Source organism: Atractosteus spatula, chromosome 1, assembly GCF_055471065.1.
Source record: "Atractosteus spatula isolate fAtrSpa1 chromosome 1, fAtrSpa1.hap1, whole genome shotgun sequence".
Classification (NCBI taxonomy): Eukaryota; Metazoa; Chordata; class Actinopteri; order Semionotiformes; family Lepisosteidae; genus Atractosteus; species Atractosteus spatula.
In genome coordinates this window covers 35,187,597-35,322,697 of record NC_142706.1, presented here as the reverse complement: position 1 = coordinate 35,322,697, position 135,101 = coordinate 35,187,597, and the positions used below count along the sequence as shown (strand labels likewise).

The 135,101-nt window shown below is 36.5% G+C and overlaps 2 protein-coding genes across 3 annotated transcripts; both read right to left on the bottom strand.

Moving 5' to 3' along the window:
* Window positions 1–21,839: 21,839 nt before the first annotated feature.
* nkx3-2 (NK3 homeobox 2) lies at window positions 21,840–24,388 on the bottom strand. Its single transcript, XM_088912331.1, has 2 exons — window positions 23,757–24,388; window positions 21,840–22,874 (listed from the first exon to the last, which is right to left on the bottom strand). Exons 1-2 carry the CDS (start codon window positions 24,157–24,159, stop codon window positions 22,438–22,440), a joined length of 840 nt encoding a protein of 279 aa, XP_088768457.1. The 5' UTR covers window positions 24,160–24,388; the 3' UTR covers window positions 21,840–22,437.
* Window positions 24,389–38,427: 14,039 nt separating this feature from the next.
* Window positions 38,428–74,718, bottom strand: bod1l1 (biorientation of chromosomes in cell division 1 like 1). 2 transcript variants are annotated; one of them, XM_088918176.1, is made up of 44 exons: window positions 74,469–74,718; window positions 74,008–74,132; window positions 73,213–73,403; window positions 72,390–72,944; window positions 71,913–72,062; window positions 70,923–71,089; window positions 69,752–69,848; window positions 69,464–69,587; window positions 69,294–69,375; window positions 64,683–67,206; window positions 64,169–64,239; window positions 63,391–63,475; window positions 62,561–62,634; window positions 62,136–62,187; window positions 61,971–62,038; window positions 61,787–61,847; window positions 61,400–61,467; window positions 60,921–61,002; window positions 60,769–60,833; window positions 60,484–60,571; window positions 59,940–59,986; window positions 58,468–58,543; window positions 58,289–58,350; window positions 56,786–56,864; window positions 55,530–55,582; window positions 54,860–54,944; window positions 54,478–54,536; window positions 54,175–54,259; window positions 54,033–54,097; window positions 51,881–51,968; window positions 51,354–51,403; window positions 51,068–51,143; window positions 50,859–50,923; window positions 48,467–48,554; window positions 48,238–48,305; window positions 47,917–47,989; window positions 46,476–46,525; window positions 46,227–46,305; window positions 46,069–46,136; window positions 45,830–45,917; window positions 43,464–43,602; window positions 41,898–41,933; window positions 40,030–40,146; window positions 38,428–38,966 (listed from the first exon to the last, which is right to left on the bottom strand). In XM_088918176.1, exons 1-44 carry the CDS (start codon window positions 74,583–74,585, stop codon window positions 38,840–38,842), a joined length of 6,669 nt encoding a protein of 2,222 aa, XP_088774302.1. In that variant the 5' UTR covers window positions 74,586–74,718; the 3' UTR covers window positions 38,428–38,839. The 2 variants fall into 2 exon arrangements, with proteins under 2 accessions (XP_088774302.1, XP_088774312.1); XM_088918186.1 differs by having other exon boundaries at window positions 48,467–48,551.
* Between the last annotated feature and the right edge of the window lie 60,383 nt (window positions 74,719–135,101).

Here is a 135,101-nt window from a genome sequence, read left to right as displayed (position 1 = left end):
ATGGGGGGTTTAGTGGATGTTTATGTTTACGAATTTGCTACAAATTACTTAATTTATACATAAACGAATGAGAAACAATTAATCAGAGACTTCAAATGTCCCTAACAAAGATTCAGTGTGGCACGCTGTGGTAGAAGCAGATGAATCGATGAGGTAAAATCATGCCAAAACTAAAAAAAAAAATCATGTTTACATTTAACATGGTTTATTTTCACAAAGGCGCCGCAACCGACTAAATTCATCATTGCTTCTGTACTTAAAATGTAACCAGAAACGTATGATCTTGAAGTTAATCGGTAGAACAACGCTCTTAATCCTGATTTGTTTTAGGGTGTGTGTAAAAAAATAAAAGCTCGTATATTGTAGGAATGCTTCCTTTTATAGAAAAAATAACTCGGACTATAATTTTTCTTATATTTGTACAACGATATTTACAGGCAGCAGAATTAAACGTCTTGACGGGTCTCTGCCCCTATGCTGATTGTACTCATGTTCATTATTCTGAAGCGATTTGGCTTGACATATTTTTTATGCAAATATTGTTTTCTTAGATGCATAAAAATATCGTTTTTATACGTTTTTCAACGATGATGAGTGAGATACATTAATTGAATAATGAGTCAGATACAAACAACAACTCAAGAGTTCAAAGAAGATACACTTTTTTTCAGTCACACAAAACTACACAAGTGCACAAGATGAATGTGGCTGAAATTCATTTTTAGTGGCACACAATTTTCATGTGGCTGTTTAGGACAAACTTTGGCCAGTGTCCTCCTTGATTGTGCAGCCTAATGTCTTTTGACATTACTTTGCAGTTCTGCCAAGCCAAGATTCGGAGTTCATAGACATTTTCTATTGGCAGGAATTCCAAGTCCCAGCAGGATATATAGTAAAATGTTATAATAGATTACTTCCGTTTACCTGCAGCTAGCTACTGTGGGGGTGCTTATAATTTTCCAAAACGTCCCTTTCACTTTCAAGCATTTTCACAATTCAACAAAGGTTTCTATAATGAAAGACAGTTTCCCAATGAACACATTCAAAAATACATAATGTCTGTGAGTGTTTTGTAGACTGTTGGTATTGTAGAGAAACCACGATTTCTTATGGGAGAGCAACTTTGCTTGTAAATTCTAAGATTTAAGAGTGAGAATATACAGTATGAAAATATTATCCAAGATGCTTGAAATACAAAATGTATCATCCTTTTTCTAACCGCTTTATTCAGTATGAGGTTATGGGAAGGCTGGAGCCTATCCCAGCAATCAGTGGGCACAAGGCAGAATATACCCCGGACAGAACACCAGTCCATTGCAAGGCACAAGCAGACACAAGCACAGCCACTCACACCAGGATCAATTTTCCCAAAAGCCAATTGAGTATACCATCAGTCTTTGGACTATGTGAGGAAACCAGAGCACCCAGACGAAGCCCATGTGAACATGGGAAGAACGTGCAAACTCCACAAGAGCTACAAGAGCACCCCAGGAATTTAACCCAGGCTAGAAGTCAGCAATGCAAACCACTGCACCACTATACCATCCTCGAAAATAAAGCTAAAACCTTTTTTTAGTGAATATAAATGCAGCATTTCAATTGTTTCACATCAAATTAATTCAAAAAGCAATGCTTCAGTAATACTTTTATGGATTAGAAAGCTGGTGTTATGTTTATGAATTAAAGATGAGATGTAAATGCAAACCTTGATGTATAAATCCAAACTAAATTTGTATATGTATATGCAGTGGTTAAATTAGACATTAATAGTTGGTTGTCAGGACACAATTTGGCTACCAAGGCTGACTGTGCTTGCCTGCCTGGACTTCAGAGACTGATGAATTCAGGTACTGAACAAAACGCCTGAAGAGATGTGCATAGTAATGCAGGTCACCCTTATAGATTATAAGCTTACTGAAAGATACAACAGCAGTGTCTTATGTGGAGTAGACCCTCTGGAGGCAGCACGAGAACATGGCATAAGCCAGATACCAGAGCTCCCACCATGAAGTACAGTTGACTTTATTCACATACAGAAGTGCACACCATGCTGTCCTGCATAGTTCATACCCTGCATGACACACCCAGCTCCAGTCTCAGTGTCCCACAGATCCTGATCTAGGTGCAAGATTGTCACAGCATATACATACACATACATATACATACATCTAATAGAATGGTCTGCTCTTCAGTGTGTAGTAAAGCCTGTCTATGCAAACAGAGGATTATAGTTTTAACAAAAAAGTAGATTATCTATACAGTATGTAGTTCTGGTTTTCTATTTACTGAAGAAAATGAAGAATATAGTAGTATTAATAAAAAAAACATCTAATATCCCTATACACTCAGTAAGAATTCTGTGTATATTATTTAATCATCTAAATTTACAAATATAGTGATAAAAGGTGGTGTTGCTAGGTAAGACTGCTCTTGTTGATAGGATAACCCATACGTCAACCAAACTGAACTAAATATAAAGTTCTGAAAAGCCTGGATGCAGAAGAAAAGAGAGGAATTTGTATTGTAGGCTGTACAGTTTGGCATACAGTAGGTATGCTATCTTAATTGAGCTGGGCCAATATAAAGTACAGTAAGACAAATTGGTTTCCGAGAAAGAAATTTGGTTCCACATATTCCAAGGAGAAGTTAAAATTTAAGAATATGAAAAATGAAAAAAACAACATCCAGGCTATATTACTTGCTTGCATTCCACTGTTGAAATAAGGGAATTAGATGAAGGACAGGAGGAATAGTAGATTATGTAAATGTTCAGCATTCCATGCTGTCATTCTACTACATTGGGTGGTCTGGTCTGAAGTCACAAACATATATTGTCAAGGTGCAAGAGTCTAATGTTATCACTGTTACGGAAATTAAACAAAATTAAACTGAACTAAATTAAAACGTGGTTAGAAATGACACAGCACAAGAGAAGTGCAATATCAACAATAAGACATTACTATGTCAAAAAATGTCCATACTAGATCAAAACTAGTATGGACCAAAACAAGCAAAATGAATATATTAGTTAATCCGGCTGATACTTTCATGCAAAGCAACATCTCTGTTTGCCTATTTGTAAAACTGAGTTTTTTACTAAAGAAACTGAGTGAATTATCTTACTGAAAGATACAACAGCAGTGTCTTATGTTGAATTTCAATATACAACCTTCACATTATGAATCTAGGAGTGTAAACACGACTCCACAGATAAACATATATTCTGTTTATTTGGGTTGTTCATAATTTACCACGTGCTACATTTGCCTTTATAAACTTTTAGAGGATTTCATAAAACTAATATGTTTATTTTGCAAAAGTATTTCAGTATGCATAGGCCTATAACTTTCATCTAATACTGTATGAGTTTAACAAAATACAGTAAGCATAGGAATAACTGTTTTTTTGTCTTATTGTGTTCATGTTTAATAGAACTTTATTAAACATCCACATTGCATACACTCTTTTTCTGTTAACAAATACTCTTAACAAACACTCTTCCAGAATCTCAGAACTCACTGGAATTTTCATTTCCTCTCCCCTCTGGTGATTTTGCACTGCAGAGGACCTGTCTTCTGTCTTCAAGAGAGCAGATTCAAAATCAACCTTAGAAGCCTTTGCTTCCTGCTTTTTAAAATATTGTCTGACCAGTTGTCTCACAGTAAAATTGGTGAGGTGACTGAGGGTAGCAGCTCAGTCCCCTCAGCTTCCTGGGAAACGTGGCCCAGACAAGAGCCTGCCATTTTGTTTGAACCAGTTGCCCTCTTACATATGCTATAGTTAATTTAAGAAATAATACAAGAATACAGATTTATTAGGCATTGTCAATATGTAGTTAAAATCACTATAATCACTATAAATAAACCGTTCATTTAATTTTCTTGGGAAATTTCTGAAAGAAAATGTGTTGCTGCATCTCTATAGTCCAAAGGATTCTTCTTATTTTCACAGCTTTTCAACTGTGAGCAGAGCATTTGGACAATCAACATATCAACAGTGAGACAGGGGTATTTATAATGGGTTTTTTTCTGGTCTGAAGTGAAAATCCCATTATTCACTGCAGTGAGGGTAAAGAAATAATGTATCACAGACTGTTTGGTTGTTGCTTCTTTAGGAATCTCAGTAGTTTTGGGTTAGGAACTTATCCGGTAAGTATCATATTGATTACGATTTTCTCATCATTTTATTTATTACATGTCTGGAGGTGCTTTCTTCACTTTTACAAAGAAATAATCAAATATTTTCTTTATTTACTTTGTTGCTTCACTCAGTTTCCCAGGCAGTCTGTATATAGTTTGAGAGCAATAGCAAATTCCATGAATGTAAAGTAACTGCAGTAACTACACCTAATATGTGTTGTTTTTTCCCCATTTTGAGGTTAGTGCCACAGGTAAAATAAGACTCCCAAAAGCACCATTCAACTTTAAAAGAGCATCATCTACCTATATTTTATTTCATATTTCACAACAAATACACCATGTAACATACAACTGTTACAGTAGCATTAACTTTAATATAAAATACAGACCCCCAGGTGCATAACAATAGTTTGGAAGGTCACAAAAGTGTAATAGTCCCTGTGTGTAATCAAAGTGGTTTGAATTGATTTAAGATGCAGTAAGCATCTGTTTCTGTAAGTTAACTCTGATACATAATGAATTTAAAACTTCAACTCATATAATGATACAACAAAAAGGCCATTGAGACCACGGATCTTTCATATAAAAATGTAGTAGAGAGACACAAATCAGGGAAAGATTCAAACCTACCTGTTTAAGTACATTGAAGTCCATCATTAAGAAGTGGAATGTGCATCATACCAAGCAGACACTTAGATCAGCCTGCCCTTCCAGACTTAGCAGCTGGGCAAGCACAAAACTGGTTAAGGATACCACAGTGAAACCAATAGTGATTTTGAAAGATCTACTAAGTTCTATGTTATATATTGTTCATATATTAACAATATCTCAGCCCCTAAACAAAGCTGTGTGAATGGTTTATATGCATGAATGCCAAGAAAGAAGACTTTACTGGAAATTTCTCACCTTGAATCTTGCTAATACAGTATGTGACAGAATGTTTTATGGTCAGATGAGGCAAAACTATTTTGGCCTAAATGTAAAATGTTGAGTCTGGCACAAGCCCAAAACATAACATCATCCAGTCAGCATCATCCTAACTCTTAAGCATAGTTGTGGCAAAATGAAGTTATGAGGCTGTTTCTCATCAACATGGACTGGTATACTTGTCAATACTAATAAAGTGGATGGTGCAAAGTATAAGCAAATGCTGGAGAAAAACCTGCTTGAGTCATGTGTTCTTTTTTGTTTCTTCCTCCTTCAAAATCCACAAGACAGCAGTGAACTTCCAGTGTGACCTGAACAAACATTCTGAAGAATGCTCATTGTCTTACCTTAAAGATCAGAGGTACCATTACGTTTAATTAGTTTTCTGAAACCCCACAACATATGCCAAATATTGTGTATGGATTCGATATCATATACTGGTTTATCATATTGTTGGGAATCTGTGAGACATGTTGAGTAGACATCAATGCCAGTCATCCTCAGATAATGTTGACATTCTATGACATCATGTGTTTAAACAAAAAGAGGACACAAAATATCAATCACTTAGATTGGAGTATCTGACCTGAAAGTTCCATGTACTCCATACCACATTGCACCATAAATTTCTTATCAGATATTTACAAATAGGCTAATAAAATAAAAGGTCACTGCAACTGTACACCATATAGAATGCACTTATTGGATATATGAGTTTTGTTTTGTAGAGTGTTTCAGTGTCATGGCCCATTGATCAAGAATTAATTGATGTTTTAAAAGGTGTAGATGATGCACATTGCCAAATTAACAAAGTATTTGTAAATTGGAAGTGCCAGGAGGTAAATGGATAGTGGTGTAGTAGTTTTTGAAAAAGGTCTGGGTTACCTGACAAAAAAAAACTATACTTTTTCAGGGTGGTATTATCTTTGGCTTTTCTTGCCTGCCTTAAGAGCTCTAAAATTATTGCCAAAGGGTATGAGTCAAAGCTTGGCAAGTTGCACACCTCCTGTGAAACGGATATCCACCTCTGTCACAACACTGATTTCTCTCTTTAATCTCGAAAACATTGTTACAGTGAGTCCGACATCCAAAACGATTCTCTTTCTCCCTCCACAATTTTAAACAATAATTTAATTTTAATGTTTCAACAGTACTCTTGTCACAGGCCTAACTTTTCTTAAGATTCTGTAAGGATATCTCCACTTGGATAACTAATTTGGTGAAAAGCCATACTCTGTACTTGGCTCTAAATCTAGTTTCTTGGCAAAACAGTTCAGCCATCTTTATGCTGCCATTCCAGAGTAAGGTGAGCATTGATCATTTTCCAGAGCTACTGGGGCAGTTTCAATACATTGGGCCATGTGACTTTTAAAGCATTTTCAGGGGTAATCATACAAACTGCAGAAGCATAGAGAAGTGGGATATCACTTTCCTACAGGCATATAAGTGTAATCATATGATTCTACACTAGATTTTCTCCTGAATGTCTTGAAAAAGTATCATACTCTGTTTAAATACAGTGTTATTTATTTTTCATTTAAATTCATGCCTGCAGACTTTCTAGTTTATCAGACTGACTAGTTTTACTTTGAGTATTTCCAACTGCAGTGAAGACAAGTTGGTTTACATTATAAAAACACATGCCTTCAGTAATATCTCTATTAAATAACGTAAAATGTTATGAAACTCTGATAATGCCGGAAGCCTGAATGACTCTACATGCAAATGATCACCTCTATTCCACCAGATAGCTGAACTAGTATGTCTTTTATACTCAAAACATCAACACACATTCTAGAGACTCTCTAACATTTCAACATGCTAGTAAAGAAAAGTGAGTTTCCTTTATAAAATGGCAATAAACAGTTGTTTTGGTTGTGTCCATGGGGATTTTCCTCTCAGTTTTAGAATTTTAAGACTTTAACAATGTCATCATGGAATTTACTTTAAATTATGCTATAAAGGTTTTATTTAAAAAAGGGTTGCTTCTTTATTCTAAATACATCTTTACAGGTCCCAGTGTTACAGTCATGGGTTCAGATTAGCTGTAAATAAAGAAGATTGAGAGGATACCATTAGTCTGAGTGCCTTCATTGCCCCCACATTAGTTCAAGTTCAAGTTCAAGTTTAGCATCTTACTTTGTTACCAGTCTCCCACTGCACTGCAGCAATGAAGAACTGGTAACCAACAGTGGCAACAATTTTCCTCTCCATTGTCTTATACAATTCATAATGTATTATACATTTCACAAAATCATATGGATTTTATGAAAGCTTATGAATGGAAAAACAATGTTGGCCTCCTGTATTATTTTGTTACTGATGTGTTAATTTTAATTTTTCTAATAACTCTGCTTGATAAATGACATTTACCATATCATTAATTAAAAATTAACATAATGTGTAGCTTGGGGCAGGTAATACTTTACTTGTTTGGACAGTTACTATTCTAATTTCAAAATGAATAGAAACCCATGTCATGGTTATACAGTAAATTATGTGGTTGGCTATAATTCACCTATTTTAAAACTATTTTTCAAATTTTTCCACTTTTAGCCATGAAGAAAAAAAATTGCAATAAGTCTGCAAATTGGTTTAGCATCTGATGCATCAAAGCACATTTTTCTTTTACCCCTCCAATACTACCCCACCTTCAGAGGACATCTTCAAGCTTTGCATAATTAAGACATTCTTTCTCAGGAAGAGACTTGTGAAGAACTAGTTCTGGGAATGCTATCAATTTATTTTCCTTAATAACATCCTGAATTACACTAGTACCTACCCTATCCATCTCTGGACAATAAATTGGTTTTAAAGTTACTAGAAACTTTGGAGATCTGAATAGTAGTTGATTAAAACACAAAGGTGCATTAAAAGACATGATTGTTACAGATGTTTTAAAATAAATAATAAAGAAATTGGCATATCATTAAAAGCTGCTGGGCATACATGACTATTGTAAGGCTTTCTACGCTAATGCTCATTCCATGAGCTGTATCTTTTTCAATTATTACCCAGTCTATTGTTGAACCTGGATTAAATCTTTCCCTTAGTTGAGATGAGCCAATAGCTAAATAGTCATTATAAAAGTCAGGAGTCCACCTTTGCTCATACTGTAGCTGCTCTAATGAGCATCTTGATTTCTTTCCTCCCCAAAACAAAATTTTAGGTATTTCATAATTTCTCATGAATTACTACCAAAACATAATTTACTTAAATGATTACCGTCATTTTAATTATTGTAGTCCTGCACCATAAGGCATAGGTAGATAATTCCATCTGGCCACATCAAATTTAATTTGATTTAACATTTCTTAAAGATTAATGCTTCAAGTTTCATTAATTTGTCCTGAAGAAGCAGATATGCTATCTCAGATTTTATTCGCAACCAGAGATAGCATTTCTCCTTTTCCAGTTGTACTAGATATACAAACTACCACAATGTGAAAAATTAAGAGGAAGAAATTCGGACTTATCCAAGTTTACTTTATATCAGTATAATTTATGAAAGCTGTTAATAATGTAGACTACCGCTGAAAAGGACTTCTAAAGGTACATCTAAAAGATGTATTATTACATCATCCGAATATAATGAAATTCTGTCGTTTTTTTTAAATATACCTCTATACCCTTAACCTGCACTGATGCTCTAATTTTTAAACCTAAGGCCTCTATGGTTAAATTAAAAAAACAAATGTGAGAGGAGGCAGCCCTGTATAGCTTCTCTATACAAATTAAAAGAACTGTCAGTGCAATTATTAGACATTATCAATACTTGCAGTCTACTATACAAAATTTGAATCCATGATGTGTTGTCATTTTATTGATAAACATGAAAGTCTCTATAGCTGTATTGTGTACAACATACACATAATCTAAAATCTTAAGAGTCCATGGTGCTGAAAGAAACCTATCAAGAGTTTGAAGACGTCAGCAAATAGATTGAAAAAATCTTCAATAATTTGTAAGATATCACAAAGATAGAATTTTAAATTATGTCAGTTGGCTCAGGTAACTAGATCACAGATTATAATCAGTGCTAGACTAAACCCATTTTATTTTCATTTTCTACACAGATTTCCAGGGTTCGGAAAAGAAACACTGCAGAATGCAGTAACTGTATTGTTTCAAAATGTATTGCGTCTTCTGTAAGTCACCCTATGAGCTTCGATTGTTAAGTAAAAGTAAACATTGAAGAGAGAAAAAAAGACTTACAATTTTTTCATGACTCGCTGAAAGTTCAGACTCAGGTATTGTTCACTCCTGCAAGGAATTTGAGGTGTCTGATAAAGCTTTCCCATCCTGTTTTACACCACTTTACCATCTTATTGTATTTCTATACAAGCTATATAGACATGTTGCCAAAGGAATTAAAATTCTGTAGCAATATTTGAATTAAAAAAATAAGAAATTGAGTAAATGACATATTTATCAGTATAGGAACAACTAATACAGTAGGTTTATTCCATGCTGAAAAGAGAAGAGAGAAAACACAATGTTTTGGCTCTGAAGCCGTCTTCAGGTGTGAGGCCATTATCTGTCATGTTATGTCATCTTGCAGTTCTTTTAAAAAACTGCATACCTTGAAAGGTGCAGATAAACTATTTGAGCAATACATCCAATCTGATGTAGTTGTGAAAGCTTTGGGTGGTATCATCTTCTTTTTGCTGCCTTTTTAAAAAATACTCAGTAATCTGGCTAAAATGACTACCATTTTTTGTTTACATTTTTGTACACATGAAAGGCATTTAGCCAAAATACTGATGTTGTAAAACTGAGACCAAAACTGTTCATAAGTCATCAAAGAGTCCTGGACTTCTGTTGAAATGTTTGACTGTTTTTCGTACAGCTTCAGGGTGATGTGTTCTATTGAAATTGGCCCCGAGCCAACATATACAACCTCATCATATCACAATAGGTTTGCCTTCAGGGCAATACATGCAAACCTGTGATGTTACCACCTCTCTCTCTTTTTTTCAAACAGACACAGAGACACTTACACAGCTGATACATAAGGCAAAAGAGTCACCCTTCTCTGCTGGTAATTTGAATTGTCCTACAATTAGTACAATGAACATTAAATAATATGGTAATCTATGGAAGTGTTATATGATGTGTGGTGGCATGTAAAGTTGCAGACTTTTCTCTTCTATATTGCAAGCTTGCATTCAACATGATTCGTTTTCAGTAGTATTTTGTTGATTTTTTTTCTGTTTTCCCACCTGAGGTCACATTTCATCTCCCATGGAGCAACATTGCTAACTCCCCCCGACCCCCCCAAAAGAAATATTTCCCAAACATGAGACATCTAGTTACAAACTTGTTAACTGAATGCAACAATTGCTAATACTTTATGTTGGACCTATTGTCCTAAGGAAATACCTTAGAAATTTAATTAATGGTTTTAAAATCCATATGTTTTATAAATGCTAGTGTCCGTAGCACAAAATGCATAATAGATCATCATAGGCAGTAAGTTATTTAAACAAAGGTTCTTGATTTAACATAAGCATCCCAATGTTCTGTTCCAATGTTATAATCTAAATACAGAGCACCATTTTTACATTATCCCTGGCTAAGTGATCTATGCCATTAGCATAATTAAAAGACATAAGATGTAATAGTAACATTTTTGTCCCTGAGCAAACATTAACTGACATTTTATTGGCTAGAGGGAAATTATTTCAATATATTATAGTGTAGAACAGAAAAGTATACAGGTAATGAAGTCTGAGTTTAAGAGGGAAGGATAGTAATTATGCAGTTTTATTTATGAACATTTTCATGAACACATCAATAGTGTTATTTAGGTTAAATATTGTGTGGGGCAACATGATAGAAATCCATTGGATGTGTAACTACTTAAACACTCAGTCTACTTGTCAGTTTATTTTTATTTGTAGAGCAATATTTTCATATTTACTCCAGATAATGCATAATAATTCTAAACCTTATCTATCTGTATCTATCAGTAGTCATGATCATGATTGTTATTGTTTTAGTTGTCATAACAGTGGGGATTTCTCATTTACCTTAAAATAAGTAGCTGAAAGTTCTCACCAGAGGAAGGTGTGAGTTGGGTGATGTTATAATACATTGCATTGTGTATGAAGATGGTTCAAATATTTGGACTAACACAAGAGAAAACACTCTTCCACTTTACAATATTGTAAATTGATTATTAGTTGATTATTAATCATTATGTATTGATATCATGCTCATAAATGAGTTAAGTTTCCCAAGAGAGGATACCGACACACAGTTTTAGATATCTATACAGTGCGTTATATATACTGATAACATCAGTTATCAGTTTATAGTACTGTGAAAAAGGTCTTGGTTCAGTTTGATAACAAAAAAGGATGATGATGTCACCAGTTTGCATATATTGGGCTGAAGCCAAAAACAGATTGTGACATCACATGTTTGTGTATATTACCCTGGGCCAGACGCCAACTCACCATACAGCATGGAACAGCCTCCAGAAGTCTTGGCACCTGAGAGTCAACAGAGTACATTAAATATTCAGACAAAAGACAAAGTCTCAGCACATTTTATAACTTTTTTTAATAAACAATACGTTTGTAGTTACAGTATGTAAGTTTTCTCAATTAGTGTGTCCTTGGACTACATTTCAGAACAAAAGCTTTGTCTGGTTTGCTTCAGTGGTAGCTAATGGATCATATTTGTAGACTTACTACTGTTTACAAATGGATCACTCAATTAATTTGAAATGGTTTGAGAAGAAAATATTTTTTACAGTATTGTATTGAATTATGCAGTCATAGGACTTAGGTATTCATTCTTATGAGGCTAGTTGGAGAGTTTGACTGGCAGTGATGTGGAACATTTAAAAATAGCATTGCAAAATGTGGAGTATTGAGTCAGAATTTGTATCTGATGTGTACTTTATTGTGTTTTCAGTTTTTTAAGGGTCACCTGCCCTCTTGAATCAGCAGTGGTATAACAAATTAACATCCTTGCTTCATATTATTGTACATTGTAAAGCAAAAGGGAAACCTATTTTATATTTTCTAACAAGGAAACTGACCTTTTGACAATAATAAACACTAAATGGTTAAATTCAAAGTGAATGTCATTATTACAAAGACTCCAACTGCAGAAGCAAGGGCCCTTCTGCATTAAATGCTACATAATTTTTTGTTTATTGTTTATTGTCTTTTTCTGAATCTGATCAATTTGTTTCCAAAGAGAAACATTTGTTTAATTTTAGAATCAATGTTGTAGTTATGATATGTATTTAGATTTCATTTAAAAATGCTGCTAGACAAAATATTTTGCTCATAGGTGTGAATACAAAAATATTAAGGTTAATTAAATATTAATTAAAACAGGCCTCATTCATATTATTAGTGTACTTTTTATCATGTAAAATATATAATATATATTTTAGCCATATATGTCAGTAGATATATAAGTTCTGTTCTCCAGTCTGTGACGGTGAGAGTGAAACATGCTCACTATGAATGTACAAACGTACTGTGAATTCAGCAGTTATTTGTGTAGAACCTCTTAATATGGCACACTACATTATAAATATCATACTGAGGTTTTCCTGGCGTATTAATCTTTTGAGACCTTAAGCAAAGAATAAGAGAATTAGATACCTCAGCCGATTTTTTTTTTTACTCTTCCTCAATGTTTAGCTGATTGTATACTGGAAGATCTGTAGCGATTATTGTATTATTATATTTTAATAGTGAATTGTAATAGTTTATTGTAATACTGTTAACTAGGCATTTATTGCATATCATGATCGTGGTCTATGCATTAAATACAGTACATGCTGCACTACTACATACAGTATACTGGTATTTTCTTTTTAAACCTTATCATTTTCACTCTTTATTCATTCCTTGGACTAAACTAGATTCTGTGAGTTCGTGTATTATTCAGCTGTTAATCGTGACCGAATAGTGGAAAATAGTAATTAATAGTAGGCCTTATCATGACTAGCGTACTTTCCTTCGTTGGTCGAATACTGCCCACGGGCTCACAAAAAAACAGTAAAAAATCTCTCCGGCCACGGAGAGAAGTATAGTGGTGGTGAATTAGGCTGTCGTAACCTGACATCTCTAAATATAATTTCATTAAGTTATATGCTAGAATAAATTTATCCCTTGCTGGCGGAAACATATGGCTCGAGGATTTAAGTGTCAAAAAATGTAGCATTTGAAATGGTAATTTTCTATCATTAAATCTGAAATGTGATCTAGAACAACAACTGGAACATGTCTGCTAGCGAGGGAAAATAATTTTACTGATTAAGTACCATTATGTATGTCAAGCGGACTCTATTAACTTGTATAAAGAAATTGTCCTTGACGTGCAAAATCTTACCAAAAATATACAGGCATTCATAGGATAGTAAAGATGTACTTATAAACTGGGAAATTGCTTTACTATGTTAAAGTTGTAAATCCTATGAAAATAAAAAGCAACATTCATCTCTAGTATTGGGTAACAGAAATATTCGTGACGAATAAATTGTAGCTTTAAACATAAGCGCTTAAATCATACCTTTGCAAATAGGATCTCTTAACTGATTCTTCTTGTTTGGGACTATGCAGAGATTTTAAAAATATTAATAAAAATATAAATGGCTATTAATATTTGTTTTGTGTAATACCGTTAAATTGTAATAAAAAACATATAATGTTTATTCGAACCCTTTGTAGGTTGATGTCCAGCTCAACACGCGAAACCCATGTTTTAGTTTGCTTGTTTTCACACATAGGACAAACCGTACATTAGATGTCAATACTGTATATTTCACAGTTTGGAAGGTCAGTTTAAAAATGTGACATTCCTTGTAGTTACACATTTTAACGGTGGGGGGACTGATGTTACAGGAAAGTGCAATACAGAAACTCCAGTACGGGAACTCCAAACCAAACTTGAACGAGATACAGAAAAGGGAAATGTTACATGTATTTTTTATAAACATATAACGTATTTTCCTTTGTATACAATATACCTTATTAGGCTTAATCTATTTAATTTCTCCTCCCCTTCCATAATAACACCCCCCACATAAAAAGCACACATATCCAACACACCCATACGTATACGCGCTCGCAGACTCTGTTGGTGCAGCACTCCTCTACCACCATATAGAAGAACACCATATGGAATAGCGACATGTATTATAGAACTCAGAAAAACACCGTTGCTTAAGCAGAATGAACAGACTGTTGCTGATCGTACGTAAAATGAAACAAAAAGGTCTACAGAAAGGACTTGTGCGCAGCACTTACGGGTATTGTGTTAAATACTTCGTGGAGGTCTGATATTTAACTTGCCTTTCTCAGTTATGGGTATCTCAGTTCAATAGGTATCCTCATCCTCATCGATTTTGTTCACAATAACGAGCATTAATATGCTTTCATCTGTTTTGATTAATTTTAAAGTGCAAATACGTTGAAATATTCTTGAATCCCAAACTACATACTGCATATGACTTGTTTTTTTTTATTATTCCCTCTCTAACTCGGTTACTGAGTTTAATCCAGAAAACAAACGATGAAAAAGAAAATACATTGACTCGCTGTATATACAGTGACTTCATGTTTATACCGTATGTGACTTCAGCTGCAATATGTGTAGCTTTCTGGGTCTTACTCCAAAGTGTCCATCCTGAACACAAATAATGAAACTCGACGAATTCTTATGTTTGAAAAACTAATCATTTATACGTTGTTATTAGTATGGTATTATACTTAGTAGAAAATACATACTAAATCAAAAACTTAACTATGTGGGCATGATTTGTTGTACAGATGAGATCACAACTATATGAAAATCCTGTCAAAAAATCCTACATTTCTGATTATATTACTATACAGTAAGTGTTTTTTTTTTCAGAATTTCTTATGCTATACGTTTTAAGTTGCTAGAAATGAAACATTGTCACCAAGAGCAACCACATGAAGACAAAAGGCTTCAGCTGTTTTAGAACATGTTAAAAAATCTTACTTTTTCTTAATTCATATTTGAAATCCGTATTATGAGCTGTACCATTTTGTATTGCAAAAAGCGTTTTTGCATTACTGCAATTTAAAAGAAAACTGTAAAAATGGGAAAAAATTGCTATCATCCCGGGAATAATAATAAGAAGAAATAAATATTATTATTGTTGTTATTTTTATTGTTATTATTATTTCTTTTTGGAAATCATTTAAATGGATATTGCGGTTTAGATGTTCTTCTACTAACATTTAAAATGTAGGGGTTCGTGTTTGTCTCTATATAAGCGTCCTGATTTAATGAAATGCGCATCGGAATCCCATATGATATCTCTTAATAACTGTTAAAAAAGATGTGACTGGAAAATATATTATAGTTCAGCAAATGCTTTTCTACCAGGGGCTGACTCAGTACCATATATGTAAAATGACGCGAACATCTAGTTTTTACATCTTATATAATTGTGAGAGTGTCTGTTAAATCGGTATAGCAAGTTTTGATCTTTGAAATACGTTTCCGACTAAAAGCATCGGTTTTGATTTTTTTAGATAATTTACACGTAAATTTTAATAGTCCATTTCTTTAAGTATTTATGTAAATACTGTATTTACAAAATTACTTTAAATAATTGTGCTAGCTGTTATAAGTATATAAGAAATTATTTATGCTCTTGCTAGGAAGAAGTAGTCTACGTTTTAAGGTAATGTATATACAGTAGACTATTTATTTGCAGGCCTGTTGCTATACCTTCTATACCCTTGTATTTTTCTTTTCCAAAACGTTCCGAAAAGGGTGGTATATTACTTTTGGAGATTATTCTGATTATATAAAGTGTTTCACGTGTAACTTCCCTTTGGACCGTAATACCGGCTGTAATAATACCGTGAAGAAACTCCTTGAAATCTAACAAAGCTCGATCTGAGCCTGTTTGCACCGCAAGTGCAAAGACTAAATTATGTGATCAGACAGAAAGGGACACGTGGCGAGAAGAAAACCCAGCATGTGCATGCGTTTGCTGTCATCTTTATTTTTCTGTCAAAATAGTCCTAATCGTTAGGTCCTTAGTTACTGAATACGAAGGCCATCGTATCATTTCTTGCTGCACTTCTGCTAAACACTTTATATTTTCCTACTACAGTTCTTGCAGTTTGCATTCAAATATTTCAATACATCACCAATTTGATGCGCTTTTCTATTTAATGAATATTTAAAAACATCACATGATCATCACGGTGAGAACTTGAGTGTGAATTTACAAATTTAGCTCAGTAACATGCTTATAGTATACACAACTGCTCACTGGCCTGGTGTATAGTCAGGTGAGAGGTTTTCATTGGAGTAAATAAAAAATATTCATAAATTAAAGATTTTGGAAAGAAAACAACTAAATTGTCTGTTATGATCATTTATGCAGTCTTGGATGGTCTATAGATGACAAGATACAAAGTTGTCTTAGTAAAAAGTATTGATTTTGAAAATGCGATATTGACTTTCTAATGATTTTTTTAGATACGTATAAAATGGTGTCATCGCTTGTTTCCTTGTGAGGGAATTTTCTTTTTCGTGGAATCATCTTTTCTGTATCAGTTATTATATACATTTTAATGCATTGTACATGGTGTGACATGTTGAGATGCTTTTGAAAATGTAGTATTTTGAATAGCACTTACAGCATATAATAACACAACTTTGTGTGCATCTTTGTGAACCACAATCCCTTCTATATACAGTATATGTTGTTCGTTCTTTTAATTTATCTACTGTATCTCTTATAAATATTCAAATGCCTTGATAATGAATTGTACTGTATGTATTTTTATGTCATGAATGGGATGTCAAATTAAAAAAGCATTGATCATTATTTAGTCTGTAAATAATGACACTGTATTTTATTTATTGTTGATAGCTGTAAAGTAAAAGCACCATCTAGTAATGTTCTTGAGTAACAATCACATCGGACAGCACAGAAGTTAGAAGTAGCAGTAGGTTTGTTTTGAGTCTTTTATCTTCATTGTGCGCTCCGGAGGCCCGAAATATATTTGGCTGTCACTTGTGTACCGTTCTTAGGAAAGAATGAAAATTAATTTTTGCCTCCTGATATTTTGCTTCGGATAAAGTATGAAACAATACTAATTATTTACCTCATAATATAGTAAAATATACCTGTTGTTGTAATCGACTGGCGTCCAGTCTTTGGTAATTGTTCTGCCTCGAGCCCTTTTATTCCGGGAACAGACTTAAGGTTACAACGACCCTTACCGACAATAACCGACCTTCACATAATGAAAGGAAGTATACTTATTGCCTGTATCTACAGTATATGAGAACGCATTCCAATGTTAAGATGTCGCACAAAACGCTAAGTATGGTTTGATTTGATGTTTAGCAAATTCCTTCTTAGTATTTCAACTATGAGTGGATTTGCCAGACGTAAAGAATGACCACAATGAGCCTCATTCAACAAGTTATCTGCATGGTTGCTCGTTTTTGCTGTTTTGATTTTAGGTTTGCCGTATGTAAAGCTTCATATTTTTCAATGGCTGTGTAGAGACTGTAGTCTTTGTTTTATCTGATTACAACTGTTCGAAATGGCAAAAAACATGCTTCAAATAATAATCGTAAACCCCTTTGAAAAAAAGAAATACATCCATAATGTAAAGTTGGGCCTACTTCAAATATGAGACAACTAACTGTATAATCAAAGCGTCTTTAATTATATTATTTGCTGTTCAGTTAGCAATTCTGAATGATAAGAAGTGCCTGTCTGTCGAAAGACCCTAAAAGAGAAGCTGTTCTTGATTTTATATTTTTAATAACGCATTGCCAATAACACTGAAAGTCACAAGACGCATTTGTGGTTCTAATTGCAGTTTCATGTTCATTTGAATTGTAAATACGATTTTTAAAGACTATTTACAATGATTCCAATGCTTTATGTGACTTTGTACACGTAGGTAAAAGACATCAGAGTGTAAGATAACGAAGTATCTTAAAGCCAAAGACCGTGAAAAACTATCAAGTCACATAACTGTGTCACATTGTTACTATTGTGCTCCCCTAAATTTAAAGGTACCTGAATTTCAGGGAGTTTTCACATATTTCATGTGCATGTTGATGGAATGCCTTCACATAGGTTGGAATAAAGCTGAAATGTAGTTCAGCTTGATCATAAACAGCAGAAAGTCGATATTGTAGTTTAAAATAACGTGTTTATGGTATTTACAGATTGATGCTCTGAGTGACGAGCATTGCCTAAATATAACAAAATTGAGTTTTGAGGGTTAATAAAAGTGATGAGGGTTTCAGTTGCCATTTAATGAACACAAATTCTTGCAACAGATCATCTAATCGTTTTGCTAAATCGGATATCTCCATACGCAGGCATGATGTGACTTGGATGCTATGACAAGACATGTGGGATGGAATCTGCAGTCCTTTTCCCGCAGACATACTCATTTTACTGTTCATCGCCCTACCGGAAACCAACACGGATTGACTCAAGGTGTTGATTGCCACCATGTAAAACCGATCCGTCTGATGATGATGTGTGACATACAGCGAAGATAAATCCGTTTCCTTGCCATAGATGATAACACAACTGGTACTCCTACCACATCCTTTAGTTGAGGTTGAACATTTCCGATATAAGGTCGTTCTCTTGACTTGTTTACATTTCTTAATTGATATTCGAAATGTTGAACTGTTCTTTTTTAACTTACATAATTAAATACTCAAACGTACTATCACGTTATATGATACAATCCCATCAATAATAATAAAAATAATAAAAACGATAATGGCTTCGTGTTTTATATTATCTGAAGCTAGAAAACAGTTTTCTTTCTCTTCAGCCCAATAAAGCAATTACTCCATCATCGGAAAGACACCTCTGGGACCAGTCCCTGACGAGTGACTATGGAAACGTCAAAGGAATTCTCTTTAACAAACAGAATTTATAAGTAACATTAAAATGTAATTAATTGCTTGGAGTAAGTGTATATTAATAATTTAACGAATTTATAAATGTTAATGTATGCTATTGGAATATTGGATCTTAGAATATTTAATCGATAACATTTTCCTGTGCACTTACATTTTGTATTGTACAACATATGCTCACTCAATTCGTGCGTATAGTGTAGTTCTGAATCTTTAAAGATAATTTCAAGGTCATCATGCTGTATTATATCGTTCTTCAAAAGTTTACAAACTTTGTATCAGTGTAATAAATAACCTAATGCCATTAACATTGCTATTAAGCTATTGTCACTATACGAAAGTGTCTAGAACATCGTTATACAGTACCTTTCGCTGACTGTAGTCCATGGATTGTTACATATTTTATTTTCAATAACATCTACACGTTGAAATGGAGATATACAAACCCATACACAGTAGAGACACAGTCCTGAAAATGCGTTCCTTTAAAAATATTTTAAATATTGAAACATATGTGGTTGCTCTGAATCTTTAAATTATTACATCATCCAGAAGATAAAATGAAAACAGAAGAATCCCAGAGTGCGGGCATTATCTTGTATATTGATTATTAAATTACATTGAAGACCTACTTATCTTTTTGGCCACTAATAATGTAATTGGTTAAACAACCACTAACCACTCCATGAATAAATGAAAGATTAAATGCTCCAACGCACAACGAATATAGTTTATAATCGTGATAGTTTTTATTTGAAGAATCGTTACTAAAAACGTGGAAAATCTGACCAGCAAGCTGACAGCCAAGACTACATTTAAATAACTATTTAATATTTTTATTTAAAATCATATTTAATTATTTTGTGACATAATAATAATAATAATATTCTCTTACATTTGTGCTTCTCTTTTATAGATCGTGACGGGAGCAAATTAAAATTGACAAACTGAAATGATTCTTTTCCCTGGCTTGACACATTCCATGAAAGCACAACTACAGTAGCGCATTATAAAAAAACAATAATAATAATAATAATAATAATAATAATAATAATAATGTGTGGTTTGACATCTTATGACAAACAATGACCCAGGCTTATATGTCCAGATTAGCTCTTTGTTAAAACTGCGTCTTGAATATTTATCTGTTTTATCTTGAAAAGTACGAAATTTTGAGAAAATGGTATTCTGAAAACCGATCAATGCATGAAGGTTTAAACTTTTTATAGGAGATTTGAAAGTAGGCCTTTTCTGCTTACAATTTAAAGTCCTTGAACTCTTCAATGGCAGTCTATTCTGGTGAAGGTAAAGTATTATTATCCTTAATTAAAGTTACATCTTTAAAGGTCAAAGCACGCTTAAGTATTACGAGTTATTTAATATAGATAGAATAAATATTAAGGACCAACGATAGGTTTTAACTATGTATTTTCAACTTTATATTGAAAAAATTCTAATGGGGAAAAGGCATTTTCGCGGTTTGATGCGTAGAAAATTATAAATAGCTTTTTGGATTAAGATACATACATTTTCAATTTTTCTGTAATGCTAGGTCTATTTAGTGTTTTTTCCTATTATTTGCTGAACGGGAACACACCCTCTAAAAATTTAGACATGTGGGGTTCCTGCGTGTCAGCAAACTGAAAAAAATAATGTTTAGTTCTGGATCGTAAACTAAGTTGTTTGTAGTTAAGGATTTACAACAGTGTTCGTAGATTCCTGGAAATGGCTTCCATGCAAAGACAAAACGTAGTTTATTACCTAAGGGGATATTTTAAAGTGGTAAAATTAATAGAGCAAAAAAAGCTGTCATATAAACTTTATTTTGGTTGCTGTTCTTTTTAGAGAAAGTGATATTAAGACATGAACATGTATGTACTATCGCAAGCACTCACCTCATCCTCCTCCCCTCGCCGCTACTTGAGCATAGTTTTCATACTGTATCCAATAATCCATATAATCAATAACTCTGAATCAAAGTGCGCTCGCAGCTTGTATTATAGACGTTCCCTAATGTAAAGAGTAATCAGACCAATCAAAATGTTTGGCGAATCACATGGATTTACAATTTACTAACTTTAGGACTAAAGAACGATCGAAAATCTTCATTACATTCCTGGTATATTTATTGATTTATATTAAAAGGCCTGGTGAAAATACTTGACGGTGAAAACATCTTTTCTTTTAATCAGGAATCAGTGAACATTTGTAAGATTGCGATATGCTGCCTCCACCGTATCTGAGATCTGTGCTGAATAATTTATAATATATATGCTTTACAGTTTAATAAACAAATTATGTTTTTATGTAGCAACAAGCATGTATTCAATTTTATACCATGCATCGCGTACAAAAATAGAATTATCATTTTTGGTAGTGTTTATTTATAAAGATTATGGGTAAAAATGTCAAATAGGTTGTTAACATGCAAGCTGTAACACAACGTAATCTTGCCAAGGGCTTCCTAATGATGTTGTACCCTTTGACCTTTTAACATTCTTATCAATGGCATTGCTGATGGCAAATACTATATGGATTATCAAATGTAAGAGAACGTAACATAAATAATCACAATACTTACAACAATCTAGACCAAAGAAATGATTTCTGTGTCATTCGTTAAATTAATAACATATTTCGCGTTTTTTGTGTAATTGAAAAACAGACTTCAAAATCAGTAAGTTATAAAGTTGCTAAGAACAGGCCTACTAGCTTGCGCAAAGGCGTCACTAGCAGGCCTATGGTGCGAGGAGCGATGCACTTAAGACCATAAAAGTCATGTTTTTTAAAATTCAGTTTTTCAGTATCATTAGATTTTAAATAAAGACTAAGAGTGGAAACATGATATGTAGGCTTTATTGCCAACTATTTATTTTTAATGTTTTGCAAAGAATACGTAGCGAGCAGTTATTAGAAAAAAATATATACATTTTTAATCAGAATTCGTCTTAGTTCCTTCCACAGTTGTGGATCTCAAGTCACTTAGGATGACCAAATTATACACACCCCATCAGTTGTAGGCTTTTAATTGAAAAAAACAAAAACAAAAACTACTTCTACGCGTGGAAAAGTGCTGAAAAGTCTTACCCTCTAATCTTAGTAAGGCAATAACACGTCGAATATTATTCAAATTTCAAAGCCATTGACAGCGCTGTCCTTCTTTTGAAGGAAAACAAAATATAAGAGAAATGGATACATTCAGTAATAGTAGGCTATTTTCACCAATAGTCCAACTGAGTCTTTTTTCCTGGTACTGAGAATGAAGTCTTTATTATTTTCTTTTTATGCTATAAAATGCCAAACATGGATACCATGAAACAGTCTACACTGGGCAGTTATGTCCTTTTTTTCTTTTTGAATCCCAATAAATCAACTGTCTTTGTGAGAAGAGAAAATAAATAGTACTCAGTTTCAGTTTGTCCGTTTTTCAGATTTTAGCGAAGTTTCACTGATTTCCAGCGCAGGCAGAGAGTGTCCATGCGGGCAGGCAGTATGCGTAAGGATAGTAATAGGACGGTTGAAGAGACAGGAGCGGCGGCCTTACGAGCTCTCCTGGGTTGTACTGTCTTTGATCATCCCGGACTAAAACTTTCACTGCCACTTTCTTTGCCGCTGGGGCGGAAGCCAGTAAATCGGCGGCCATCTGACGGCGTTTGGTTTTGTATCTGCGGTTCTGGAACCAGATTTTAACCTGGGTTTCTGTCAGCTTTAAGGAGGCTGCCAGGTCTGCCCTCTCCGGACCTGACAAGTACCTCTGATGGTTGAATCGCCGCTCGAGCTCGAATACCTGTGCGTGCGAGAAAGCAGCTCTGGACCGCTTTTTCCTCTGTTTCGGTTGGTCTGAGGATTTGTCACATGCAGAATCGTCAGGGTTGTTTGAATCTGGAAAGAAATATAGACATAGATAAATATCTGTAATGAAATCAGTGCAGTGGTATTCTGGTGCCAACAACAACAGCAGGATTAATCTCAAAACTTCTCAAACTCGTAGTACGAGTCAGGTAGCCCACCACAGGAAGAATGAAATTAGCCTAAAAAGCAAAAGTTTTCTTTACTATTAATATATAAATTATGTTAATTGCAAACTTTTAGTACCAATTTGTTGTGAAGGATCAATGTCTTTATTTTTTCGTGATTTGGAAGAAGAATGCATTTATGAGTATCTATTTAGGGTTATTTTTCATTTTACTGAAACATTTTCTACACTGACGTAAATAGTTTTGTGGTTGGTATCATCCATAGTATTCGGTTTTGTTGCATTTTACAGGACTGCAACATTTTAAAATATTGTATAATACTGAAAATACACACGAGAGATTATAGGCCTATCTAATTGCTAATGTTTTGATCAAACATTTGAGTATGGCTTTAACTGTCACTCACTGAAGCAGAATTCAGAAGAAACTGCGAACTCCTCCATGTCACACTTCACTAAGAAGATAAGGAAATATTTTTTTCCATATAAAATAATTCAGTTCAATTCAGTTTATTTTTATATAGCACCTTTCACAAAAAGGTTGCCCCAAGGCGCTGACTCCCTATTGTGAGCATGTTTCAAATCGCTCGGCTAAGCAAACATATTGTTATTGTTGTTAAATGTATTAAAATAATTTACCCCAAGGATAGCTTATTAAATTTTGTCTATGACCTTTTTTTAACTTGCTGCAAAAGGAAGCACAGAATTGTATGAGTAATGATAACTGGTCGTTCTTAATTCAAAGTCTTGATAAACGGGAAATGTTTAATTTGTAGGAAATCACTTACCAGAAACGTTTGCTGATGTTTCACAGTCACTGAGACCGTTTGCATTTTCAATAACTGTAGATTCGTGGTCAGTTTCGTCCTGCAAACTTCTTTCAAGTAACTCTGTAGTCGAGCGGTCCAAATCTTTCTCCGATTTGCAAACCGTGAGTGTCTTGCTGTCATTCTCTTCACTAAGACCCGAGTCGGAGTCATAAACTTTCTGGGAGCTGGCCAGACAAGCCTCTGCTTCACTTCTGCAGGGAGAGGAAAACTCTTCGGATACATTGTCCACTTCCCCGAATATTTTCCAACAGGTTGACCTAGGAAAGCAAACGTCCAAATCTTTCAAATGCCGACTCTCATCTTTTTTGTTTAAAATAGCCTGGATGGAGAAGGGTGTTAAAGTATTGCTGCGCACGGCCATTTTAATGAAAAACTTCTTCTTTAGAATTTTAAGAATTTTTCAAATAAATGTAAATATATTCCCACTCCTACAGAAGAGTAGCTCCAATACGTTCCCTTAACTGGGTCGATAATCTCATTGCGTCCTGAATCTGATTGCACCGAAATTCGATTTTGACGATGATTTCTTATGCTGGGTTCCTCACGCCTTGCAATTCTCTCACTGTCCCAACTCCTTCTCCCTTTCCTCTCCTTTTTCAGACAGTACTGGTATCATTTCTTACCTGTGACTGACAGAATTGCCTAACCATTTCCTATTGGACGAAGAAAAAACACTGTTATATCCTGATTGGTCATCATTGGCTACGAAATGCTAATAGTATGACCGGGTACTTATACTTGTTGAATAGTCTTAACCCTTTACCAACTGAGTAAAGTATACGAGAACTACAAAAAAACACAATGTAAAAGGACACATTTTAAACCAACTATCAGCCTTTAAGGAATTGAACTGCAATAATAGTTTTGTAAAATATATTAAAATAATTGTTTCTGATTTTTTTAAAAATTAATCCCATTACCCTTTTCAGGTAAATAATCTATTTGACATTTTTAGTACTGCTAAACTGATTTAATATTGTAATTTGACTAATAACATGCGGTTTAAGTAAACCTAATATTCAGAACTGCTTCACTTTTTACAGAATGACAATGTTTTTAAATAGGAGAGACTTTATCCCATTTTTGTGTTAAATTATTATTACAACTGTTACCAATAATAATGGAAATTGTTCAAATACTGTATTATGTACTCGAAGTCCAGCTATGAAGGCATCTAACAGGATTTATACAGGCTTTTGCTATAAGGCTGAAAGGATGGCGAAGTTGTAGTTTTTTTGTTAAATAATTACTTTTTACCTCTCATTTGAGGCCATTGTACATTTATCACGGTGTGGCCTTAACAGGAAAAAGTTATAAGATGTTTTTTATTGCCATGTGAGTACTGCAAAAATCTGCAGACCGTAACAGAATAAGAAGGCCTTCTCAAAACGTGTTTTGGAAGATTATGATAATGCCTTGTTTTATTACATTGTTAACGTTTGATAAAACGTAAAGCGTAGTCAGAAAACATTAAAACCTTTCTAAACTTCTGCTTATTGTATTTCTACGGCGGGATCAAAACTTTCGGCATGATATTGACACCCCTTTGATATTCCAGAGATGTCTTTAGTAAAAGTTGCTCTTCTAAATAGAGAAAAACAGGGTGGTGGCGCCATATACAATATCTAATTTACATTTATAACATGCTTGAAATATTGAATTACATTATCATTATGCACAAATTATATATAGTACAGTACCATCATCTTAAAAAAAACATTTTTATATCGGTTTGGTGTAAAAATATATAAAATATAGGAAGAATGGTTGCTATTAAAGAGAAGTCCGAAAAGGACTACAGTCATTTTAACTGTAGTCAGAGGTTTGCTAGAGGCGTGTTGACATATAATTTTTGTTTTATTTGGAATACATTGTAACTTTACGTTGCAGTAAAGTAATTTTGTGGTACATTTAAGGTATATGTTCAGTTCCTTCATAAAGTATTTATTTCATTTAGAAACTATCCCATTGTCTTCTTTGGAACATTTTGTCTGCCTATGTTAGCTTAGTCCATTAACATATTTAATGATTTAATCTTCATTTCTGCAGATGTGCTTTGAAAATTGAGAAATTGAAACAGACCATTAAAATAATTGTAATATCATTATCAAAAACTTCATATAATTTTTAAAGAAAAAATTAAAAAGTGAAACCGCATATCTTCATACTTCCAACATTTTTCTTAAGCATTTGACTCGTGGCTTGATTACTGAGGTGTGTACTCATACCAATTTCTGTAGTATTGCTTAACATGAATATATAATAATTTTACTGTTTCGTTCATTACAAAAAAAAATAGGATCAACCACAAGTCGTGTGGTTACTGTTCGCAAAGCTAAACATATATATATATACTGCAGCACACAAATTAAATCGATCTTCCATACTATTCGTGCATAAAAAGATTTCTCTGCTTCTGTCGGGCGAGTGAAATTCATGGTCTGAGTGCATTTAAACATCAGAAAGATACTGATAGCCTACCTTATAAATAAGCTATCCATATACCTATCCAGACTTCCATTAGATTATCTATTATTATTATTATTATTATTATTATTATTACTGTTTAGCGTGTTAATCCAAAGTAACGGGTAAAGTAATACACGTTTTCCTGTATATTTTAAAGTAAGTTAAATTACATTTTCCATTTTCAAATCTAATAACGAATTTTAATTGTGTTTTTTGTAATTCAATTATGATTTAATTCGCTGTTAAGGGTTTTCTACGCTTGTCATAAAACCAAACTTTTTAAAATAGAATCTATTCACTCATAATTGTAAGGCACACACACACAAACGGTATTAAGACGGTAGCACCTAAACGTACAGAAGACGACCCAGTCAGGAATCGAACCCAGAACTCAAGAGCAGTAGGGCAGCATCGTTAACCATGTCGTCCATTACTTTATTATCATTATTATTATTATTGTTATCATTATTTCCTTAACAGAGGAATAAGATAATTGTCTCAGCCTTTCATGATAAGATATTTTAGTTCGCAATCTTATCTTATATAAACAAAAACATATTTAAAACGTCAAAATATAAAAATGGGTAGTATTTGTTTCTTGCTTGATTAAGTTTGAAACACTTGATTAACTTTGAAAACTAAAGTATAACTATTTATCCTTTTTAAGTTAAAACTCAGAATCCGTCATCGTAATTCATAATAGTTTTATACATCGTTGATTGTATACTTAGATTTCTGTTTTATAGAGATTTAACTTTAGTGTTACACAGGGACGTTGTTCACTTTTTGATTTTTGTAATTCATAGATATGTTTTTGCTTCTGTTGTAGTTTCTCAGACGACTCATTAAATCTATTTTTATAACAGATTAATACTATATTAGTTTAAAGTTTGAAATAATTTTACATTAAATCAAATCACTAGAAATCTTTTTTTCCTTCAATATAATATAGATCTGGTTACATACCAGCACTTCCCGAATTACTTAAAGTAGCACAACGAATCTTCCGAACAGGCCTACATAAGTGAAAAGATTCGAAAACTTCAAACATTTGAATTTAGCTATAGAAAACGACATCGTAATATAATATGTAATAAAAAATATTTTCCTTTTTATGACAAACCATTCTATATTCAAGACATCTCTTATTCAGGGTTTGAACCGTAAATGGATATTGTGCCATCTAGTGGCTCCCTTAAAGAAATAATACTCCATTAAGGTAGCCCTTACCGTACATTGCCAGAAGACCATTTTTATATTCGAAAGGTTATTTTAATGTGAAAAATGAAGTAGATCAACTATTAAAATTAGATTTCGATAGGTAAAATTTAAAGTTGCTGCACATACAATGACTCTAATAACATAATGTTTACAAAATGCACCAATAGGCTACTTATTTGAGTCATTGTATGCTTACTGTCAATACATACTGTGCCTGATTTTTGTTACAACAATCATTTTGTCTATTGTGTCCCTATACCCGTCCTTTAGATTTATGATTTTGTCTTATGTGAAAATTAAGTAAGATATTTCCTCTCAAGGAGAAAAAATAATTTAAAAAGAGTAGGTATTGAAAACGATCACTTTATTTTAAGTGTGTCTTAAGGCATACTGAGCATCAAAAGATACGTAGCACTCTATGTATGCATGTACGTTTGTAGAAAAAAATAAAATATATAGATTATGGATAGTGACTGAATGTTTTGGTGTCATTAATTGATCATTCTGGAGTGTTTGTGAAATATTTGAGTGACTGTTACTGTTGAATCAGCAGCACTAAATCAATACATTTAGTGAGAGAGTTGATTGGTGATAAGATCATTTATAATCTGTTGAATGTCAAACCTGGTGTAAGTCAAGAAAGGAACCAATATTAACGGCACATCAAGTGAGCTTCACCTTTATGCCATCAGAATGTTGGAACAACACCTCAGGTGGGCTCGCCAGCAGTGAAGCCTTAGTGATGAATCAGGGTTTTGTGCAGAGCACCCTGACAGATGTCAGCAATTGTGCAGAGCTATATGTTAATGGTTGCTTATAACGAGTGTGAAGATGATTAGGGCAGGAGTGGTCTAGTTGCTACAGAGCTCCAATTGTAAAAATTGATGGCAACCTGACATCACTGCTCTTTGTGATGACTGTGAGCTCACCCTGATGTGACAACATTTCAGCAAGACAACACACATCCTCACACTGGCTGTACAACAGCAGCTTTCTTGCACTATGTGAATGTAACAGTTATACAGTGGATGTCTTGCTTGTCAGATTTGTGTCGTCTTTGAACATCTGGGTGATGATTTGGGATGACACGCGGCATCTATGGCTTAGAAACCAGTAAACAGAACATGCTTGTCCATGCAGATATGCTACTTTTGAAACCAGCAAAATGCTAGAAATTCATAAGAAAAGGTGATGTGGGTGACCATTTTATTAAAATAGTGATGGATAGTGTTTTGGAATAGACAAAGAAATAACTATACCTTAAAATAATCACCTTATTTCACAGTTTAATCATTTAAAGTTCAGTCATTACAGTCTTTGAAAAAAAACACAACTTGTGTTAGTTCAGAGTTCTGGTCAGATACCATCAATGACTGCATTGAGAAATAATTTCTTCCTTCCAGACAAGTCTCTCTTTCTGTACAGTGTGAACAAGGAACAGGTGGATATTAATGTGACATCATGTCCCCGATTCATTAATTCCATAACAACATTTGTCTGACAAAGTTCAATGTTTCAGTGGGCAGCAGAAAAACAAGCAGGCAACACCACCACCAAGAAAATAGAGGGCAAAATGTCTACTAGCAGCCAGTATTATAATATTTGTAGTAGCTACTTAAAAGCAAAATTCTCTGTGTTTGTAAGAACAATCCATCATCAATGTGAAACCTGTGCAAAAGTTACTCAGGGCTGGTTGTAAAAAAGAAGGGTTATATGGTAAGCTTCTGGTTGACCTAATATTTAAGAACTCAGTTTAATTGCATTGTTTATGAGTTTGGGGAATTATGAAAGCCCTTACTACAGTGGATTGACAACTGGCCTTGTATTTACAGAAATGTTCTGTCAAGAGCTGTCCAGGGTCCTGCTCTTTTTCCATGCAAAGAATGGGTGAATGGGAGAGTTACAGAAAGAAAACATGTCCAGTATGTGCTTTTTATGTTGTGGATAACATGAGGGAAAAAAAAGATTAAATAAATCATGTATCAGTCTGATGTGATTTTTCACTTATTTGGTAGGTATGAATGAAGGTATACCAAGTTGAGTCTCAAATCATGACCTATTATATCAGGTTGTGTGTTCTTCCCTTTGCAAACCAGTATCTTTGGCGATTATTGGATTTGTTTATTGTATTTAGTTTTAGTTTATTACAATCACATTCTTAGTCTTATGACACTGTGACCCCAGCTCACAATAATAATAGAAATAAATTCTTTGTAGTATCTAAAGTTTTATATGATTGTGTAAATGAAGGTGTAATGCTCTAGAAAACAATATCCACCACCCTGAGCTTTTTAAAAGAAAAGAGAATGGAAACAGTCACAATTATTATGTTTTTTATTCGCATTCAAGATTTAAGCAGATGATAAAATAGTGTCTCTAAATCACACTCAAATGGGACAGGTATTGTTAGCAGTAAACACTTCAGAAAGTAGGTGGTGAGTCTGTCGAAGAGTTGTTTTAAAACCTTTTGAAGAGTGTGTAAAAGGGAAGGATGATGACTATATAAGTGAAATTGCATTGACAGCCAAGAGAGCTGAACACTGGTATTACATGGATAAAAATTACTGTCAATCATAAATATTCTTCCTTCTTTAATCCTATGATGTTATGAGAGGGTTATTATCATAAGTATTTCACAGGAATAACACAAAATACGACCCTAAATTCCATATACCTGACGCTTCATACAAGAAACCATTACAATTTGTGTGGAGCCTGGTCTTTGGCAGATTAAGAAGGCCTGAATCAGCACATCATAGATTAAGAGCTGGATTATACATGCATTACATTCTTAAAATGATCTGGAGCTAGCCAATTCAGTGCTTTAGATATGAACAGGAGAATCTCTAAGTCCAGTTTCACAGGAACACAAGGCAGAGGACAGGAGTAATGCAGTACTTTTACTTAGAAATCAGATGTTATCCATAGGTCAGTAACAGAATTCTTTCATCTCTCTTTCTTCCAGTGTCAGTGGGTAATACAGTATACCTTTTTGAATAGAAAAATACTTACCCATAAAAAGGGAAAACTGAAGCAAGTAATATAGGTTTTACTCCTTGCAAGAACATTTAGACAATAATACTAGAGGACTTCTGTTTGGCAAGATAATTCTAGTGTGTATTCAACATGGATTTAGAAAAGGTAGGTCTCATTAGAACTTTCTGACAAAGAACAATAGCAATAGCAATGAACACAGAACGTATCATATTTTTACAAATCAGATGTATGATAAAATGATAAAATAGGGAAGTTATGAAATCTATATAATAATCAGTTTCTGACACTAGCTTGCTGTGCAAGCAAACAAAGATTAAAATTGTACCTAAACCCCCCCAAAATCAGAGATTTCTGAGTGTAACATGGCACATGTGTTCTTTAATTCTCTGACATGAATAGATTAAAGAGACAAAATTGGATCTGTGATTAAACATTAAATAACACAGCTATTTAAGATATACGACACACAACATTACAAAACATATAATGGTTACACTATGAATAGATGTGTACAAATAAAGTGAGTTTGAGAGCCCTACCTTCTACAGATGTACCTTTGAGAAGTCCTTATAATCTTAATGGGTCTGATGTTCTTTTTAGAGGTATTGTGAGAAGTGCATTATTTGATAATAATATTGAATTTCTGAATTTCTGGGGTTTTTTTCTTCTCTCCTTTCTGCCTTGCACTGCATCCCCTTGTCGAACTGAAAAAAAAATATAATTAACAGACTTCATACTTATTTATATTTATAATACTTGATGTTTTGTGATGACTGGCAACTTTATTTCTGGCAATTCTTGTATGTCAAAAAAGAAAACTAAGAAAACACAAGTAAAACAAATGCACCATCATAATAGGCCAAAGAGAGAGATCCTGGGTCTTAATAAAAAAGATGAAAAGTCAGACATGCACTGCGAACTGTAACTGTCACTCGTCATTTGTGACACAAGAGTGAGGTTCATTGTTGTCATACTGAAATGTTTTCATGCCAGGATGGGCCTGCAGGAAGGGCAGCGAATGTGTCTTACAAACTACCATATCTAGAGTTCTGTTGTGACTAGACATTCCTGCCAAAATCATCACACTTGGATCTCCCCATTAATGTGTCTGTTGTACACAACCAGCATGCCATTTGGCAAGTCTACACTACTCTTGCTGACATCCATTAGAGTGATCTAACACACTTGGTTCTAATTCTGGGGAGTCCTCATGTGTTACTTCACATACCAATGGCACAAAGACAGTGTTATTTTCATACATAGACTGTATTTGTTCCTTTCTCATTTCTTGATTTTCACCAGGCTTGACATCCAAGAAAGATAATCTGCCTCATCACCTCTGCCCAATACAGTTTTACCAAAGACTTCTGCAACTTTTAAAGTCAAAAGAGTTGCTTCTGCAACTTTAAAAAGTCAATTATATTTATAACATTCAGCCATGAATGATTAATCAAAACATTACCAAAAACAATTTATGCTATGGTCTATTCCTGGGCAGGCTGGATTGATGAACTCACTAGAAATGACCCAGTCACTGTTGAATATTGTGCTTCCTTTGTCATATTTGGCTTCCTCCTAATTTTACTTTCCTCATGGCCCAAGGACAGCTATGTCAATAGAGAAAAACTATACCTATTTTTTTAAAACTTTCATAATAGGGTAATTTTGCTGGGAACTACAAGCTTTGCTGAAACTTAGCTGTCTACTATTTACTGCACATTGCAGTATGCAATATGGCTTCTTTTAAAAAACTGGAGTTTGAGATTTAAGTATGAACTACTAGCATCCAATCTAGAGAGGAAGAATTCTTTCCCATGTAACATCAGTAACATCTCATATCTTTATATTTACTTACGGTTAGGACACAAGGCCCAGATTTTTGGACAAATCTAATTATTATTTAATTGGAAGTAATTGATTTTTTTATTCAGGCAGCTTGGTGGTATTGTGCTTAGCTTTGCTGCCTTGCAGTGCTGAGGTCATGGGTTCAATTCTGGACCTGGGGTGTTATCTATGTAAAGTATGTTTTCCCTGAGTGTGTGTAGATTTCCTCCCGCAGTTCAAAGACATGCTGCTAGGTTGATTGGCTTCTGGAAAAATTGGCTCTCCTGTGAGTGTGCTTTTGTCTGTGTGTATCTTGCAGTGTCCTGGAATCCAATCCAGGGTGTATTCTGCCTTGTGCCCATTGCTTGTCAGGACCCTGAAGTGGATGAAGCAGTTAGAAAATGGATGGAGGATTTAAATAGCTGGTGCTGACTTTTTTGTATTTTCAGGTGCTTTCATTCATTTCTGATCAATTCTTTTCAGGATTTTGTTTAAATGCTCCAGTACAAAAGTTGTGCTTGTGCATGTCTAAAGAGTATTTGTTCACTTGCCAAATATCTACAAAGGTTATTTAACCTCCACTCTTTGGATGAGCTCATCCAGAACACTTTCAGTGCTGTTATGTTATGATAAGTGTAGAGTAATGACTAATAGGAAGTAAGTGCTTGTAAAGTGGCAGGAAATGTAAGCAATGTAACAATAGCTTAGGATATGTTCTTTTAACAATGAGAACAGTGATTGATATACTGTAGCTGTGCAGCAAGACTGTAAATCAAGAGGTGAGTAAGCCAGTATTATACATTTATTTTTTCACTATTTACCAGGTGGAACTGACTATATGTTGAAACAAAGCCTTAAAATCAGCCCTTTTATTTACAATAGGAACAAACTATTTCCCACTAGAATTCAGCAAAATTCTTTAAGCAATGAAAACAAATGACCGTCTCCACCAAAAAGGTTCCATGAAAATTGATTCAGGGGCTGGAAAATAAAAGATTTGTCTTATTTAGTTTTATTTAAACAAATATGGAAAACCTTAATATTTGCAGTCCACATCAGCATACAGTCAAAGAAAGTAAGGGTAAGCTACACTCCTTCAATTACCCTCTCTATCTGTTGCAGTTTGCTATGAGTCAGCCAATGGGGGCCAGGGAGATAATTCTTGGCAGGACTGGGTTCCTACAGCTTTTATAGAGCCTGGTCATGAGAAATATTTTGGCATAGTGAAGTATTGTATTCTGAACTGATTTTACTCCGCTTGTGCTACAGTATCTGAAAAACCTATGTATACACCACACTGTAAGTCACAAAAAAAACTCTATACCATTTTGTTATATAAAGCAATTAGATTCTTAGAAGTATTTAACCATTAAAATGTGGGGAAGAGCAGGTGACTGTCCAGGTTTTCTTATTTAATATATGTGACTCATGCTCTATCAACTTGCAATCACTTTATCTGTCCCAAAGACATAAACTGTTATATATGATTTTACTTCAGGATGCAGACTGGTCTCAGTTGTGAAAAACTAAACAGTTAAACTGCTTTTACTATAACTTTGATTGACTGCAGACTAAATAAACATAGCTGATCCACAGAGGCTAATAATTTTGACATGAATATGAAAAGGACTATATTTCTCTTAGTTCCAAAGGGTTTATTAAAGATTTTTATACTTGGTATAGCGGGAAAGCGCTCTTGGTGGGTACAGAAAAAGCTCTTAATATTTTCCCTGTTCTATTAAGACCTATTGCCAGATTTTATTCAAACATAATAAAAAGCGCATAAATGTATTGCCAAGTTAGAGTTGTGCTCAGGAGAATTTGTTCCACAAATATAAAATCTTAAAAGCCACTTCAATAGTCTCATTAATCAAGCCTGATGTTGAAAAGTGAAAAATGAACATTTTATAAAAATGTAAACATAAGTTGGCTTTTAGTTACATAAGTACTGATCCAGGATGTTCCGCACTCCTACTCTCAGAAGACAAACGATCTTTGTATGCAATCGATGCTAGATGGAACAATCCTTTTGAGAAGCACTATAGTGTAAACTAAAGGCATGAGAAAGTAGCAAATGGGTTGACCACACTTGGAAGATATTCAAAAAAATGATGCAGGTTACATTATCAACACTAATTGAACAGAAATGTGCACTCCTTTAATGAAAACTGTTACAGTCCAATTAATGTGTGTAGATTGAAAGAAAGGGATTTATAGTTCATTTCAAAAACCTATCCTCATGACGAATGTCTTAAGATGTGTCATGACATGCATCAGAGACTTCAAACAGTAAGAATAGGCATAAAGAAGGAAAGGCTTTATAGTCTTTTCCAATTGACTCAGCTATTGCTGTTTTTAATGGAAAAGAAGCATTCATTAAAAAAAAAGATTTTCATTAGGGGCAGCATGATGGCACAGCGCTAAGGCCCTGTGTTAAATTCCAGACCTGGGGTGCTATTTGCATGGAGTTTGTGTGTTCTCTCTGGGTTTGCATCGGTTTCCTTACAATGTCCAAAGACACACTGCTAGGTTAATCAGCTTCTGGGTGACCCTGCTGTGTGCTTTTGTCTACCAAGTGATAGACTGGCATCTCATCCAGGGTGTATCCTGCCTTGTGCCTGTTGCTTGCTGAGAAAGGCTCTGGCTCCCCTGTGACCCTGAATTGGAGGATGCAGTTAGAAAAACATGTTATTGGGAACATCAGAGTTACTGTATGGCTCTAAGTGAAGGAAAAACAACAAACTATGGACCTCATTCATAAAAGATTTCCATGATAAGGTGCAACATCCGAAAGCTTGTAACTAGATTTACCTTATTGTAGATTGACACGTTGAGAATGTGGCTCTGTTTTTAGTAATGCAGTAATATTTAAGAATTAAAAAAAATATGTACTTAGATTAACGAAACTTCAGTGTTTGTGTGGATTAAAAAAACTGTACAGTGAAGTAAAAAGAGCCCTGGTAGATTACTGTTGCATTTAATAACTGAAGGGAATATCATCATAATTTGCACAGCAAGTAGCAAAATATGAAAAATTAGACTAATATTTGACAGATAGTCCTTCATCAGGAAATACCTGTGGAAAAAACTAAATGAACTGCAGTTAGTTATACATCAACCTGTTCTCCACAGGAATACTCTCAAGATGACTACTAAAGTCATTTTGAGAACATTCCTGTGGAGAACCAGTTAATATACGTCATTGCTAAACACTAATATAGATTAATCAAAGTTTTTATAATGCCTTACAGCAGGTTCTTCAGTTTTGTAAAGGGCAACTTAATAGCATTCTGCACTTACTGTAATGATGCCTCTATTCTCCACCATTAACACTCAGTAGAGCCCTTATTTCTCTGTGTAAGCACTTGCTTATACATTAAGATAATTTGAAAAAAGGAATCAATTTGTAGATAGGTTTGCAATGGATGCCACACCAAAATAATCACAGATCCATGCCCTCAAACAGTTTGGAAAAGATGGGGTAGATCTGACCGTTATTCCAGAAAGTCCCTTACAAAAGTTGAAAAATAGTGCTCACAGTGCCCTCTAGAAAATGCTTATGTTGAGATCTAGGAACTAGTTTCAAATCATACCATCTACATGTGGTAAGATAGGTGCTGTGAAGGAGATTTAAGTGATTCATTACACAATTAGTATTAGAGGCAGAATTTATATTTGTTTTAGAAAACATGAAGCTAATTCCTTAGTTTTGCCCCCAAGATCAAACTGATTATGCAAACAACCTTTCCCCACAGGAGATGCCATTGGCTCACACTGCAGAAGGGAGACAAAGGAGTACAAAAAGAAGAGCCTGGCAGTTAGTATTATAATGCCAAGCCTGCAATGAGCAAAGACCATCCACACTGAAGATATCTAATAGATTGTGGTGACAAAGGGATTCATAATGTGAAAAAGAGAAAGGAGAACACAACCTGAAAGAAGTGTACATTGTAGAAATGAGGGAAAAAAGCATTTTCAGTGATCTTGTGAATCATTCTACTGAACAGCAAATTATTTGAATATAATTGTGGAATTATGAGACCAAATTAGGTAGGTGTTTTTACCCAACTTTTTCAGCTCAATGTCCACTACTATGCCAGACATATGGAAGGTATCTACTGTTGTACCTATCCCCAAAAAGGCAGGCGCTAAATCACTTAATGATTTTAGACCTGTGGTTCTACCCCTCTTTTTTGTTTTTTATATTCTTTTTTTAATACATAATAACATTCTCAGACAGATACACTTTTAAGCTAAATGTATGGAAGGAGTTGTAAGTAACCACCTCATGTTGGATCCACCACAATTTGCTTATAAGACACAGGGGGACAGAGGATACTACTTACTTTAGCTAAATTGGTAATAAACATCTCCAACAAATTTATTTGCGTGAGATCTGTTTATTGATTTTAGCCCAGTTTTTAATACTATGCAAGTTCATATTCTTTAACAACACTTATCTGATGCATATGAAGGGGAGTATTATATGCTAGATAAGGGACTTTTCTCACAGATCAGCCTCGGAGAGTATACGAACGGTGCATTTTCACCCTAGCATCACCTATTTTGTTCTCAAAATATACTAGATATTCAGATTTAGAACAGTACTGCCAATCTATTCAAATATGCAGATGGTATGGTTCTAGTGGGATCAACCTTCAGGTGAGCAAACTTACCTTGAGCACATCAGTAATTTTGAAAACTGGTGTCAATCCAGTGCATTGGAAATAAATGTGACCGAAACTAAAGAGCTTCTTTTCAGTGTTAAATTCAACTGTTGGCAACCTTTCAGCCAACAGTACTTAATGGTCAGTCTACAGAGGTTGTGGAGAGTTTTAAAAATCTGGGAACACATATTTGACAGAGGTTGAGTTACACTGAGAATACAGATAATATTTTCAAGAAAGCAATTCAGAGGCTGTTTTTAATTTGGAAACTTAAGACCTTAAATGTCAGTCAAAATGTCCTAAAGAAGGCTTATAAAAGCCTTATTGACAGCATCCTGGCATTTAAAGATGATAGTGCGGTTTATATATCTGGGGGTGAAAGGTAATAGAGTCAAGGATTGTGAGAATGGCAGGAAAAATAACTGCGTAACAGCAGACCCAGTCTAGTGATTAATACCACAGTTAAGTTCTCAAAAAGGTGAGGAGTTTCACAGATGATTCCACTTATCCACTCTATCCTCAGGTTGTACAGCTCCCAGACAGGGAGACAGTTTAGGGTACCAAAATTGAAAGGGTAGCAAAAGTGTTCATAAGAAGTCCTTTGTCCCATGAGCAATAAAACTGCTTAATGAATGTAGGAATATTACGAATGTTCTTTCCCACTTTAATTATTGTATCTATTATGTACTATTTTTTATTATTTTGTGCACCTGTATGAGATTTTATGTGACTTTTTTTGGTTTGGTGTCAAAATGTTTGATGTACTTCTTATGGGATGAAACCAAAGACAAATTTCTACAGTTGAGAACTATTACCTTACAAGTGAGCTCCAAGATCATAAGGTTATTGAACCATTCAGACAATGCACGCAAATCAAAGAAAACTTGCAAAGCCTCCTTAAGAGCCTTCATGCTTAGAGTGGAAAGCTTACCATGTGGGGGGGTGCTTATTATAATTTAAAATTAATTTTCCAAAAGTGACATGGGATATGAAACTTGAAATGTAAGGTAATACATTTTTAAATAACCTCAAGATTCTGAACTTTAAATATATCCCTTCATTCAGTCAGAAAACCTTTGAATAGTTTTAAAAATAAATGATACATTTAATGCCTAATATTGGATTTATTATTTTTTTGTTTAACAAATATGGAGTGCAGAAATACTTATAATGCTTCCTAGTGCAGCATGGTGTTTAAGAGTTTGTATCAATCCAAGGAACGATGGAATAGAAAATATAAATAAAAATACTAAAACTATTTTTAGCAAATAAAGATAAAATGTACAATTTACAATGACAATATAGACATACCTGATCATAAGTAAAAAAAAAAGAACATGCACGCTTTCCACTAACATTCATAGAATGTGAACATCGTCAAATGGGAAATTAATAATGGTTTTAACATGTTGAAAATGTAAAATAGAAAGTATATTTCAAGCAGATTCTTAAAGTGTGCATCTATTTATTATTAAAAGGGAAGAGCTCCATACCTATATTCTAAGCACTAATCTTTTACACCAAAATAGTGGTCAGTTCTTACTACGATTCTGGTCAAGTATGAACATTTTGAAGAATCTGATGCATGTAAGCACGGTTAACCAAATAAGATGACTTTTGTTACAATAAAAAATCAATCTCGTGAAAAGGTCACCCAGAACAAAGTTACTTCACTATCAATATATCATTAAAATGTTTTTTTTAAAAAACTGACATCCTTACAATCACAGAAATCCTAAATGCATAAGGTTTTTCTAGTGTTTATAAGCCTCATATTTTATAATACTGGATATATACAAACTTATACTGCATAAAAAATGGAAAATATGTAGATTTACATCTCAAATATGGCACATGTCACTTTCAAGTTCGTTTTGTCCTTTTGGCTGCTGGCTCCTCTGTTCTTTGGCCCCCTCGAGTGCGGACTGCAGGAGGGCTGACTTCAGGCTTGCGTCCCAGTTTGGCGGCAGGAGAAAGCTGGGTTCTTGAACTGTTTCAAAATACATTTCCGAATTAGTTTTTGGAATTCTTTGTTTAACGAAATGAGTCAATCAAATATTCAATCGCCTTCAAAATAAACATCTGGTAGAGTTTGACTGCTGATATGCAGAAGCATTTGGTTTGGTAACACTTTAACAGGCAAAGAAGAACAGAAATAATTGAAAAGTAGCAATCAATGGAAATTGTTGGGATATTCAGGAAAAAGTTCTGGTAAATTAAATAAAAGGCTCTTACAGTGACAGAAAGGGTTTATTTTATTACATTATTATGGGGTTTTTCAATATTTTTATTGCTCTTCCTTTAGACTTCTAGAACATGGGACATACATGTACAGTAAACCTTTATGTCAGAATTGAAGACCCCCGTCGGTTAAGGTGGTACTTAAGAGCAGCAGCTGCAATGAATCATGGTATGAATATTAATAAGGTCTTCATCCAATCACAACTTTGGATCAAACTTATCCTCAATCATATCCCCACAAGTTTTTATTAGATGCCTACAAACATTACATTTTAACAGTCTTTTGAAGGACAGGCTTTAACCTATTATTCTTCAAATACAAATGTGACAAAAAATTAGTACAAAACAAATTACTTTCCGCGGAAAATGCTCTCATCTAGAGGTACCAGGTACTTACAGAACAGAACTACGATATTGTTATGTTAAACAGCATACTGTCCATTCCCAGAGTGAAGATGGGAAGCCATAGAATTTTCCCCTTAAATTTTACAGTCCTCAATAATGGGAGTTGCTTATTTGTGTTTAGTCATCTGTATCTTGTCACTTGATTCTGGCAGTCTAGAGGGATTGTTCATAAAGATGTGACATAACAATACTTCAGATTGTATCATTTTGTAAATTTGGAGCCGTTAAGCATTATTTATTGTACAATTTACTTTTTATTTTAATAGTAAATAAATTTACTATTGATTTAATATCAGGTAAAAAGACACCTCTTATGTCTTATTTAATAAATCACAACTAAGAACAAACTGTACTGTCAAAAGCTTTTTTTTTTATTTGTGAGATTGTAACAAATGTTAAGTATCTACCGTGTTGTGGATGTGGTGTCCTCCTTTCCAGACGAAGACCGTTTGTCACGTGCTGAGCCTGGATCTGGGCTGCTCAACTTACTGAATGCACGTGTGGAAGGCTTTGTGGGCTTGTTTCTGAGGAACAAAAATATGATGATGTTTGTAGCAACACTGAGTGTTAGTATCAAAAACACTGCTTTGATGAACAAAATAAACATATATTTTAAACATCTATATTAAAACACAATAAAGAGCCAAACAAGTGTAAAAGCTACTAGGTTTAGGGTAAGCTTCATAAATAGAAGGTTATAAATGCTTAGACTTAAACAAAAGAAATACATGGAAGGAATTTCTATTAATTCTCATTACTTTACACATACTGAGACTCCAAAGACAATTGTTAGAATTGTGTACTTGGAGAACTACAAAGACAAAATCTAAATAGAAAACTATAATAGAAAATACATAGAAAATAGAATTTTTATTTAAATTCACTGTAGTTATCATTATTTAAAGTTTAAATATTGTTTTTTTCTTGCAGAGAGAAAACTGTTCCCTCAAACTGCAATTAATGCCATGAACAAAACTAATCTTGTTCACAAACAACATTATTTTGTTCAGTGGTCTAATATGTTAAATGAGGATTTTTGCCACAAGCATGCAAATATGGAGAAAAATATTTTTGTAACAATACAAAAAAGTAAGAATCTCTCTCTGAAACCATCAATTACAAGTGCAGGTTTCTGAACAATACCCAAATACTTTTAGGGTTTTGTCAATGAACATGAATTATCCTAATCGCTTTATTTATACATGTGTGTTTTTAAATTAGTAATGCATACAGATTTTGGATATTAAACGTTTTTTGACATTTTGATTATTCATAAGTGACTGACACACTCAAGTGACCCTGAATGTATAAACCACTAAATCACCTCATTAATTACACCTGACTGGTACAGGTAATGAGAAAAATTTAAAAGAGACAAATGTTCACTGCATATCAAGACAACATCACTTTCATGAATTCAATGTTTTTGGGCAATATCTTTCGGGTACACGCCACAGTGGAAGAAAATCACATCATAACACATTTAATAACCCCGTGTCCAACTCAAGGTCATGGTATCACGGAGCCTATCCCAGGAAGCACCAGACACAAGGCGGGACACACCATGGATGGGACGCTAGCCCATTGCGGGGCACACACAGACACAAACACCAGTTTGGTTTTTACAAAAGCCAATTCACCCACCAGCATGTCTTTGAAATGTGGGAGGAAACCCACACAAACATGGGGAGAACAAACACCATGCAGGTAGCACCTAAGGAATTGAACCCAGGGCCCCAGTGCTGCAAGGTAGCAGTGCTAATCACTGCGCCACAATGCTGCCCGTAGAAAAACATTTTTAGCAACAAGTTAAGGTTTGAGTAGACCACTCTAATGGACATCAGGGAGAGTTATGCAGACGTGCAAAAAGATAATTGTTTTGTAGAACAGACCAACTTATTGAGAGGCCCAAGTGCGACGGATTAGTCAGAACTGTATAGTTGCTACAGAACGACAGCACAACAGCATAACATTGAGTCCCAAGACCTCACTTGCTGACATTGCTGTGGGCCCATCCCAATGTAACAATTCTCCAGCAGGACAACATGTCCTCATGCTACCCTATACAACACACTTCCAACACACTGATCATTTTTAAGTGATGTGTGGTATCTATGGTTTATAGTTTAGTAAACAGCCACATGCTTGTCCAGGCTCTATAATGGGAATGTAACAGAATCATAGAAGTGGCACCTGCAACCGGGTACAATGCATGCATTATAGTCATACAGTACATCATGAATCACTTCCAACACTGGCGATACAAGCTACTAACCTGTGACTTTCAGAGTAGACCCCCTGATGATCAATCCTGTTGATGACAAATGTTAATCAGCATAATGAATTTACCTATGTTATGTATGTTTAACAAAATGTTAGTGCAGCTGCTACAAAAAACAAGCAAAGCACACTAAAACAATCTCTGTTCACACCTAAATCTTAATTATACAATGATAACCAGTTAACCTAGTAAGGACAACAGGAGGGTGTCATGTACCTGCAAAAACTGTTGATGCTCATATCTACATTTTGTATTTCATATTCTCAAGTATGAAACCCTGATTTCACAGCATTAAATTTGTGCCCAGATTGACAGGCAAAGGTGTTGTATGCATATTCAAAAGCTCACAAGTAGGCAATGGTGCCACAGAGCAGTTAATTGAAATTGTATTGGCTTTCCCATTTAAATCTTTTAAACAGTGACTGATCGTATCTGATGAACTGATTCCTGAGGGCTTGCTTCCTCACAACAATTACAGCTTCTACAACAACTGGGCATCAAGGTTAACTCATAAAACCCGACTGCACTCATTAGATTCCCCTACAATGGCAACAAGATTCATTGCCACTGGGTTGCACATCTGCTGTTTGTACATCAACAAACTAACTCCTGGTTATTAGCACAGGGTGATACATTATTAAGTTCTATAACCATTTATCAAGTGGCTCTAGTAGAGTTTGCTTAAATCATAAGAGGATCATAACTCGTTTTGTTGTAGTCCTTTAATGTTGTGAGTGGGATCATTAATGACTTGAAAAATCAACTTGTTAGTGCTACAGTAATCACACTGCAAAGTGATATGCTGATTGTACTTTGGAACCTGAGCTTCAGAAGTTAAAAAAGCAATATCCTTGCCAAAACTAAATCTTAAACTCTCAACATAATTATTTTGACAGGTCTCATATCGAACATTCAGGCCATCAAATTCCTCTGGCTGGCAAAAGATTAAATAAGTACATAGTTTCCTTACAGCATGCCCTCCTGTTATGCCCTTGTTTGCCTCCAGTCTCTCTGGTCAAAATGTCCACCTGAGGACCGTGGCATTTTAACATTTTAGCCTGGGACAAGGGACAGAAACAGTACCCAGGCCCGTGCTTCCAAAACATGATGCTGTCTTTACTGCCATTTCTCCAGCCAGCTCATCACAGGCTAAAAAATTTGGATTTTATGTTTTGGCCATATTTCCTTCGTCGAATTAGCTTGGAACCCACTGAATAGGACAGCAATGGATATCAACCCTGAACAAAATCCTGAGTTTCATATTTCCCTTATTTAGGTATGTTACCTGAAATTTAACTAGACCTCAGCAGAAGGAAAAAAAAAGTACTAATTGTGAGAATTTTTGGTGAGGAAAACAATATTAATAGCATTTCAGTCAAAAATAATAGTAAGTTAGCTGAGCAGACTATTTTAGGTTATGTACTATATATGTTTTTGGAAACAATGCTTGAAGTATTTTCAGAACTCTCAAAATAGCTTGTGTCAGCTCTTAAAGTCCAGAGGGTAGTGTGATGAAAGTGTGACAATAGCTTTTGTCTTCTAGCATCCCTAAGATTGTACCTCTCAGCTTCCAGGCGTGATGCAGACCGCGTTGTCGCTCGTATCTGAGTTTCTTCTTCCTCATCGTCATCATCCTCATCCTCCTGTTCTTCCTCTTTTTCATCAGTCTTTTTGGTTTTCTTGTCAGATTCTTGTTTTTCTATATAAACCATAAAAATAAAATCACTGTAGTAGTAAAAGATATCATCACGGTAATAATTCCTTATTGTCCTGATGGTGGACTTGTTACCCTGCCACATCTCCTAAGCTTACCCAAGTTGAAAGTTTAACCACAAGCTAGCTGGGCAACACTTCGGTGCGGTGGCTCTGTGGCTAAGGATCTGCGCCTGTGGCTGGAATGTTGCTGGTGTGTATCCCGCAGCCAGCAGAGGAATTCCTACTCCGTTGGGCCCCTGAGCAAGGCCCTTAACCCCAACTGCTCCAGGGGCGCAGTATAAATGGCTGACCCCAAGCTTCTCTCCCTGTCTGTGTGTCTGTGTCTCATGGAGAGCCAGTTCGGGTATATGAAAAAGACAAATTCCTAATACAAGAAATTGTATATGGCCAATAAAGTGATCTTATCTTCTAATTTCCCAAAGACATGACATTTCCTAACCTTTTAACACTTAACCTTAGAATTACACTCAGCCTTTGAACTGAGGTGATGCTTGTTGGTTAAATTATGCTTAAAAAAGAGAATAAATGGTAGGGTTCAATAATGTGGTGCAAGAGAACACATGCAGGATAGATTAGAGGTGATGGGTAGGGTACAAGTATACAGAAATGACACTCTGGATATTGCACATGGGTATTGCGACTGGCAAAGGATTACTGGATGTATTTTAACTTTGTAGTGATCTCTAAGCAACCTTCTCCTACATCAGTAATTTCCAATTCTAATCCTGGAGGATCATTAATAGGACCCATTTTCTACATATATTTTAAAATAAATAAACCATATATTTAGTAAAGAACTGGACCACTGATTTCCAGGACTGGGTTTAGGAACACACCTTTAATGTATAAAAATATCCACTGAATCATTATTTTAATACTATTAGTAAGTGCAAAACACATAAGAAGATAAACAACTATGCATGTGAAAATTGTTTATATGATGCTTCATGCTGTGGAGTGATCTTCCAAAGAATTAGATTACAAACTTAATGTTCTGAATCTCTGGTCAGGTCTTCTTTATCATATATATTTATAAGAAGGCTGCACTACAGCAGTAAGTTGCCACAGGGGTAATTCTACATCAGTGGTCAGCAATCTATGGCACACATGCCATTATTGGCACGCAAAGGAAATTCTAATTACACATGCAATGAAAGTGACACATGCAATACAAGATTAATATGTCACAAAGAAATTAAAGGAAAATAAAATGATAAAACTAAACTTAGTGTTCTGTAAATCTCTACAACATGTTACCCAATGAATGCTCTTTGGCATTGAAACACTGATTCTTGTTTTATTTGCTGCAATATTTTTAGCGAGGCTAGCATTTTGTTTTCACATGAGCTTGCAGTCTACATCGCTCATAACATTTTTTACACTTAAATGTAAAGTCAAATATTGTAAAGCCTTCTGAAGGCTTTGGTTATGTGGATTGTCTTGATGTAATCAAGATCTTTAGTTAAAAAAGGTGAAAACTATGGTAAACTGCATGATGAAAAATGGGTTTCTAGTTTACATTCACTTCACAAATGAATCAACTCAATCTTTGGAGGGAAAATGTGAGAACTGGCACCAGAATTTTGTCAGAATTTATGATTTTCAACATTTTGGCACAATGTTTCAGTGGATGAATGTTAAGAATTTTGAAATGCGCTGCAGTAAAATTAGCTCAAAGTTCAATATTTGATTGATTTTCATTTTTGGGAACTTAAGTGTCTTAAAACCACGTAGAGATGTCAAACGTCTTGCATTTTGTTGAGAGTTACACTTTATCATTAAAATGCCTATTTGTTTTTAAAACATGATGTTTCAGATGTCTGACTCTGCTAGGAAAATACACACTGATTTCAAACCACTTATGTTTAAAATATCACAATTGGGATTTTTTTTCCTGCGTTTGGATCAACATACCTCTGTGAACAGGTTAATAGCTAAACTCAGCAAGGGAAAGCAAGGATCACATTAAATGGTAATTAATTATGAAAACTATTATAAATAATGGTAATAATTTGTATTAATTTATAAGAAGGATCATTTGTAATGTAACTAAGGTCATTACTGACGTCAAAAAACGTATCCATGGCACGAAAATCTATAAAAACAAGGGCACCAGCTTATACTTGGGATGCCCCTTCTTAAAGGATGCTGACCCCTACATGAGGATCAAGTCTTTTATAGTTCTACATCCTTACAACTAAGCAGTATACCTGGTTCTTCAGACACAGCTGCAATCACTTTGCAAGGCCTTCCTCTCCGAACTACTTTCTTCTCCAATGATTTCCCTTTGTCTTCATCCTAAGATAAGTAAATAAGGCAAAAAAAGTCATCTATATTACTACGTTACATTAATATGTAAATATAAATACATTCACATTCCAAATATTCCGAATTTATTGGAGTGCACGTGTGCTCACCCGGTGACTGATGTAATAAAACAGTGACTTACATTTTCAGCTTTTGGTTCATGCAAGTTTTCATCTCCTTTTCCATCCTCCTGATCTTCCAAGGGACTGCCTGAATAAAACATAAAAGAAAAGATTCTTATGCCTTATACAGGGAGCTACGCATTGGTCATCTGCTGATAAAATACAGCTAACCACTTACAACTGTCATCTCGAGCTCGTTTTGGCATTCGCCTCATTAGGGCAGGTTTCTTCTCTTCGGCTTCTTCAGGTTCTCCTTCCTTAAATTATAAGAAATGTAAAACGTGATCATTTGTATACTTTTAATATCTGTTTTAATATTAAATTGAATTCATTCATTGAAATTGAATCGCAAGCGAATACGATAGAAAGTTGCAGATAAGAACCATTAATATCCAAATCCACCAGTAATGAACAAAATATTACTCACATCAGAGTCCTCATTTTCTTCTGCCCTCTTCCTCTTTGTAGCAGGCTTACCTGAAGGATGTCAAGTAAGGTTATTTAAACTCCTGCCCATCCCTTACCAGTTCAATTTTTGCTTGAGTTTCTTAGTAAAGGAAACCAGGTTTCTGGATAATACATCCCAACATGTTTTGGAATCCATCCATTCCTCTTTTCCCAATATGGACACCAGGAGCAGAGGATTCAAAACAACCCCAAAGCAAAACAGAACCAACTCCATACTTCCAAGAAGAGATGACATTCTTTCAACATGAGCTTTACCATTCTGTACTAAACCTTCATCAATCTGTGCTGGCGAGACTGCTTTGTGTTTCATTGGCTACATCATGTAGTCCCATTTGACTTGGTAGTCAATTAGCTGCTTTCTGCCATTCTCATTTCTTTTTGTTTTATGTTGCCATGAAACTCACAGAAACTGTGTGATTGTGGTAACCACAGATTTGTGAGGTCAGCTTCAGATGCTACTTTCCAGGACATTGTATCCTAATGATGCCAAAAGTTTTCTGAAGATTGCCACTGTTGCCATAAGTTGTGAGTTAGCCTTCCAAACCACTATTTGGGTAGTTTAGTCCCCTTTATAGAAAGATATAAACCATCCCACCTGCCTTGTACTGCATGATGGACAAAAAATGAGCATTTTTCATAGCATTACTCAACTTTTGGAGGTCAAACAAGCTTTTTCATAAGATGATTTGACAGTTATTTGACTTTTCCCCATGATTACCAATATTGACTGGATTGTACTTGTGTGTAACCTCCTTTTTACCCTCTTTATCCCCAAGATGACATCCACAAACTTCTCAAATCTTCCGGATGCTTTGAAAATGATCAGATGGCCACAATGCAGAGCATTATTCCATTTACAGTGTCTTGCAAAATAATTCAATAGTCCTCTAATATCCCATTTTGTGAAATTACAAAATGATGTGCACATTTATTAAACTGAACAGTTCTAATTTACATTAAATGTCAACCAAAACAAAGAGCAGAAATATGCTGATTGCATAAGTATCTAGACACTTTAACTCCACATTAATCACTACTTCAAAGTGTCACAATTGCAAGCTTTACAGCGAAAAGGTGAAAAGATCTAAATACGTTTGTCTCACACTGCACATATTTATATTGGGCTTATTTACTGGCTCATACATTTCAACTGTGTTTAGCAGATTTTATCATTTTTTCTTTCAGTTGCATTATATCAAGGGTAGCAATAAATCTAGTGCCTTCTCTTTCTTAAAAAGGGGAAATTTACATCTTACACTACTGGTCCTTCTTTTAGACCCCATTCCTTAGTTTAAGCTTTAAACTTTAAAACTTTTAAGGCTGTAAAACTATCATCTTCTCCTCAACAGTTCTAAGCAGTGAACTAGGCAGAAGTATTCTCTACTGACAGACGCATGTACCTCTGGATTGCTTAGGTGGACATTTTCCTTTCCCCTTTATGGCACCTTTATCTTCATTATCAGGCTCTTCCTCCTGCACAGAAAATCAATACCGTAACTAGGAGAGAACTGTGATTTTGGCTGATGTTTTTTGCTTCACAATTTGTGTAGGCTTTGAAAACTCACTTAAACTTGCTTATAAGTATTACAGATATCTTTTTATAGTTAATATTAAAGTTAATATAACTGGCAATCTGTCGTATTACTGATGAGCATGATGTTGAAAAAATATGATTCCAACAGAAATATCTGAGAGGACTATGAGCAGTACTTCAGACTTACATCTTTCAAGTCTGCTTCAGAGCTTTCTTCACCTTCCTTTTCCTCACTCTGGTCCTTTGACTGTTTATCTTCACAAAACAGACAACAAACGATTCAATAAAACAGTCCATGCATTGGACACCATTCACAATTTACAGCATTCACATCAAATACGTCATTTTTGTTTACTTGAAAACAACAGGGGGAAATAACCTAATTACAGTAGTTGTTCAATTGTGGAAACAATCACCTGCTTGCTGTGGGGTGGATGTCTGAGACTTGGGTTTCCTTCCACGGCGCCCAGGTCTCCTCTGCGGAGTTTTCTCCTCTTCATCCTTCTAAATGCAAAAAGAAACGGTTTTAAAGTATAAAGAAAGCTGTTCTCGAGATAAGTCATGTGAAACCTTAAAATGTCTCGCAAGTGTTCAACGAACCAACTACGCCTTTTGGTGGTCAAAACATTCTCAAAGAAAACATTACACTTCTGACAGCATTTTAAAAAAAGTCTAATGCAAAAATATGAAAGAATAGGTGGTGAATCATCACAACCAAGCAATCTGAGCACTGTCTTCACTCACGTCTTCTGACATTCTTTACACCAAACTGCTCTGATGCTAAATAGCATACATCTAAATTAAAAATGTTGAAGACTTAGCATAAACACACAGAACAGAAGAGTAATTATCACAACATGCGCAAGTTCCCAGCAGCAATCAATGTAATTAAGACAGAAAATCATTTACACCCACAACTGGCTACCTAAGCACCATCATGGAAGTCATTTTATTGTGCTGCCACCTGTTGGGCATTTTAAGCAAATGGCAGCATTGTTTTTGATTTCTTATGTGAAGAACCACAGGCAGCATGGTGGCACAGGGGTTAGAATTGCTGCCTTGCAGTGCTGGGGCCCATCTGTGTGGATTTTATATTTTTTCCTTGTGTTCGTGTGGGTTTCCTTCAAGTGCTCCAGTTTCCTCGACAGTCCAAAGACATATTGGTAGGTTAATTCACACTAGGTATGAGTGTGTACCCTGTGTTGTGTCAGTTGCATGCCAGGATAGGCTCCAGCTCCCCCACGACCATAAATTGGAAGAAGTGTTTAGAAAATGGATAAATAGAACCATTAATGCCATAATGAAATTTAGAAATTTAGGCTTTCATATCTGTGTTGCATTAAAGTTTGCCCTGCACAAGGAAATGTTAACATATTATTACAGAATGGTTAATATATTAATATTAGAAAACCGTAAGTAACCTATAATTGTTTTTTAAAGCTTTAATGATGCAATGTAGTTTTTAAAAAGAGAAAGGTCTGCATTATGTTTATTTCCAGTGGGCAGAAAATGTTTTTTATGCAGTTTCACTGTAAAAAAACTTGTGGCTTAGTTCTTAGTTGTTACTGGCTCCATATGAAACACGGCAACATTGTGTCAATGTTTGAAATTAAATTTTAAAAGCTATCAATAAAGTTAAAACTTTAAACAATAACACTAGCAGCAAAAGTGTGATCATTTGACGTATGCTGCCATGTAAGAAAATTAGTAAATCGGTTATTAGCGATGTTCAGTATGTCTGATGTTGTAATTTTTTATATTACAATTCAAGTTAAATCTATTTGAATCACTAGGTATTACTCAGTGAAAAGAATGGGTGAAATAAAATAATTGCAAAAAAATAAACACTTGGGTAGAAATCATTAACATTTTAAGACACTGCCATTATGAATTCTTTAGTAATGATTGCACCAATAATGTTTGTAACATTTATTTAAAATGTCATGTCATGTCATATCATTCACCAAACTTCTTTATACCATACAGTGTCACGGGAAACCGTAGCCTACCCAGCAATCAACGAGCGCAAGGCAGGGTACACCCTGGACGGGGCACCAGTCCATGCAAATGCAAGCCAATCATACATGTGGACAATTTGGAGGCCACAGTAAAGGCAGAGGGGGGAAATTTGGCCCGGACACCGCGATAACTCCCTACTCTTATCAAGAAATGCCCGGGGATCTTTAATGACCCCTGAAAGTCAGGACCTCGGTTTAACATCTCTTCCGAAAGACGGCGCCCACTACAGTATAGTGTCCCCGCCACTATACTGGGGCATTGGGACCCACACAGACCACAGGGTGGGCGACCCCAGCTGGTCCCACTAACACCACTTCCAGCAGCAACAGTAGCTTCCCAGGAGGTCTCCCATCCAGGTACTGACTAGGCTCAACCCTACTTAGCTTCAGTGGGTAGCCAGTTGAGTGCTGCAGGCTATTTAAAATGTAACACAAAAAGTTTTTGTGTTTGGGAAAAAAAATCATATTTTGTAAATATTTTATTTGTACATAATAAAGTAAAACTGATCACTTTGACAAATGTGTTATGCAGCTTTTTTGAATCACTGTGGTCTTAGATTGTGAGAATGTGGATTATGTCATCAATACATCTGCTCCTCACTCCACTTATTTTCAAAGTCCCACTGGATGAAAATGCTCTTTACTTTATGGAAACACTGCTAACAAAAAACAATTAAAAGCCATTTTAAACTTTTTTCTCCCCTTTTCCCTCCTCACACCTCAACAGGACAAAGCTATAAAAATGTAAACTTTCTTTCATCATTATATAAAAGATAAAAAATGATCTTACCTCATCTTGCTTTTCTTCAGAACTATTTTCTGTTTTTTCATCATCATCTTTCTTCTGCTCCTTACCTGTAAAAAAAGTCAAATGTTTAATGACATACAGGTTAGCTTTTTTTTTTTAACTGTAAATGAAACTTATGCAAGCCTGCAGCTCGCATTTGCGAACAGGGACCTTCACACTTGAGCACGTTTTAAAAGAGCTAGGAAACCAACCCTTATTAGCATCTTTCAGCTGGGCACCAGGACGTCTTCCTCTGCGAACAGGAGGCTTCTCAATCTTCGCTGGCTTCTTTCAAAACACAACGTAAAAAGGAGCAGAGAGGTTTTATTTTAGATTTTTACCCTTCAATATTTCATGTTCCCATATTAGCTTCAAATAGATTTAAACGAGTAATCATTAGAATGCAAGCAAAGGAAATGTCCCGGTGGTTTTGCAAGAATACATTCAACAGATGGAATTCAGTACAAACAGATCTTAAACTTAAATTTTTAAACCAACCTGTTCTGAATTCTCTCCTTCTTCCTCATCCACTTCTTGGGATGAAGTTCCTGGAATGAAAATAAACTGAAATCAAAATGACTGAAATCAAAATGACAATAATTTGTTTTTTGCAAATTATTTTAAATACCAAATATAAGAAATATTAACATAGTGCCCTTTCTCTTATCAGATCCATCCTCCTCCACTATGAATCGAAGAATACTAAATCTTAATTTAGTGTCACATAAGCAATCCAGAGACTGGTTGGAATGTTGATTTTGCACACTGTGCTGTAGCATTCCAGATCTGAACTATGCAACCACTTCCTCAACACTGTGGATACTTCCCTGTGAATAATATCAAGGACAAAAACGATCCATTGACATCAGGGAAAGGCTGTGAGGTTGCCATCATTGAGCAATGTTCTCTTTAGCTGGAAGACCATCAACTACATCCTCCTCAGCTATAAGACAAACTTTGTGAGGGCTTTCTTTGCCTTTACATTTAAAAGTAAATGAGTAGTACGGCCTATAAAAACTATGTACTTGTTTCCTTGAGGGGAGGGGCATGGTTTCTTGACGACCTTCCTCTCCGCAGAACTTTTGGCTCTTCGACTGTCTCAGTTTCTTCTTCCTGAATTTTGTAAAGAGTTCATCATGAGGAATGCAGAAGGAACTAATTTATGATGAACAGTACAGAAAATAACTAACAGAAGAAAAATCTAGAGGAAATTTTAAGGTTCCATTAATATGCAGGAAAATTTTAATAGATTTTAATTACAAAGGTTAACAACAAATAAGTGAACCATATGAGTCTTCTTTGCTTCTTATAGCATGGATACGGAACTAGAGACACAGCCTACTAGTGGATAACACTGAAAACTAGGTTTTAAGTCATATACTCCTCTATTGTAAACTGCTGCTCCCAGACTCCTTCCCTATCTTTCCTTCTCTTCTTCTGCTCTCTTCTGACTGTTTTCCATAAGTCTTTAACCAAGCCTGCATTAAACCCCTCAAACAAAAAAACCCCATGAATCTGTCATCCCTTCAGAACTACCATCCTTTGTCTTAATCCCTCAAGCTTGCCGTATAGTGCCAGCTCTCTGCTTCCCTACTGCGGCCCTCAATGCCTGACTATCTGCATTTTCGTTTTTTGCTGGCACACTCAACAGAAACCATTCTCCTCTCCGTTACTGGTTCTTTTCAGTCAGCGCATGCTGCTTCTGTATCTCTCGTCTTAATTACTCGTTCTCTTTGCCACCTTTGACACTGTGGATGAGTCTGTTCTACTCTCAACACTTGATAGCATAAGAATGTCTGGTGCTGCTCACACTTGATTCACTTCCTACCTCACTACCACTCCACTGATGTGCCCCAAGGTTCTGTCCCTGACTACCCATTGCTCCTACTTCCTGGGACTTCACATTTCTTCCCACAGTTCTTCATATCCTTACACTAATGAATCTGAAGTCTTGCTCTTTTTCTCACAGCGACACTCTTGTTGCCACTCATTTCTCTGGCTGTCTCAGCTGTCTCATATGCATCTCCTCCTGGATGCATTCCCATAATCTTAAACTCAGCCTTTCAATGTCTGACCTCTTTTTCCTCAACCGCCCCCCCCCCTCCCTCATCTGCTCCACTATCCTGTCCCCCTCTTCGTTTGCCAAGAACCACTTTTTCATTCTTGACCCTTGCCTCTCCAGCTCCTCTTTGTTCCTGCTGCATCTTGAGCAACATAGCATATTTCATGAAGTTATTCTCCCACCTAGACTATGGTGATTACTTCTCAGCCATCTTTCCTGACAATCCAGAATTTTGCTGCTTGTTTTTCTTTTCTCTTCCACATTTATTTCTTCTCCATTACCTCCCACTAGCTCCCCATTGCTGCATAAAGTTGATTGAATACCCTAGTTCTGGTGCAGGTTTCTCTGTTCCTGCTGTTACATGGTTCTTTGGCCTCTTCTCTCACCATTATCTCTATCTCTCTCCTCTTCCTTTAAGCTTTCTGCACTTCCTTTCCAATTTTTCGCTGCCAGAGCTTTTAGTTCACTCACTGGTAGAATGAACTTAGCACAGGAATAAAAACGGCTCATTCCCGGACCATCTCTTGAATCTGATGTGTAAACAGCTCCTGTGATGTCTCACATGTCACAAGTGTCCTTTAATGCTTCTTATACCGTACTGAGTTACCTTTTAATTTGTAAATTGGTAATTTAACATGTTAACTATACTTACTGTAAACATAAAATAAACAGGGAGCATACCTATGTGTGCTATCTGTAACTGTATACAGTTTTTATTTCACTAGCATTACTCAGGCAGTTTGTAGTAGCCCCACTGCTATTGTATTAATCAACCTTATTTTACCCAAACGATTGCTCCTTACTTTATGTTAATTTTGTGCATTGTACATTACCAAGGTAGTAAGGTTGTTTGGTAAGAAAACAAAATACGGAATTGTAATCCTGAAGTTCTTTTTAACAAACTTTGTCATATGCACAAAAAATAAGCTGTACATATTTCAGAAACATGGGAATTATGAACAAACTGCGCTTTTGTATGTTCCGGATCTAATATCTGCTTCCTTCCCAAAAGTTATGAGACCATGTAAAACAATGTAACATTGTTGTTACAACAGTCATAAGTATATTCAGTTACAAATATTTTTAAAAAAAGTCACTTTAAATTCATTACTCACACTTTCAGATTTCTGATCTGTGCTCTGCACAGGACTCTCCTCTGCCTCTTCCTTACTTGTTTTACCTAAAAAAAGGTAGTTAAGTTTAAAAAGGTGACACTACATGCGAAACACTAAATGTGTTTGTGTCAAATGAACCTACTTATTTCCCCGAGAGGAGTTAAAGCAGTCTGAGATGATCTCCTTTTCTGCGTTTCACCCTCGTGTACTCTTTCCAGTTTTTCCTCCTATTTTTACAAAGAAACAGAAACATTATTTCAATACTTCAAAGTTAATGACCAGAATATCCAGAAAGTACCAGAACATGTAAAAACAACCAAGTGAAGAAATGGAAATGCTGAATATTTAATAAAAACTCTATATTTTAGAAGTAGTCATAGTCTCTGACACATTCACAGCTATTTTGGTGGTGACAAAACTGCCAGTCTAAAAAGAGGTTACTTACCTCCTCTGAGTTATCCAAGCCCTGTTCTTTATTTTCCTTTTCACTCTTTAATGGCTTGCCTTCAAGGTTAAATAAAAAAAAAGTCTGTAATCATTTTAGTGACTACACATTTAACATTGAAAACTGAAAAAAAGAACTCCCTTCATGTTTCTGTTATGACAGTAACAATTTAATGGCTGAAAAACTCAACATGTGAAAATATAATAGCCATGTTTAAATAAATTACTTCAAACTCCCGTATTTTCTAATGACAAGCCTTTGGCTTCAGTGACATTATTTAAGTACTCAAAATACATAAGGAATTTGACACATACAATTACAGAAAGAAATTAAAAACTCAAACTAAAATTAAAGTATACGTAAAGCTTCCTGAAATACATACTTGCATCCTTCACTGGAGTGGATTTTTGACCGGTCTGCCTTCCTTTCCTAGGTGTTCTTCCTTCAGCATTGTCCAACCTGTTTTCCTAAAAATTTAGAATTTTCAAAGTTTTAATGATGAACAAACATCAAAACCAATTTTGTATCTAAAGACAAATATTATTCACAGGGTGCTTCGGTAACAGTTTTCACTCCGGGAACAGACAAAGCTGTTTTGGACACCAAAACCAATTCAAATGTTTTTCACACTGAAAAGAAAAAGAAACTGAAAAAAAAGGACTGTTCTTTTTCTGTGGTGTACATCTCATTGTTCTTTATTGTACAAGGATCCAAATAATGCATTCTGTAAAATATCTCAAGTTTTGTTTTTTCCCTCTGATTACTGATATAAAACCAACAGTTTTAATAAGACAGTTGTTATTTTTATTGAAGTACAGAGTGAAAAATCAAGCATGTATACATGAGACATCTGAAGTGTTTTGAACCTGATTTACTCCGATTTTATGAAGTCATTCAGTAAATGCTCCTAAAAATTATTCTAAAAAATTAAATAGTAAATTCTAGTACAAAAAGTTTCTATACCACAACCATGCTTTCGAAAACCACAGTTTTGCCCACCCCCCACAAAACTCCATTCACTGGGCTGTGTAAATCAAAAAAAGAATACTTACAGTCTCCGATTGTTCATCAGATGCTTCTTCTTCCTCCTTTTTAAGTGGTTTACCTGGATGATGACAATATAAATGCTACTATATTTTTGGCCAAAACTAATAATATTAAAGCAAATATTCACTTCTTTATCTTACTATCGGCGTTCATTAATGGATGGAGTACTTCACTTTTTCTATATTAACACTACAGAAAATCCCTAGTTGGGGGAAATAGTGGAGGAATTATACAGATAAATGGTCATGTGCATATGGTGATTGTATACACATGTATATAATATTGTATAATAATTATACACATGAATGGTCAGGATCTGACCACTTGCAACTTGACTTTTTAGCATTCCCATTGATTTGCTCTGACAAAGTCTCATTACTATACAGGATGGGAATCAACATTTTGTTGAGGGGATTCACTTTTCTACAGGACAAGTCATCCCAGACTGAAGCACTGTTTCTCTTATACAAAATTCATGTATGCTGTGCACACAAAAGCCTTATTTTGAATGTTAAGAAGTTAACTATTTGCCTTGGAGTGGCAGATCCAGCCATATAATTACCAGCAACAATATTGCAGCTGCAATGCCTTACAAATTAGTTTAAAGTAATGGTACAATAGAGACTTCCGTGTGTAAATTTGCTTTGATTACATACCTAAAATAGGTAAGTGCCTTTTTTCTAACTTTGTCCTCCACAGCCACCTAATTTTCTGAGAACACCCTTAAATTTTCTTTTTCCATCAGCTGCTCCAACTCCACTTGAGTGGATATACCCTAACACTGACAGCCTTATTTTCTTTGTGGGCAATCTTCCCATTCCATAATAAATCAGTTAGACAGACAATTCTTTTAGGTTAATTAATTTTCAACAGCTGTTTTCTTTCCTTCTGTATCACCATTTCCCTATAGTTCTCCTATACAAAAAGTCCTCCTAGCTTTTATTTTTCTTCCCCCAACTAAAAAATTATCATTATTTGCATTTGCTCTCATAGAGTATTTCTACTGGATTGCAGACCTGCAATATTCTTTCTTATAACAACACAAATGATCAACTACACACAAAAGTAAGATGTTTTTCTTGGTGGGAATCCCATTTAACTGTTTCAGAGAGACTTGAGAGGATTAGCAACAAAATCAGAATTTATTATTAGGACACAAAGGTGGTAATATAATAAGATATTCATAATTCTAATGTTTTGTGTCATTACCATTCTGAGACAATTACATTATGCTCTTGTATAAGTGTGCAATTAAACATACTAGCTTCCTTTGAGAGTGCTGTAAGTTTTTTCGAAGGCCTTCCTCTTCGAGCTGGCTTTTTGTCATCAACATCTTCATCCTGGAATAAATTGCCACATCATACATTAATTAAAAAAACAGATGAGTCATGCCTTCAACCACCCTTCTTTGTTTATCTTTTTGTAAATGCATACATATATACAGTATATGGTTTTGAGTTGTGTATGGATGTGCTATGACCTAAAAGTCAAAACTACATTTGTTCATAGGCAAGTTTTGTTTTTATACAATTTATCACTATTAAGTACTTTTTTGATTTTGATAAGAACATTTTGTTTCTACGGACACCTGTTTATCTTAACCAAAAAATAGTGTTAAGGGCCAATTTGTTTGCATATGTTTCATCTCTGAACAAGGATTGCGAGAGTCCAAATAAATGTGAAAAGTCACTTTGTGGAAATCTTTAACTTCCCTTTTTAAATCCACCAGACAAAGTTTGTCACTTTAATTTGTATTTGGACGTATTTCTGTATAAAGATTGATGATTGTCTTTATTTAGTACCAGAGTTCGAGATGTTTGATGAAAAGTCTTATTTTTTCAGACAAAAAGAGTGTCTGTGTATTAGGGCTGGACATGGGGACATGGAGACTGGATGAAGTTTTTTCAGCTCTGGAAGTCACATCTACTGTAGACAGTAGTGTGGAAATATTAGAGTTTTCTTTTGTGTATTTGTAGTTTAATATAGCTGTCTTTAAAGCTATTAACTATTTATTAACCACAAAATTATTCATATGAAAATGAAAGAATCCACACGAACTTGCTTGGTATTTCCTAACAAGTGGGAATATTTTATTATATAACTTTCAGAATTCGCTTACTGCTACTTAACCTCTACAGTTACCTACTAGTAACACCCACATTTGCAATAAGTATGTAGACAGACATATACATTTATGTACATACATTTTTTTGGCATGGTTCATTTCCTGGAGCTAAGGCAGCATGCCAAAGGGAACTCATAAGTGGTTTCCATGTATAACTTAGCCAACATTTTTCCTGGTGTTCACAGAGACTATTAGATTTTCATGAAACATAAATAAGAAATACGATATAATTTTTCTAAATGATCAAATAAGGCCTAAAAATGATGTTTACCAGAGAATCCAGAATATGACTAAGCTCTCAGACTATTGAAAACATTACACTTAGAATCACTAGATCTGTCAGAATATACAGACATGTGTAGAGCCAAAAAGCCCTGCTGCATATAAAATTTCTAAGTCAGACTGTAGACCCCAAGTTATTCAAAGTATAGCATTAGATGTCTACAGACTGAACTGCTAGTGTTGCTACCTTCTTTATGGACACAAAGTTTCAATAACATACTGGAGTGAGTAACATTTGTTATTTTTAATGACAGCAACTGTAATCAGCTGCAAGTATTCTACAAAAGACTATTCGAACAATAAACTTAACTATAACTCAACAGTGCTACCAGGCTGACAATTACAAAAATAACTTACAGGTCCCGATGTATATGGCTTTTGTCCTTTCTCTTCATCCTCATCTTTCTGGGATGTTTTACCTTAAATTAAACACATGAAACAATTGTTTCTATTAGGTTAAAATGAATGTGAAAGCAGCTCAGAAGATTATTGAAAGACAAACAGACTACTCCCGCAATGTGCAACAGATTACTCACTTGTCTGTCTCGCTAGTTTGGGTTTTCTGCCCTTGCGAGTCCCTCTGGCGTCTTCAGACTGCCCAGAAGCTTCCTCCTTGGTTTAAAAGAGATTTTAATTTTGAAAAAGATTTTGAAAGGCTGAATGTAAGGAAGCACAGTACATTTAAACATTTAAATCTACAACTTTTTAGCTAGTACAATGAAAACCAAAAGGAAAACGCCACAGCCACACCGTTTTAATTTATTAAGGCTGGGTATTTTACGGGAACAAGTGAAGTGAAATACAACAGCAGCACGCCAACTAGGAAGTGAATCTGCAACCATCCAAGTACACGTCCAGAGCTAAAACCATAATTTGTATGTAATAAAGTAAAGTAAAGTAATGGTTTATTACTTTAACTCTTCATTCTGTCCGTACATGCAGATAACTGTACAGCTGAATATTATGTTTAATAAGCCTACAATACAACAGATCCATAACCAAGAAATCTAAACTTATATAGCAATTCGGCATAAAAATGTACTTATGGTCAACCTGTAAGTAAAACCCACCGAGTAGATTATGCTGTTCTAGCTCAAGCCTGATGTTTAGACTTCCACTATATAACTATATAAAATATGAGATTTTTAGATATGTCCAGCAAGGGTACTTGTACAACTTTGCAGAAAATAAACTGTAAGTGAAAATCGGAAAGGATTCAAAAAGCTAGTCACTATTTAGAACCCAGAGAAGATAGAGACAGAGTTGTCATATGAAGCAAAGAGAGAAAGAAGAATATATTATGGAACTTCACTATCCTCCTTCCCCAAAGCCTCAGTAGGGTTCAAATAAGGTTGTGTAGACTTTAGTTCACCAGTCAAGCCTTGACTGGTGAACTAAATACAATAAAGTTTTAACAGTGCAGTATACTATATTTTAAATTTGGAAAGTACTAATTATACTTAAGATGCTAATGTAAACATCTCAAAATGGGAGGCTCAAGCCAAGCAGTTGCCATCCAAAATACATGATCAATTACATTATTTTGAATTCAGACACTGATGATATACTGAGCACAAGAAACTTTCAGCTTAAAACTGCATCACTCACAGTTATGAAGTTTTTTTTTTCTTGCAGATGCACTGACACATTATTGAACAGGCATGACAGTTGAATTTATTATAAAAATTAACAATGGTCATCAATAGGGTTTCAATTGGTCTATAGTAAGGCACAGACTATTATTGTGAGGCCACGACTGGCAACAATACAAGTATTCCAGAGACCTATGCGTTGCAGAAAGTTTAAGACGTGGTCTTCAGATCATCCATCCCATGGATAGATGGGATTCTGTCCCTTTTATATTGTAAAGCCTGACAAGAATGCTCTTGTTCACTGGTCTTAAGAGTCCTAGATACCACTAATCATTCTAAATTGTCATTCTAAACTGACTTCTCAATACAATAAAAATTATTACAGCAAAAAAAGTTTTACTTATATAAAAAATTACCACATTATCTTTTTCTTCAGCTTCAAGAAATTCATATTTCTTCTCATCTGCAAAAAAATCAGCACAAATCAAATCCACGGTAACCTGTTACAATACATTTTGCAATATGCAGTTTTACAATTTCAATTTATCAATACACACTCATTTCTTTGCAGTTCACTATTGTGTCAGTCCTGTTTCATGGTAAAAGGGATACCGATCTGCTTAATATTCAGGAGATAAATGCAAAAGGCACATGATTAATTACTTCATTTAAAAACTGAAACATCTCAGAGAACACAACACTTTTAAAAATCTTGGTTTACATTATAACTGCAATACATAACTTTCATATTTTCTATAATGCCGTATCCTTAAGTACAGATTTCTTTCTATAAATTGCCTTCTTTGGGTTATGTTAGAGGTCCACAAGTACTATCGACATCTTCTTTATGAAATCAATGCATTTATTTAATAAATACTGTAATACAGAACACAACCGAAAACCTAACCAATTACTATATGGTCCTCTCCATTTCATTTTAATTTTCTTGCAGTGTCATACCTTCAGGATTGAAGCCTTCTGGAGCATCAACAGACAGTTCTGCTTCAGAAACCAAGGTTTTCTCTTTACTCTTTTCACACTCTTCATCCTGTAGTATAAAAGTAATTGAAATTGAAAACATATTACGGATTTTCATAATGCTTTAATTCTGAGCATTCTTCTCTTTTGACCTACATAATCATTTACTGTATTCAAATAGTTCTTGAAAGTTCTTGATGTCTGTCTTTCTGTATGGTGTTTCTTTATTTGAGTCACCTCATGGGTTTACATGTTCAGATTATTCACCTCTTGCACTGATATATCGCTCCTTTTTTTAAGATGAGGCTCCCCTGCAGCAACCAATGGATCACCTAGAAAAACAGTGAAATAAACTGTTGACAGCAGTTTTTTTGCAAAACATAGGCACATTTCATGAATCCCCATGAAAGGGTGCTTACTTGTGTCTTCCACTGAAATGGAGGCCTGCTTTGAGCGCCGTCTTCCTCTTCTCTTGCAGACTGCAGTTTCTGATTCCCCAGACTGCAAGAAAAGGTCTTCTTTAAAACCATACGTCTTCTATTTGTGCTCTCCAGTATCATTTGTTTTGCAGAAAAAAACATGTATTAACTTAACCAACTGATTCTCCTTTGAGTCAATATTTGACTTTTTACTTGGGTGCTTATATAACTGGCATATATACTTTTTCATACAATAACATTTTATTAATTGTCCGTGGCTCACTAGGGTGCGTTACCTTGAACGGTAAGAAATGTATTTACTTTAGTTGTATATTTTCCATAAAAGACAGGGATCATGGTAATACTTAACTATTAAACAAAAATCAAGATGCAGCATGACTGCTATACAGCAAAACTCAAACATCCTCCAAAACCTAATAACATTATAATCTGCAAAACACCTGTTGTCACACACTTACAGCAGCTTTCATCTCTGATTCTTTTCTGTCCTCTGCTACCTCCCGATCCTGATTTGTGGACTTACCAGCTGTAGAGATAAAAAATAATTATAAATTTGGTACACAAATTAAGCATATAACTTTGTAAAGCTAGTTATAAGCGAAAGAAAGATGCAATTAAATATTAGTGCCGGATCACAAGCTGTTATAGCACAGTACCTTTCAATTGCAAGGCCAGATGAATCAAATGATTTTTTCAAGGCTACATATCAAGTAAGAGACTCATGATGAAAAAAGCTGATGAACAATGCACTGCACCATAACAGTGAGTTATCTGGACAAAACATTTCAACAAATCCCTGGGACATGCTTCTGTCTCTCACAGATGGAACCAAATAAAAGTAATACCTTCATTCTCAGGTGATGGATGCTCTCCAGTTCTCTGTTCCTGGGTATCTTTATTTTCAACCTGACCACAAAAAATACATTATTCAAGACCTTCCTGTTAAAGATGGAACTATGTGGGTTAGTGACAAAACTTCCTAATGAAAAACAGTGTTCCATTTTATACATCTGCAGGCAAAATACAGACCTGTAATATCGTTTGTGAAGAAATGTCCTCATCTTCATCCGGTTTCTGTTTTTTGTCACTTGGATTTTCTGTCAAATAGAGTTAAGATTGGTATTACTAGTTCTGAAATATGCTGCCTGATCTAAATTTTCTGTCACTCTGATGTGTAAAAGTTTTGTCCTTCACCTTGACTTTGATTCACCTTTTCCTGGTCTATGGCAGGAGTAGCCTTTTCTTCCTATAAAAAGAAATTCAAAGACAAAATACAAAGTAAAATATTTTAAATTATACTCAGCAGTATACACATTACTGCAGTTAATTCATTGGTTTTACTCCAGAAACAAATCAAACAATCACAATACAAAGAATTTGGTTTGAAACACCTATAACTTCTGGTTTGATTCCATTGCCTGTCAGGAACTGCCATTACCGAGTTTCAGCTTTTGTTAGTAACACTGCAGTCTGAAGATGAAGTATACTTTAATACATAAATAAAATCACGTTATGATCCTAGCCACATGTTTTGCTGCAACAAAAAACAGTATGTAGAACATTAAATGACACATTTTGCCTCCTTCAAGCACACAGCTGCAGAACAAGTGTTCACTTACATCATTAGGTGTCACCTTTCTCTGACCCATGTCTGTATCTCCTGGCATCTCAGAGGAACACCCTCCTGATGACACTAAAGTGAAAATATTTTTAAAGCAAGGCCAATGAAAAAACATGCAGTCCAAAAGTGCCTTGAATGTTAAGTAAATTCCAAAGTATAATGCTTTTAAAAGAAAACTCAGAGATGTTAAACAAAATTACAGAAAAATGTGTAGCTCCTTTAGAGATTAACGAGAGACATACAGGGCATTTCTGAATGCATTTCAAAGATGTGGATATGAAGTTTTTAGGTTTCTTTCTTCTGTGAGCTTTAGGCAAGGATTAAACTATTTTTCCCCCCACTATGGACATTAGGGGGACTATGATTTCATAAAGGTTAGGTATACAGTATAAAGCATACCTATACAAAAAAGAATTGCAGGACAGGAACCCCTGGTAAACTGGCCTTCTGGCTAAGTAATGACTAATGGTCTAATATGTGCAAGAAGGCTCCACGGCCGAAATGTCGTGTTTTCTTTCCTCTTTTCAGAATGGAATAAACCTATTATTTGTTCCTTTGCAGCCTACTCATGCTGATGCAGCTACCCACCTGAACTACTTCAACCTACATCTGCTGTGACCCATGCTTTCCTCCAAATCTTTTTCTAGATCACACACCTGAAGAAGGCTCCACGGCCAAAATGATGTGTTTTCTTTCTTCTCTTTTCAGCATGGAATAAACCTATTACTTGTTCCTAATATGTGTAGATTACTTTGACCTATATCATTTTCCCTGAATAAATTAATTTAAAAAAATCTATTCTGATCAACATGAAGCACTTCAATTTACCAATTTTCTTCACAGCTGCAGACAAGGCCTTAGGTGGTCTTCCCCTTCGAGGAGTCACCTTTTCCTTGATAGGATTATTTACTTCCTGTTATTAAAAAAAATTGTTCAGTGTAGTTCATTGTAGTTATATGTAAATAGATCTCAGTTTTCAAACTAAGCCCATATTCAAATTTTTAACTCTTAAACTGCATAAAAAGTACACATTTTCAGTTTTCAGTGTAATTCTGTGGTTGTATTAAAAAAAATCCATAGTTGAAAATCTTGTATTTGATGCTCTACACATTACTTGAAATTATGTTTACTAATACTTCTATTTATATAATCTTTTCTAATTTTCGAATGCATAATTTAATATCAGGAATGTCATAATACATTAAATAAAAGGTTATAAGTCAGAACCTCTCAATCCTTTATCATTAAGACGATTATTCCAGGCAAGTTCTGCAACAAACTGCAAACTATCCCAGAAGCATAGGATACCACACACTTTTACATTCTGGAGAAGATGCCAATCCATCACAAGACATACAGACAGGAGACAATTGACTTGGTTACCCATGTTACCACAAAAACCACGCAAACTCCACACAGACGTTGTCCCAGATTGGAATCAAACCTGGGACCAAGATCTCTGAGGCAGCAGTGATAATCATCATGTCACTATACTTGCCCTTCAAAATTCTTTAGAACATCAAAAAATATTCCTCTTCTCTTTTTTCTACCTCTGATTTTCAGATTTGAACAAAGCAGGTCAAATGAAAAGTTCAATGTCACTAACCAGCTTGCCTTCACAGGTTGTCTCAGGTGCTGGCTTCTTCTCCGGTACACTTTCACTTACTTTAGTTGCATCTATACAAAAACAATATCACTTTACAAACAGCGATTTAAAGTGGTATCCATTTCAAAACTGGTTTTAGAGGTACAATTTCATATTTGAATACTGCACGCCCCTCTTCACCTGGAGTATCAGGTGCTTACAGAAAGTTACAGTTTTTTTGGTAATACAATCTTGCAAAAGCAAAATAACTTTTTATTCTGTAAAATGGACCAGAAATATTAAATACTAGGTCTGAAATCAGTCTCTTTGAAAACTGCAAATCAGAATGAAAATGATCATAAATTATCCTAAACACAATGCAATTATTTTAAAATATTTTTAAAAGTAAAACAATGAGTCTATCAAACTTGTTCAATATCAGCAACAGAATGGTCAAGAAATACATTTCTGCCACCAAACAACAATTAGATTTTTTTTAGGTACACCTAAACTACTTGTATGGTTGTATCATTACCTTTACAATCTGCATCTGCTTCTCCTACAGTTTTGTCCACTGCTAGTACTGAGGTGTCTATATTTTTTTCTTCGTGATCCTCCTTATTTTCTACACCTTCTCCAGAGATGACAGCATTATTACAATCTTCATTAGAGTGTGGATGTCTCTGTCCTATTGTGCTTTCCAATTGTTGTACATCACTCAAGATATTTATGTTTCCTGCCTGAAAATTTTCATGTTGATTGTGCGGTAAAGGCGACGATATTTCTACAGCAAACTCTGTCTGTGTTGCCTGTAAATCCTGAGATGTGATCTCTGAATCCATTGATAACAATGTCAAGGCAGCTTCTTTCATCTTCATATCAGCCTCTTCAAAAGAAATGTCTTGAACCGTTTCCACAGTTTCCATCTGTGTAATCCCTTCCAATTCCACTTTGGTCTCACTTTTGAGGTCAGGGTTATTTTCCTCTGCAGAAATCGCAACAGAACTTTTTTCTTCTTCTTTGTAGGCATTATCCATTTCTTGCTGCTGACCAGTAGTGAGGTCTTTAGCTTCAGTCTCCAAAGAAAGTACTGTTGGATATGACATCACATTAGTTGGAACATTTTCTTCATCTTTTGGATTCTCGGTACCAATCTCCATTGGGCACACATGCAATTCTGGCTCCAATACAGTCTGGTGGTGCTCTAGTAGCTCTATCTTGGAACTGTCTGTCTCATCTTCCTTGGAATCGTGCTCAGGGGAACATGTCTGCATTTGTGTCTCAACTTCAGGTTCAGGAGTAACATCACTCAGGGCATCAAATGTGTCGTCTGAAACAGCAGTTATTCCTTCTGGCTCTGCACTTTTACCATCTGGGAAATCCATCTGTTCAGAGACAGGTTGGGTTTCATTTTCCAAACTGTTGGTATCAAGAGCCTCATGCTTTTTGCCAAGTTCAGATACGTCTGTGTGCTCAATATCAGCACCGACATTTTCATGAGTGAATTGGGAAAGGTCTTCTGTGACAGCAACATTGAGTGGTGTTCTACTGTGGTCTTGTCTTACGTTTTCTTTCACTTCAGAATCATCAGTTTTCTCATCCCAAGTTTGTGCAATATTGGTTTCATCTGCCTTCTTCTTTTCAGAATCTTTAGCACATTTTTTATCAATATTCTTAACATCCTTGCTTTCTTGTGCTTGTGTTTCGTCCTTAGGTTTATCATGCATCTTTTCTTCTGAACTCCTCCTTTCTTCCTTCACACTCCCTTCTCTTTTTCTCTCTCTTGATGAGTCAGATCTGTTTGGTTTTGGAACTTTGCTTTTATGCTCTGTACTCATTGATTTCTTTTCCACCTTAGTTATAGACTGAACTTTGGAATCATCCTTTGATTTCGATTTTACTAAGGACTTTTCCACTTTAACTTTGGAAGTTGAATCCTTCTGAGCACCAGTGGCTAATTTACTGCTACTCTCACCGTCTGATTCTGCTGTAGCTTTACCCTTAAATCCAGAATCCAGTTCTCTGGATCTACGCTCAGTATCAACATCCAAACTAGATTTTTCAGTTTTCAAGTCTTGAAGGGTCTGATCTACCTTTGATTTCCGATCAGAACTCATGCTTTCTCTCTCACTTGGTTTGGCTTCTCGGTTTTCATTCTTGGATTTCACTTTTTCCATATACCGGTCATCAGAGTAGCTCTTGGACCTCTTTGTAATGTCTTTGGAATGCTTTTCTTTTTTTCTTCCAATGTCAGTCACAGGCTCTATATCTGATTTGTCTTCAGAGGAACTTTCCAGTTTGGAAATGGAGTCTAGGAGGAGCTGCTGCTTAGAGTCACACTTTGTTAGTGCTTTCTCACTCCTTACCTTCTCCGTTTTTGAACTGTCACTTAAAGAAACTTTAACCTTCCTTGTGCCATCCTTAGAAGAGCTTTCATCCAAGGTCACTTCTGATATCACAAGCTTTGACTCCTTGACTGAAGACAAACTCTTCTTTTCTGTTTTTCCCTTGCTCTTTCTATCAGACTTATCATCTACAGCTGGCTTAGAAACAGAACTACCATCCTTCTGCAAATGTTCCAGCCCTTTACTTTCCAAACCATGATATTCAATAGGACCTTCAGCTCCTTTCTGTCCTTTATCAATTTTCTGCTTGTGCTTGACTCGGTCATCAGAAAGGCTTCTTTCTCTGTCACTCCTTTCCTTGGAATGTTTCATCTCCTTTTTTCTCCCAGACTCAACGTCCGCCTCTCCCATTTCTTTTTTAGGGTGCTTCTCAAGTTTCCCTGCTGCCCTTTGTTTAAACAGCTCCTCCGAACCTTGTTCAAGATCCAAGATGAAAGAGTGGGTCCTGTTTTTATCAGGTACTTTTTTGTGTTCTTTTGCTTCTCCACTTGCGACGGTGTCCTCCGAGACAGAGCTGACCACCTTCTTCCGCCGTGCTTCTGTTCTGCCCTCTTCAGAAGCAGCAGACTCCGAGAGTCTTCTGACTGGCTTCAACTGCTGGCCCTTCAAAGGACCGGCTTTCAGTTCCTTTGAAGAAGCCATGGCTTCCGGTCCCTGTAAGTATTGGCATTGAAAAATGTGATTCTAGTGGCAAAACAGAAAACAATTACAGAAACTTAACTATTTTGAGTGTAGTTTTTTTAAACATGGTACAAAGGACAAGTGTCACAGGATGGATATTCTAAAATGCAAACATTGTTTATGATGCTCTTCAACTTACTTTATACATTTCCTAGAAACACACTTGTGTTTGAGATATTCTTAAAATGACAGAAATTAATCAGGATAAAAAAATAATTGGAATCCTTTACAAAATGTCTTCAAAGAGACTGCTGCTTCAGTTTCCATTCAGGATTCTCACAACAAATACTTAGCATAATTATGCATTTAGTAAAGAATAAAGGCTTTCCATTGCATTTTTAGAAATATAGCCCTTACAGTTCCAATAGTTAAATGTATTCTTTCAAAGTGTTATTTAATGGTATTTTTTTTTTTAAAGCATAAGGTGGAACAAAGTCGCTGAGATTTTACTCATCATCAGGTCACATGACTTGTAGTACCATGCTTACCACAGTTCTTGGGCAGCACATCCTGGCCCTCCAACACTAGCATCGTCTTGGTGTAACCACATCTTTAGAGGTGGAAACCAAACCTTTCCTATGTTTTCTACATGGAACTTTTTTATACTCTTTTCTGGTACTATTCAAATTCTCTTTGAGATCACTTAGCTCTATTAAGCACCTCATTCTGGGATACTCTGAGTTTATACTGGGGCTATCATGTCCACGACAACTCCAGCGCCAAAGCGCGGGTGATGTTACTGTGGTTGCTGGACACACCTCCACTCTCCCGTCATTGCTGGTTACCACGGACACAAACAGAAAGCCTGATTATCCGTGTGCATTTATAAGAAACTCAGTCATAGATGGTGCAGATCAGACTGCACTCAGCACGCTGGCACATAGTCGGATCAAGATTCTGTTTCTGAACCTTATTTGCCCTGTTCTTGCGTTCCCTAGTTTGCTGCTCTTGTATCTGTCTTTTCATGTTGCTGTCTTCAGTTCCATGTTCCTGACATGTGCCTTGTTTGGGATTCCTGACCTGTCCTTTCTAGATCTGCTCCTGGACTCCTGCCAGGTCTGTGGGTTCCTCGATGTTTCCTTGGCTCCGACCCTGCTTGTTCCTGTGCTTATGCTTTTTGGATTTTCCCCTTGTGATGTGTTACTGAGATTCTCCTGATCTGCCCCTTGCTTTGCTGTAACCCGATTATTTTCACAGATCCTCCTTGTTGCTTTTGACAGTAACCCGACTTCTCCAGTTTCGACCACTACCTGCACGACCACAACTGGAAGACGGCCACTTGGCAGCACACAGTCTACCTTCATGCTCTTCAAAGCTTCAGCCTCTCCTGTTAGTGCAAATGCTACTTAGGCTGGCCCTCACTGTTTGTACAGCACTGCTGCCACCCAGCATTCTGTCCTCACACCTTACTTAACCCCAGTTTCCCTTTGTCTCCCTGCCTCTTCCCTTCATGTACTCCTCATACTTGGGCTACTACTCAGACAAATATCCACTTCTTTGGTAACAGGGCTTTTTAGTATGCAACATACCTCTCTCTCAACATGGTTTACTTTTCTTGTATTCTAGCTATTCCATCACAAGTAGGGCTTACACCTCAGACCAGACTGCATTTGCTTCCTCCATTACAGAACAATTTACAATTCAGGCTTTCCCTTCTGCCTGTCTCTGGGTGGAGAGACGCAAGGTGTATAACGAAGGCATGAGTCAGTAGAGAAGCCACAAGAGTTTTAGAAGTTTCTGAGGGCAGATCCATGAATGAGCAAGGGTCTTCCCACGTTTAGGAAGATAGGTACTCAATATGGAAACCCTGTACGTGTGAGTTTTGAAGCTGATAAGGGAAAAGAGGGAAAGGTATGCATCACGGATTGTTCAGACTCCTAGCACCATAAAATATTCCCTGGATATATGGTTCCAATCACTAATTGTTTCCGTATCACCAGTGTTTTCAGTAAATTCAATTTTAGATCACTACAATTCAATCTTGGTAACGTTATTTGGAAGCCCATGCAAGTTCAAGGATGTTTAATATATATTTTTTCAATATATAAAAAAAATCTTACATCAGTCTTCTTTAATGTTTCTTTAGATTCCTCCTCTGGATCACCTTTTTTCTTAATAGTACTGCCAAAATCTTCATCTTTCCTGAAAGGAAAATATTAAGGCTGGTTTAAAAATCCTATGACTGTTAAAAAAACAGTGACACTCCACTTTAATTATTCATATCTGTAACCTGGAATCTCGTTTCCGCTTCCTGCTGATTGCCACTTTCTTTTCCAGGACCTTCTGCTCTTTCAGTGCCTCTTTAACACTTGGTCCTTCTGGATCACAGACTGGAGAGACTGCATTCCTTTCATCTTTGTTCAAAGTAGAGAACAGATTCAATGAACATGAGAAATACTGAACTTGCTTAGTACATTTCTAAAACAAACGCGAGGTCCAATGATGACGAAAATTCGCTTTAAAACAACTGTAACTGTATGTTGTATTGTACACAAAAAACCTCTTCGGAAAACAGTACCTAGCTGCTCCAGCTGTGCAGATTTCTGTTTGCGCTTCTCTTCTAACCTCTCTCTGTTCTGCTGTCTTTTCAGTAGCCTTTCTTCTTTGTCTTTGGCCTGCAACAAGAAATTTAAGTGATTAAAAAACAGCATCAACATTCCTTGATATCAGAGTATAGGTAAAATACAAGATTGCAACTTTCATTCCCAAGAAACAAATTATTTTATACTATAAGCATTTAGGGACAAAATAAAGACACTCATGCATCAAGGAGAATTCTTGGTGACAATTCTTTGTATTATGATCATTTCCTTTATTTTTATATATTCCTTCTTATAGCCAGGCTTAACATATGACACTTCATAGGCCAAAATGTCTAATTTGATCCCCCTTTTACTACTGGTCAGCTTTACAAGCAGGGTCAAAAACAAATAAATATTATACAATATAAGGTATCATCAACAGTTGTACTTTCCTGTAACCATTAAACACCATATAATTCTGAGTACCCGAAAGACAAAACTTTAAGAAAACGTCTGCACGTATCAAGTTAAATCTAATACTCTATACTCTATAAATAGCCCTGATAACACTAATAAGTGTTGTCTGTAATGCCTTTGAGACTGATTACCCTAAAAATGTTATAAAGGAACATTAACATGATATAAGTATGCAAAGGAACAAGTAATAGGTTTATTCCATGCTGAAAAAAAGAAGAAAGAGAACACAACGTTTTGGCCGTGGAGCCTTCTTCAGGTGTGTTCCTCACACCTGAAGAAGGCTCCACGGCCAAAACGTTGTGTTCTCTTTCTTCTTTTTTTCAGCATGGAATAAACCTATTACTTGTTCCTTTGCAGCCTACGCATGCTGACGCAGCTACCCACATGATATAAGTATATCTTGGATATGAATATACATTCAACGTACCACAATTACAGTCAGAAACCAGCTTTCCTAGATGAATAACTGATATTAGTGTAACTAACTTTAATAAGCCTTCATTCCCTACTGCATATTCAGAAAGAAGCAAAACAGCCTCCCTCAACTGTGCAGTCATTCTTGCAAGCACTTGATTCAACATAATAGGGGTACTGTGATTTCAAATTAAATAAGTGTTTGAGAAGTGCTGAAATAAATGGTTCCATCACTACCCAACAAATCATTACAAAAGGATTAAGAGAGATCCTTACAGCAGAGCGCCTGCGTTGCTCAACTGTCACTTCATCATCAGAATCACTGTAGTACTTGGAGTAAAGGAAAGGCTTGTGGACGTAGGCTTGCCGGCCTGTTCTGGGTTTGCGCTCTATGGTCTCATCCTTCAGTGCAGTCTCCGCTTTGTGTTCCACTTTCTCCTCATCTTAAATACAAACCAAAATGTTTCTGGTGTGAATAGGCATAGCTGTCAAAACCGACTATCCGAGTGATCAGGAATACAATTAAACTGACTTAAATTCCCATGACCCAGTGTGGAGGGACAACTTCTAATAAGTATATAACCACAGCTTAGCACTTTCTATGTTCATTTTAGAAGTTATATATTTTTTTTAAGTAAGCGTCACCAAGTAGTTCATGCAGTAAAAACCTCTTCCTAAAGTACAGAGGAAGAGATACTCACTGACTATGGCTGGAGCCCTGAGCTCAAGGTAATGCTACAGAAAACACTTGGCCAGAAATGGGTTAGGTGGAAAGGGCATTTATGAGTCTTGTCAAATTCTTGTCATTCCGCAGCAACACCTTTAAAGAATCAGACAGATGCATAACTAAGGGGCTTAAACTGAATCTTCAGACCTGTTGTCATAGTTCCTTTTTGCAGTGTTATGCAGGCTGACAACATAAAGTCTCTGAAGACAGTGTATTTATCTCTAGTTAAGTTAAATTACCTAATCCGAGTGCATGGGACCAGTAGCAAGATGAAAAAAACATTTTCTACTATTTTAAACCGGAGCATAAATGGTAAAAATGTAAAATCCTCAATTAAAACAGTTCAAACAGCATGTTTATTTTCAGTGAAACTGCTGAAAATGGGAATTCTGAACAACTACATGACGGGCTACAAATGATATATTAGAGATTTTTTTCTGATATTTTTAGTAATAATTAGAAAAAAAGCTGTATGAAATTTAAATATAGAAGAAGGCTTCGTTGCTGGGTTTTTTGAAAAAGTTCAACCCCTAGTGTACCCTCAGAAGTAATCTCCCCTTCCTCTGTGGAGTCAGAAAGCTGGGGCTCTTCCTCACTCTCCTCTTCAAAACAGGACAGGTCACTGGTGTGGACAGAGCTGACAGAGATGTCACTCAGGCCTTCTAGGTCAGAGTCTTCTAGGGAATATTCTGAAACAAAAAAAAAACACAAACTCAGTTCTTGTCCAGTACCAACTCTCAAAGGAACAAACATAATCTTTGGGATGTTATTTGGAGAACCTGAAACAAAAACTGAGTTAAGTACAGGAAGATGAGGCAATGACTTTACTATATGTACTGTATGTTATTGTGGTATTATTTTACTTTCTGAATTAATTCGCCTAAAATGATTAATGAATGAGGTTTTAACACATTATTTAAATAGCTTTAAATCAGCTATTTAAAGTAATAGGGTAAAGCAGAACATTTAGATCAACTTGTACGTGAGGGGAAAAAATAACAATTAAAGAGTTCTACCTTCTTTCAGCCTCTCTCTGGCTTTCTGTCGTATGTGATGTTTGTCAGTGGGAGTCTTTTCAGCCTCTCCATCCTTTTCTTTTGCTGCGGTTTCATCTTTCCCTTTCATGGACTCCTTTGTTTTTTCATTAACCTTTTCTTTGCTTTCATCTGGCTTGCTCTCCTCAGCATCCTCACTCGGCTCTTTGAACTCCTCAGTGGTTTCTTTGCTCAGTTCCATCTGCTCGTTGGGCTCCTCTGCTGTATTCTCAGCATCCTGGGGCTCAAGCATAGCAGCTTCTAGGTTTTCTTCCTCTGCGGTGCACATCTCTTCATCACCAACTTCTCCGCTCAGTTTCTCTTTGCCCACAGCATCATCAGGAGACTTCTCCTTCTCTAAACCTCCATCAGTAGCAGGCTGAGAAATGGTTCTCCTGACTGTTCTGTCCCCAGATTTCCCAGCTGAAATGTCATTTGATGCCCAAGCAGCACTTGCCTCCTGGTTCAGAGACGTTATTGTATCCAGAATGGACATAGCATCACTGGCTACTGACGTGTTAGGGACAGAGGACATGCCTGAAAAATAAATTAAACATGCATTAAACATGTGTAACAAAATGTTACTGATTGTAAAATGATAATGAAGGAAAGGATGGATTTTTGACCCAAATTGTGGGATTTATATTTGTTTTTATATTTTTATACAAACAATGTGTTGTCTATTTATTCAGCAACATCTATTTAAATATATCATGATGTACCACCCATTATATTAATGACCCCTCAAGGATATATTTTTCATCAATTATATAACATATAACAATCAACAAAACATTAAACATACCTGTAGTTGGAATGTAATACTCTTGCTTTTCTTCTGCTTGGACAGAACAAACTGGTGGCTCCTCCTTCTGGTTTATAGAACCAAGAAAATCACACACTACTCGTTCCACTTGAGGCCTGAAGGTGTGGTGAATTTTTGGATCTACAACCTGTGTGACTATTCTATCAACTCCCGCCTCCAACATCCCTGATCTGAAACAAAGAGGAAAAGGTGCCATCAAAAAAAGTCAACATGAGAACAGTGTTTCCAGAGTTTTCTCAAGTCATTCAGGCCGACAGAACAAAACAGCATTACATACTAGTTCCACAGCAAAATCTCCTACTCCCGATGGGAATGCATTCTGTAATGGATCATATACCTCATCTTTAAACAAAGTAGAAAAAAATACAGAAAAAGCAGGAGACCCTTGTGTAGTGATTCCTAGGAAAATGAAAGTGCCATCCCATCTCAAAAGGATGTCTATATAAGAAGGTGCTGAATACTTTGTGTTTCTAAACATAGAAAATTACACACGTGTATATATGCCAACATAAAGACACAAAGAGACATGAGTACACTTTATATTATTTGACCTTTTACTATTAAAATGTCACGAAAAGATGGAAAATGGCATCCTTTTGTTTATCATCTCAGTTAAAACACATTCAGAAATTGCTGCCAGAAACTTTGCACCTAAGAACTTAAACTGACTTTCTTACTTTTGCCGTTACGACAGTTAGGATAACAGCGAAACTGAATTTCAGCCATTAAAGTGAGCGCTTATGTAAACAAAGGTGTGAGCGTTGATAAACTTACTGTAACACAAGCTGCCTGATGCTGTTCCTCAGCTGATTCTTGTTCAGATGCGGGCTCCATGTGTGATTGGATAGGTGGTTAGACACAAAGTTATCCACTCGCTGTCTTAAGTTCAGGTAAGCAGGCTGGGCGAAAAGTTTTTGTTGTTAAAATTCGAACTTTACTAAATCTGATATCGTACATAAATGGGGGAACACACTTAAGAAAGACGCAGGAAACGTGAGCGAAACCTTGAAACCGCAGAATAGACATACACATCACTAGCTTACAGATGTCAGCAGGTGAAGAAAGATGAATACGTGACAGCAGCGGTAAAATACAGTGATAGGAACTTCACACGAAACTTCATATTTAGATACAAACGTCAGTCAAAACGTCGCGTTTAACGAGGGATATGCGTTAATATTAAACATTTTGCTTTAATGCTATCAATTTCGACGGTATAGCTTAATAAATCATACCTTTGTGTCCACATCTGCCAAACAATCCCTTCTGAACTGATCAAAAAGCCCTTGTGTTTTTAAATGATTAACAATCATAGAGACCAATTTGGGGTCTCCGGGTGGTAAACCAGACATTTAAAATCCTGAGCGAAGACTTCAAATAAAAAAAATCAAACCTTAAATGATAAAAACACTAGGTTTGCTTCATGTAATATTACTACTTGTTCACAGTTATTATGCTTCTTGTGCCCTGTGAACTCTGTAACCCGGAAGCTGAAGAGTAAAAGAGTAAACGACATTTTTTTGGGGGTGGCAGATACTACTAGAACATTATGGATAAGCTTTTTAAATAGCGAACTCTAACGGCAATATAAATTATTACATCATCATCTGAAGAAGTTTTAATTTAACCGTTTTCAGGAAACAAAAAAAATAATGACTGGTTATATTTCCTGTAACAAGCATTTTCTGTAATGTAAATTTCTTTATTCGGAACGGAAAACGACTTGCTTCCCGAAGACACTGCTAATTTATAAGGCTATAAGGCTTTTTCAAATATGAAGACTTTTTCTTTACAGTTTATTGGAAGCAAAACGCCCTGCAATTCTAGTTTTTTTTTATCGTGCATAAAAATGAGCAGTTGCCTTAAGACAAAATTTGAACTTTATCGGGTGGTGAGTGCTTTTACATAAAACAACAACTAACAGGTTTAGAATTTCATTTATTCACGTGCTAGTATAATATAAGCGCATCTCATATGTAATTGTTTCCAGATGAAGATAACGACGATTATGGTAATATTCTTTGCAAGCCAGGGATAATGGACTGATGCCACAGAGAAGACGTTTTGGTATCAGATATATTCACTGATATTATATTGTAAATACGTTTTAATTCTGAAGATAATTCCTACGTTATCAATGCTTTCAAGCGGTGTTGAACTTTATGTCGGCAATAAGTAGTTGGGAAAGTTTGCAGCTTCTGTGTTTCATGTGAGACAATAAATCAAAATATGAAAGAAACTTAAATTGCTTAAGTTTCACTAAAAGTAGGCAAGAGCATTTGTGGTCACATCTCAGTGTGCCTTTGTAAAGAGCTTTATCGCTTGCAGACAGTTGGCAAACAGTTGCAAACAGACTGAAATTTTAGCAGGGCCACATATCAATGCCAAATAAACATTCTTCTGTTCTGCACACACAAAGCCTTTCGTGATGACAACTAAATTCTCTGCTGTCGGTATGAGAAACCTTTAAATGATGATATGTGTATTAACACAAATCATTGAACAAGTACCGTGTCTTGGTTCTCACAGAGAGTAGCCCTTGTTTAAAGTTTATGGACCGAGCAGAAAACGGGTAATTCGCTTCTTTCTAAAAGCTCAATATGCTGACAATGTAATGCTGTTCTGGAAAAGACCTAGGTAAGATTTAGTCAAAAATAATGCCTGTTTATCCATTTGTAGTGTGCTCTTCCCAACAGGTTTACATAAATGCATGTCTTGATTTCATATACACCCATAGAATATAATAATTTTACTTTAAACTCCTTAAAAAACTTACACGGTTCATAGAGGGTACCTTAGTTTAGGATGTCATGTAACTAAGTAAACACTAGGTGTCAATGTTTCCCTTGAAAACATTTCAAGCCATGCTCAGTGTATGGAAACGTCCAACACTTTTAAGGATTATTATGACAAAAATATATATCTGTAATTGACCTGGCTTGAAACCTACTAGCTATGCTACAGTTTTTTAAATCTGTTACTACGATGTGTTTATTTTTATATTAAATATGAAAACAATTAAATATCAAATATTGTTAATATAGTTTCCTTTTTGAGAATTTGATAAAATAATATTCCGTGATATGGTGTCTGCATTCTTAAATTCTCTTATTAAGTAGGGTCCCAGTGCTACAAGGCAGCAATGCTGATCACTTTTGCCACCAAGACACTTCTGATAGGTCTTTAAAAGTATTACTTAAAAAATAAAAATAAATAAAAAATTAATTTATAAAGTCAAAATAATAATATAAAAAATGTGCAACATATATGATATAAAATATATTGTAATCTTTTTCCTTTTAATTATTTTTAAGTTAAAGTTTCTTAACACATCCAAAGAGATAAACATCCATTACTGATTAATATTTTTTTTCTAAAAATATGTGTGTACTGTACTTGGTTTTAAAAACAAGCATTTCTCATCCAGCAAAGAAATAATAGGCATTTTTAAAATATGTATTCCCAATGTGACACATATATATTTATAATAAACATATACCTTGGTTTAAATGAAGCACATGTACAGGCAAACATCATAAAATACATTGCCTAAAGGAGTATATTATGTTAATATACCTATTATTTTAAAGTATGTATTGTATGTGTAGTTTCTTAGTTCGTCAAAGTAAGGTTATGTTAGAGCAATTTGAAATGTGATTTTTCAGTTAAATTAAAAAACTTTTTTAAACAGGTGAAGATACATTTCTTAATATATTACCAATTCTAAATAAAATAGTTATGACATGTGAACTATACACTCGCTGTCAGAAGCCTGTGTTAGTACATCATTAAACTGCCAATTCAAAAAGTTCTTAAAATGATAGAAGATGAAAAAATACTGTAAGTTAAAAGGGAAGTACCCTTGTGACATACCAATAAATATGATTTATATATTCTCCCTTAGAAATATTGCTTGTTCCTAGGGATGCAATTATTTCAATATAATGAAATTGCTCATTTAATAGACTATAAAAGAAATAAAAAGTGAAACTTTTAGACCCATGCATGTTAAAGTGTGTGGTGTAAGTTGGGTATCAAAAGACTTTGTGAATGTTTAACAGAATTAGCTCGACTGACTATCAAACTGTCTTCATCCATTGAAGTATAGTTCTGTTATTACTTTTTACTTTCAACAATATTTTCTCTTCTCCAAGAAGAAAAAAACCAATGAAAAAACATAAAATATAAAGAATCTGTCACTTCTGTGTGTCTCAAAGATGAATGTTGTTAAAAATGTACAATTGAAAAATGTTTCCAGGTTTGCATTACTCACTACCTCATAGCTCAACATTGATATAATTTTATTTAAGATTTCTCTTGTTCTAAATAAATCTGTTCTAAAAAAAGAAAAACAGGAATTCATAATCTTGCATTTTGTAGTAGTATTAATAATATACAATACATCTTATACATGGTCTTTCATTATCTTCTGTTTAAACCAACAAGGTTCTTTATACTGTACATACAATATTTATTTTCCATGATTTAAATATATATATTATTTATTTAATTAATAAATATATTTATTTTATTTAAAATACTATTTAAATATAAATAAAGGGCAATTTGTATTTAAATATCTAGAATGGTCCTCTCCTTAGATTATTGGAAACAGAAGGTTTAACAAAAATTCAGTACTAATGTTGTTGACTAATAAAGTTAAAAGACAAATTTCTAGTACAAGAAATTGTAAATGGCCAATAAAGTGATCTTATCTTATCTTATATGTAAGATTTTTTTTTCATTTACTATATAGGAACATTGAAGCAGTTTGCAAACTGCTGTAAATTCAAATTCTTTCAAATTATGATTTCAGACTTGTTTGTCAAGATATGTTTATTTTAAACCTTCAATTGTTTGCTAAAATAATACCAGCTTCAGAGAAATGTTTGACTTGTTTGAAACCTGGATTGGTCTTTGTAACTTGGACTCGGCAATTCCATCACTGGGCTATACCCTTCCAAGAACTGAGTGCAGACCTGAGCTCGTGGAGATGGAAGGGATTTCTTGATTAATTATAGATTGTGCAGTGATACTCAAACAAATTAAAAGAGATGTTCTCCCGAATTAGAAACATTAACTAGTAAGTGCAAGCCATTCTACCTATTGAGTGAGGATATTTTCTGCTTGCTCTTGTGAATGCTGAATTCTTCAATTCTCCAGTAGAAAATTACTGTTCTGGCTCTACTCTTATCACAATAAATGATAATTTCAGTGCTGATAAAGGCTGATGGGCCTTGAATGAGTGTGGTGTTAGATGTGTACTTGCAGGAGATACAGCAAGCTCTGTTGCAAGGGAATTTGCAATAATTTGCATTGTTGCCCAATTGCATTGCATTGGGAATTTGCAATTTGTTTCCCTTGCAACAGAGCTCACTGTATCACCTGCAAGTACACATCTAACACCACGCTCATTCAAGGCCCCCTCAGGACAATTCTGGATCACCCAGATGGCATCATGTACCTCCAGCAACCTTATTTACTGTATCTCTTGCAGTAAATGCCCAGCCATCTACATTGGAGAAACAGGAAGGAGACTCAGAGACCGCTTCAGAGAACATGTTAGGGCTGTGAAGATTAAAGATCTCTCCAAGCCCATTGTTTTCCATTTTACCTCTGATGGTCATGACCACTCTAATCTCTCTGTCTGTGTTCTCAGAGACGGTTTTCCAAACTCATACATCAGAAAGACTACAGAAACCAAAATTATCCTGCAGCTAGGATCACACCTTCCCCTTTCTCTTAAAGACAGACTACTTTTCTTCTACATTTCCTCCATTCATTGGAGGTTTCATTTCACACCTCTCTACACCTGTTCTGACTTCACACCTCTTGATTGGCCTCTCTTTCTGTCTCCTGCTCCCTCCTCTCGCTCCTCCTCTCTCCCAGCCTTTGTTCTCCCGCTACATTACCTTTGCTTACTGCCTTGTCTTTCTCAAACCTGAAGAAGGCTCCGCAGCTGAAATGTTGTGTTTTCTTTCTTCTTTTTTTCAGCATGGAATAAACCTATTACTTGTTCCTAATATGTATATTAAATGTTCCTAAGATTAGGTGTTTGGCGATATGAGATAATAGGGCGGTCAGGAAAGAAGGCCCCAGTGGAGGGATCATCCTGTGGGATAGGAAAGTTGTCGTTAACGGTCGTGGGAATAGAGAGTGTGTTAGGGTGGTAGGGAAGCACCAAAGGAATGTGGTTGTTAGGCCGGAGTTCCTGATCGAGTTGGTAATCCGAGGGCACACGGGTGGGGTATCCTCTGTTGATGAAAAAAGTGCATTTTGAGTGCTTGGTTCTGGAAATCGATGTAATCACTGCAGAGCCGTCTTAGCCGAAGGAACTGTGAAAAAGGGAGAGCGTTTTTAGTGTGTTTGGGGTGAAATTAACTGTACAGAAGATAGCTGTGTGAATCTCTGGGTTTGTAACAGACCGAAGTAGAGAGTGGGGGATGGTTAATGGATAGGTTTATGTCTAGAAACGGAAGAGTAGTGAAGGATATGTTAACTGTATATTTAAGGCATGGGTGGAAGTTGGTGAAGTGATGACTCATTAGAGCATGTGGCTGCACCGACACAGTCATCAATGTATCGCTTGTAGAGGTCAGGGACAAAGCCAGTGTTGGAAGTGAAGAAGCATTCTTCTACCCAGCTGGGAAAAATATTGGCATAGCTGGGTCCCATTCTGGTGCACATGGCGACTCCACTAACTTGCTGGTAAAAAAGGTTATTGAAAGAGAATGCATTAAGTGTGAGTACCAATTCTGCAAGGCGTACAGTACAAGGGTGTGGGTGGGTGGATCAAGCACTGTGCGTTTGTCCAGCGTGTGCTTAAGGGCAGTAAGACCGTCACTGTGGGGAGTGACGGTGTAGAGAGATGAGATGTCCATGGTGAAAATGTAGCACTCTGGGCCCTGAAAATGGAAATCATTAAAAAGTTGGAGGGCATGGTTGGTGTCCTTGAAACATGAAGGAAGACCTTCAACCAGCGGTCTCATAAGGCTGTTGAGAAAGGCCGAGATATGAGTAATTGTATGGTTGCATGCTGAAACGATGGGGTGTCCAGGGGTGTCGGGTTTGTGGATTTTGGGGAAGAAGTAAAATTGGGATACCTGGGGATGTTCAATGATGAGCCACTTTGCTTCCTGGGGGAGCTCCTTGCTGCTGATAAGAAGGGAGATGTTGGATACCACTTCCTTTTGGTAGTCAGTGGTAGGATCCTGTTGGAGAGGAAGGTAGGCTGAAGAGTTGGTTAGTTGTCTAGAGGCTTTATTAATATACAGGTCCTTTCACCACACCACAACAGTGCCACCTTTGTCAGCTGGTTTGATGACAATATCTTTGCAGAATATGGGGCTGCACATACCTGGAAAGGTAATCTGTTTTGTGATGCAAACTGGAGGTTTTACACGTTATATTTTACTTTCTTTGAGGTTTGAAATGCACTTATCAGTGCAGGTTCTTTCTAAACCCAAAAAATAAAAATAGGATTGCAGTTCCCCTTTAATTTGGTTACTTTTAAGGACTGTGAATTGGGGTCCTACAAAAGTACCAGTCCCTAAGAAGCTGGACATCCCCCAAACCCAAGTCGACCTCAACTGCTCTTACCACAGGATTCGTCTCAGAGCACATATCAAGATAAGATCACTTTATTAGCCATATACAATTTCTTGCATTAGGAATTCGTCTTTTCACATATCCCAGCTTGCTCTCCATGAGACACAGACAGGGAGAGAAGCTTGGGGTCAGAGCACAGGGTCAGCCATTGTACAGCTCCCCTGTAGGGGTTCAGGTTAAGGGCAAACAGAGTAGGAGTCCTCTGCCAGCCGCAGGATTTGAAGCGGCAACCTTCCAGCCAGAGGTGCAGATCCTTAGCCACAGTGCCACCACTCCATCCTCATTTTGCTCACCCTCATCCTCACAGAGCTTATGCTCATCAACACTCATTCACTGTGTTGTTTAGACTTATTCCATGCTGAAAACAGAAGAAAGGAAACACAACATTTAGGCTGCCGAAACATTGTGTTTCTTTTCTTCTCTTTCAGCATGAAATAAACCTTTAGTTATGTAGTTAGCTCATTTGCCAGGCCTAATGGTGTGGAAATGTGCTGCTGAGAAACAGGAATGGCTTGCTGAGCCAGACTGACAGGAGGTGGTGTTATCTGAACGGCAATGCCTGGCAAGGTAGCAGCATAGCTTTTCACCACAGGAAAGAAACCAGGACAGAAAGAAACTAGACAGCACAGTGGATGAGTTGTCAGATCACCTTGTGCCCTGTGTTGGACCAGGTGCAGTCATATGCACTCCTATCCTGGAGTCCTTGCACTGGCTTCCTGTCAAATTCCGCGTGGAGTTTAAAATCCTCATGCTCACCTATAAGGCTCGGCATGGCTTGGCACCTCAGTACCTCTCTGAACTATTATCGCCCTACTCCCCACCTTGCAACCTTCTCTCTTCTAATTCTGGTCTCCTAATTGTCCCCCAAGCCTGTCTACATTGTAGGGGTGACAGGGCCTTCTCTTGTTATGCCCCCAAGCTCTGGAACTCTCTGCCCAAGCATATCAGAGAGTCACCTTCTCTAAACTCCTTCCAATCCAGACTCAAAACCTTCTTCTTTAGAAGAGCCTTTACATAACTGGTTCCATTCTTCACCCCTCTGCTTTTCTTAGTACCACCATCCACAGTCTCCTCCGTATATTGTAACTGTGTTTTATCTTGTGTATTCTTTTTATTTATTGTTGTTGTCATTCTGTAAAGCGCTTTGAGAAGCCACCTTTAAAGGTACTATATAAAATAAAGTTTATCATTATTATTATTATATGGTTGGCCTGAGAAGGAGAAAGGAGAAGGAGATGGAAACGGCAAACCTGCTGCTACATCTGGGATGCTTCTGTATAAAGCACCCTATAGTTTCCCTACCACACCAGCAGCCATCCTCCAAATAAGCCCAGAAAAGAGAAAGAATACAGGAGAAGCACTATGACAGAATGGATTCTGCATGGTCCAGTGTGTGATGAGAGAGGGGGTACCTTGGAGAGAATATCACCATGTCTAGTTGTGAGTAGGAGTGTTTCAAGGTGAATGATTCATGTTCTAGTTTAGGAATGGCTTTGTAAGTAAAATAGAGTATGTATGATGATTAAAGGATTGTGATAGTGTCTAGTGCAGAAATGTTGTGCATTTGTATGAGTCTAAACCAGGGAAACCCAGCAAAAGAAAGATGTCTGCTTTGTCTTCTCTGGAAAGGGAACAACATTAAAGAACTCGGATCTTAGAGGACACAGTGTGCTAGCAGTGAGGAGTCGTGAGTAGTTCAAACATTAGAACAAAAGAAAGGTTACAAATGTGATGAGGCTATTTGACTCATCTAGCTGGTTTGATAGTAGTGAATTGATCCAAGTTCTCATCCAGCTGTTTCTTGAATTAATCCAAACTATTGGCTTCCATCAAGAGGCAAAGTTCTATACTCACACAGTCTCCAAGAAGTGCCTCATATTCTCGCTTTTAAATAGACTTTCGTGTCATTTTTAATTGTGCCCTTTAGTTTGTGTTTCACTGTTCATTTTGAAGATTAGACTAGCAATGTCACAGTGTGCAGCTAAGGCTAGCACAAGGCTTGATATCTGTATGTAAAAACAACAAGTTAATCACAACATTCAAAATATTGAGTTTAATCAAGCATACAGAATATTTCTTAGATAATTATGAATATTTATGGGATACAATATTCAAGCAATGAAAATTAATTTCAAGGCTGATTCAAAAAGGTCATAGCCTTATAAAAAGGGAAACAACAGAGAGCTTTAATACAGCAAATAATCAAGGTGAATACAGCACAACAACAAAGTCCAAATATTGTACTTTGCTTTGTGTCTTATTTCCGCTAAATAATTTACACTAGAAAACTCAGAACTAAAAAATAATTTAAAAGTGTTCTAGCATTAACAGTTAAAATGAAAGTGGAATACCCAGTTCATTCAATTTCAAACCATTGTCATAAAACACAGCGTTGCATTATGTGATATTTGTTTAGAACTTTGGAGCCAATGTCATATAATGTGATAAGTGGAAATAGACAAAGAGTGTGAAGGCATGTGGACCACACTACAGCAAGATTGACAGAATTGCTAAGAGCTGCTTATACAGTAGAGTTGGAAGATGGTTCTAAAAAGACCTGGGGAAAGTCAGGAAGACAGTATTCTCCAGGAGTGTTTGAAATGCTAGAGATCACTATCACTATCACTGCCAGATAACAAAGTTCAAGGAAAATTTCACAAGAATCAGTTAAAGAATCACCACCAAACCAGTGTTCTGCAAGAGAGAAGTTCTTCACCATACTTGAAGGACTGTGTTATTGGGGAGATCATGTTTCAGAAGATACCAAGGATGTGCCTCATTCTTACAAAAGTGAGAGTAGTCCATTCAAATCTTTGAGCAGCCAAAGGAAAAAGTTTTTTTGTTATATAAAACAATATCAAAATAGAAGATTTGTGCTTGTAGTAGCAAGTATTCAGAAATACAAACTGTATATTTGTTGTATTGTGTTAAAGTGCATTGATTACTGTATATTTGTTGTATTGTGTTAAAGTGCATTAATTTTCCATCCATGTTAATTAAATATATTGTTTGTAAGAGGAATGTCTTGACAAGTGCAGTTGAATTGTGTAATGTCTGGTGCTGACATTAAATGTTTCTGTTTTGGTGGAAGCTTTTTTTTAATAGTGGAAATTAATGATGTTGTGCTCCTGAATGTAGGCCTTGAAGACATAATACAGCTTCTGCAAGTGTAATAATTGAACTGTTATCTCAGAGTACTATGTTACACTTGTAGCAGGTTGGGGTTTTTCATTTGATATAACAATCCGGAATTGTAACAGTTAACTGCAAGGGTACTTGATGACTTTTAGAAACCAATCAAACATAATAATTAAGAGTCTCACACACAGATCCTAAATATACAGTATATTTATTGATATAAACAAAACACACATAACAAGCAACAACGTAATAGAATATATCTCTGTGAAACTAGAGCTGGGCAATAATTCGATAACGATAATTATCGTGATATAATTTTCCTCGATATAATTTTAACAAAAGTGCGATAAATGTTCGATATATATGTTTATGCTTTGCGCATGATATGCGCATGCGTACAAAATACTGGACGAGTGCGCGTGCGTGTTGCAGACCGGGCAGCTAACAGATTTGTTTAATGTTTCTGCTGTTTGGCAAGTGTTTGTTGTGTTCTTAAAATAAAAAAGTTGTTTAATTTACCAGTTAACTGTCTGGTTTCTTCAACTTTCACTCAGGAGAAAAAATCTGCCTTTAAACTTGAAAGAAATAATGATTTGACATTTATCGTGATAATTATCAATATCGACTGATATGAACATTTTTATCGTGATAATGTTTTTGGCCATATCGCCCAGCCCTATGTGAAACTATCTGCTGTAAACATGAATGGCTGATCATTCACTCAAGGATTACAAAGATTAGAGTTAATAACTTCAGAGTTAAGATATGCATCGACTATAATGTGTTACGGTCTAACACGTAGGTTCTATCAGTCTTACATTAAATCACATTCCCAGACACAAGTAAATGTACATTTATTATCGTGAAATTAAATTAAATTAAAAATTAAAAGAATAACAAAATTTAATACTCAAAGATCTATTGTCCAGATGTCCTTGATGAGTTTAAACTTGGTGCTGGTAAAAGCTGGCTGGGTTTCCATAGCAACTACAGGACAGAGTGAAAACTTTTCCTTGCTCTGGGTTCAGGCAGCTCTGCCAAAGTAGTGTCCTGTTTACTTTGGTCTTTAAAACAGTTTGCGCACAGTTTATCTTCTTGAGGCCCGCAAGATGAACAAAAAGCTAAAGCTTTGTTCACTATATTTTGGAAATAAAAAAAAATCGAATTCAAATTGTTTAATTTAGTTGATCAGCGGAAAATAACAGCGAGATTTCTTCTCTTTCAGGAAGAATATCTTGGGTATAATTATGTACTATACTGATTCACTCTCTCGGCCTGACTTCTTGGAGAAAGTTTAAGTACTGACCCGGACTGCTTGCAATTACGTAGTTGTAAAAGTTATTTGCCAGTTTAGAGAGAGATTGAGAGAGCCAGGCTGGAGAAAAATAACTTGTGACTTGTGTTCCAGTTTATATGGGGCAACATCACCAGTTGGTGATTGGCCAAGAGGTCATCAGGTTTGGTTCTGGTACCCACCCTACAGATCCCCAATTGGTGGATCTTCCTTGGGGTGATTTGACCATGCCATGTGACTTTAGGTCCATCAGGTCCAGACGTGTCATTGCTCTCTGCTAGACATCCAGGCACCAGCAGTGAACATCTATCATGGGAGTGCAGATTGTCACTTTCCTGGGGAGGATCGTTATCCAAAAGACAACTCATTTCCTTTACTTTCCCACATGCAAAGACCACTAGGTCATCCTGTGGCTGAGATCATAAAGAGGGGCATCTTTAGCTATATTCCACTGCTGTCACACAGACAGCACCAGGCTGCTTGGTCAAGGCACACAAAGATTATTAGAAATCTTTAATAACATTTAATTCTAAGTGAAATAATAGGCCTTCTCCTTACACACTGAATGAATAAAAAGCAGAATAATCTAATCCACAATGGTCCAAGATGCTACATATTTTGTTGATGAGAATGGGATACCAAACCAAGTTTACAAAGCACAATTAATTAACTATCCATAGCCTTTAACAATGTTTTAATTAATAAACTACAGTTATTCCAATGCACACAGAGAAATGCTGGTATATTCAAGTTTGGAGAAGTTTATTTCTGTGAAAAGTGTTCATTAAAACAAAACAATATACTAATGTGTAGGTTCAATACATTGATTAGGACTTGGTTTGTCACAAACATTATTTGCAGTATTCAACTATTTTGAGACATAATTAAATGATTCTACAAGCATATTTACATGCACTTGCGAAATACAATATCATTCAATGATTTTCTTTACTTAAAAAATGCATTAAGGAACGTTATATGAAACAAAACTTTTTTTATAGATCAAAGCAATTATATAGCCTAGCTCAGAAAAAAGGAAATATATAAATATTATTGGTGTAATTTCTGAGACTTGAGCATCTGTGTTTGCATGTTTTGTTTAAAAATAGAATTTAATTTTGGCAAGCATCCATCCATTTTCTGACTGCTTCTACCGATTCAGGGTCACAGGGGAACCAGAGAATATCTCAGCTTTGGCAAGTATACAAAATCAAAAATCAATAAAGCTTTTTAAAAAAAAAACACATTTAAAGATAAAATAGTGTCATATTCTGTGCAAAATTGTATTCTTAAATAATTTTTAAAGTGAGAGAGAGAAATAAATGTATAGGGATAAAAGAAATTTAAATATTTGGACAGATCCTAAAATGACAGCAGCAAAAACTCATAATTCCAGTTTTAATCTCCAGATGGAAGATACCAAGAGTTGACCATAAAGTACGATAATCAAATTCAGTAAAAAATGCAGGAGGAATGAGTAAAATCTCAAGTAATTCTTTTAATTATTTTTCATGTGTAGAATTTTATATTAAAATTTTTATTCACAAGAATGTGCTACTTTTAGTAAAACTTTCATCATTAAGGTATGAGTAATTCCTTCTTGAATCTGCAAAGGAAAAAAAATATTTGAAAGGTGAAAATTTAGCAAAAGACCAGAAGAATGGGGATGTTTTTTTTTCACTTTAACTTTTGATAAGACATTTAACTAAATTTAATTTTGAGACAGAAAAAAAGGAGCAACGGTTGCCCTGGAGATCCTTAAAAACATGTAAATATCACCTCTTTATATTTATAATGTATTTGTGAACTACATGATATACACTTTTAATTTTAAAGTATTTTTGACCTAGAACTTATAATGCTAATATGTTCAAAAATATATTCCAATGTGTGCATTTACCCAACCTTAATGTACACGGTGCAAAACTAAATACATTTCTCTAAAGTATAACTAAACCTTTACATTTTTACACAGAAATGGTCTGTGCCTCAAAGGCCTATAGATTTAATAGAGATTCCCAATTCTCTTTATATACAGTGCCTTGCGAAAGTATTCGGCCCCCTTGAACTTTTCAACCTTTTGCCACATTTCAGGCTTCAAACATAAAGATATAAATTTTTTATTTTATGTGAAGAATCACCAACAAGTGGGACACAATTGTGAAGTGGAACGAAATCTATTGGATTTTTGAAACTTTTTTAACTAATAAAAAAATGAAAAGTGGGGCGTGCAAAATTATTCGGCCCCCTTGCGTTAATACTTTGTAGAGCCACCTTTTGCTGCGATTACAGCTGCAAGTCGCTTGGGGTATGTCTCTATCAGTTTTGCACATCGAGAGACTGAAATTCTTGCCCATTCTTCCTTGCAAAACAGCTCGAGCTCAGCGAGGTTGGATGGAGAGCGTTTGTGAACAGCAGTTTTCAGCTCTTTCCACAGATTCTCGATTGGATTCAGGTCTGGACTTTGACTTGGCCATTCAAACACCTGGATACGTTTATTTGTGAACCATTCCTTTGTAGATTTTGCTGTATGTTTGGGATCATTGTCTTGTTGGAAGATAAATCTCCGTCCCAGTCTCAGGTCTTTTGCAGACTCCAACAGGTTTTCATCCAGAATGGTCCTGTATTTGGCTGCATCCATCTTCCCCTCAATTTTAACCATCTTCCCTGTCCCTGCTGAAGAAAAGCAGGCCCAAACCATGATGCTGCCACCACCATGTTTGACAGTGGGGATGGTGTGTTGAGGGTGATGAGCTGTGTTGCTTTTACGCCAAACATATCGTTTTGCATTGTGGCCAAAAAGTTCGATTTTGGTTTCATCTGACCAGAGCACCTTCTTCCACATGTTTGGGGTGTCTCCCAGGTGGCTTGTGGCAAACTTTAGACGAGACTTTTTATGGATATCTTTGAGAAATGGCTTTCTTCTTGCCACTCTTCCATAAAGGCCAGATTTGTGCAGTGTAAGACTGATTGTTGTCCTATGGACAGACTCTCCCACCTCAGCTGTAGTTCTCTGCAGTTCATCCAGAGTGATCATGGGCCTCTTGGCTGCATCTCTGATCAGTCTTCTCCTTGTCTGAGCTGAAAGTTTAGAGGGACGGCCAGGTCTTGGTAGATTTGCAGTGGTCTGATACTCCTTCCATTTCAAGATGATCGCTTGCACAGTGCTCCTTGGGATGTTTGAAGCTTGGGAAATCTTTTTGTATCCAAATCCGGCTTTAAACTTCTCCACAACAGTATTACGGCCCTGCCTGGTGTGTTCCTTGGTCTTCATGATGCTCTCTGCGCTTTCAACAGAACCTTGAGACTATCACAGAGCAGGTGCATTTATACAGAGACTTGATTACACACAGGTGGATTCTATTTATCACCATCAGTCATTTAGGACAACATTGGATCATTCAGAGATCCTCGCTGAACTTCTGGAGTGAGTTTGCTGCACTGAAAGTATAGGGGCCGAATAATTTTGCACGCCCCACTTTTCATTTTTTTATTAGTTAAAAAAGTTTCAAAAATCCAATAGATTTCGTTCCACTTCACAATTGTGTCCCACTTGTTGGTGATTCTTCACATAAAATAAAAAATTTATATCTTTATGTTTGAAGCCTGAAATGTGGCAAAAGGTTGAAAAGTTCAAGGGGGCCGAATACTTTCGCAAGGCACTGTATTTATTGAAATTACATTCTCTGAGTTGCGGGCTCTATTTCCTCTGTGGCTTTGATGTTTGCTTGTAAAACCAGAACACAAAATGTTGTCATTTTTCATGGCATGACTTTGCTTCTCGCCAACTGCTTTTATCTTACAAGACCTGAATCATAAAGCAGATAAGGCTCTTTGTGGACGTGACAAGTAAATGTCTAAAACCTGTAAAGCATCTCTAATCTCGGCCATAGTATTTGATTTTTCTTTTTACATCCAGGTAAATTGCTGTTAACAATCGCATTCTATGTTTACAAGAAGAGTATTTCTGTTGAAATATTTATAACTGCACGCTAGTAGTCTTTCTTGTTAATATATTCCTCTTCTAGTGTGGCTCAGGTCACTTTAATTGGCTTTCCTCTGAAGAAACATTGAATTAATTGGGTCTTCAGTTGAAACAATCTTCTAGTGTTACAAAAGCCCTGTGGAAATTACAAACACACTAAAACTTGAGGTTCACTTGCTAAATGTTTACATGAAGCCAGACATTCATATTGTTACAAATGGTGGGTTACGAAAATGGTGATTATTCATAACCCCCAACTTGTAAGTGATTTCTCCAGAATATACCTGATCAGTTGGTATAATTAGAGACACGTGAATTCTTTATTCTCTGGCACAGCTTTGGTGAAAAGAGCAATAATCCAGACACAGCTGGTTAAAGAAATGTTTATTAACAATGACAAGACCAACACTACGCTACACACAACATAAACATACAGCATACAAGTTACTATGTTTACTATATGTACAAACAAGGCATTTCAGAGGTCTAACATCCTACTCACCCAGAAAACGTGAGACTGCTACTAAATATTGAACTCTTAAATAATGCCCACAGAGGCCACAATAAGAGATAAGCTGCCTTCTTAATAGATGCAATACAACCTGCACTTAAACCAGATGCCACAAAATAAATGAGAGCCTATCTCCCTATTCTAATAATGCACCCACAAACAGGAAAGACGTCTCTAACAGGTATATTTTACCCAGAAAACCCAAATCCCCTAATACTAAGCTCCCATGATGTTTTGTTTGGGTGATCATAAAGTAGGGGCTCTCGCCTGGTGAAAGCTTCAAGTTCCAATTCCTCCTGACTCCTCTTTTGTGTTCTGACCTTCTTTCTCTCTTCTATCCTCGTACTCTTCTTCCTCCTGCTTCCCCTGTACCTTCTCTTGTCAAAATGTAATCTTATATGGTGTGTTTCTCAACTGATCATTGACATTCATTAACCTTAATTAACTAGGTAAACAAAGTTTAACTTTAAAATAGTTTTTGATCAGGGGATCCCCCACATCTCAGCAAACATCCCCTCTGCTTTGAAACTGGAACAGTTTACATGGCTAAGTGTCACACACTTTATCTCAACTCTTAGAGACACTTCCTAGTCACCTATAGCTGTAACAATATAAAAGGGACCTTGGCAATATTACACACTAAAGTGTATAAAGTTATCCCTAAGTTATAAAATCACAAACAAGAATGTGTTTGCAGGCTTAGAAACTCTAAACAGCATAGCTGAATGAGTTAAGCTTAATCATGATGATCACTGTTTCTGAAAACATCACTCATCGTTGTTTGGTGGTTCAGCTGATAAAGGCATTCAATCAGAGAGCAGGCTGACGTTTATAGCCCACAAATTCTCTGGATTGAGCCTGGATTGTGTTACTAGTTAGTTGGGATTCCCCAACAGGCGATGTGTAAATAGCAGAATGCTGTTGGATTAGGCTAGGCATTAGTTGACAGGAGTACTCTCAATGTGGAGAACAAAGTGACCCTTGTAACCTGGCCGCTTCAAGTGACATCAGTTCCTGCTTTTTCAGTTGGTGCTAACTCTCTTGTAAGGCGTGTGGAGATTGAAACATATCAAACAATGGCTCTGACAGGTAGGTCATTTGATGGAATATGTCTGTTGGTGGGGCCATCTTTGTCATGCCCTTATCCAACCAGATTCCCACACGGAGGCGCACTCGTGCTAATTACACTCCAGCCCCGAGCACCTCTTCCAAACGACACCGCTCCTGCCAATCAGCCAACCATGACACTCCATCAATCAGCGCACCTTCCTCCTCTCACAATATTTAAACCCTCCAAAACCCTCTGCTCTTTGCCCGGTATTGGTCGCCCTTTGGAGCTCCTACCTCGCCTTCGATTTCTAAACCTTCTCTTCGCTCTTCACGACACGAACCACGGAACTTGCCTTTGACCACGTCTCTCGCCTAGCTCTTGTTTGCCCTGGAAGCTACCTGCCTGTCTCCTGACTGCCTGAGGTACCGCACAGGGGCCGTCCTCCTGATTGCTCAGCAGGTCATTTGTAACAGTCTTGTTGGCCCACCACCTGCAAAACAAAGGGTGAGGGTCAGGTGTGATGCCAGTCTAGTGGCAGGCATAAGTGGAAAGGACCTAGACGGAGCAGACCTAGGACACGCTGGAGGGATTATATCTCTCGGCTGGCTTGGAAGTGCCTGGGGATCCCCCAGAAGGAGGCTGGAATCTGTTGCTGGGGACAGGGAAGTCGGGGCTGGTCTACCCGAGTTGCTGCAACCTCGACCCTCACCAGGAAAAGCGGAGTGAAAATGGATAAGAAGATTAGATATCTGTTGGTCTTCATTATCTCCATGCAGGTAAAGTAATTTCTGCTGGAAAGCCCTAACTAAAATTAAAAGAATACACCAGATTTAATGGGTATGTTACATAAGAAAAGCAATGAAATCAATCATCACTGATAGGATAATCAGAGCCAGCAACAAATTGCCAAAGTTTAACTATGTTATGCTGATTAGCCCTAATAAGGGCAAAACAACTGTAGCATTTTGAAATGGCCAATTTATCCAATTTATATAGTCTAAGATCTATGGCAAGTTCTGGTTGTTCTTAAAAAAACACATGCCTGACTGGAACATAAATATACAAGAATGACATCAAACAAAATCCAAATAAATTGCAATTTGCTATATGTTTCATAATAAGTGAGAAAACAGATGTGTACAAAGAATTATGTAGAGGAGAGGTATGTTTAGTTGTTCTTTCATATTTTAGAACAAAATTTGAAGGTTGGATTGTTAACTCCTATGCAGAGGGGATGAGTGGCTTTTAACAGTTCATAAGTCATTATAACATGCATAAGAAATGTATGGAGCTTTGGGACATTCCCAGTAGTATATAAATTATTCAGTATCCAAATGATTGCTTGATCTCAGTAAGAATAAAAAAATTATCTTTACAGAGGAGAATAAATCTGTCATCTTAAGCAGTATTCGCATTTTCTTTTATATTCCACACTGTGAAAAATAAAGAAAGAAGAGTCTTTACTTTCACCTCTGGAACAAAATCTGTAACCAATCATACTGAAGAAAGGGCATCAAAAATGCCAGATGGCATAGGTTAGCCATACAGTACAGAAGCTCACTGTTTGCTCTCTGTTTGCTGAGTCAACACTGACTAAGAACACTGTTGGAGGATGTAACTAAATTAAGAGAATGGAATGGCATTCTCTGAAGAGTACTAAATAATAATAATAAAAATAATTTTAAAAGTGTATTCTGCTAGTCTAAAAATAAATATAATTATTAAGAGAAGTATAGACAATCTAAGTAGTGCATCAAAGCCGTATTTATTACAATTTATTCTTCATTTCCTTTGGTATTATGTGTCCTGTATCTACCTAGAGGTTTGTAATTCAGTTAGCTATTATGCTAAGCAGAACCAATGTAATCACAGATACAGTTGTATATATACAATAGATATAGGTTTTTCTTATTCAGCTTTGTTTCAAAAGCAAATTTGACATTCATTTGACATTCAAAAGCAAAAATGCCTTGAAAACCTTACTTTACAAAGTATTAAGTAGCTAAGGTGTTACTACTAAGTAGCTACTGAAACAATGAAGAAGGAATGCCTAAATTAAACTGGTAAAACTGATTAACAGCATTAAATTTAATCTCATTCAGTTCTGTTTTGATTTTTCTTGATTTCCTAAGTAAACTATTGTCATATTAAAATTCCAATTTATGCAAAATAGAAAATAAAACTAATAATACATATCTGTTATATTTATATATTACTATTCCCTAAGTCTTTTACAAATTATATTATTTGGCATTTTTACATCATGAAGTGATGTCTGTGTCAGACAAGAACTACTGTCAGAAACTAATATCATAATTCATCGGTAATTAACACATCATTCTTTTTAGGCTCTTATTCTGCTGCAGCTCCCTGATTGAGTGACAAAGAGGTAGGAAACAGGACAAATTGTATTTGAGTACCACATTTTTAATTTTCACCTAATAAACTTAATGAAACCAACATGAAATACATTTTCTATAGTGCGTGAAGAATTACAAAGTATCAAAGTGATAGCTCATTTAAATGGAATAAAAATGTGACGCTTTTTTGTTGTCTCGGCAACTTCCACTGATGTTTCAATTCAAGATTTTCTAAATAGCTTAGTGAAAATGTATTCCTAGCATAGCATTCTAAACTCTAAAGTTCTTTTATCTATAAACTTTTACACTGGAGTGTGTGCATGCTGTTGCATAAAATGAGAGAAGAAAATACTTGCTCCTGGCAAGAGAAGCAGTGGTGAATAAATTACAAAGAAAAGACCACAGAATGAACACTGCAAAGAAATATCAAATGCTAAAGTGAAAAGCTATAGTAATTGTACAGGTATTCACTTTCTGAGTCATTATTTGGGGTAAGCACCTTTGACAGCCATTATAGCTGTGACTTTATAGCTTTACCATTCTTGCACATAGAGATTCTTTTTGGCAAGCTGATTGGTGACTGCCAATGGACAGGATTTTTCAAGTCTTACCAAGGATTTTCGGGTCATTTGCAAGTCAGGACCTTGATTAGGCCACTCAAGGACATTCATTGCTATACAGATGCAGCATATGTATACCACTTCTGTGTAGCTTTGGGCTTGTGCTTTGGGTCCTTGTATTGTTAAAAGGTGAAAGGAAAATGTTCACACCGTTTTTGAGTCTTTAGACTGAGCAGATTGAAACAGGTTTTCCTCTAAAAATATTTTGGACTTTGCAATGGACTTTCTGTTTAATTTCACCCTCAATTTCGACAAACCTCCCCATTCCCTTCTGTTCAGAAGACGCCCCATTACATAATGCAGCAACCACCCAGATTTGATGATGATCACAGCGTTCAACTGTCAGTACTATTTTGGCTCACACATCAACTCAGTACAATATATGATACCAATATATTTACATTAATCTCTGAGATCACTTTTTAATAAAACACAGATAGAAAATGCTGTATATTTGCTGATTATCTTCTATCTGAAACAAGATTATACTCAAATGTATTAAATAAGGTAAAATTTGCTTACTATCATTAAATTGTTTATTGCTTATTGAATTTTACTGTTAACTCTCAGGTTGATCACCAATTGTAGTAAGTAAAACGTAAGAGGTTCAAGTGAATTCACATATTTAACATACAGTATATGGCTCCAAAATTAAAAACAAACAAACAAACAAAAAAACAAACAAACGATAAAATCAATCATCACTTATAGGATAATCAGTGGCTACTGAAGGTATGGTTACAGACTTATAGTTTATATTACACTGGAAACCTGTGTCTTACTTGCAGGGCTAGACAATCAAATAAATCCAAACAAATAACGGTTGAAAGATAGAGGGAACTTAAATGATTTGTATCACTCGAATCTGCTGAGAGCTAGACACATAAAATTCTGGTGTGGTCTGATATATCCTATCATTATTGAATACCTCTTAATGTGTCCACAGCTTGCGTTGTTGGGCAATTCTACCTCAGTGGAGTTATTTTTTTACTCATATACATCTCAGCCTGATAAAATAACAGGTTCAGGAGACCAGAATGTAATTACAGTGTGTCAGTGTCAGTAAATCCCAGCTCTTCCCCTGGCAGTCTTCATTCATGAAACTAATAAAACACTTTTGGATTCTCAGAGAAGACCATTTACTGATGAAGAAGTGACTGGTTTTGATTTACCAAATTTGTTTCAGCTCATTTAGAAAATATGCAGTCAAGTGTGAAGAATTAAAACCACTTGCTTCTGTTATCTCTGCTGCTAAATATGCATTGCAGAGAAAGTAGGATAATTCTTCTCAGACTTACCTCAAGTCTCTGAAGAAATGTTTAGTTCATTCTTTATGAACTCCTGATTTTATACTTCAAATATTGGCAATTTTGCAACTGTATGTAGTTACAGGGGGCAAGCAATACATTATTTAATCTCTCTACTTATGATGTCACTGTCACTAAATAGAAAAGCTAAGAAAGGAATTTCTTTTTATACCCAGCTGAACAATTGAGTCAAACTGTAGGTGTTACGAAATATCACTATTGAATCAAAAGCAGTCTGCAGACTACACACAGCAGAAGCTAATTGCCTCTAAGTAACTACAGTTTAAGGGCGTGAGTGTTTTAAATTGAAAAGACTTTGTCCAAAGATGGACTTAAAAGAAAATCAATTGGAACAGTTGGATTCCACACTCCCTAGTAGAAAGAAGGAAATGTGATGCATATAATAGTTTTGTTTTTCCAAGTTATGCATAACAAGCTGTTTCAAAGGTACATTTTGTACAAAATATATTTTTAGGTATAGATCTAAAATGTTAATTTCAGGTAATAAATAATGTACCAATGCAGGACTGGGATTAGTCACGGTGGTTGATGCCCTGTCTGAGGCGGCAGAGGCACTGGTGTGAGGTTAGCAAAACCCCCCCCCAAAAAAAACATAAAAAGGAAAAAAACAAGGCTGACTGCTTTGCACTGCAGCGTCCAGGCTGAATTTACCCTGTATATCAGGGTCCAGTCTGGAAAAAAAGGAGCATGAGTCCTAAACAAAAAGAAACTCAACCTGCCCCGGTGGAGGATACACAGCGGGACAGGTGAGAAGAAAAAGAAAAGACAATGAAGGAAAAATGATGGCCTTACGCTCTCGTCACAGTCCCCTCCTGGACTGTCGCTGGCAGGTTCTCCCCTTGCGGGGGTCTGCTCGTCCCTCTGGGGTGGGGCTCTGTGTGTTTTTAAAAGGACCTCACTGTCACGTAGCAGTTCCTTCTGGGCCCTATGCGGACGACACGATCCAGAATAGTGAAGACACAAGGGGAAAAATGGTCATGCAGGAAAAGGGGCTGGAGACGGGGGGCGTGTCCATGCAGTGCAGGTGTCCAGGGGAAGTGAATCCAGGCGAACAATCCATGTAGGAAATCCAAACGGGAAATCAGAAACAAGGGCTGAAGTCCATAGCCAGGTGATCCATTCGGAGGGGGGGAACAGGAACCGGGTCGGAACCGGCGAGGGGAACCAGGAACTAGGAACAGAAAGTTAAAAGCATAACGGAGCCAGACGCAGCAAGACCCCGGGCTCTCATGATGTGGAAATCAATGAGGAACCAGGAGTAAGGTCCGCGTCTGGCTTTTAAGGGGGAGCGGGATTAGGGACCAGGTGCAGACAATGGGGCAGAACAAGGAAGGGCTGGAGCGCCCTTAAGAGGAGGGGTTAGCGATCGTGATACTCACAGCTGTAGCTCGTCCTTAATTAGCCGGGACAGCTGTGGCTGCCCTTCATCCAGGGCTCCGCCTCCACACTTACCACACTCCCGCGTAATGCCACGTTCCCCCCCCCCTGGACTGACCGAAGATTGGCCAATTCCAAAGCCCATTTCCCGCTCTGAAAAACAACCACCAGAGGAGGCTGGATGAGACGAGAAAAAAAAAAACCCTTTTGGCTGCCTTATTGCAGGGTCCAGGCCAAAATAATAAAAAAAGCAAAAACGCTTTTGGATGGAAAATGGGGGCCGCTTTTGACAGCGGGGGCCACTTTCGATAGTTAATATAGCATATTATAGAAGTATTGACAGCGGGGAAAAGGGGGGCCATTTTGAACAGAGGGATCCAGCCTGGACCAGAAAAAAAGAAAAAGGCCTGAACCCTGAAGCAGTCACAGTGACAGAGATTTAGATGGGCATGATTGCCACCAGCTGTAGTGCTTGTGCCTCATTCTCAAGTGGAGGAGGAAAGAGAAAAAAATGCCGGTTTGCTAACCTCTTCCACTGTGGACCCATGTTGGGTTCCTCATGTAACAATGTGGGAATGGGAAGAGCAACGGCGAACACCGGTAAAAGTCGACGCCCAGTCTGAGAGGGTGGAATCACCAGTGTGAGGTTAGCGAAAAACTGAAAAAAAAAACAAAAAGAAAAGAATGCACCGCTTTGCACAGCAGCGTCCAGGCTGGACTGTCCCTAGTTAATGGGGTCCAGCCTGGCGAAAAAGAACCACTGGGCACCGCGGTATCCAGACTGGACTTACCCTGTCTAACAGGGGCCAGTATGGGAGAAAAAGCCAAACACAATATAAACCCAACCCTGTCATGGTGGAAGATACTTGGCGGGACAGGAGAAAAGAAATAGAAAAGAAAATTAAGGAAAAACTATGGCCTTATGCTTGCGTCACAGTCACCTTCGGAACAGTCCCCTGTTGCTGGAAGGTTCTGCCCTTGCGGGGGCTGCTCGTCTCTCCAGGAAGGTGCTCAGTGTGTTCTTCAAGTGCTCTCACAGCTGTGACTTATCCTTAATCAACCAGGGCAGCTGTGATTGCTAAGGCAACACGTCACCCTTAATCCAGGGCTTCGCCTCCGCGTAATGCCACAATCCAAATTTGAGAAATACATAAAATTAAGTTTAAAGAGAGTATTTTTATCTGTCTTCACATTTAGATTAAAATAAAAAATAAAATAATATTGTACCAAACATGATGAGATGACAACATTTTGATTTCTTCTTTGATGTTGTCAGGCTTCTAGCAAGGGCAGGTGATGACACTTGTTGTCAATGTGGGCACAATAACATTTGATTAAGCAGTACACTTTCCATCCAGAACAAATTTAAACAACTTGGCAAGAAATGTAAGAAGTGGACTTAATCAGTCATTTTGTCAGGAACCCTACCAAAGGTAACTGTAACTGGGCAAAGGTGACCAATTACAAATCAACCTGTCAACACAAAACATTGATGAGGACATGGCGTGCAGAAAGAAGGCTCTAGCTTTCTGAGCCACTGGAAATATTTCCAGATGTGACAGATTACATCTGCAGCAGTTGGCTTGGTAGAATCCACAAATACTTCCAGAAATATATTAACTGGAATGGAAGGAGTAGACAACAAAGAAATTTTTAAAGAAATTTACATGGGAAACAAAGATCAGGGGAGAACAAAAGAGAATAACAAATTAAAGGATTGAGTACTGTAATTAAGTGCTTATATTGTACTTAATTAAGACCTTAAGAAAGAGGAATAAAGATTTTTGGAATCTATGTTCAGAATCATTCAAAAATATTCCAATAGTATAGTATTAGGTGTATGCTATAGATTACCAATAAGAAATATCATCATCATATAACATGTAGATTATAATTTAATACTTCCATCCATGCGTCTTCTAACCTCTTCTTCCAATTCAGGGTCCCGGGGGAGCTGGAGCAAAGGGGGCAAGATGGAGAACACTCTGGAGGGAATGCCAATCCATCACAGGGCAGACAGACACAGACATTCAAACACTTATACAGATCCAGCCAGTCAGAATGCGTACGGATAATTCAGCAAATTTGCAGTGCACACACCTCGGTGCACCATACTGCGCAGCACTTTTTAAAATATTCTGTTGTCGGACTGCATTATTTTGTGAAACCACCAGGTGGCATGTAGAAGCATTTGGGCTAACACCAGAAAACGCCAGGCTTGGAATCCACTAGTTAAAATAAAATTGTCAAAACATTTTTAAAAAATAGCCACAAGTATTAGTTTTAGCTGCTAAAATGTCTTTAGTTACATGATTCCAAATTAATATTCCCTATGAAGTGGTGGAGCCGTGGTAGCTCAGACAGCAAGGGCATCTAGCTCTTGACCAGAAGATCCCGGGTTTAATCCCACGTAGGGGCAAGTGATGTACTGTAGCTTGCTTTAATTTCTTCCAGACGGCTCCCAGGTCCACTCAGCCTGCTTTCCAAATGAATTCTGGGAGTTAATCCCTCTGGGGTTAATAGGCCGGCTGGACCACATCAACTCCACCTTGAGTGTTGGATAGTCAAGAAAAATGGTGGCCCTAGCCCACCATTCCCCCTTGGGCATTTATGGCCTGAAAAGGGACCTAGCTATGAAGCGGTATTAAATAGGTACTACAACTTTTTTACAACAACAGCAAATAGTGTTCTTATTTCATACTCAGGTTTAAAAAAAAAAGTTTTTTTGAAGTATATAAACTTTATATAGTTAGAACACGCACATCAACGTTTTTCCAAAATAACCACTGTAAGTGGAATACTGTTGTGTACATTATACTTCTATTGTTTTTATTTTCAGCTACCAAAATTTCCCTTTAGTTGTAAAATTCGATATTAAGTAGATTTAAACATGCACAGTTGAGAAACAGATTAAATGAAGCAATCATTTTACGAACATTTAACACACCACAAGTGCCACGTATTGATTGTCTCTGGCCAGTAAATTACATAACACAATGCACTGTGTTACAGGAAACGCATTTGGAAGAAATAACCCATGTTCTGAGTGGCTGCATCTGTACTCAGGGCCAATTTCCCAGAAGTCAATTAACCTACCAGTATTTTTTTGGGATTGTGGGAGGAAAGTGGAGCACACAGAGGAAACCCACGTGAGAACAGGGAGAGCATACAAACTCCACGTAGATAGCAACCATGGTCTGCAACTGAGCCCAGAGACCCAACACCTTGAGGCAGCAATACTAACCACCATGCCATCATGCTGCTCTATAATTCCATACTGTATAATGAAATTAAGAATTGATTAATTATTGATTTATAGGAATACAGAAGAATATCTTGGGATTCCTGTAAAGCAAGAAGAAAAATAAACTGAAACTGTTTGCTATGTCAATATAGATACTTAAAATAAGAATATTTATATCGGTAAAGCAGTAAGAAAGCACACTACACAAAGAAAGCAATTTTGCACTAATGTTGAGTAAATATAAAATATTATACTAGTATTTAAGAAAAGTATTTCAGTTTTCACCTGACATTTCTTTATATATTCTGATGCCTTCATTTGTGTCTGTCATGCTTTTGGTGTATTGTGTGCTTGTTAGTTTTGAAGGCAAATGGATTAAAGAAGGCATGTGATCTTACTCAACAATCCCTGAGAAGTGGGTGTGTATTATTATTAATCCTTTGGATATTGTTTGTATGTAAGATGATGCTACAGAGCCACTTTTATATAATGCTATATTGTATTTTTAGAACACTAGATATAGTATTACATAGAATGTGCTATGAAATCCCAAAGACTTTTTAAAATAAAAGTTTTTTTTAACGTTCTGTGAATAATTTGGTGGTGGAGAAATAAGCAAAATCTTAAAAGACAAGTATTTACAATGTAACAGATACAGAAAACATTTAACATAAAAATGGTATTTACAGATTACTATATTCACAATATGAAAGGGTTCTTGGAGCCTGTTACCTTAATTCTAATCTACTATCAGCACATTTCTAGCTTTACCTTCAACATGCCTAGCAATGCACTCAGAAATGGACATACATCTTTTATAAGGTAGGGAAAACTGCTTTCATAAATTAAATAATATTCCGCAGTTGAGACTTTGCTCTAAACAGATACAGTATATACAAAGCATAATGTTTACAAACAAGAGGAGGCAGTCATCCATCTGGCCATCTTGTAGTTAGTGGCTTATTGATCAAAAGATCTCATCCAGACATTTCTTGAAAGAAGACTGTGATGAAACCACCTGAAAGTAAATCCAGGAGTGGTGACAGAAATCTAAAAGTGCTGTGTTGAAAACTATCTACACAAAAAGAAGAAACCACTGAACAGTTAATAAAAGTAATGAACTGTAGTCCTTCATGGAAAGTTCCCTTTACCAGTTCAAATTAGCAACACTAGGCTGTGTTAGTCACACAGACGTGGTATAATTGATGAGTCAGACAGGGACAAATTTGCTACACTATGAGTGGCAGATTAAATACGCTAAACCCCACCATTGTCTCCAATTGATGGACAGGAGGCCTCAATTTAATCTAGGGATGAAACAGGCTCTGTAATCCTGAGACAACATGGTGGAACAAACAAATAACGGCGTGACTGTGGACTCCCAACAGGTAAGATAACAACAACGACATAACAACATCACTTTATTGGCCCTATACAATTTCTTGCATTAGGAATTCGTCTTTTCACATACCCCACCTTGCTCTCCATGAGACACAGACACACAGACAGGGAGAGAGAAGCATGGGGTCAGAGCGCAGGGCCAGCCATCATACAGCACCCCTGGAGTAGTTGGGATTAAGGGCCTTGCTCAGGGGCCCAACGGAGTAGGATTGCTCTGCTGGCTGCAGGATTTGAACCAGCAAACTTCCAGCCACAGATCCTTAGCCACAGAGCCACCGCTCCAATAGATGGAAAGCATTTAATACATGCTGTATATTAACCTATTAACAACACCTATTCCAAGAGTGCAGAGAAAGTGAATTTCCTAATAGAAAACAAGCAAGTGAATCATAACTTTGTGATTTTTTGTAATGTTGTGACATTCATTGTATACAATATTCTAAATGAGGCATAAAAATAATTGTTCAATTTATCCCTCAATCTGAATTCTAGACTTTTGACAATATAGACTAATATTTTTTTGGTTTTTTTAGTGCTTCCCTACATTGTCAGGAAGATGTACTATGATTTGATATGACAACTTTCACACCCTAGTATTTTCAATAAGTAGCCTCTTGCATCCAAAACAGTCTTGTTTGTTTGGACATATCCAAATCAAGGTATCATCAGGCACTGGAGTATTCAATCTAATTAACTCCATGTCACCCAGTTCTTAATCTTTTCTAATATGCAACACAATCAGCCCTTGAGTAGTTAATTAGATTCACTCCATGTCAACCAGTTACAATGTTCACTTAAATGACACTGCTTCAACTCTTTGCTATTTTACTTCACCAAGTTCCAGATCTTCACTAACAACCAATATCTCTTCTAATAATAATCCATACACTTATATTGCGCTTTGCCCAGAAAAGCACTATATAAGAGTAAAATAAATGTTTTACAATTATAAAAAAAAATAGAAAATATTGTGGGGACTCTCCTTCACAACCCCACACCCCAAAATGCAGCACCCACCTGGATAATGTGACAGCAGCCAAAGTACTCTGTACACTCACCATACATCAGCTATCAGTGGGGAAAAGAACAAACTAATGAAGCAAATGAGATCTCATTCTCGTGTTCGTTCTCGCTCTCAGTCTCCCTCCTTCCAGCCTTAAGCCTAGACACATACTGAAACCCCTTTCCTCTTGGATGTTCTTATACACCTCTATATTAGCCCAGAGGAGTTCCACATAGAGTCTGACATATAAATTGCCTGACAGCTTCTTTCCCTCATGTGAAATTTTACTCCCTCTGATTGCTAATTATTCAGTCAGTCCAGTTTTTCCCATCAACAGGTGGCTTTCTTCCAAAGCCACCTCTCACTACCTCACAGTGACAGAGTTGGCAACATTTCCTGTTAACTGTCACTATTGTGACATCAACATAAACACTTATTGTAATTCTTTTTCATAGACTTTTCATAGGCAGTCCATATATATATTTTTATAGGCAGCTCAGTGTTTCCCATTTTGTTTTCATAATTAACCTTTTTCTACCTGAAAACTAAACCTTACACACATGTACATTAAACATCATCTGCCAGCTCTTGAATTTTGAATGTTTTTTAATTTTATTTGTTCCTTCTGTAGTGTTTACTAGTATTCCTCTGTATTCCTCTTATTTTTGTGTAATCTCCAAACTAATTTACTAACTATATGGCCATGTTTGTTCTTCTCTCGGGACTTGGTCAAAAATACCCCAGTCTAGTGGTTCTCTGTCCCGGTCCTGGATAACCCCTGTGTCTTCTGGATTTTGCTATATTCTACTTATAAATTACAGGATAAATTATTTAATCTTTAGATTTAAAGGCTTTTTATTATTATGTCAACAAATTATAAATAATACTGTCTGTTCATTTGTAGTTACAAACACTCGGATACTTTGACAAGTGTTTTTTTAAAGGGGTAGTATGCAAAGACAGCAGGATTCCTAATGTACTACACTACTACTACTACTAATTCCTCACACTTATATAGCACTTTTCAGTACACTCAACTCAAAGTGCTTTACAGGTAATGGGGACTTCCCCTCCCCTCCACCAATGTGTAGCACTTACTTGGATGATGAAATGGTAGCCAAAGTGTGCCAGTACGCTCACCACACACCAGCTATCAGTGGAGTGGAAAACAGAGTGATGAAGTTAATTCAAAGATGGGGATTATTAGGAGTCAATGATTAGTAAAGGTAAGGAGGAAATTTGTCCAGGACACAGGGGTAACACCAGAAAAGTGCTATAGATGTATAAAGATGATTTATAAGACTGGGCAAACATCTGGCAGATGACTTATTTTGAAGACAAATACAGGGCATTGAAGGCAATAAAACAAGCTAAAATAAAACAAATGGGAAATATTGAGCTAAAAAGATGCTAGATATGAAAAAAGAGATGTTAAATGCCTCTTTCTGTGCAATTGTGGTTTAGAAAAAGTACAGTAGTGCTGCTCTGGAATGATTCCAGAGAGGAGCAAAGCACAGTGCTTCCAGAGCTTAAGAGAATTCCTACACTGAAAGGCTGAAGGAACAGAGCCTTTTTAGCCTTTTTTGGCCTTTTATGTTTTAGTTAAACAAGGCAGTAGAACCTACCTTATGACCGTTAAGGTCGACTGGAACTTGTGGGTTACTCCACCAAACACAAATGGAAAGAGGTCTCCAACTTTGCCAGGATAACCTCTCTCATACAAAAATGGTGTTTATCATCAAGCTCAGGAATTGCATCAGTGTATTAGCATATTTAGAAGATCAGACATGGAAACAGCTAAGAAAGTCAATTGATACAGGTGAAAGAACAAAATTAGGATAAAATAGAGACATGAAAGAAGGTAAAAGAGGCTTAAAGAAATACTGTTCAGTTCCACCCAGGCTGAAGACTTTTAGACTGCCAAAGGAAAATCTTCTGGAGAACACACCTCAAGTCTCCTGATGATGCTATTGATGACTATATCTTGAATGGAATATTGCCTATCAAGTTCATAGACTTCACTGTTTCAAATCTTTTCATAGTATATATTGTAAGAACTTTTGAAACAATTGTTTTTGAAATACTGTAATTGTAAAAGTTAAGGTTTCACCTTTTGAGCAGTTTTTATGAGAAACACATTCAACTTGTATAATGAGGGTTTATTGTATTCAACAAGCAGAAAACGGCTGTTGTGAACATCAATATGTCATTATTGATGTAGAATCTTTAGAGTATATTGAGATAAAGTTATTTTATTTAAAAGTAATTATTATTCCTTCTATATGTTGGTAACATCAGTACTATAAACCTGCAAAATCACTGGGATAAATCATATCAACCTGAAAGCTCTCCATAAGCAAAGGTTTCTAAAAGGGTACCAGCATTCTGGAGTGTGTAGCACATCTCCTCCACTGTGAATCTGTTATATTCCCTTCTGGTGTTAAGGTGTAATGGAAACAGTTTAAATAAACAATTGACCCCCTATGCAATTTCACTTTTGAATAATGTAAAATAATTATGCTTTTTATTTATTGAAATAGTTTTTCTTGACTGTAATTTAAGTAATGGTCATTATCTTGTATATTGTGTTGGACTTTGTGGCAGATTCAGTAGTAATAATAAAGTCTAATTTTAATTGAAAGTAGTGAGTTTCAAACAAAGGAAAATATTTTGGCTATTGATCCTTCTCATATTTGCTTTTATTTTCCTTACTTTTCAGCTACTAAACTTTTCTTGTTCCTTTGCAGCTGCAGAGAGGCAATGCTTGCCACTCAAACCATTTCAGGTATCTGTTGAGTAGAGACTGCGTGAAATCTTACACAGTAAGATTCATAAACTGTTCTTGGATATGGAATTACAAAATACAATTTGACTTCTGATGTTATCAATTTTAGACTGAAAAAGCTGAGAAATTGCATTGGAACACAGACAGTTCAAAAGTAGTGTTCGTTACCAGATTTAAAAATGATAGGCTGTAAAGAGACATTCTAAGATTGCTTTTCCCATCTGTTATTAGCTTTCCCCAAATGCTGACTAGCAGCAGTCAATACATTACTATAAACTAAGATTGTCTGTGTTGCTTAATGGTGGGAAAAAAGAACAGATAGGGCTATACCCCACCATCCATGTTGAAGCTAATGCCTTAGCTAATGCCAGTTGGCTGTTATATTAAGGGGAATGATGCATAAATAAATCTTCTAGTTATATTTTCTGGAGCTAAACAATCTAAAATGCCATGAAGTGTGGAATTTTAAAGCACACTATAGTCCTCAGTACTAGGTAGCTGAGCTGGCATTAAAGGAACAAAATGGTAATATATACTTCATTCTATTTTATCATACTGTAACTAACATAACATAATTAAACGAAATTTTATTGATGGTGGTCTGGCAAATTGGTTGAGCATTCCCTTAGAGCCATGCACTACACCTTCCAATAGGCAAGCCCTGGATGGAGCCCCAATGGAACTGGCGTTATAGAGACACAGATAAGGTACAGTAGGCTCAATTCATCAACGTTGTCCTTATTCAGTTTTAGCTCCACTTTGTCCTTAAGTCCTGGCATCCCCTGGGTTTGAACAACACAAACTGAAATTAAACTAGACTCTAAGAAACTTAACCGTGTGTGGTCAAATGTGTCACAGCAGATGTGTTTTCATGTCAGATGTCACAGGCCATGTTGCCAACCCAGATGTCACTGCTCCTCAGCTGCCATATGAATACTACCAGGATGTGTTTAGTAAGAACAATGCTAAAATTCTGCCTTCTCACCAACACTATTGACCTCTTACATGGACCCTCACTTCCCAAGCGGAGCCTATACTCTCTGTCACCTCTAGAATCTTGGACCATGAAGAAGTGTAATGAGGAAAACCTGACAAAGGGCTTCAACCGCCTATCCACGTCACCTGGTGCTGGATTCTACTTCATCCTGAAAACGCAAGGAACCATTCATCCATCCATCATTCATTACCAGGGTTTAAATAAAATTACCATCAGGTTATGGGTATCTTCTTTTTCTGATTTCTTTCCTGTTGGAAAGGGTGAGACAGGCTGAAGTTTTCTCCAAAACTGATCTGAGAGGGCCTTATAACCTGGAACCTAGGAATGAAGAAGAATTGAAAACACCTTTCAACACCAGTTCAAGGCATTACAAGTATTTGTTTATGCCTTTCAGACTCTGTAGTGTCCCATCTTCTGAGAGTTCTTAGATGAATTTTTAGTAGTCTATATTGACAACATGTTGATCTTTTCAAATTCCATTTCTGAATATATTTGGAACGTCAGGACTTTTTTAAAGAGACTCTGGCATTACCACCTGTACACAAAACTGGACAAATGTGAGTTCCACAAATCTGAAGTCACCCTTTTAGAATACCAAATTTAATCCGACATTTTACAAATGGATCCTGAAAAGGTGGCGGCCCAATTCCACCTCATTCAAGTAGGTGCAGTTCTTCATGGGATTCGCAAACTGTTATTGATGCTTTATTAGAAACTTCAGTTCTATTGTGGTTCCCATCAACACCCTTTCTATAAAGGGACCTGATCAGGGTGGGTGGACTCCTGAAGCACAAAAGGCATTCAAAGAACTGAAGCATGGTTTCACCTCAGCACTGCTTCTAAGGCAAGCAGATAGCCCTTTGCCCTTCGAAATGGAGGTTGATGGAGGCTCCAGAGAAGGGAATTGAAGCCATCCAGTCACAGACACCAGGACCGTCACTGAAATTGCACCCTTGACCATATGACTCACGAAAACTGTTGGTGGTGGAACGCAATTATGTTGTGGGAAATCATGAATTACTTTGGATAAAATTGTCCTTAGAACCAATTCAATCCATTCTGTTGCCTAAATTACCTTTGGCTCCACTAATGCGAGATATCTTCTAAAGAGATTTTAACTAAACTAAGCAGGTTTCCAGCTCTATGGTTCCCCCATAAATAGTACTTCTGACTGACACCCCCAATTTGTTTCAAGGTTTTGGTGCGCCTTCTGTAAATGACAGGGTTATAAAGTTAGTTTGTCCTTCGGTTACCATTCAGAACAGAACCAGGTGTGCCTACTACTATTGGCCAAATTGTTCCACAACAAGCTGACAAAAACGTCCACTAGTATGTCTCCCTTTCAGTGTCTTTCAGTTTCCTCTTCTACCTCTGAATCCTGACTCCTCCGATGTTCCCCCAGCTTCCTGATTGAAGCATCTCAACCGTTCTTTGCATCTTCAATTTTCTTTTGTATACCAACCCAGCCTGTTCGAACTATTCTAGATATTCTCCCTTCTTGACCCCTGCATATCTGAGCGCAAAACCAGATTGTGAGTGAATCTTAGTTTCACTTTCGCCTGTCTGCACTAACTTGCTTCCTGCAGAGTCTGCTTATGGATTTACTCTCTATCTCCTCTTTGCTGCCTCCATCAGGTGTAGATTAAAAACTTACCCTTTTTGCTCTGGCTTTCCCCTAATATTCAGGATTGGCTAATAGACATATCCTGGACACATTAAGTTGTCATTACCGTTGCAGCAGAAGAAGTCAGCAATATGAAAAACTGAAGGAAAAAGTTCTCTATTAAAATAGAATAATAGAAGAGGCAAAAATATTCTGTATACTAAAAGTACTTCTGATTAATAAATTCCAGGGTCCAAAATCTCCAGGGTATCTTACTCTTACAAAAAGGGGTGTGATAAAAATATTAAGAATGTTAATAAATCAGAAAACAAAATTAGGTGCTGACATCATATTACTATGTAAGCAAATTATCTTACTCCCTAAAACAAGGGATTACTGAGCAATCCCAAACACAGTGTGTGTATTCTTTTATACTCTGACACAGATCGATAAAATAGCAATGAGAGCCCAGACTTAGAATTTTTTTTTATTATGATAAATAACATGCACTGCTATGCAACGCACTTTTTACTACTATATATAGATATTAACAGGTCAGTGATTATCAGCACCTTCTTTGGAGATGGAAAGGTCCAGAGATATACCCTTAGACGAGAAGAACAACAAAAACTTGACCGGCCAAAGAAAGCACTTGCATCCTGATGAACAAAATTGATCCTAACCTGGACTAAATCCCTCTTCCCAAACACATGCGAGTAACAAATCAATGGGATCATTTTCCCTGTTCCAAACGAAGTCATCACTAACATCGAAGAGATGTCTTTATCCTTTAATATTTAAAATGGCAAAACCAATACCAAATCAATAATTTGACACAAACAGGCATGAACACACACATACAGTCCCATCAAGACCATTTTTTTCCCAAATCCAATTAACCTACCACTACTGTATGTCTTTGGAGGAAACCCACATGAACAAACGGAAAAAATACAAACTCCACACAGATAGAACCCCAGGACTTGATGATGATGATGATGATGATGATGATGATGATGATAGATACTTTATTGATCCCGTGAGGGAAATTGCAGTGCAACAGCAGCTAAACACACACAACACAGCCACAGTGTAACGAATTATATAATAATAGTACAGTACATACAATACAATACAAGAGTTACTCACAGTCCGGACGCACAAGAACAAACTAGAACAGAACAGTACACAGAAAATCGTATCACACTCATATCACACATATGAATATAAATATAGATGTAACTATAGATATAAATATAAATGTATTGCACAGGTCCCTGGCATATATTGCACAAAAAGTGGTTGTAAATGGGAAAAAGAAAAAGAAAAAGAAAGAGAACAGATGTAGCAGTAGATGTGTAGATGCGTTTAGTCCAGAAACAGGTCACTGTCGATGTTGCCTCTGCCAAGACGCAAGGTGGATGCATTGTACAGTCTTATGGCAGACGGCAAGAATGACCTCCTGTAGCGCTCCCTGTCGCACCGTGGATGAATCAGTCTAATGCTGAACGTGCTCTTCATTCCTGCAAGCCTGTCATAGAGGGGATGGGAGAAGTTGTCCATGATGGCCTCTAGTTTGGACATCATTCTCCTCTCAGCCACTACCTCCAAGGAGTCCAGGTCAAACCCAATGACAGAGCTTGCTCTCCTGATGAGCTTGTTCAGCCTTTTGGAATCTACTGCTCTAATCCCAGAGCCCCAGCACACCACTGCGTAGAAAATGGCACTCGCTACCACCGACTGATAGAACATGTGTAGCATCTTACTACACACATTGAAGGACCTGAGCCTCCTCAAGAAGTAGAGTCGGCTCTGTCCCTTCTTATAGATGGCCTCGATGTTCTTAGACCATTCCAGTCTATCGTCGATGTGCACTCCCAGGTACTTGTACGAGTCCACCATCTCCACGCCACTCCCATGGATGTAGACAGGAGTAGGTTTGACCTTTTTCCTCCTGAAATCTACCACCAGTTCCTTTGTCTTTGTAACATTCAGTTCCAAGTGGTTCACCCCACACCACTCCACAAAGCTGCTGACCAGTCCTCTGTACTCCTCTTCCTGTTCACCCTTGATACATCCCACAATTGCAGAGTCATCTGAGAACTTCTGCAGGTGGCATGACTTTGAGTTGTACTTAAAGTCCGAAGTATAGAGGGTGAAGAGGAATGGAGAAAGAACTGTCCCTTGAGGTGCCCCTGTGTTACTCACTACCTGTTCAGACACACAGTTCTGAAGTCTCACAGACTGTGGTCTGCCTGTCAGGTAGTCAGTGATCCACGAGGTCGTGGAGGCATCGACTTGCATGAACCCAGGACCCCAGTTCTTCAAGGCAGCAACAAAAGAGCCTTCAGAATTAATTTACTTTTAAACCTAGAACACGCTAATCCTCTTTCTGAACATTTCTACAAACAATGTTTGTCCTGACAAAATTAATTTAACCATCTCAAACCTAAAGACACTAATCAACTAATGAATGAGTCATGGACCAGTATCTATAAATATAGTGGTGAATATGTAGCTGCAAATAAATTATAAAGAATAATCAATGTGTGACAAGGCAAACAACATTTTTGCATGTGTTTTGCATTTGATTCAATAAATCTTTGGATATGAGACATGCCCATAGCAGACTAGCAGGATATCAATGACCAGATGCTTAGAGGAACATAGATGAAATAACCCAAACTATTCCATCAATGTTGAATTGTAAATCCCCTGATTTAATTGGGCTCAAAAGGGATTAAATTCCCATTTCCCACCCTGATTTCATGTTAATGGAAAATGTTAAGATTCTGTTCTTTAAATCCTAAACATTCTTGTTCCTACCCCCAGTTTTGCACCCAACCTTACTATTATTACCACTGAAACAAAATTAAGAATTTATTAAATCATTGCTAATACCAGTTCATTGAATTCTTTCCTAAGACTTAAACATTTGTGCTATTAATCATTCTTGAATCAACCTTCCCTTCCATAATCTTATCTGACCTGTCATGTTTTGCACAGGACAAACAAACATATTCTAACCTTCCTCACCTGTTTGACCTCATGTATATTCCTTCTTTGGCCTAACAGAAGATTATTTTTAAACCTCATCTGCAAATGGGATTTTGCCATGTCATTTGGGATTATTCACTTATTTCCTTAAACAGATTTAACTTTGGACCCAATTTTGTTTCATGTGTACAGACATTACACTGCATACCTGTACCTCCCTCCCAGCTTCTTTTTGTACAATTTAAATTATTTCCTCTCCTATACAAGGCAAATTTGCCCTCTTTCACCTCTCCTTTTTGCAATTATCATTAAACCTCTGGTGATACCGTATGTCTTACTGGCAGGAATTTGAAAAGAATAGTTTTGGGAGGTCTCTTGGCAGACAAACATCTTTCATCAATCTCTCTGATCCTGTTTCCACTCTAATCTATACTAGAACAGTTTGGCAAGTTATCTGGGTATAAACTCTGCCTTCACAAAAGCCAGCTCTTCACAACAGAATGTGCCTTTCGTTTTCCCTGTGATAATTCCTCTTTTACAACTGCACTTCATAGCTTGAAGTGCACCAAACCAGTGGGTTTCGGATATATACTCATAAAGCAAACTCTATAAATCTAATTTTATTCTCCTTTTAGAACATATTAAAATAGACTATCCTTGTTGGTGTAATCTTTCTTTTTAGTGGAAAGTGGATATTACTTTTCATTTACTTTTTAAAATTGATTTTAGTACTAAAATGTTTTTAGCACCAAGATAAAATAATTATAATATATATAGTATTTTAAGATTAAATACCAAATTTAGTCTGTTCTGGATCAAGGATGTTTTGCAGAAACAAAAACATACCTCCAAAATGGAATTTACTGGCTTTGTCTGAGTCAGCTGTTATTCTATTTATTCTTTGGGTTTTATCTGGGTTCACATAGGAATTCTGTACCAGAAATTACCTGGTAATTGTTTTTTATTGGATCCTTAAGTAAGGTACTTGACTTAGACTTCCACAGAAAATGAGTATATATGTGGAACTCCACAACTTCATCATAAATAAATAAAAAAACATTAAATTTGTTCTCAATTACTATACTTGGTAAAATAACAGAAATAAAAAACTGATACTATTAACAAAATTAACCCCAAAACTGAGCTCTTCTTTTTCATTGTGTAGAGTCAAAGTACAGTTCAGTGAAGGTCTGAAATTAGTTTTAATTTGTTACAAAAATGACATATTTCAGAGAACGCCCCAAGAAGAAGCACACAATGTGCATCTTCCTGTAATGTTCTGCCGCAGGTCTTTTTCAGAGAGGTTTCATAATCTGAGTACAGCCCCGGTCACTCATTCATTTACCATGAATTTTATTACTTCCTTTTGATTATTCCGAAAAGTCAACATACTATACAACAGATATCTGTCTCCCTAAATTAAGGAACCCCAGATCAAGTTTCACAATGGAATCCAACCAGTAATAAAAGGGGTTGCATTTAAAATCTCCTGTCTCATCGTCTGGCTAACCCTATTACTGAACACGCACAGACATGTTAAGATGCGCAAACATGACACCCATCAGGAATGGGCAAGTTTTGTCTGCCTGTAATTTCTCAACTACTTACATCTTAGTTTTTCTTACTTTTCCTTTATATATTGAGGAAGCTAACCATGCTCGCCAGCTATTTGACAATATCATTTTCAGGGTTTAAAATGTTTATCTTTACTATAGGCAGCACATCTCTATACACCTTCATTCACAGTAAATAAATCATTTGGGATACAGTACTTTGATGCAACCAAAGTTCTTGACTTTGATCTTCAGCATGTAATTTAATTTTCTTTTAAATTCATATCTGTAGATTGATTTGGTCACTCCTTATGAAGTTCTTAGTTGGGATCATTTTAATTTTATTTTGTTGTTTTCTTTTGGTTTTCCCTTGAAAGGGGTAATTTTTTCCCCATCCTCTCATTCTCTCTTCCAAAATTAGCCAGGTCAGCTGTGATTGCTAAGGCAACTCAATTCAATTCAACTTATTTTTAAATAGCGCCTTTCACAACAAGGTTGCCCCATAATCCAGGGCTCTGCCTCCACACTGAACATGCCCCTGCGTACCACAAGGTAAACAAAATGCTTTGGTGACAACATCAGAATTCATTCTGATACTGGCATCTTTAGCTATACCATCCACAAAGTTGAGTGAGCTAGTTGTAGAAATGGTTGTGCATGCTCAAGCCATGACCTTATCTCCAAAGTGCCTTACAAATGAGATGGTGTTTTTGTGGGGCATCTACAGTGCCTTTTGTCATTGTCATTTTCATCTTTCTATTTACTTTGGTAAAGGTATGGTACAGGTATGTGTGACCTCATTTCACAACTCTCCTGGCTCTTCATACTTCATTCTAATCTGATTTTCTGTTCTTAGTGCAGATGAGAGCTTTATATCTTGTGGTGTAGCCTTTGTAATTCTGCCTTCTACAAACTATGAATTTTGATACCTTTAACCTTGCTCTCTGAAGGTTGTTGGTGATTGCATAATGATTTCTAGGGCTTTCCTTGACAGGTCCGATAATTTTTCTGTCATCAACAGGAGATGTTTTTCCTGTATGACCAAACCCATGCTGATGTTTTCTTTTTTCTTAAGTGAATTTGGTATTGGCGATTTTTCATTTATTTCACTTTTTCCATCTTTCCTTTGATTTCATTTTTGGCTTTCATTTTTGGCTTTCAGCTACAGACTCTGTAGTGAAATGAAGTCAGGCCGATAAGCAGTTTATAGATATTTTAGGAGATTTACTATTTATTATTATTTAACTTGCCAACAACAAATAAAAACACTAGAAATTGTCCCAGTTGCCCTTTTGTTCTCTAAAAATAAAGAGTTTTGATGGTAGCACTTTAATTGACTCCAGAGGGTAGAAATAAATTCACTTCATCAGTGACTGCAGTACCCTTCTTAAATCAAGTACAGTCTTAAATCAAGGGAAAAAAACATAACTGCAGAAAATTTTGACAAATCAATTGCCATCCAATTTCATCTCAGAGGTCTCTACTGATACCTTATGCACAGTCTCTGCCACTTTATGCAAATCCTAAAAATATGTCATGTCATTTTAGAAGATGTGCTGTACTGTATGACCAATCAAACACAGCTAACGAAGTAATTGCAAGGTAGGCTTGTCTCTTAATACATGAAAAGGATCTGATGTTGGTTGAATATACAGTAATTCCACCAAATCTGTTAATGGGGAATGACTCTGGTTAATGCAAGAGAAAAAAAGGTTCACTTGTGCTGCCTATCTAAAGATAGGGTCAAGTTAATTAGTTTGCATAATATGCTGTGAATTGTAAATACGAGAGGGTGAGAAAAACTATAGAGTCACCTCAGTATCCTTTAGCGGTTGTAGTTACTGGTTCAAAATGATTAATGTACTTAGAAATTACATTATTTATATTTTTAAAATATAGAGTTTAAATAGGAATAGAGAAAGATGGGACTGTGTGGTGTGCAAAGATTGGTCCTTGGGACTATTTTCTCTGGTTGCTTGGACCATGTTAAGTGTTTTAGTTGGCATGGTCTTTTGTGGATACCTTTGATATTGCTACTCCCTTTTAGCAAATGAGAGTAGCTATTGGAATTAATCCAGAATTACATTATACAAATAACGATATTGTAACGCTCCGGGGTTCCGGCGGGCGCCCTTGCCGTTGCCGCTTACGGTGGGCCCCGCACCGTTGGGGACACGAACCTGGGCCTCCGGCGTCACTCAACAGGGACCCAGCCTGGTGAGCTAAAGAGAGATCTCCCCCCAGCCCAGCGGCTGTGGTCCTGCTATTACAGGGAAGGGCAGTGATGTCACTGCTCTGGTAAGCCGGCTCTTACACAGTACCTGTCGGCCGTATGCGTTATAATATATAGATATTATGACATAAACTAGTCTTGTACTGGCCTGTAGATTCCCTGGTGGCTGGGAATTGGGAGGGAGAAGAGTACCAGCACCTTCTTCAAAATTGTGAGGTATAGTTAGCTACAACATTTGCAAAACTTTACCACTGTGACATAAACACATTTGTAATAATACTGTCCGTTTACTGATTTCATGGAGTAAAAACGAAAAAAAAAGGATTAACTTCTACCAGCAAGAGTCACAGTATCAGCTTCTGTAGAAATTCCTTTTAAAATGCAACAATCTCAGTAAAATCTCAATGTTCCTAAATCACTATCTAAAGATTTTTACTTTAATTTATTCTCTATTGTGAATGTCTTCCAAAAAGTAACTGCACAGAACATAAGTCATTATAAAAAGGGTGTAATGGGAATTTATGGACGCAACTTGAGCCCTGAATGCCTACCTATATTTCACATTACCACTGACCTATGCAAATTAATATCTCTTTGACTCATGTTCCCTACTATTGTCACGTTATGGCTTCCAAAGCCTATTATCTTCATAAAGAATGATGTCCTCATTTTCATATTAATTACATCAGTTCACCCTGATAATTTGCAGAAATGAACAATAGTATGAATCATGAAAAGGGCACATACGTTCAGTGTTTTTCAGGTAGAAAATGTTTTTCAAATGCAGCCTTCCATTTTACTTTCCTTTTCATATACTTCCTTATCATAAGGCACAGCAGCAGAATGGTGAAGTACCTTTATTTATTTTAGTGGTGTCTCTGGCTGATTGAAAATTAGTTACTTGCATATCTGAAGGAAGCAGATTGCTGCACTGCCAGGCAACTTGGTTGAAGGATACCCTGGAGAACATCAAAACAAAAAGGCGCAAATGTGTTTTGAATTTAAATCACAAGGAATGAGAAGCAATAACTCAAAGCTCCCTTGGGGTATTGTAAATTTAAGATATGAAAAATGAAACCTGCTTCTCTGTTGTTTGTCCTCATCCTTAGTATATACTTTGTGTGCTCAGTAGTACTGTAAATTGTCCTGAGACTGCAGCTTAGCCAGCACAAGGTTGTGGATAGTGCAGCGTAAAGACTAAGGCAGTTGTCAAAAAATGTCAATTACACTGGCTTCATTATAATGAGGAGGAAACAGAGGAGAACAAGAAAGATCAGTCTTAAAACACTATTATAAGAAGTATACTTCAATATCTTAACAAAAACTTTCAAATATGATCAAAATCATCACTGTTTCAGCTCATCAGATACTGTCTTCTTTTAACAGCAGACAGATTATGATAGTCCTAAAGCTTACAAAAGCTCACTGGCCATATATGAAGACAGAATGACTCTAATCAGTTATCAGTATTTCTGGTACATGTTAAAAAACAACAAAATAACCAAAACAGGCATCAGCTTTTTCAGTTGATTTTAAAAACCTTACCCTAATTGACACAATCCTCATATAAAACACATTTTAAAATTACATTAGCGAGTTTTAAAGTAATGAAAGCAATTAGAATTCACTAAAAATGATATGTTTGGACATTCTAGCTGCTAAAAACTTTCATCCACATTAGGCCACAAAATTTCTTTATTTTTATATTGTTAAATTATACCATGTAGTCCCAAAATGTTGTTCCACACTTGAATATTTTGAAAATAAGACCAGGAATGTAAAATGTGAATAACCATCAGACCATATTTATTAATATTAATATTAAATGAAATGCCTGTATAAGTAATTAAAAATTACATTGTTCTTCTACTTACACAATCAGAGCATACTGAAAAAATATAAACATTAAATACCTTCACACTACCATGGGCTATTGATATAATATATACATCTGCCATGTAAAAACAGAATAGTATATTGTTGATAAGCAAAAACAATTATAAAATCATGTTGGTAAAGCAAAATGTAACTGAGAAGTTAATTGCAAAAAAAGCAGCATCAGGCTTATTTATGCAAGTTACATTTTAGTGAGTTTTCAATTAAAAAAATATTTTGATGGTTTGTCAACTGTAAAAGTGTTTCTTTTTTTGCTCAACAGAACTTCCTTGTTTATGTAAAGAGTCACTCTCAAGACAGTCTTTAATGTAATCCTTGATGCAGAAAATGTATGCCATTCATTTGAAAATATCTCCAAAAGACTAATCAGTATCTATGCACTGAACTGTTAATCTCGGTCTCATAGAGAATGATTCACAGGAAACACTTGGCCATAATTGTAGGATGAAAGAATCTGAGAAAAAAAAGTTAGTTAATTTTACCTAATTGTTACATTAGCTGAATGTTTGATAATTCTTCTGGATGCCTGTTCAATTCCATTTAAATTTCAAGCCCAGACCTCTTGGCTCTGGAATAATCATCCACTAGACCCGCCCTCTGAGCCTTACAGTTGGAGCAACCCATCATGAAACTACTTCTCCTGTGCGTTTCATCTCAACTCTTTTGATCCTAGAATTCCCCTGGTTGGATCAGCAGAACCTTCATATTAGCTGTTTTCGCAAGAAATTTATTGTCACGATTGTAGTCCCTCCTCCTTAAGGGCGCTCCGGCTCTTCCTTGTTTGCCCTATTCCCCGCACCTGCCCCTTGTTCCAGTCTCCTTCCTGTTTCCCTTTAAAAGCCAGACGCAGTCACCAATCGTGGCTCTGCATCTGATTTCCACATTGTGCGAGCCCGGGACCTGGTTGTGCCTGGCTCCGTTATGCTTTTAGCCTCCTGCTCCTGCTCCTGCTCCTGTTCCTGTTCCCCCCGTCGGTCCCGACCCGGCACCTTTTTTAAATCCCTTGTTTTGGATGGATTACCCGGCCATGGACTTTTGCCCTTTTTTTAGATTCTCCCTTGGACTTATTCTTTGGATTGTTTGCCTCAGCCACACCTTCCCGGATCACCAGCACTGCATGGACACGCCCCCCTGTTTTCATCCCCATATTCCTGCATTTTCCCCAGTGTTTCCTCACAATTCTGGATTGTGTCGTCCGCATAGGGTCTGAAAAGAACTGTTCGTTACACTCATTGTCTGAAGTCCTGGGTGTCAGCAACACTGCATTTCCTAACCTGTGTCCTACATGATACCCCTCGTCAACATCCAGTCCATTACAAGTTTGCTGATGTGTTTTTTAAGATTAAGATTGAAGTCCCTCCACCTCATTGCCTATATGACTGTCTTATAGACCTTCTCCCAGGTGCCCCTCTTCCTAAAGAACTTCTATACTCTCTCTCCTCCAGAGGCTCAGGCTATGAAAGAATACATAAGAATACATGAAAGAATACATTGAAGAAAACCTGGAAACGAGATATGTTTGCCCATCTTCTTTTCCTGTCAATGCGTGTTCTCAAAAATCGATCTGAAGGGGGCCTACAGTATAGTGTGGATTACAGAAAGGAAAGAATGGGAGATGGCTTTTAACAAAAGCATGGGCCTTTATGAAGATCTGGTGATGTTCTTTGGCATCTGTAATGCCCCTCTTACCTTCAAACTCTTTGTGAATTATATTTTCAGGGATTTCTTGGACAGGTGATTGTCTAGATCGTCAACATCCTGATCTCCTCCAGTTCAATCACTGAGCACATCCAATATGTCAAACAGGTCTTGATCTGACTGTGCCACCTCTGCCTGTATGTGAAGCTGGAAAAGTGTGACTTCCATGTGCCTGAGGTAATGTTGTTGGGATTCCATATCTTCTCCCAAGAAGATCCCCAGAAGGTCAGAGGGGTATAAAACTGGCACACTAACACCTCACTAAAACGATTTCTGTGTTCCATGGGATTTTCAAACTTCTACTGCTGATTAATCTGCAACTGAACCCCAGACAGACACAATTCACAGGCTCTATTCTGCCCACTTCGTCCCACTACCCAAGTTGCCAACCGCTTCTCAGATGGTGAACATTTCCACAAAGGAAGTGTGCAGACTCCATGGCTTTCCACCTGACATTACTTCAAACTGGGGGAGGCCCAGCTCATCTCCAGATTCTGGAGGGATCAAGGTGAACCTCTCTTTTTGATATCTCCCAGAAAGTAATGGGCAGATGGAGTGCAACGACCCGGTCCTGGGGAACTAGATTCATCTTTCAAGAGAACTTGGCTCAACTGCTTCCTTGGGCATAGCTTTTGAAAAACAACCTGCTCAATGTGCCAAGGAACCAGCTATGACCAGCCTCCTCTCCTGAACCTGCAGCCTGACGTCCCTGCTGCGGACGGCACTGCTCATAATCTTCAGGAAATGTGGGAGTGGGTGCACCGTAACCTGGTGAAGTTTTCCCAAGCACCAAAGAGGTTTGCAGATTGTTGCTGACACACCCTACTTTTTTTTCTGCTGGGGCAGAAGGTGTGGTTGTCATTCAAATACGTGTTCCTTCAGGTTCCCTTTCTCAAGCCGGTTTCTCATTCATTGCCTTCATCTCTGTGCTGCACCTGCGATTGATGTGTGGCTGCCAGGATGCGCAATGTGTATCCACCTGCCTGCCCTTTGTGCTCGCCTGCCTGCCTTCCTGCTTGCTCCTGCAGCCTCGCTGTATCACCCAGCTTCACCCTTCTTCCTTTCCCACTGCTGCCCCTTCAGGTGTATTTAGATGTCCATTATACCTGAATCTTGAAACTGGATACAATTTAAAATAGTACAGTATAGCTTCTCATGTTTATCAATTATTTTTATAATTTAGAACTGTTAGAAAAGTAGAGCAGCAAGAAAATATTCCATATATAAACTTTCTCAGAAAATAACAGTCCATCAGAATTTTTAGTAAACTAGACTGCCTTAAGATTTAATATCCCTGCTTCAACATGATAAGAATTGTTACACCATCTATGAATTGGTGGGAATTACAGAGTTTAAGATTTCTAAAGCAGTAAATTCTGGAGGGGGAAAATTTGTTTAATTTTCCAATGAGAAATCTGTATGGCATTATAAATCTAAACCCACTAAATCTGTTTATGTTTTATAGATAAAATCCCTAGTACAATTTGTGAAATGAAACATACTGTACAGTCCTGAGAAAAAGTTTGTGAACCCCTTAGGCTGGTCTGTATTTTTGTACACTTTAGACCTAAAGCATATTTTTTTATTAATGAAAGTCTTAATAAAAAATGAAGATACCCTGATTAAAGCACAAACACTTAAAATATATTGGGATTAAGGATATTTGGTATAAATATCCTAATGTGAATAAGTAGCTGGTACTGTAGTACCTCTTTGTGCAGCAATGATTTCAACTAGACATTCTCTCACATTGGCTTCTATGACTTTTGGCACATTTCTCCTTACGGAATTGATTCGAGTAAGGGATCCTTCCAGATTGCTTTAGATCCTGCCATAACATTTTAGTGTGGTTTTCATTCAGACATTGGCCAATCCAGATTGCAAAATTTGTACTTCAACCAGTCTACTGCTGCTTGTATCATCGGGATTCACAAGCATGACCTATTTTCATCTCGGCTTCAGCTGATAGATGGATGGCCTGACATTCTCCTCTATAATATGAGGATAAAAAGCTGAATTCATTGTTCTGTCAATGATGGCAAGTCATCCGCATCCTAGATGCTGCAAACTATCATACTCCCACCACCACACTTTGGAATGCAGTTCTTCTGTTGTTTGGTACAGTATAAGACAAACAAAATGTTTCTCATTGTGCCCAAACCGATCAACTTATCACTTGTCTGTCCAGAGAACACGCTTCCAGTAGATCATCTACAGTAGGTGATCTTTGGCAAATGAGACAGACAGCAAAATTCTTTCTAGTTATCCTCCTATGAAATTTATCCGTTCATTCATTTTTTCCTGATAGATAAGGCATGTACTCTGACATTAACTACAGACAAAGAGTGATGCACTTCCTTTGACATTATTTTGGGTTTCTTTGTGACTTTTTGGATCATTTTCCAAGTTGTTCCTAGGGAAATCTAGTCTGGAAGACCTGTTTAGCGGAGAGTCATTGTAGTCTTAATTATTTTCCATTTGTACACTGTCTAATGCTGGATGGATACAGCAGCAAATATTAAAAAATGGTTTTGTTACTCTATCCAGACGGATTAGAAACAATTACTCTTTCTCTACGTACTGTGAAATCTCTTTTGATTATGGAATATACTCACTATACTATACTCACAAGGTTTCTGGCAGTTAAATAGGACAAGGCTACCCAAACTCAATACTTCTTACCCAATTATTAATTGCCTGATTCTAATAACCCTCTTCTTTGCTCTGCTTATTTACTATAATTTCACACATACTGATTCTTAATTATTATTTTTTTTCTACTTCATACTCTATTGCCACTCAGTAAACATTGAATTCATAAATATAAACCATTTTCCTTATTTAATAAAAGACTGGTTTTGATTAAACAAGGGTGTCATGTTAAGGAAAAATATCATCACCATAATTATATTGAGGTTCACACCTTTTACACTATACCTGTAGAACTCTTCACTGTAGAACTAGGCCTATGGTTTTAAACTTATTTAGAGAAAATTATGTCTGTTTAAAGAGCCTCAAATACAAAAGCCTTAAATATGAGAAACTGAAGGATGTGTTAAAGTAAGCAGTTAACGGCTGTATACTTTGAGATTTCTTAGTTTTACAGCTTGGGAAATAAACTTTCTATTTTCCCCTTTTATTGTTTTGAAGCTTTGGAAATAATTTCTAATGGAAGCCCTCATTGACCAACACACAAATTAAACTCTGCACAAAATGTCAACCACAACTGCATGATTAAAGTACTTAAACGTGCAAAGGATTAAACATATTTCAATTAATACGACAACTACTCTGTCACTTTAATTTACTAGCAAAATTTCAGATGAGAAAAACACAACCCTCTGAGGTTATAGAATAAATTAAATATAGAAGAAAGTGGCATAACTAATCCTTGCATGGGAGTGGAATGTAATTACCCCAAGCTTTGATCATTTTGTGCTCCTTTTATTGACTTTTTGGGTACAAAACACAAATGACAAGCAAGTAGTGGCTATTAAGAAAGTAAAATGAAAACAAAAACATTTGATATATATAGAATACATGCACAATAATATTTATTATTTTCATTGAAACAGAACATATTGTAATTCTTGAGAAGGAATTCCAACATTTTTTTGGCCTTTTTTTTCGACAAACATGCATGTTGGTGCTACAGCTTGTGGTTTGTAGTCATTATCTAGTGATACCAGAGTATCAAAGACATTATATTACATATACCACATATCTAAATAAATGCATTGAAAATTAACTTGATATGGAATTTAATAAGTATTCTATCCATTTGTCCAACTGCTGACAGTTTTAGAATCTTGCCATTTTATTATTATGGTACTACTGAAATACTATCAGTCATGTTATACACCTCATTGATATTTCAGGTTCAAGCTCACGTTTAGAGTATTGTGTACATTCTATATTGCTATAAAAGAAATGTCTCATGGTATTTTTATTATATTTGTCAACAGATGAACAAGGTAATTCATCATTTTATAATTAATGATTTAGATAGCAATGTGCAGCAGTGGATAGGACTCTGGACTAGTGGTTAGGGACTTGGGTTCGAATTGTGAGTAGCATGCAGCTGTTGTAGCCTTGAGTGGTACAAACTGCTCTTGTAAATGCTAAGATGTATAAATGGGTGTTCAGATTGTCATTGTAAGCCAAAATATGTTCTCGATTGATGTAGCCGATAAAAAGAAATAAAAAATTGAATTGTTTTTTCAAGAAAGTCCTTAAAATACTCTACAGTAAAAATTGTTTCTGTCACATATATGTAAAGGAAGGTTTTTAAAGGAAATGAAAGATATTAAATCCATGCATTATGATAATATTCTCTCTATTCATTAATGTTTGCTATTTGTCCATTTCTTGTTTGCTTTGAATCAAATTAATCTAAATATTAGAAATTAAAGACTCTCAAAGTAAAAAATAATTGTGGGTGTATTCTGTACTATTACTGATCTATTGATGGTAAGCTAGGCCTTTGTTAAGAACAGTTACTATAGGTAAATGTGCTCTCTGCGAAGGTGGCCCAAAATTCAAAACATTAAGTGTATAAATCCTTATTGCTTCCTATTGGAGTCAAAGTACATGTGTTTTAAATATTTTGCCCAGCCAGTTTAATAACCAAATTATAAATATCCCTTCTGCAAAGGTAGGTCAAGTAGGTAGCTGCGTCAGCATGCGTAGGCTGCAAAGGAACGAGTAAAGGTTTATTCCATGCTGAAAAGAGAGGAAAAGAAAAGCTGTGGAGACTTCTTCGGGTTTTCTTTTCAGCAAGAAATATTTACTTGTTCCCTTCTGCAAATAATAACAGCAGTTATGTGATAAAAGATGCTGAAAAATAGCAGTATTCACAAACCTCTGTTCCAAATTAATGTCTATATTTCTATTTGTGCTGGGTGTAACAGACAGGTCAAACCCCACTAGGTGAGCTTGTTGCAAACCCATCCATACATGATCATTTCCACTCACTAACCTGTTTCTTTTTATCTTTCACACTAAGACTAACAACTCACAGCACCAGACAACACACTCTTTCCTTTTCTCTCAGATACACTCAACACTCTGGTTTGTACTCAATCTTGCCAAGGTCCTTCTCTGTCAGTGTAGTGGAGACATGCCAGATGTCACCCACTGCCAGACAGCCAGCATCCAGACACTACCACTCTTCTTCCACAGAGTCAGGGTCCCTCCGGCTGTATCTCCTGCTCTCTGGTCTTCATCCATGCATATTGGCAGAGCCGGGTGCATAACAATCAGCACTTCAGAAATCAGTGCTGAGAGAATACAATTGAGTTTCCCACTCTCTGGTCTCACAGGTACTGTATATATTCACTAATCCCTCTGTGGGGAAGCCGAAACAGCTCAGAGACCACATTCCATGTCCTTCACAAGCAAATTATTATTTTTTCATACAACATTTAGTTTCACTCCCGAATGAGGGCTCTTTTCCATTGGAACCCCTCTGTGATCCTAGCTCTTACACATCATTCCCATTCTCCACCTGCTGTCTTCCCCCACACCATTCAATCTCACAAACAAGCCCACTGGAAACACCAACTGTGTATCTCTGGCTGGTAGCCATCAGCTATCCAGGCCATACCCCACCCTTGGTGTCTCAAAGTTTGCATTCAATCACTCACAGGCCTCTGCAGCTCATGAGTCCATGTACTGTCCATGTTACTGTACATCACCAGCAACCACAAACATCAGCCTCTGTAGCCTAAAATTCTGCTTTTCTCTAGTGTTTCTCTCAGAGCCCTGGAATGGAATTAAGTGGGCTCTATTCCAGCTACATTTCATGTGCCTCTGCATCACTCTCAGACTAGAGCACCATACAGCTGCACCTCCACACAAATAAACTCTCTTCTGGTGATTTCAGTTACACAGCACTTACTCTGCAGAGCCTGTGCTCCTTTTCCCTTGCACCTTACTAGCTAGCAGCTAGCAGCTCTCAGCCATTCAGCCATGCTGTATCTCCGGTGAACACAAACACTCAAAACAGCCCTGCAGATGCTGGTGGCTCCTCTCTCTCACACCCAGCCAGCCTGTGTCAAACACATACTCATTCCTGGTGGCTTTGAGAGGGTTCTCCACCAACTTGCATTGCTGTTTCTAGGAGAAGCAGTTTCCTTCTCTCTCCAAGGGCTGGGAAAATTGAGCAAACTCTTCAAGGTCTGAGAGAATCAAGACAGGTCATATAAATTGGACATATTTTTTAAATGCACTTTTTTAATACAGTAAAGAAGCTGACACATGAACAATGCATTTATGTATAATCTCACCCTTGACACTCGAAGAAGGCTCCCCAGCCGAAACGTTGTGATTCTTTTCTTTTCTTTTCAGCATGGAAAAATGCTTATTTATTCCACTTATTTTATTTCCACTTTTAATCCAGATGCTGTATGTTTTCAGCTAATAATGTATATAAGTGATTTGGATACTTGAGTAAGTGAGCTAACATTTTTACATCTTCCAATGCTTAACACTTTTTATTCAATTGAGGAATATTACAGTCCCTCATCTCATTTACTATAACTATTTTCTGTTATTCTTGTAAATGAATTGTGTTTCTATTTGTGTTATACTAATCTGTATTTATTAATGTTTTTTATTATTGATGATGTTGTCAATATTTTCCTAATTACCTATACAGCGGCTATTAGCTTTAGGTTACAATACAGTATGTCTGTAAATACACTGAAATGTTACCATTTTAACTTATTAAGACAGTTAAAATATATATTACGACAATATAATATGAGTCCATCTGGTAATTCCTTTAATATTCATTTAATAATATTTTTTTCAAAGTAAAAAATGAGCCAAGACATGAGACTTTCATATAGAATATCATAGTGCTTTGACAGAATTGCCAAGAATTGGTGGGAGTGTCAAATTTAGCATTTCATCACCACTTGGGGAATACTAGTCATAGTGATCTAGTGACATGGTCCGGGCTCAGCAATGTCAGCAATGCCAAACTTGGCAAAATCCTGGCAGATGACATTTAATGTTTAGAAATTAATCTTTGAATCAATTAACTAGCAAATGCGCTAGAGAGGCTGAATTGTATGCAACCTTTCTTACTGTACGTTGTTATCATAACTTTCTACCGGAGTCAGATATAGTTACAACTTCTGTTGAATATCATTGCAAATGCAGTACAGATTTCTTAAAATATTTAGTTTCATCAAATCTAAATGTCATTACATTAGATTAAAAAAAAAACTAACAATGGTCATTACCACTGAGACAGAAAGAGACACTCAGTGGAACGAGCTTGAGATATAATCTTTACAATCAGATAAAGCAGAATCTATTAATGACCTATGAGTATTAACACTGGGCACTTGTCTCTATCAGCCCCTGCCTCTTGTCGCAACACAAAGAAAAACCAATTAAAATCTAACTTGTATAAATACCTTCAGGAGCAGTCGCCAGATAAGACTCCCAGACACTGTGTGAATATAAATGTCCTTCAAGTAACATTTAAAAATTAAACAATTTGAAATAGTTACTGGAGAGATAAGTATATAAATATTTCACACGGAGGTACAAAGCACAGTGTGGTTATAATGTATTTCAATCATCTATAAATATTATATCTCTTTACCTGGTCATTGAATCTACTTGACATTAACAAGACACACAGATGGTACTGCCATAAAGTATTGTAAAAGTTATACAAGGTAAAGCCAGCAACAGCTGTCAATATGTGTAGAGATGTTCCACCAATGTGGGATATGAGACGACAGCAGGCTTGAAGATGCCTGATATGTTGTTATAGCACCCCTTGTGCAAAAAAATAGATATATCTATAGATACAGTAGTAACAGTAATACTCATTTTCCTAATCCTTCATTATCCACCTTCTAGATGGCGTCTATATGAAGCTCAAGTATAGCTCCAGTGAGCCCAATATGGATTTTGCAAATGTACACAATCTTATTTCCACCTACAGGGAAGATGTGGTGGCTACTCACATGCATGCTCTTTGTGTGTGTAGTGCTCATGAAGGTCTACACAAAGAAATGGACTGATTGAACTTGAAAAACACTTGTGTCCTGACCAGAGTGTATCCATGCACCCATTGTCTGCCAAGGTAGTCCAAATCCTGATTGAGGATACCTGTAAAATGAAAAGACATTTCATTAAGACTGTAAATATAGACTCTTTAATCTTATTGAAACGCTTATATTGCCTGATTAAGTAGGGGCATCATGAAGGTCCTGAATGAGTAAAAAAGCGCCTAGAATAGAGAATGACCTATTTTCTAACAATCAAGACAGATCCTTTTGGGTACTGTGATCCTGGTCAGCTTTGAGACACACTTAAAATTCTACTAGAGTCCAAAACACAGATTTTTAATGTCAGAAATACAGAAATAAATAATGCTAAAATTGAGGCTGTAGGCATTCAAGTTAATGTATGTTGTTGGATTAAGAACAAGTTAACAGACACAGTGAGTTCAGATAAGGACTGAAGGCTCAAAGTGGAGTATTTGAGCTACTCTCAAATCAAAGATCTCGCCCCTCAGGTCTTTAATTGGGATAAGATTCACAGAAAGAGTGAAATAGCACGTCAGTGTATGATGTTGATCCAAAACTGATGCAGAATGTCTTCCCTCAGGAATTAAGAATACACTGAATAAATTGGATATGAGGCAACAGCACTGTACATGTCTCTTCAAGAAGGGGGAGAGGGGACACTTCATTGGCTGCTGCTGTGTCAGGGGTACTAGTGTGATATTGTACAGCAATATAACTGGGCAAACAGGATCAGCTGGGGAAGTTAGATCTGCATCCCAACTTACAGCTAATTACTGATCCCTCTCCATTAGGTGTCCTAGTGGGTTAAGGATCCATTTTAGGAAGGGGGAAATGTGACAAGCCATTATCCTGTGGGCCTGTAGGGTTGATGGTTTGATGAGCTGCAGCTGTAGGCGGTGCTACTTAAATGGCCTTTATGACTCCTCTGTAAAAGATGTGTCTCTATCTCATGGAGACTATGGAGAGAGAAAGAAGGTCTGATTCTCAGAAGCGATGTGTGCCAGTGCGATTTCTCCCAAACTGCTACAAATGTGTGTTTTGCCAGGGAGGTGGAGCAGCAGCTGATGTATCTGACCCTGAAGCCACTGGGGTGCAGGGAAGTAAGTTTGTGTGGGGCTGCAGAGCCTGAGTTGCTGTAATCCTGTTAACGCTGCAGGGTTGGAAACTTTATGGCTGGAAGGAGTGAGTTTAGAGTGAGAGAGTATGTTTGTGTGCAGGGGCAAAAACTCTTGTGTATGCATGTGTTTGGTGTCCAACATGATAAGAATGAAGGTGTGGATGACAGGTTGGAGGAGACTGCTGTCTTCCTCAGAAGGGGAAAAACATGTGAAATCTAGTCACCATCACACTCTCGCATCATTCTTCTACATGACAATCCCACACCATTATCAAACCAAGGAGCACTGAAGGGTTCCATCTGCGAGAATATTATGATAAACAAAATATTCTGCAGGCGCGCCTGTCACGAATGACCTGCTGAAACGGGAGGATGAACCCTATGCGGTACCTAAGGGGGCTAGGCGAGAGGCTAAGTCGAGTCAAGATCCAAGGTTCATAGAAAAAGGTACCAGAGTAGGTTACCAATCCAAAATAGAGCAAGGCTGAAATCGTAGTCGAAAAGGCAGTTCTGTGATCAAAAGGTGAAGGTCAATCAAGAAGGCTTCCAAATCTGAAGGGGCAAGGGAGTAAACGTAGTCAAAGGTGAGTTCCAAAGTAGGTAACAAAGAGCGAGAAGGAAACAGAAACTAAGGCGAGGTAGGTGCACAAAAGAACAACCAATACCGGGTGAAGAGCAGAGGGTTCAGAAGGGTTTAAGTACTGTGCAAGGAAGAAGGTGCGTTGGCTGAAGAAGTGTCGTGGTTGGCCGATTTGCAAGGGCGGTGTCATTTGTCAGAAGTGCTCAGGGTTGGAGTGTAATTAGTGCGGGTGCGTTTCCATGTGATAATGTGGTGAGTAGAGGGCGTGATGCGCCTTACTGATCACCTAGCTGTTCTCTTTGATTTTTCTGTCTCACGCTCTTCACCCTCACGCTCTGTAAGTTTCACAGCTGTCAATCAGTTGACCAGAGTAGGTATGCAAATTCTGCTTTGCCCTTATTGTCTTGCTTTTCCAGCTCTGTTACTCTCAAAGACAAGGTGCAAGTGTTTAATAGCTTTCTTTTAACTACATTTGACACCTTTGTTTCTCTTAAAACATGAACCATTGATTTTACTCGCTCTGCCCCATGGTATACTGACCAGTGGCAGTCAATGAAGACAGTCTTCCACAAACTAGAATGTAGCTGGCATTTTTCTGGCTTGAATGTACATCTTCAGTCTTGGAAGGAGCAGTTGAGTGAATACAACAATGCAATAGAGGCTGCTAGATCCAACGTCTTCTCCCATAACCTTGAGAACCTTGAGAACAACCATAACAGACCAAAAAACAGACATAACATCCTAGAATCTTGTTCACCACCACCTGCTTATACCAAACTATACATTACCTGTTTGTTCCTAACTTTTCAACACCTTCTTAGAGTTTTTTAATTCGGAGATTGACAATATCCAGTATCACATTCTCTCCACAACACCTCCCCCCTGCATGTTTATTTTTTCTGGTTCCCTTCTTTATAGTTTCTCTCAGCTTGACACTTCCTGCCACAATAATTGTCATTGGTATGAAATCCACCGTTTGTTTATTACACCCCATTCCTACTGTTTTATTTCAATACTTTTACTACTCTTTGCCCTGTTGTCCTGAACAGAATAAATTATACCTGGAGCACTGTAGTAGTACTGTACCAATGGCTTTTGAAATGGCTGTAGTTCCTGTGCGAACAAAACAAATATAGGTCTGGACAACCTAAATAATTTTTGCCCTATATCCAACCAACCTTTTCTTGCTAAAATTTTAAAATGTGCTGTTGCTATTCAATTAAAAAAAAAAATCTTATTTCAAATAACCTCTTTGAACCCTTCAAATCTGGTTTCAGACAACCACAAAGCTCAGAAAATATCCTGGTTAAAGTCACTAACAATCATCTTATAGCTTCTGATTCTGGCTCTCTATTCTTATTCTCCTATACCTCAGTGCTGACTTCGACACTGATAAAGTAAGGCATCTTACTTTATCAACTTGAGACTGTGTTTGGAGTTTTGGACATTGCTCTTAAGCAGTTTAAATGTCACCTCACCGACACTTTGTTTCTCTTGGGGTTTTCAGTTCTGAAGTTGGGTTCATTAAGTCTGGTGTTTCTGGGGGCTCAATCTTGCCCCCCCCTACTATTCAGCATTTACATGTTCCCACTTGGCCTTTTAATATCACATGATCTAAATGATTATTTCTATGATGATACTCAGATCTACATCCACACTAAACCTAACAATGAAAGTGGCTGTCTCTGCATTTTCTAATTGCATTTCTGACATAAAAACCTAGATGACTCAACATTTCCTTCATTTAAAATGCAACAAGATTGAAGTCATGATTCTTATGTTGTTTCGAACCCCTAACTCTTCAGGAGAATGTTAGGAGGGAGATCTTGCAGTATATGTGAACTTACACTGTATAGCCTACTGAACTAGACTCAAGGTTAAACCAGCATTTAATTGTTTTTGCATTTTTTTAATTGTCTACTTTGTTTTGTCTTTCTGGGACAAATGGTTCAATCTATGTACATTTGTTCTCATTCAACCTTGAAAATGTTTTCTCTATATTTTTCAATTTTTTTCCAATTTTGTGGAAAATCTGCCTCCCCTGTCACCACAGGGGCAATATTTTTGTCAGACTTTCCCAGTTTACCGTTCTTGGGGGACAACGTCATCACACTCTGTTAGTGAGTTGAGTCTGGAGGGTCTCCATTGTAGAGACAGTGAATGAACCTATTCGGGTTGGGTATATGCCAAACTGTGAGACTACGTGAGATGATTTTGCTACATTGGAGGGGCTGAACACCAGATTGAGGAATGTGTGACTGTAGGATCAGAGAGCAGAAAGTGGAACCGAAAGGAATCCCAACTCTGTACCGTAAGAGATGTGAGTGTTGCCTGTCCATTCCTAGTTCCGTGATAGTGCAGTGTATCTAAGATCTACTGTAGGCTGGCTGGGCATGAGAAAAGTGTCAGCAACCGTAGTTAAGTGTTGGAGTTTTTACCAGAAAAGTAGTAAACAGTAAGAGTGACCTGTCTGGGGACTGTGATGATGTTAGCTGTGAAAGTGAAATGTTAAATGAAAAAATGGAGTAACAAAAAAAGTGAACTGTGGAGGATGAGTTGCAGTACTGTGTTCAGATCATGTATAGACAGGCATGCAACAAAGTCACCCAGCGGGGTAGGAGCTTGTGCCTGTTAGAAATAGGTGGAACACAGGACTCAAAATATGGACATCATAGTCTTGTTGATCTGCACTGACAACAAGCAAACTCTGAAAGTTTCCATGAATGACCACCCACATTGTGATATGAAAACGATTTTGCTCTTCTATAAACCATTTTGTGTTTTCTCCTCTAGATACAGTATGTACTCTACCTTCATCCAATGAGAAACACCAAAAATTCACCACAAATACTTCAGTTTGCCTATATAAAGTATATTGTCGTAGATAAGCAATCTGCAGACATTCCACACGGTCACACAGTCATGATGTTACCTGATGACTGAAATGTGGAATAAAAAATCTTAAGTAACACCCAATGGTATTCGCAAGCATGGTTATTACCATGAGGAAGTGATCCCTCAGGTTGCTGCTCAGTTTGATGACTCAGTTTCTACAGTATATATCAGTTTTGCAAAATCATACTTACAGGTACACATTTTGTACCTGTATTGATACACTTTCTGTTATTTTAATGTTCAGGAGGCAAGGAGGAGATTTTCTACTTGTAAATCATAACCTTGTATACTCAAACAGGTTAATCACTTTGGATAATGATTAGAGGTGAAATATTGGTTATGTTTCTAAATTGTTTCAGTATGTACAAAAACAGTATAAGATGTAAAGCAAGTATATACATTATTAAATTAATATTGCTTGTGAGATTTCTCTCAGAACAGAGAAAATCATATCTTCTATAACTCTCCTGGGTCCTAATAAATATTACTTGCCCAGTGAGCCATACATTTTATTACTGAGGAACAGAAGGCCTAATAAATTAGAACCAACATTTTAATTGCTCCAAGCAGCAAGATGTTCTGTATTTGTTTGAGTTCAGAAGGATTAGTACAAATCATGATTATCTATGTGGAGATTAACATGGCTAAATCTACATTAGTTCTGGGCATTATGTCAGACATGTGGTGTGCAAAGGATGAACCCTGTCAGGATATACAGTACTTGTTTATTTAAGCAACATCATCACATTTTGTCCTAAGACAACATCCACAGACTGCTTTCAATTTGCTTTCCAAATTAATTCCTTTCTACTGAAATGTATGAATTACATGATAACCTCAAGTATCAAGCCAGTTCCAGACCCTTTATTTCAGCTTCCTGGTTGCATGTATTAAAGAATGTAAATTCTATTAATTATTTTATGTGAAAAACTGATATTACTGATTACTGATATCTGAAGTTTAAACTTTTAAAACCAAAAGAAAGTGTAATGAGTTACCCTAACAGCAGTGGTGAAGCATGGTTTCAACAAAGACTATGAAACAGCGTGAGAAAGGCATCACATGGCGGAAGGATATTAAATCCACAATAAAATTTAAAAATATATATTTTTTATTTTAAACCTATAAAATGGAATCAATCTTTTCTCCTATCTACCAGGAAAGTTACCATTTAAGAATTTCTATACACACTCAAGGTAATATTTCACACAAACATATTGTACCCTGGTAATGAAAGGTTGCAATTGAAAGAATGTTTTATTCATTGGGCAACATAAAAAAGAGATGCATAAAAATGTTTTTCAAATCATATTTCTATGTTTTTTTTCTGAGCTATCAACAACATGAAATGACCTAGGTTTTGGAAGCTGTTTTTAGTTTGCCCTCTAATAGAATAGTTCTTCGAGTCCCTTGTAAATTGTGAATTCCCTGATGTTATCAGATTCTGCTTTACAAAGAGATGAGAAGTCTGGGGATAAATGTTTAAAGATAGATTGCCAGATGACATGCCATAAACTTTATCCAGCCTTTCATCTACCTGTTATAGAGCACCTCTTTGTGTCCACCGATAGATTGCAGCGTTTAAGCTGCTCACAAATAACCCCGGTGGGATGAGACAGCTTGGCTTTAATTTTAGGTGTTGATGGTGATGAATAGCACTGTTTATCACAACCTTCAGCTCATTTCAGATGTCAGACTCTGCTTATTTAATGAGTCACCCATTCTATGCCAATCCATCAGTCTTTCTGGGCAATTTTTAATATTCAGTCATGGAAGCAGTTTAATTTTCTTTGATAATATCCTTATAATTCCATGAATAAAAGAAAGCAGAAGTAACACCGGTGCATTAATAGATCCTGTTTGACATTTCTGTCAGTGAAGCAGAGCAGACGTGAATATCTGTGCCTTTAGTGATGCTACCATTAAGGCAGATCCAACTAATGATTACTATCAAAGGGGGAAAATATGAGCTCATACAAATGACTGAGTGAAGGTCAAGCAATATTTATTCAGGTTCAGATTCATTTAGCACATGATAAACTGTAATATTTCTACATTCTATTTTTGTAGCATTATTACATTTGTTTTTATTCAGATAAATAATTACCTTATATAAAATAAATAAAAATAAAAAATGCAAGAAAATAAATGTATCAGTACTTAAACAATGTGCTTTTGTTCTCAAAAGGACAAAATTGCTACTTAAATCTTTTGGTTATAATGACTGTTATTCTGGAATAAAAGAGGTTGAATGTGACATCTACCTTTATATTACATTTTGTGTAGAGGTTCTTAAGCTCTTCAAAAACACAAATTGGGGTACAATTGTGCATATCTAATATACATAATAGAAGTAAAACAAAGGAGAAAAATCACAGTAATGTAATAAAAGTAATAGTAAACTTAAATTATACATCATAAACTAACATGAAAAGATAGGTCTTTAAAATGTTTTTAAAATATTGGCCATCACAGCGGCTGTAGTTGAATTGGGCAATGTATTGACACAACCCATTGTTTGGAGTCTTGTCTTCAGTAAATCATGGAATAAGAGTTAAATGATACTCATGTACAGTAATACCTTGCTCTTAGGTCTGCACAGGCTGAATAAGGAAATCTCTCCTTTCACCTAGGAAATCTCTCCTTTCATTCTCTTCTCTTCTTTACTTTCACAGTTGTCTTTTTACCGTCTTCTAGACACCCTTACAAAATCAGTGCAATGGGAAGCAATTTGTACAATGATTGAATCAACACACTGTTTCTGATATGCAAATTGTATAAGATAGATTGGTGTTGGAGAGACAGAAAGAAAACAATAGAAGAAGGAAAAGAACACCATGACACTTGCCAATTAACATGCAGTCACAGCTGTGCTAGTGAAATCACAATAGTAATACAGCCATAGCCCTTAAGCTTAAACGCTGCAATCTATTAGTGGACACAAAGAAGTTATTTATAATAGGTACTGTAGATGAAAGGCTAGATAAAGTTTATGGCATGTCATAAACCTATTACAGTAGTACTGTGTATTGTTTTCTGCAGGAAAATGTGTCATCACCATAACAGCGAATCACACGTTTTTGACCAAACTGTGGAGTGCAATGATTAAGTGGGAAATGTCAAATTTAAAAAAGGCCACAATTTATAAGTTGGCTCATGGGAGATGAAGTTGAAAAGGTGTGTATTGAAAGTAGGAATTGATAAGCCTCCTAACTGTATTTTCCTGTGTGTTATTGTTGACCAACAATACGTCAACACAGTGAAATGAGGAGCTGGAATCTTTGGAGCACACAGTAATGAACTGTAATACAGTATGTGATGTAAACAATACATGCTGTACAATAAAGAGTCTTCTGCAATGCACTTATGAGACATTATCATGAAATTGTTGTTTTGGGAATAGGCTGTTTTGGCTGTATTGTAAAATGGTATTCTTGTGGAATAAAATAGTGTTTAAATCGCCTTTTTAAAGACCTCCATGGTTTCATGGTTCATTACTTCTAAGTCTAGATTTGGTGCTAAGTGTACAAACTTCACTTCCTTCTAGAGACTAGTTTCCAATCCTCCTCCTTACTAATCTATTTACAGTATTTTATTTTTGGGAGGTATGGCGGTATGGTGGAACAGTAGTTAGCTTTGCTGCCTCTCAGAGCTAGGGCCCTGGGTTTAATTCCAGATCTGGGGCATTATCTGTGTGAAGTTTGTATGCTCTCCCTGTGTTTGTGTGGGTTTCCTCCAGGTGCTACATTTCCTCCCATAGTCTAAACATATACTAATAAGTGAAATTGATTCTGGGAAAATCTGCCGTGGTTTGAGTGTGTGCATGTCTGTGTCTTTGTGTGCCCTTTGATGGACTGACATCCCATCCAGTATGTATTCCACCTTGTGCCTGTTGCTTGCCAGGAACGGCTCTGTCTCTCCCTCGACCGTGAATTGGAAGGAGTTAGAAAATAGGTGGATGGATTATGTTTAGATAGGCTTCCTGTCCAGTTTGTAGTCCCACATCACATCTTCTGCCTGCTGGATTAGGCTCTGTCTTAATACAACCTTATAATGCTGAAGCAGTTACTGAAAACAAATGAATGGAATATATTTACAAGTAGCAGCTGGACAGCTGTAGTACAGTATATAATAAGCCCTTAATCAATGTACTTTAAATTCAGTTGCAAAGTGTCTCAACCAGTATAGCAAAAAAGGAATAAATATGAATATTATTAAATGTGTAAGTCTTTCTGTCTCTAGTAATGCTCCTGTGGCATTTTTGTTATTACTCTCTTCCATAAAAACTAACCAGTCCAGTGCAAGGACAAAAAAAGACATGAGTTTCCAGATATATTACTCAAATGTAAAGCCATAATGCTAACAAAAAATAAGCTTACTTTTGGGGTCATGTTTGGTATCCACTTTCCCATCTGACTTACTGTGGCTTAAGAGGAGACACTTGAATATGCTTCTTAAAGTTTTCACATTACATTAGATAGGGGACGTCCATTTTCAAACATTTCCCTTAATCTCACATGGAAATGGAAATTTCCCA

Excerpts from the sequence above, each read along its gene's own strand:
- nkx3-2 (XM_088912331.1), bottom strand. The coding sequence starts at position 24,159 with ATGGCCGTGCGCAGCAATACTTTAACACCCTTCTCCATCCAGGCTATT. Across the intron at positions 22,875-23,756 it reads AACATCAGCAAACGTTTCTG|ATTCAAACAACCCTGACGAT; the intron begins GTAAGTGATTTC and ends ATTTCTTTCCAG.
- bod1l1 (XM_088918176.1), bottom strand. The coding sequence starts at position 74,585 with ATGTCTGGTTTACCACCCGGAGACCCCAAATTGGTCTCTATGATTGTT. Across the intron at positions 58,544-59,939 it reads CTGAAGAAAAAGATAATGTG|GAGGAAGCTTCTGGGCAGTC; the intron begins GTAATTTTTTAT and ends TTTTAAACCAAG. Across the intron at positions 38,967-40,029 it reads GACACCACATCCACAACACG|TTCAAGAACCCAGCTTTCTC; the intron begins GTAGATACTTAA and ends ATTTTGAAACAG.